Here is a 121896-nt window from a genome sequence, read left to right as displayed (position 1 = left end):
TAATATTTACTGTGCGAAAAGAAAATATATCCAAAGTATTTAAATTGAGGAGAAGGAGAGCAAATCAAAAAAGGTCTCTTGAGGAGGACTTTTTTTTTCCCACCCCACTTTTATTTTTTGCGTTGCTTGTTTTTGAAAGTGTCTTCAGTCATTCACAGTTTCTCCATAACCCCAGACGGGGAAAACATCCTTCATTCACACTTCATGAAGTGCGACATATTCTAACTGCACACTAATCCATTTTCTACTCTCCACTTTACCCTTAACAACTAATCAGCGGCTCTATTTTCCTCCAGCTGAGTTCCTGGAGAATTTTGATTGCCCTACCCTTTGGTGAGTTTAACCTTGACATTAGTCACAAAATGATGAAACGTTAATGAATATGGATAAAAACTAGATGTAAATGTGTGAAGTATAAAGAAAACGTGTGAGGAAATAAGTCATTGTCACTTTGACAGTGAAATGGGAAGAGGGGGACAGCAACCAGAGCCTGTCTGTTTGTCCCTGGAGAGAGTGAGAACAGTTAGACTTTCACTATTTCTTAGATAAACCACCAACTGCTCCACTAATTACCTTTTCCCCTAATTTCTCTTCGGTTAAACTTTTCTCATCTTTATTTTTTTCTCAGTTTTGTTAGTCTCCTTGTCTTTCTTCATGTCTGATTTATTATCAAATGGGAATACTACACATCAACTCACCTCACAAAAAATACTTGAAGTGTAGACGTAACTGAACAAATAAACATAATTTTTTGGTATGTAGTTAACTTTTAAAAGAAAAAAATGTTTATCTGAGTCATCAAGGCTGAAAAGACTAAAAACAGCAGACATTGTCACACACACACAACCATACACAGTATGACATGGGGGTGAAATGCTTGTAGCTGTACAATGCCCGACCATTAAATGACAGAAGAAAAGTTTTACAATATTTACAATTTACAGTTTACTACAAAATTTACAAATTAACTTAAGAATTTACAGTAAAGAATGTGCAAATAGCAGAAGAGATTATAAAGATTATAAGTTATAGGAATTATAGGATTATAGGAAATGTGTGGTGGTGCGTGTGATGATGTGTGTGAGAGTCCAGTCCTACACCTGGTTCAGGGCCCGAATAGCCTGGGGTAAGAAGCTCCTCCTCATTCTCTCTGTTTTGGCCTTAAGGGAGCGGAAGCGCTTCCCAGACCTCAACAGTGAGAAGAGTCCATTGTTGGGATGGGAAAGGTCCATCATAATCTTCCTAGCTTTGGACTTGCACCGCTTGGTGTAGACGGACAGCAGGTCAGGGAGCTCTGATTGAATGATGCGTTCGGCCGAGCACACCACTCTTTGCAGATCTCGTCTGTCCTGCTTGGTGCTGTTCCCAAACCAGGTGCAGATGTTTGCCGTCAGGACGCTCTCGATGGTGCAGGAGTAGAAGTTCTTGAGCACCTTCAGTGGCAGTTGGAAGTCTCTAAGTCTTCTGAGGAAGAAGAGACGCTGATGGGCTTTCTTAACCAGGGTGTTGATGTGACAGGACCATGACAGGTCCTGAGTGATGTGGACACCCAGGTATCGGAAACTGTCCACTCTCTCCACTGGCGTGCCACTGATGATGAGGGGTTTGTAATTCCTCGCCTGCTTTGTAGTGAAGTCCACGATCAGCTCCTTAGTCTTGCTGATGTTTAGGAGGAGGTTATTTCTGTCACATTCCTGAAATATTCTTTATATAAAAATAAAATAAAGAAGACAAACCTATCAGAAGGCCAGGCACAGATCTATTTAATGAAGCACAAAAATTCACTTTTTGTTTGTACGTATTGAGATGTTCACAGAAAGGAGACACACTGTAGCTATAAGGATTTATAGCTTATAGACAGAGATTATAAAGACTGTCAGGCTTTACAAATATTTGCTGCTCAGTTTCATCCATTAGTTGAACTATTCAGTGTAATTTGTACCCAAACTATGAAACGTTGGCATCTAAGTTGTGTATACCACAAGTTTTGTTTTTTTCACAGATTATGTTCTATCCTTTATTTATTTATTTTTTAATGACCTCCATTTATTCCCATGTGGCCAGTCTGAGACCACATTCAATGCATCTTCACTGAGCTACAGCATAACTGTATTTGAATTGAAAATTAGCATCAACATCAAAACCATTAAAGTGGATAAAGGGTCTTCCGTTAGTAATATTTTCCACATTAAAGGTTGGACAAAATGTAAAAGTGCTGTAATAATGGCTTCGGTATCATTTGAAATTAATGGCATGTTAATGCGCCCTTCAAGTCTGCATTTTTCAGTCTGTTTAGTACAGTTTGTGTTTGTAACCTGCACTGATTGATGGATTTATCATCCTCTTGGGAGGAGGTGCAGCTAACTATTAATGCAACTTTTACATTCTCTATCATTGCCACACAGTTCACAAGACGAACAGTTTACTATTAACACAGCCTATAGATTTGAATTCATTAACTCCAATATGGATCTCTATAAAGTCTGGGTATGTAGCATACAGTAGAAATGTTAAGATGGTGTTGCTGAAAGATCAAGGCTTGTGGCTGGAAAATTCAAACTACAGTGCTAAAAAAATCTTGTCTGCGGGTTCTTCACTACTTCTCTTCGACATTTCACTGTTATTTAATCTATTTTAAATACAATCAACTTCAGATCTTAATAAACATTTCTCAGAACCTTGTGAATTAAATTGCCCGCCACTGAAATGTATTCATATTTCTTTCATTTCTCACAGACGTGACACAAGTATTGCTGTATGAAACTGATGGAATGGTGCAAACCAGATGTTTTCATATATTTCTGTTTTTCCCGCCATTAGCTCTGGACACTTTATTTTCAATTCTAGATTGACAGTTGTGACTAATGTCCCAGCAGCAAATGATTTTGCCAACCGACAACAAGGGATCACAGAGAGTTTTGCATTAGAAAAAATATCACTAAACCAAGGGTCTCTGAGACACGTTGTTCGTGTCATTTCTACATCAGTAAAACACATATCAGGGAATAACCTCCAAAACAGCATATAAACCCTATTGAACAACAGAACCTCTGAGCATTATTGTCCAGGTGTCCTCTGGGATGAAAATAAGCTTTAGCGATAATAAATTAGTTTGCTAGCAGAGCTCAGTTCAGTTGTGTGATCCTCACATGTCTTTGTGTAAGCCTCCATTATTATCGGCCTTCAGTAGGAGGACACTGCTCAGATGAGCTCTTCGTTTTCTTCTTTGTGATGTTTGCTGCAGGTATTAGACCATGGTAAAGATGAGCTGTACTGCAGTATATTGAATTAGCCATTTCTAACTTTTCCAGAACGGAGCACAATCCTTCAATGATTATTCACTCAGGGACAAGACTGCGTCATCAAAATAGGATTTCAGCCTTTGTGATCAAAATAATACTGATAATAACTGGCTGTTTTTATTGGTGTCTTTCACAGTGTCCGAGGACACACTATAATTCATCACACCAGAATTATTTCTGGTTTGATGAATTTAAATAATTTATGAATTTAATTTTATGAATTTAAGCACCTAGACTTAAAATGAAATTGATTATGATGTAACCGGATTATATTTGAATTAAAGCTTTGCTCGTGTACAGCTCATTTGAGCGGTGTTTTACAGCATCCAGTAAGTTATAGAGGACTGATTATTAGTGACAGGACTACGATGCTGTGCCGCAGAATGCTGGGGCTCCCATGTTGCCGAGCATATTGCATTGCATTGCAAGCAAGTCTGTTAAACCTGGGATTTAAAAAAAAAAAAGGTGTGGGGGGGGGGGGGGGGGGGGGCTGTATCTGGTACAAGCCTGAAGTCTATGAATAAGCAGCATCATGTGGGTTCATTATATCAATAGATAACAACATTTATTTAGAGGTTCCTTTATACATTAAAGGATTTCAACACATGGGCATAAGAGAAATGGCACTTTCACCAAACAGGTGGACGATCGTTTTAATATGTCCTTATTAAAATGGATATATAAAGAATACGTGAATCAAGAAGTGTGACAGAAAAGTAACACATGCGCACACAGTTTGACATGTCCTAAAATACTGCAAAGCAGGATGTGTTAATGAACGAGGTCTGTAATTAAAGCCTTGTGATCTGACACAGCTGCTTACGTTATGCTGAGACACATGACAGCCGGGCTGAGATGTGAGGCTGAGTTCAGAAAAGGACTTTAGGCCTCGTGATAGTTTTAAACAGGAGCTGAAGCACAGGAGTTTAAGTCAGATCATGACTTGTCATTATTCTAGCCAATTAATCTTACTACTTAAATACTTGTTTTCATTTCTTCATCATTTGCTCTTCTTTTTTGTAATGTAGGGGTCCATAAGGCCAAAAGCTGAATACCAAATATAATTGTTTCCATAAGAAGTAATTAGATAAGACAGTGGCAGTATACTGCAATCGTTATTTTCATTGTGTGTCTATAATTTATTTTAAGCACAATTATTATAAGTAACCTGAAGTATATATAATTTTGCAGTTAAACTCCATGCCATACCCAGATCTCCAGATATTAAAAGCTGTGCTCTCTTATCACTAAGAGTCAGAATTTTGATGAGCCTTTCCATATTTTATATTATCTTTTAATCTATTTCCTTGTAGTAAGCTGGGCGGGAATGAAAATTAAGCAATTAAAGGACGTTAACTGCTGTCATAAAAACTATTTTCCAGTGACACTTGAGGATGACCTGGATCTGTGCCAGGAAAATTTCATCATCCAGCAGGCAATTTGCCTGTCACTCCTTCAGTGTCCCAACACTGCGGGCTGTTTTCACCCCAGCTACTGAAATATCGTCTCAGACCCGCTTATATCCCACAATATGCTTTATTTCTTTATCTCTGTCTGTTTTTTATGTCATGTCATTTTGATCAAGTCAGAGGTGGCTGTGATAGGCAGACCTTCTTCTACCATTTACACAATTAGCATATCTGCTGTTATGTACAACTCTTGTATAGGTCTGCAAGACTGATTAGGTTGTTGCATTATAATATTACTAAAAACTGCAGGTATATTAACAAAGTAGCTTCAAACGTTTTCATGTCAAAATGATGCTAATGAGAGCAGTAAGAGCTGATCAAAGCAATGAAGCTGCAGATGAAAGATAAAACAGTTAGTTGAAGCTGCAAAAGGGCACAATAGAACCGGGGGAGATGCAAAGTGGAAAACTCACTGCACGTATACGTTTACAGATGGATGACTACTCGTCTCCTGCCAAAGAAATCAATATTTAATTCCCTTCGCAGTTTTAATTTTCGATCTAAATTGCTGATACTGCCGACTGTTAGAGTGACTATCGAGACAAACCTCTTGAATTTCTGTTTCTACAAGTGGACAGGAACAAGGGGAGGATCACTGGCAGTCTGTTCCAGAGCAACAGTTAAAGCTCGTTACTGCAAAAACTGCTTGCAATTTACTCAAGAACAGATTGTCTGCCATTTGTTGTCGGTGTAAGCTGTTTCTTGACAGATGCCCTCCAATGCATGTCTGCCAATTTTTAAAAAAAAAAAAAAAGAAAAGAAAGGGAAAATGTGTGCTATTTTTCAGGTTTGTGCATCCCTGAACTTGCTAGGCGACTACAGACAGATTTCTGTGATTCTGATTTTCCTTAGTTCTGATGTTTTTTGTTGTTGTTGGAACAGGAACATCTGAGTACCTTTATTTCTATTCATGCCATCCAGAGTGGGATATCAAAGCTTGCCTGCCTCACGGTTCATTTGGCGAGCCAGAAGGGCAACACAACTGGCCTATCAAAACGATTTGTTTAAGGATAACATACAGCAAACCTTTATTTTAGTGGAAATGATGGTCCAGAGGACACCCTGATATTTTGTCTATTTTACTTTGAAGTTTTGGTTTATATTGCTGCTAAATTTGCAATCTTCAGGGATAAAAAAAAAAAAAATCGAGACAACACGTAAATGCCAAAAATGCAGTAACACTAATAGTCACTTAAGGCTTGCTTCAAAAGCATGACATTCCCAAAGGGAAAGCATGCTTTTCTTCAATCATAAAATAACATGATTACAGCCTGGCACAAAAACATTTTCAATCTTCAGAATTTTTCCTTCATAATGACTGAGCGGGGTAACTTTCATTTCATTTTATTGTATTTATGTTTTTTTTAATAACTCACCCATTTTGCTACTGTCGAGGTTGTAAGTGTGGCTGAATCGATGGATGGAGTGATGGAGCCTTCCTGGACATTTTATTGGGATTTTCTAGAAAATAATAAGAACTATTGTGCCAGAGATAAAAAGGTTTCTTCCTGTTAAAAAGGACTTTTCCTTCCCACTGTCGCCAAGTGCTTGCTCATAGGGGGGTCAACTGAGTGTTGGGCTTTTCTCTGTATTATTGTAGGGTCTTTAGCTTACAGCACCTTGAGGTGACTATTGTAATCTGGTGTTGTATAAATACTAGTATTTATGACCCTATTACTAAGCTCTCATTGACAAATAGATGATATATACCAAGGCAACGAAGATTCCAGGTTCAGAGTCCACAGACCAGTGAGTGACATCAGTGGCATCTTTTATAAAGTGGAAGCAAAATGGTAGTGTAGCATCTGCAAAGTGCAGAGTGCTGAAACTAATGGGTGACATCATAGGGGTTACTTGAGGAATGGGAAATGAATCCTGTCATTAATCAATTAGTTGGTTATAAGAACCCCAACCCTCACACAGACAGCCTAAATTTTGCATAAATACTGCAGATGTATCCATTTTCATCGCAACTCTGCAACAAATGCTTGCTGCAACATGTCTCAGAAAGATATTTTTATATAGATTTATCCATGATCAAGTTTGTCTGATTGTGTTTGACAGCGTTAAAATCAGGCACAGTGTGCTATCTTTCTTGTGGCAGAAACTGCAAATAATGGCTGCAACACTGATATGATGATATGTTGATCCCTTAAATTCTTAGAAGTGCATACACAGTATTCAGAAAGCTGCAGTATCATGATACTCCAACATATAAGCCTAATGCAATAAGTGGAACCAGTCACTTTCCTTTACATTTTCATATACCCTGAGAAAACAAGAGTAAACAAAGGAGCCCGAGATAAAGTGATGGAAGGCACCCGGTTTGTAAATGTGTTTTTCTGTATAAATACAACCTCAAAACCGAGCATGCTGAATATAAAAATAATGCAGTCATCATTTAATCATGGAAACATGCATTCGCTCTCTAAGTTTATTCTTGGTGTTAACTTTCAAAGAACCTACATCGTATATTTTTATGATTTGTAGGTTTCATTTTATTTATGTTATGCACCGTAATTTTATTTGTTATTTGCTATTTGCTATTCATAATCTACACCCAAAGTAATTTGGATTAGTCAAATATTTAACACCAGATGGAATTGGCATGATAATGTGGAAGGCTTGAAATGATAAACTGACATCAACTTATCTATATTCTGCAGTTGCTGTTGGCTCTGTTGAAGATTATAATGGCATTCAGCTCATTGTTTTAGTTTTACAATTAGACATTTTGATTCAGTCTCACAGCTCTCCTGTACTCTGATTAAAAAAAAAACTCACTGTGGAAACTTTGCCAAGAACAAGCAACAAACAGGCAAAGTAAGCAACTAGCTGGAGAAGAATATGGAGCATTTATCAAATAAGGTGCTAGCCATTTTTATCTGTGACAAATTTACTTTGCATTATGCGAAGTTAGTCTTTTATTATTGAAAGTCTGGGTGTGTAACCATAAATGTTTTGAAATGAAATCAAATCTGAACTGAATGTATGGTTTGATTTAGATAAATGAAACCTTTTGAGTTTCTACACCTTTAGAAAATTTCGGACCAACATCCGTCAGCAACTGTGCTGGTTGATGAGATTTGTACCTCAGTTTCGTTATGCAATGTTTGTTGACAGCCACTTGTGGAATATGAAAAATTAACACTGCCTTCTAAAGAAATCTCCAAAAAATGGAACTAATGATCTGGAAGATATAGATGTAACTAGGGTCTGTTCCATTCCTCTGTCAGGGTCTTTAGAGAAGTATGTTTCTTAAAACTGCCAAAAAAGCTCCATTATTCAGAGAAAAATAGGTTTTGTGGGAAGCAAATGAATACTGGTGTGTATGGGTCATTAGTGAGCTTTAGACTAGAGAGAGGCTGAATGGAGCCATTTTATCAGGCAGAATACAGAATCCATCAGGCCTCTTTGAGCCAAAGAAGAAAAGATATCTCAAGTGAGCACATTGGACTGAACCACGAATGAGCATGAAATCAAGGTAAGTGGAGATATCTAGGCCAAGAGGCTATGCTTGTTAGCTAAGAGTATTATACTTTGACTTTGGAAACACAAAAGGGAGATAAGCTATTTAACAGGTCCTACGTAAACGAAAGATGAATGAACATGGTGGGTGCACATAGGCCACAATTAATGGGATCTGATTTTAGACACATTTTATATAGCTATAGTGTGGAAACTCAATCTGAATGTTTAGTTTTAGCTATCAGTGGCATATTCAGGGGGCTTTGATGGTCGACATTTAGACCATTATTATTGTTATAATACATTATTCTAAAACAAATTTACAATAAATATATAAATACATAAAAATAAGACTATGAATAGTGTGTAGAATTCGAAGACCACCATGTTTAAAGGTTTTTTTTCCTTTAAGAGGCTGAACTAAGAAAGGCATAATAGAAAGTGAAAAGTGAAGTGAGACCGATGTCAGTACATTTACGATTTTACAGTCGTACAGAACTTCAGATGGACATCATCTTTCACTTAGAGATCCATTTACAGGTGCAAAAGTAAAAAGTCCGTGAGACTTTTTCTTATTTCTTGACTTCCCTTTCCATTGCACTAAAACAACACCATCACTGTCATTTTCGTCTCTGTTATGCACACTCTGTGCTCGCATCATCTGTGTCTACATGGCTCCATGCTGTAAATAGCATAATGGTAGAAAAGTCTCTTCCATACATCTTGAAAGCATGACAAAAAGAACCTGTCAGTAGTTAAGGCTGAGCCTTTGATCACATTTTCTCTGTATTTCAGAAAGACACAAAGGAAGAATAATTGGCAGAAAAATAGAAAAAAAGACTTGTCAATGTCACTTCTAACACTTCTTAAACCCCCCCCCCCCCCCCAAACCAAACAAAAAACTGGCCTGAGCACTATTGGGTGGCATTGAGGAGATAACAGCTATATCATTTGAAAATGTGTATGGCAAAAATCTGATGTATATATGATTTATGTCTCCATATTTTACCTACTTTACCTGGGTGTTATTTTATGAGTCAGACCAACAACCATTACAAGCGAAAATAATATTGTAATAATTGTTCTCTGGACCAAAATGTCCCTTATACCCTGATACTATGTATCGACACCAAATTTTAAACTACAGTCATGGTGCTTTCAGACAGCCTGGAGGCATAAGCTATATTTAATTCCAGTAGAGGTTGAAAGGAAGCTCTTTTAAAGAACCTTCTTTAGCCATTTCAGTTTGACTGGTTAGCACACAATGAGATCGTACTGATTTATACGTGAAAAAGGCTTGTTTATTCCCACTGGAAAGCTATTTTCTTGACATGTTGAGCACAGCAAAGTTGTCATTCTTAACGTAGTATAAATGTATTTATTTTTTTGAAATGCGCTCTTATCTAGGGAAAGATATTCACTCTTTGCGAGCATTACATAAAGACAAGTGCCCCCTTTACTGCATGCAGATCTCAGCAGGTGAATGCTAACTGGAGGCGCCTTCTGTTTCCCCTAAGGGCGGACATGCTTTTAGGCAAACCATGTAGCAGCACAAACTGTGTGAACAACCACTGTGTGCAAAGGCAGCTGAATTTCTCATCAGTGCATAGGCCAGATCCCATGAGCCCTATGATCTAATCTAGTAAATAGATCTATCAGGAACAAAGAACCAACTTTTAACAATATTATGAACTGTAGCTGTGCCAAAGTAATCATTACAAGCCATAGATTTAAAGTCTAATTTCCTAGTGTCTTAGTCAGCTATTTTAAAATGAAAGACTAAAAGGGGGCATCCTCGTTGCCCCCCTTTTCCATTGCTTTAATTGAAATAAAATGACAGTTTCAGCCACTAACCCTCTAGTGATTAAACCTTTTAGATGAACCACTTCATTGAAGCCCCTTCTTCCCGTTTCCCTGCTGACAATCTGAAAGCTAATGGCTCTGGAGCAGCTACACCAAGCAAATGATCCAGCAGTGCCCCCATGAGAGACTTTGTGGGATTATAATATACTTACATGATGTTGAAACTGTGAAAAAGGTTTTGATTGTTGTAGTATCTTTTGCACAGGTGACTGTGTTATGAAAAATGCCTCAACTGCATGAAGAGTAGTGAGAATAACTTCTGCAGGAAAAATTGCATCAAAGCAATTGAGAGAAAAACTGAATTAGTGCGTTTCCTTGGACACAGTCACTTTTTGAGTATAGTCCACAAATTCTCTCTCTCACACACAAATGACTTTTGGAATTCTAAAATGTTTATTAAAAAAATAGAAAAATTGTATTTAAAAAAAAAAAAAAAAAAAATTAAAAAAAAAAAAAAAGTCAGTTTACACAATACAACCAGCCATTAAATGTACAGGAAGGAATGAGCTGGGGGGAGATTTGGTTCATGTAACAACCTAGATTATCGTTTAAACATATTGCTAAAAAGCTGCACTGGAGAAAAAAAAAAAAAAAAAAAAAAAAAAAAAAGCTGACAGCATCATGTGTCCATCAGTTTGGTACACGGCATGTTACAATAATCTGACTTTCGAAACACGAGACTTTAAGTGATTTTTACTCTTGCCTCAGCCAAAAGTCTTGTAACAATAAATCTCTGGTTTGCCAAGCACAAGTCGCTATGTAAACTTTAGCTGTGAAACGGTCTTTGAAATACTGACTTTAAAGATGGCAGAGGAAAACCTCTAGAAAAAATACGAGGCCCTCTTGCACAAATCAACTATTCTTATCAATTTAGGGAAAAAGAAAACCCCACACACCTCACGGACATGCTGCTCATGCTAACAATCACTGACTGCGATCGGAGTCTGCTCTCAGAGCTTACATCTACAAGCTGTATGGCAAAAATAAAAGTCCAACAGTTTTGTTGCCACTGACAAAACACAAAAGGCTCTGAATACGTAATGGAGGAGGGTCAGATTTGGTCATTTAGAAAGGCAGTTACATTGTTGCTTTAACAGAATCAAAAAGGATATAAGGCAAGAAAACAAGCACTTTGCTGGTAATAAATAGCACCAACTTTTCTTGAACTAACAAGATATAACACTGCTAAAAAGGTGCATTTCCCCCAACACAGCCCATCAAGAGGAAATACTAATGAAGAAAGCAAAAACAAACCCCCAAATTAAGTGATACGTTTAAAATGAGAACCAGTGGTGGGAGGAGCTATATTTGGACAGTTGGGAAAATTTCAAGTGATCATAAATCAATGGTAAATGACACAATAGTTATGTGTTGGCATCATGGGATTTTTGGCACATTTCTCACATTACACCCTAGCTCCCTCTTGTGTTGGAAAGCTGTAAACAGACAGTCCTAGGCCCTCAAATCCTATTGCACAGATCAATGTAGGCTAAAATAAAAACCAACCTTATAGTGGCGAGAACTCCCTTATTTTTATATATAAAAAAAAAAAAAAAAAAAAAAAAAAAAAAAAAAAAAGAGTGGAATAAATTAAAAAAAACTGGTCAATATTGCACAGAAATGCAACAGACATAATATAAGGTGGCAATGTTTACAGTACAGAACAAAACACAGAGGTGCTAATGTGTGTGGGGGGAGGAGACATTGGTGAGGGAAAAAAAAGTTTTTAAAACACAATAACCACCCAATTTAATTAAAAAAAAAAAAAAAAAAAAAAAAAGAGGGGGAAGCAGACAACGGATGATGCCCAACACACACACACACAAAACACTTCGTACATTCAAACAAGTCATCACAGTTTGAGCACTTGCGATAAGGTCCGTTTTTGTGCCGTCACACCAAAAACACCGTCAGCGTTGAGCTGCATAGGTAGAAAGGTAGTGCTTCGATCCAGAGTACAAGTTGTAGTAATAGCCCTAGCTGTAGGGGCTCTTCATGAAGAGTTCAGCTAATAGGGTGTTGCATTCACAAGATCAAATGAGCCCCCAAACCTGATGAGATGGGCCCCGACAAGAGTCAAAAGTTCAAGAGATGCCAGGCTCGATGAACCAGTTCAGTAAAATGGCACACGATGTTCAAAAAGGTCCGAGTTCCATGGAAACTCTACTTGACTTGAGCTGCTCAGTAAACTAGGAAGTAACACTGATGAGAAGGTGAAGTCTGGAAAATCCTCAATCAAGTCTGTGCTGGTGTGAGTCACATTGAGAGAGGGGCTTCTGACTTCAGACAGATGTAACAAAATGAGTTCAGTCATGGATTTAAATTCAGTTTTCGGACGAGAAGTGTGCGGCATAGTGAACTGACTTGGGAATGCTAGCACGATAAGGTGCATTTTTGACAGCCTCCCGTATCAAGATTTCAAAAAAGAAAAGTATCATCACATGATCACTTTGATGGTTGTAGAGAGGCCTTCAGAAACCAGTTGGGACAAATACTGTAGGTGTATTCTTTCATCTGATTTGGTTCAAGGCAGGAAGATTGTCCTTCTTTTTGCGTCGACAGGCGTTACGGCCGTACTGCTGCTGGTTCCTGAAACCCCATGTAGCGTTATGAACTTGGGGAACAAATCTGCGCTGAGGACTGAAGTTAACGTGACTTTGGCCTTGGAGGTTACTGCACTGATTGTGCTTGAAGACAAGTTTGGGATGCTCCAGTGAACCGTGGGAATTGGATCCCATGGCATAAGAGCGGCTCTGCAGTCCTCCTACCTGAGGGTGGTGAAGTTGTTGTTGGTGGTGGTGGGGACTTAGGAGAGGGCTGGTAGAGTTCATGTATTGTGAGATTTGAGGGGTTTGTGGTGCGGCTTGTGGCGACTGACGGTGCACAACGCCGATGGAAGGAGGAGTCTCGTGGTAGAAGCGGCAATCGGAGAGATGGGGGATGGCTATGTTTTCTGGGAGGGACATCTGGATCTGAAAAATCGTGGGGAAAAAAGAAAAAGATTGAATTTGGGATTCTTTTAAAGCATTAAAGGGCATTTGAAAAGAAAAAAAAAAATTGGACTTTGCCTTTTGAAATATAAATGTCAGTATGAAGAAACAGACCGACCTGATGCATTGTGTGAATAAAGCCTGCTGGATGCGCAGTCCTCAGGTTAGTAGTCATCTGAAACATTGACTGGAAGGTCAGGGGATGGAATTGGACAGTAGTATTGGTGCCGTGAGGGGATTCAGATTCCTAGGAATGTCCATATACAAGTTAAGAAAGCCACACTGACAAGAGAAAAACCTTAAACATTTGGACTATGATCAAGTTGTGATGGAACATTATAGCTGCTTTGTCTATGTGCTTTATCTTTACATATTTTGAATTGCCACCTTGTGTGCCAAAGTGGTTGTCAAATAATTTGGTAAAATGAAGAAAAGAATATTTGCCCTTACTATGTCACTTCCCGAAGAGGAAGAAGAGGAGAGCGAGCAAGCAGAGGATGAGGACAAACGGTGATGGGGGCTGTTAACGAAAACTGGAGATGGTGACGGGGAGTCGGCACTGAGCGGGGAGGATGCGTCTCTTTGATCCCCACCCAGCATCAGCCTGGCCAGATCCTGTTCACAAACCTCAACATCTAGGACCAGACAGATTACGGTTAGACTGCATTGGGTATATTTGACACATTTTCCTCTTTTCAGCAACATCAGTTATTGAAACTGAACTCCAGCTCATGTTACGCGAAGCAGGCACTAACCAGAAGTTGAAGACAACATTCTGTGGTTTCCCAGCTTGGCATACTGCTTGGCACCCCACTTCTGGATTGTCCAGTCCCTGTATTTCAGGACCTCTTGGCTGACTTTGATGAGTCTTCCCAGAGGACTGCAACATAGAGAAAGTAAAATATGACTACTTAGAGAAACACTGTAAAGATTAAACTCATAAGGAAAGGTTACACTTTCCTTATGATTAGGAGGGGGTGGGTTGGCACAAACCTGTCACAGTCTTTGTTAGGGTATGCACGTGAAAGTGGAGAAACACTATGGTTTAGTACCATGTAGGCAAAGTCAAAAACCTGCTTGACTTGCAGAACCCCATATGAACTTCTGCCCACGTCGTTGCCTGTGAAGATCACAGACACACACGCACACACTCGATTAGTTGAGCATTACAAGACGGACTCTAACAGCATGACACATTTTGGCGTTCATATATCAAATGTTTTGGGATGTACAACATTCATTTGCCTCCTCTGCCCAACTTTTATTGTTACTGAACACAAAGGTGATTATACTGCAGCTCTTTAACATTTTTATTTCCCTTCACTTTGGATTGCCCTTCCAGCAGCCAATAAATACCTGTTTTTTTTTGCTTTTGCAGTAATGTCTTGTACAAATTCTATACACATTTGAACATTTTCTTTATTTTAGTCTGACCTGGTTGGACTGGATCTTCTATGCAGAGCAATGATGGTCTGTTTCCATTCTCCATTTCTTTGAGCATTTCCTCCTTGCACAGGTAGGCTCCTCCATTTTTCACTCTGATGGCGGTCTTAATGTAGTCGAAATCACGGCCGTACAGTGCAAAAAATTCAATCAGCAGGATGCCCAGGTTAATGTTGGGACGGCTCGTGTCTATCCGAGGGTGTAGCTGATTAGCAGGACATAAAGAACTTATTACCTTTGCTGTGTAACACTTTACATTTTAACAACTTTTTGGTCAACTTTTACAAAATGTTTTTATTTTAAATAAACCAGAGTGTAGTTATTATCAACTCTGGAACTAATCACTTTGCTGATGAGCATCATTGTGTACCTGCAGGAAGCTGATGGCCATTAGTATAAGACTGTATGAGCTAATGCCTCCAGTGAAGACTTCATTCAATTCTCTCTGCAACAGGAACTGCTTCAAAACGAAGATTAAGGGTGGCAGAACGGGGTACTTCTACAAGAAAAAAAATAATAAAAATAAAACATATTAGCAGTAAAACAAAACGATCATTTACACAAACTCATTTTTTTAAAAAGAGAAAAAAGTCCGTCGTTAAAGGCTTACTTTAAGGTAGCTTTTGATGAACTGTGCTGCTTTGACTGCAGTCTCTACATTAAAGCTGATGTCCACTTTGACCTGTGTTTCACAGTCTGTAAGCTTGATGATTGGCACCTAAGGAAATGTCAAGAATTAGTTCACAATTTGGCAATGCCAAAATTAAAAAGCCAGGATTCTCTCTCGACTTACTGTAGCTTTGTCAAGGAGTTTGATGGGATGTGAGCCGGACACATTGTGTTTTTTTAAGGCTTGCTCCAGTTCTTGCAGCGGAGGACGGTCCCACTTTCCGAACACCACCAGGTCAATGTCACTAAGGACGCAGCAGAATGAAAGCAACACAATTTCAAACTGTTTCTTTACACGTCTCTCAGACACACACCAAATGTATTTAAAAAAAAAAAAAAAAAAAAAAGCTACAACAAGACAAAAGAGAAGTTACTGTAACCATGTTCCAGTCATAAAACTTCAATCTTATCTGCACAACAAAAAGGCTTTTGACTACATAGCATATGTACAAATAATAAAGAAAGCAACAGTGATCTCTGCCTGTTGGTTTGTGTACACATGTTAGAAAGACAGTTTTATTTCATAACCAATATTTAATTGTTCAGGCAGTTTAATTTTCATTGCTGAGTGAGTATTATGTGAATCCAATGAAAACAACCATTGCACAAAACAGATGCTGTATGTACTCACTCCAAAAATCACTTCATTTGCTAATGCGATACAATGTTTCCAAATAAGGCTGCTGAATATTTTAAACTCCTGCATATTTGCTGAAATGTCACTCCCCCTCAACACTTCATTTCTGTAACTCAACTCTCAGGACAAGACCTTGAGAAATACAATGCATACATAAAAAACTATAATAAACAGCATCTAGTTCAGTGTAAATTCTAGCAGAATGAACACTGAATGCAGCGTGGCATTTTAATACTGACAAAAAAAAAAAAAAAAAAGGTGCTCCCACTTCCTAAAAAGCAGCGCATTTTACAAGTAGCCCGTGTAAGGTGAGAGTGTACGGCAACGGTAATGCAACAAATGTTACCTTGTTGGAAGATAAACTCCAGTGCTGAAGCTGCCAAATATCTCCACCTGCAGAGGACAACATAGGTTTGGTTTCAAGAGCCATAAGCATATCTGAGGTATTTGCTAGCTTGACCTTGATTTTGAGCTGACAATGTGGAACCTTAAAAAAATAAAATAAAATAAAGACATCAGTGTAGTTACAATTAAGGCCATACGTGGCTGTTTTTCCCTTTATACACCACCACAGTGGGTTATTAAAAATAAAGTAATTTTTGTTTAGTTTATTTATTTCAAGTGCTGAACTTAATTGGTAGCTGGTCATTGAATGTAAACATCATTAAACTGACAAACCAAAATCAACACATCAGAGAGATGGCAAAACGTTTAGAAGAGGCCGAATCAACAGTCAAGCACGTCATTCAAAAAGAGAAAGACCAGCGCAGGCTGGGGATGACAGAGTTTGATGGTTAAGATAAAAAAAAAAAAAAAAAACCATCAAAAAAAAAAAAAAAAACTTCACAACATCTGAGTCCTCTCGAGGAGGCAAGTCTATCAACTGACAAGGTCAACAATCAAGAGAGACCTTCATGAATACAGAGGGTATGGAACAAGGCTCAAATCATACACTCGATAACATGGCAAAATTAGACTTGACCAGACAATATCTAAAGAGAAGAAGAAAAAAAAAAAAAGGCTGCTCACTTCAGGAAAAATTAATTCACGATTAACTTGTATAGAAAGATTGGAAGAGAAAAGTATGCAGAAGGGCAAACTGAAGCATAACACATCAGCTGACAAGCATGGTGGAAGCAACATCATGGCACCAGCATGTATGGCTGCCAATGGAACTATGTCACTAGTGTTTACGGATGATTTAACTGCTGACAGAAGTAGCAGAAGTTCCCGTTTAGCAAGCTGTTATTTATGATTTTGGGAAAAAAAAAAAAAAAAAAAAAAAAAAGGATTTTCAAACTAAATTTGACCTTGCAATCTTTTTGTGTAGTTTTAAGCTATTTGGATAAATAAATATTCATTACTTAGCAGGTGTCTCTGAGTGTGCAACAATACAGTCTGGACACAGCTTGCCATCCAAGCCTGCTAGCATTAGGTGACAACTTTGTGCTCTACCCTTCTGCAAATATGGCCAATTCTTGACTTAGTAAAAACAATAAAACTCAGTAAAAAAAGTAAAGGCCAAGCCAGCTGCACTGCTATGTGGGGCAGCACACCCAAGAAGGTTTAACTCCAGTCTTACTTGAGCAGAACTCTAATATTTCTGAGTCTTTTACATAGCACTGATTTGCAGATATCTGTATCTGTGCTGCATCCACAGTTTATGTATCCAGCTTGTTGACCAGGCTTTCTACTGTTCTACATACAGTGTATGGTCAAAATACACTAATTTTATGTATTAGTCAAGATGTGCAATAAAACTATTGCCTCTGTAAATGTCTGGTTTCTAGAAAAGAAAAAAATAAAATAAAATCACCACCAGGGATAGGAGGAGTAACACAGAATGATCTTCAGAGAAAAGAAAGGAAAAGAATCCAATTCACAGTGAGGCCCAGTGGGATTTCTGTGGGCCAGGATTAGTTCAAAATGTTTATAATGTGAACCCCACCCCCTCAAAAAAAAGAGCCATTTGTTACAGAGTGCACTCTGTTGGCAGTATACAACGGAAAATAATTTACTAATGTTACTTTGGGAATGCAGGCAATATGAATGAATGATTACATCTGGCCAAGTCTGTTTGGACATATAGCGTAAACTATGCTGCTGACTGCCTTCTGCATAAAGCAGGACACACAAATGTAGTAAAGTGCCAAACGTAATGACTGCTGAAACCATGAAAATCATAGGCCTGATTTATGCAGGGCATCACAAACAAAAACAAGCTGCATAATTATAACCATAAAAAAAAAAAAAAAAAAAAAAAAAATTACTGAATACACCAACAGGAAAGAAAAAAGAAATTGGATTCTCATAAGGTTAAGTGCAGGGCAAAAAGATGGCCTTTATTGTGACCAAGGCAGTAAAAAACGCTTGATTGGGGTCATCGCTGTACTTCCTCAGGCTTACAAGTACCTACGGTTGAAATATCCCTTCTGTTCTAGCATGTGTCCGAACATTTGGATGCCAGACAAAGAGTGGGAGTAAAGGTTAGTTTTTTCCAAATATATCTGACTCGTGTGTTCAGTGTTACTCTGGAAGCAGGGAGGAGTACTCCTGAATTTAACAAGAATCTAACATCAGCTTGTCTCTTGATTAACTTTAAGAAGCTACTCTGATACTCATAAGCCAACATACTTGGCTTATGAGAGGGTTGGCAGCACATCACAAAAACAAAAGTATGTAAAACTGAGCATCCAAACCCCCACCCCACACCATAGTTACCTGTCCAAAAGGTGTGCACGGGTAAACATCTATGCTGGTGACACTCACCTGTACTGTGGGCCACAAATCTTTGATAATCCCCTCTATTCTGTTCACTACATCCCTTCTCATTGACTCTTCTTCTGGTTTTGGTGACATGAAGCTGAAGAAGTCCATAATCTCTTCGTGAAGACTAAAAAGACGGAAATAAAGTGTAAACCAGAAGCACATCTATGGTGAAACACTGCATTTGGATAAAAGAAAAGTTTGTCCATACCCCCTCCCTCCTTTTCCTTACCCATTGATGCCCTGGCTGTAGCGCCTGGTTTTCCACGGGCTACAATTAGAGTCTGGATGTCCATTGGAGTCGAAGCACAGGAGGGGGTTGATGCCGTGGAAAGTGTTGGCCCTGTTCAGGTGCTTCCTGCGGCTGGATGAATGTGTCTGATAGTGGTGCTTGTTCCCATGCTGATTTCTTATCCCAGGGGGGGTGTGGTCGGTAGATTGTTGCATGCTGCGCCAGTGTTGCTGAACAGTGTGAAAAGGGGTTAGAGGGTATTGCTGTCGGAGACTGTTCTCCTTCAACTCCTGCTTGCCGTAGTGCAAGAACTGGTTAGCCTCTTCTGTAACGCTCAAATTGTCGATGTGCAGGCAGGAACCAGAGGGCGAGGAACTCTCGGCCTCCGAGTCCAAAGAGGAGGAGGACGGCGACAACGAGCCCTTCCTCCGGACACTTCCCCTCTCCCCGCTGCCGTCTCGCTTCGACAGGTTCCCCAACACTACCATCGGTGGCGGTGCTACATTTCTGCAATACTCACCGCGTGAGTCCGTGGAGTTTGCGCTCTGCGCTGCAAAGTTACGTTGTTGTTGAAGGCGGCTGTCGATACCGGAGCCTGCTCCGAATTCCTGAGGGGTTCCCCAAATGTGCATCCACAGGGTACTGGCAGGTACCTTCTGCTCCGGCTGGATCCAAGCGGTCCTGGGATCCATTGGACTCAGAGTTTAACGGGAACCCCTCTTCTCTTCTTAAAATGGCAAGCAATGTAACAAATGAAACACACTGCAGTCAAGAAAACTAAAAAAATCCTACCGCGCTTATTCACTTATTATCCTCTCAGGGTTTCATGTCCGGAAACGGGTTTGGTTTTCCAAGCGGCTTCGCTAACTCCACTACCCTAGTAAAACAGCAATATGGCGCACCCAGTAGCATTCAGCATCTACGCATGTCTGAGGGATTTAAATCTTTGAACACACCCCTCAGCCCCGAGAGAGCGGTAAAGCTAACAATATACAGGCCTCACAGAACGGAAGCTGGTCCCTTGAAATTTAACTAAATTTAATTATTTATTTTGACGCACTAAAAGTAAATGAAAAAGAAAGAAAATAATACGAGCTACTTATTATCATCATTATTATTATTTCCAGTTAAGGCGTTCTTTCTGTTGTTGCTATTCTTAGATTTGGCACAAAGCATGCTTTTGTTTCTATTAAAATATTTCCCACTATCAACGACTAAAATAGTTTTGATTTATAAAACTTCTACGATTATCTGCTCCTATCATAACAAATTGTATGGAGGTTAAAAAAAGAAGTATGAGCTTGAACGTTATGATGAATGTGGCTATCGAGCGATTGTAGATTTTATTTTGATAGGCAGCCCCGGAAATGGCAGCTCTTACAAAATTTCCACGTTTGATAAATCTGAACACCGGGTAAGATAAAACATGATTGTTGTAGTGGTTTAGTAGTCCTCGGGTATTACTCTATTTTAACGAGTCCTGACGTTTGCAAAATAAACCTCACTGTTCATCAAACTGTGAACGTTTTACTTTTTTAGTTTCAAGCTAATTTTTTATAAAAATAACAAGCTGATCCGATAGTATGCAGCATTCCCAATAGCTTTGAAGTATGTACACATCACTGAGAAGACCTAGGTTAACAGAGACTGCAGCAAATGAACACAACTTGGATCCAAATGCGGACATTTTAATTTGAAAACCGCCCCCCCCCCCAAAAAAAACAATTAAATAATCTCTCAAGCATTTAACTGTACAACATATTTACTTTGGCAATCCTATTTTTCATGAATACAGACATTGATGCTACAACTGTAAACTTCAGCAGAAAAACATACACAGCAACACCACACATATACACACTGTACAGTACTTTACAGCATTAATCTGAGTATAACAGAAGTTATACCAGTACATTTGCTACAGGCAAAGTTTCAATTTAAAAAACAAAAACTGCTACAAAATTCAGAAATATAAACATTTTTATATAATTTTAGAGTAGAAGTGCACATAAAAAAATTAAAACAAAAAAGCAGTCTGCTGGACGTTTTAAAATTTTAGAACCACCAATTTATAACTGCTTGTGAGTCACCCGGTAAGTTTAAATCAGCGCCAATTTATGCGTCTGTTTCCAAAAAAAGGGGACAGACTGTCATGTCTGTGGATTTGTGCACTTTAGCTGTTGGCTTGTCTGCAAATAGAGGCTAGCTGGTTAATGCAGCTAGTGACAGCAGGAGGGACACTTTGAGATGTTTCTCCTCTCCATTCTGCAAGAGCTTCCAGGGCTTGTTTGGGGTTACATGGAGACAGGTCATAGATGCAGTAGATGGCTGCTAATTGCACCTCCCATGGCACACCTGCACACATGTGACATAATATAATTAGAACTGTTACATGAAACCCTTCCTTTTAGCAGCAAATCAGCATGTGCTTAATGGCACAGAAAATACAGATGGGCAAATGTGCTTTAACATGTCTGAGACAGAGAAATATAAATCTTGCTTAAATCAACACTACACAAATTAAAGAGATACCATGTTAACAAAAACATTGTATTCCCTTCAGTATGCAATTATTTCCTACCTTCAGTTGGTCCATGCCTACCAAATGTATTGATGACATTGGCAATAGTGACCACAGTAGAATTACACTTCTCCTTCAGCCCCAGCTGACCAAGGCATCCTATTACAAAAACAATTTAATTCATTTAATGTAATTTCCAACAAATCCCTCCAGCTTAAAGCTTGATAACCAAATAAATTTAGGAAACATCTGACCTATGAGTCTGAGCACAGTAGCGACAGCCACATCAGAGATGGGCTGTTGTTGCTGTCTTGGCTGTGTTACCCAACTGTTCATCAGTGGCCACAACTCCTTGCTGTCAAAGAAAATGAACAAGTTAAGCAGAAGCTATGTGCCTTCAGGAGCCATGTTGGACATGGCTTTTTACATCTTATTTGCAAGTCACATAAAAAACAAAAAACAAAACCCTCACATTATTATTATTAGTACAAGACAGAAAAACAAAATAACATACCCTAGTAAATTATCATAGGTCCACTTCCACTTCTTGTTTGTACAAAGCAGGTGCAGTGCATAGACGTGTTCCCAAGCCTCGGCTCCAAGGTCCTCCCCGTACCGACTGTGTTTTGTGAAGGACAAATTTGATCCCGATCTGATCTCAGAAAGTGTTCTGGAGATCAGCTCGTCAATGTCACAGGGAGGAGTCTGTAGTGATATGGGAAGAATAAGTTTAAGAGGGCACACACTACTTGATTTAAAGAGTGCATACTCGTAATCAAAAAATACCTTGTTCCAGCCAAGAAATGCTAAAAGGCAGCTGAGAAGCTCTTCTGATGCTCTTAGTTTGGTGACGGCATGAATGGCTTGGGACAGAGAACTGGTGTGTGTGAGAAGGTTGGGCCATGTTGTCACCATAAATAAAATCAGCTTCGCAGAATCTGGAAAATCTGCAAAAAGGATGAAATAAAGAAAATAATAGCAATATTGACTACAAATAAGCTTAAGTAATACATCACAACGAGTAGAGGTAGTTCTTTAACTTTAGCTTTCCATGCCATCACTATGTTTTCCAGTTAAACACCAAAAATCAAATTAGCTATCACGTATACAAGTTCTCTTAAACGGTCATTAGAATTATTTTTAAATAAAACCATGTTAGTGTAGAAAAGCTGTGTAAAGCTTTTATAAATATGGAACAACATAAAATGCTCACCTTCTATTAGGAGGCTGTAGGCCAGGACACGAGCCTTTTCCACATCTCTCCTCTGCCTACAGAGCCCAGTGTAGACTCTGCAGAGGGCCTGCACATAGTTTCGACTCAGGTCCATTTTCCCAGCTTTCAGTTTGTTCAGGATGGCCACAATCATGTCATCTGCCTAAAGTGTAAACCAAGAGAGACAGAAAAATGTCAAATTACACACAAAGAACCTTCTTACTCGTCAGACATTTTGATGAGAGGCAGATGTGAACTAATTGCTTAATTTTGCTGACATGAAACTACCTTCATACTCGTATGTGGCAAAATTTACAAACAGGAAGGAGGTAATACATTTACTGACAAAAGGGTTATTAAAAAGCATTGTAGCAGTAGAGTGCGATTATTTTATTTTCAGCCCAGTAGATCCTCCAACCAGAAATTAAAAGATAAAAAAAATGTAAGAACAATAAACAGTCTACTAACTGAGTTGCTCTGGCAAACTTCAGCGATGACCTCCTTCTCCTCATCTCTTAAGACAGGCTTTTTGGGAAGGTTACCAACATGCAGATGGCTCCGGATCACAGGCAGCAGATCAAAGCACTGGTCTTCAATTTTCCTTAAAGAGTTAACTATGAGATTTTTCTGTGGATGTTCTAAAGATTTCAGGGTTGAAGAGGTTGTCTCAGTTTTCGGCTGTTCTAGTGTCGGATTCTGGGCTGATGAGGTGTCGTCTCCACTTTTTGAAGAGGAGGCAAGCACCTGATTGCGAGTCACACCAGCAGCCTGATCAAGCCTGAGACATTTACTGCTTTTAGGCTGCAGCATACCGATGGCAGGCCTTTTTTCTCCCCTCACTTCAGTCTTTGTGAAGGCCGTTGAAGTGGAGTTTATAGTTTTAAAGCTAGACTTCTGACTGTCGGTTATCGGTAATGTTCCGCCCTCGGATGAGCAAATGTTGAGATTGACATTGCCTCTAAGAATGCTCAGAGTACGAGCCCGGGCAGAGAGCTCTGGATACATGGTGTCGAGAAATCTCATGGAATTCTCCTGAGATGGTGTCGTTGAGGATGATGAAGGAGAAGAACTCACTGCTGTCAAAGGCAGGCGACCAGGGACTGGCACAGCATGTTTAGGCGTGGCAGAGCCGAACTGAAGTGGTGATGAGGGGACTCCATTTAGAGGGAGTGGGCTGTTTGTGGATAAAGAACTCAGCTGATGACGGTTCGGTGTTCTGTTAGTCTGAGTAGGTGAAGTAGGAGATTCAATTCCATCCATGGGTGAAGGAAATAATAGTTTCCCAATAGCCTGCCTTGGGTTGATAGATCTGTTCGCCTTCGGAGGAGTCTTCAAAGGGGTAAGGAGACGAGGAAGTGGAGGACCCATTTCGCCACGAACATTGCTTATGCACTCTGGAGCCTGAGCTTCAGCTGAACTTTCTCCTGAGGTAGTTTTTTCCTCTCTTATTAGATTTTCAGGCTCTACCGTTTGCAAGTCCAAAGATTTATCTTTTCCTTCTGTGGCAGGATTCTGAATTAATGGAGTAGTATCACCTCCATTCATTTTATCCTGAGCCTGGTCTTCATTAGTAGCACTTTTGGTGACACCTTGTTCCTCTAAACTGAAAGAAGGCGATTGTATGTTTGTTGAAATAATTTCTGTCTGAACATCAGCATCCAATATTCCTGGGTTTGGCTGAGTGTCCAAAGATGCCAGCTTTACAGTGGGCAAAAGACATGAGGGACTCAACTGCCTGCAAAGAGAATGTCTATCTTCTTTTGAAGCTTTACAGTTTACAGTATTTGTCTCTGGGGAATCAGGCATCGTCTCCAATGACGTACTACTACTGGTGTGTACTTTGTGCTGAGGAAGATCTTCAACAGTAGCTTTTTCAATGTCACATTCTTTCTCTAAATATGGAAAAGGAATTGGTTTGTTTGTTGAGACGTGGTCTATGTTAACATCAACGTTCAATTTTCCAGGATGACTATCCAAAGCCTGCAGCTTTATAGAGGGTAAAAGGCAGGAAGGACTCACTCGCTTGCAAAGAGAATGTGCACTTTCTTTCAAAGATTCACAGTTTATAGTATTTGTTTCTTGGAAGCTGGTAACTATTTCTATGTCAGCATCCTTTTTTCTAAAAGGTTCAACATTTGCGAGGCCAGATTCCTGATCAGCACCGGACTGGTCGTCTTCCTTCTTTAACAACGGAGATGTAGGGGGTGGAGGTATATTATTACAGGTTGATGATGCAGGCAAAGCTGCCACATCATCTTCTGCAGTCCTCTGTGCATTCCCATCCTCCTTTCCCAAGAAGTTTGATGCTTTCATCAACTTCCAATTTCTCTTCAAGATGTTCATTAGAGACAGCAGTGATGCTGTCACTGCTGCCTGATGAACTTGGAGTATGTTCAGGTATATCAGAGTCCTTGCAGCCAGACCGTGTACTGTCCTGAAGTTTAAAAGAATCCAGAGTATTTTTTTCAATGTCTGAACTATTTTGTGTAGCTGCAGCCACGATGCCTTCCATAGAGTCACTTATTAGGGCTGACTCTCCACCATCAGGAGCAACTGTTTTGTTATCAGTAATGTCACTAGGGCTCATGTCAACATCCATGCTTGTTACAGTCTCTGAGAGATCACTATTTGCATCTTCTAAGGCATTTTCATTTTTAGAGATTCTACTGATGCCAGGATTACAGGATAGAAGTGTACTTTCAGTAGGTAATGGCACAGCCTCAATCAATCCTATAAAACTTGATGTGGAAAACGACGATGATGGTGGTGATAACTGTGCAGATGATGGCTCCTGTTCAATCAGCATGTCGTTTTGAGGACGTATTCCTCTCACATCTGTAGCGATTTTGTCAATAACTTTAGGAATGTCGCCAAACTTGGTTGGTTCAAAGTCCTTTTCATTGGAAATTTCCCCCTCTCGCTCATCTGCGACCACCGACAAGTCTGCATTCTCCTCCATTTGAAGTGCAGCTGCTTTTGGACTCCTTTGACTTGATGGTGAGGTTGCAATGTGTAAGGTCTGCTCTTGTTTAAGAGCAGGCCGGTCCTCACAGGGTTTAGAATGACTTTCATTTTCTCGAACCTCCATTTTCATGGATTCCACCTCAGTGTTCTGAAGGAAACAAGAAAGCAAGACTGTAATTTAAAAGATATTATATTTATCATGACCTAAGAATAACAAGGTTTATCAAAGAGTAATCTTTCTAAGGTATTTGATTTTAAATAGTTAATCTTACAGGTTTTATCAGCTGATGACAATTCTAATTAAAAGGTATGTGCAGCCACTACAGCTTTGAAACCTTTTAAGATACCAAGAAGGACTTCAACTAGTGTCTGACCATACACACGTTTCTCAAAAACAAACTTTCACATTATATTAAAGACTTTCCTTTAAACTACTGCAGTAAACAGAACACTGTGTAAAGCCATAAACAGGAAAATCAGCACTTTGATCAACAAGCAACAACAAAAGCCGTTCATATTAGATCTAACCAAATTCTCACCAAATCTGGAAGTGGTGAAATACTGGGAGGCATGGGCTTAAACAATCTGATAATCTCTTCAACAGATAATGCGTCCATCTCCGTAGATGACTCAGCAGTTTTGAGTGCCTTAGGTGATTGCTTGCTCGTTTTTGGAGTGCCTGCCTGCTTTCTTTCACCAGAGCACTGAAGAGATGCTTTGTGCTTGATGGCATCCTGTGCGCGAGGAGACTGGTTTAATGGCGTACAAGTTGCTTTCGCTGGAATGTGGAAACTGTGGGGTTCACTGATCTTCGGAGAACCAAACGGGGACATTTTACTCAAATGAGAGTGCAGTGTGGCTTGTGGAGAGGAAGGAGGAACTCTGGACTCTGAAATTAAAAGAATAAAAGAAGATATTGTGTATGTAGAAGTGTAGAATTGTTAAATAAAAGAAAAACAAACTGAAAAGACCGTATATGCTGTTATGTTACAAACAATACCGGGAAAGTGCAACTGGTTTACAGACGACTCCTGCTCTGGGTCTACACATGCCCACAAGTTCTCTAGCAACATCCGGAACTTTTCTGCAACACACGATAAAACATAATTGCAATTACAATGTAAAAATCAGGCCGATTTGGGGGTTCGTGTATGCACGCAGCTTTTCAAATGAAATCACAAAATCTGTAAACAGCTGCATACCTTTGTCAATTTTAGGCTCTGCAGGCGCACTTGCTTGAGTTGTTGTGCTCCTGTAATCTTGAGAGATAATTCAGATATTGTTTAAAAACAGATTTTAAGTCAGGAAATGGATGCTGTTAAAAATTAAACAGACAATATTATTGTTTCCTTTAATGCTGAAAATATTATCGTTAATAATTTTCATTGTTGATTTTTACCTTTGTTCCTTTCCCTTTCCAGTTTCATCAGTCTCACCTACAAAACAGAAACGAAATTATACACAGATAATGGTCAGATCCTATTCCAGAAAGCAGGCTTAGCTAGCAAACTTGAGTATTCTGATCCAGAAAGCCAGTGAACTTCAACTCTTACCAGGATAACAGACTGAACTTAACCTGCTGCTGGCAGGTTTTCTATAGCAAACTCTGATTTCTCTTTGACTCTCCTTTTCCTGCGGCGTCTGAACCAGCTGACTAATATGAGCGCTTTTACAATCATCCAGTCTTCAGTATACAAGGATGGAGACAGCAATTATATCACTGATTTATAATCAGCTCAGAATAAAATGTAGTCTCCATCCACTGTGTGGCTCTAATGCAGCACAATGACCTGGATGACAGAGAACCTTCACAGACATATTGCCGTAATCTAATGCAGTAATGCAGCTGTCTCTGCTCCAGAGTTTTGGCTATGTGGATAACCATCATGGTCGGCATTGACATATGTTCATATTCCTCTGTCCATTGGATTTCTCTCATCGGCTATTCTGGAATTGAAAACTCAGAGCTGTCGAACCTGTACTCTGGTCTATCGTACTAGAAAATATTTTACTCCATAACATTTGTAAAGGGCTTTACTGCACCTGCAGATCGTTGATATTTTTCTCTAGTATGGTCTTCTCTTTGGTCAGTTGGGAAATTTGATGCTTCTGTTGGGAAACTGAATCTAAAAAAAATATCAAAGAAATCACAGCTTAGACAGCAAACAAACACATAAAAGACTCAGAACTTATTAACAGCAACAAAATATTTAGTAAAATTTGATTTTAAATACCTTCAAGAATTCTGATTTTACTTTCAAGGCTGTCCTTTCTGTTGATGAGAAAACAACATGGAACCTTTTTTCAGTGCAATTCATTTTAAAAGCTCTGCTCAAAAAAAAAAAAAGAAAGAAGAAGATGAACCTCAAACTGTGACTAATCATATATTTCAACAGCTCGTGCAAATTCTTACGTGCTTGTCATCTTGGCGTTTTCATCCATGAGTTTTTCAGCTTGCTCTGCTTGTGCCTGAGACTTCTGCAAGGATGTCTAAACAAGTGACATTTTTTTATGAGTTTTAGCAGATTTATGTAAAGCTACTGTGAATGCTAGCTGCATTTTTGTAAATTATGATATTAAACTAAGGTCAAACAATTCATTTGGAGAGCATTCCTTTAGTTTACCTGAGATATCAGCAAATCGTTTTCCACCACAGCCTTTTCTCTTTTCAGCTGTGCATTTTCAAGTGTTTGTTTGTCTGCCAAATCTAAGAAAGACAATTTAGGACAAATTCAATCAATTACAATTACAAGTCTTCCCTGGTACAAATCACACCATGCAAATGCAAAGTACCTTTAACATTTTTTAGCTGGTCTTCAAGCTTTTTGTTCCTGATGAAAATGGAAAATACCCGTTAGCATTTTAGAATGACAACAACATTAATAATAATGATAATACTTTTGTAGCGCTTATCAAATCCAGTGTCACAAAGTGCTTTACCAAAAAACAAAACAAAAATAAACAAACAAAAAAATCCCTTCAAAATGAAAGAAGATTAATAAAAACTAACAATTCCAAAGCAAAAAACATTATTTGTACTGTTATGACCGAGACTGGATCCAGTACATACTCTGCTATTGTCTCGCTTTTTTCCACCTTCAGTTTTTCCACCTCTTCAGATAGTTGTTCATACACCTCAAGAGCACTCTGTAAAAAAATAAATAATTTGTGAATAATCAGCAAAGGCCAGAAACTAATGAAATATTATGAGTGTGAATTATTTGGTGTGTAGGGCTGCTCAATTAATCAAATTTTAATCACGATTACGATCTGGGCTTTCAACGATCATTAAAAATGACTGAGCCGATTATTAGCCCCTCCCTCATGCTTTACTCTTGCGCTGCTCCGTGTGGCAAATCCAGCGCACCTCTCTGATTTCGAACACGCGTCACAACAATTAAGAGCAGCGGTCCCCACCCCACGGGCCTTGGACCGGTACCGGTCCGTGAGTCGTTTGGTACCGGGCCGCGAGAGTTGAGGCTCAGGTGTGAAATGTCTGGTTTTCAGGGTTTTTATCGGTTTTCAGCGTTATTTTGTTATCGTTTTGATTGTTAACTCGGTTTTCCTTGGTCTTTTCACGTGTGTTATGAATAAATCTTTTTTTCGGTACCGGTACTAGTTTTATTTTGTTGCATTTATCCGCGACACCTTAAAGGCCGGTCCGTGAAAATATTGTCGGGCATAAACTGGTCCGTGGTGCAAAAAAGGTTGGAGACCGCTGATTAAGAGGACCCGAGGGAAGCTCAGAAAGCTAAGCAGAAGTTATTTGGAGAGGAGAGTGACTGCCGTTGGTTGAAAAGAGAGGTAAAAAAAAAACTTCAGTGGTGTTGCACACTATTTTATATTATTTTTTAAAGTCATTATTCAATACATTGTTATTGTTAACCCTTTAAAGCCGGTCAGAGCCGCACGTTCCGTTTTGTGTAACTATTTTTAAATCCCTGTAGAACCTGAACCGTGTAAGCTAGCGCAATATTTTTTTTTGCATATGAAACCAGAGGAGTTGTACTTACATCTTATGCCATCAGCTTGTCCTCGGTCACGGTTTCCTTCCACATAAAGCTTTGCAAAAACTGCATAAAAAGCGCTTGCAGCAACAAAAACATAATATTCCAGAAACACGCTTTGCTGATCCGATCAGCTGTTCATAACACTTCCCACAGTGAAACAAACGTCAGTGCGAACTATCGCATGTCCGCCATTTCCTGCCCGGAACCGGAAGTGACGTCATTTTCGCGGAAAATGTAGTTTTTTTACTTGTAGGCCTTAAGAGCCTATACTGGTGTTTTTATAAGTCATGTTTGACTTTTCTGAATAGTTTCTGGGATGCTTAGAACTCTAATTGCACTGCTGGAAATAGTTTATTTTGATGCACCTGCTGTTTTCTTTGCAAATTTGCATCATAGGATTGTTTTTTTGTTTTTCCTGCAGTATATAAAAATTGCTGTATCTCCAAAATAAAACTATGAAGACACTCAAAATAAATTTCCTGTTGTTGTAAACTATTTTTTGCAATTTTTTTGTATATAAAGTTTTGAGGGATAAACCTCTTAAATTTCTCTAAGTAGAAATATATGTAAAAAAAACAAAAACGATTTTCAATTTTTTTGTAGTTTATTGCACTTTTTTTGCAATTAATGTAGTTACTATGGACTTAATGCATACATATTATTAAAATATGGGCTATAACAGTTGTATAGCAACTTGAAATGCTCCCACAAATGGCACTACAACATGTAAAAAAATAATATAAGCTCTGGCGGACTTGGTTCTATGGTAGGTCTTAAAGGGTTAAATAAATATCGTCAAGTAATCGAGATCTCAATTTCAGTGAAAATAATCATGATTATCATTTTTGCCATAATCGAGCAGCCCTATTGGTGTGAAAACAGTATTAAGAATCAGACATATGATTACAGGTTAGGACATTTCATAAGATTGTAAAGTGTAACCGCTTACTTTCTTTTCTTCCAGTTCTGCTTGCACCGATTCATAATCAGCCGTCTTTTTCTCCAGAGTAACCAGTCGGATCTGAAGCTCTTCCAGCTGCTGCTGAAGCCTGATTGTGTCACTGCACATAACAAGTTGAGAACATGGATCCATGTGTTAAACCAATTGAATGTAGCAAAAGAACAAAAAACAACCCCAAAAACATTTTATGTTTTATTAATTCTACAAATTTTCATAAAGTAACAATGTCCTGAAAGTGAATGGATATTGTTCATGAAAGCTTAGTTTTCAAAGATAAGAAGTTTTTATATACAGTCACACCATTTATCAAGGTGTCTAAGTGAGAGGATCACCGTCTTAATTATCTGAGTAACACGGGCATGGAAAGTTTTACTTAAACCGAGACTTCATCTTTTTTTGGCTTCTCTCTTTAGCAGTTGCCACAGCTGATCACCTGCTTCCATAGCATCCTCCTCTGTCACACCAAACCACTTCATGTCCTCGATCACTACATCCAGCAAACTTTGTTGCGGTCTTGCTCTTTTCCACCTGCCTGGAAACTTCATCTTCAACATTCTTTGTCTAATATATCCACTCTCTCTCTCTTTTCCATGTCTTTGCATCATCAGCAGTGCCAGTCATACCTTATAGCAGATCTCACTACCATATTGCAAATACCTCCTTTCATTCTAGCTGCGATCATTCTGTCATCTCCACCCACTCAATCCTGCCTGCATTCTCTTCTTCATTGTCTGTTGCTTTGGATGATTGACATCAAACATTAAAACTCATCCTTTTTCCTAGTCTACTCCTTGCAGTTTCTCTCAATGTCTCTCATTCACACAAATGTATTCTACTTTATTTGTACAGACTTTCATTCCTCTTCTCTCCATCCTATATTCACAAACAAACAATGCTTTGTGAAATGGCTTTAAAACTTATTTTAAAAAAATCAAGTAAATGTATAGTCACTTACGAACATCAGTTCCATTAGAAAGCACATAGGGAGAAACTTTGGACAAATTATTGTAATTTCAGCTAGTTTGCTTGTAGCTGATGACAGCCGCCATGTTTCAGAGCAAATCAAAACACAGGAGTTTTGCTTGTATGCTGAATACCGCAACTACGACCTGTTCACGTCTCAACGTAAGACATATTACCAAGGCAATAACCGCCCGTTGGTACTTACTCTGAAACCGCTATCTTCTGTTTTAGTGCCAGGAATGAAGACACATATTCAGCCAGACTCTGACGAAAGACAACAAAACAAACAGGGGACATCACAGTTAGTAAATACTTATCAACACGTTAACTCCACAAGATAAAAACACATTAAATCGCTCCATAATGTTTAAGATCTGGATCGAAAAGATGATGTAAAGCACTGTAACTGATTTCTCGGTAACAAAAAAGCCCCCCAAAACATCACCGACCTGCTGCAAAACAGAGCAGTTTTGACAGTTTCCAGTCGTCGCGTCCGCGGCGATTGCCAACGCTTTGGACTGATTCTCCCCTGGCATCATAGTAAGAAAAATCCCACCGATACCCAGGCAGCCTTTACGTTTTATTCTGAAAACGGAAAACTTTCATATCTTAGTGTCACAAATTCCACGACGGCTCCTCTATATTCAAAACAACTTCACATTTTCGCGTCTCCCACGTTGACCAAGGACCCAAGCGAAGGACCCCTTTAGCGGTAGCTTTGCAAAATGCCTGTCGCCGTGAAATATAAGATTTCTAACTAATAAGTTCAGAGCATAATCATATTATATTCATAAGTTACGTATTGAATTGAATATCGGTAACGCGTACGTACGAAATTAAAATAATTTTTACCGCTTCCTTACCGTGATGCCTCCTGTTGTTCAAGTTTTTTCTTCAGGCATTTCAGTCTCGTTTTCGTCAAAATAAATTTGTTTGTGTAAGTATCAGGAATGAACGAGGCCAGAGTAACCGTTTCCTGTAGTTTTAACATGATATAGTTATATAACATGATATAGTCTGTTTTAAATGTTTTTTGTTGTTGTAGTGTTTGCCAAGATTTGCGAAGCCCGAAAAAACTATTTTCACTCTGTCAAACCCACTGTCAATAAAGTGGCGACATCTGCTGGACAAATTCTACATATTGGCTTCGTGTGTTTAAATTTGAAAAAGAAGTTAACACTCAATATTTACGTGTATGTGTTTATGTGTATTATGTGTATATTTTTCCATGAATTATCCGTGTAACTACTGAGCTACTTAAAATATAGTTCACAGCCTGCGTATTGAATTCCGTTTTCATGATAATAATGTCACGGAATATTGGTCACGTGATTTTTTTTTCCTGCGTAATGTCCACGTGTTGACTCTGAATGTTATTAAGGTGGAAGAACTGTAATTTGTTAGGTAGTCAGACTGTTTTGTCTTCAAAGTCCTACAAAACACAAATAACAGTAAACCTTTATAACAATTGAGGGGGGATGTAAAGCTATTTCATTATTCAGGTTCTCAACGTTGATATCACTCCCTGGTGGTCTAGTGGTTAGGATTCGGCGCTCTCACCGCCGCGGCCCGGGTTCGATTCCCGGTCAGGGAACTCAGCTTTTTCTTTCGTCCCTGTATAGCTTCCCAAAATCATTGCAACACATTAAACTACACTTGCAGTAAAGAACAAGGAGTTGACTGGTTGTCAAGTTATAACACAGAGAAGCTGGGATTTACTCCATTTCCCATTTCCTACCAAGTCCAAGAGCACTGTTACTCTGCTATTCAGCTAAATAGTTGCCTATTCTTCAAAAATCTAATATAAAGAATATTTAGCGTCATATTAAAAATATTAATCAATACCCCAAACCCATTTACTGACACAGAACGTTGCACTCACTCCATTTTCATTTACAAATACAAAGTTGCAACATAAAAAATGCATGTTACCCACCAATCCCAAGCACCATATATCACATATTTTGACATTATATTATTATTAGTTAGCAGATATAGGCAGCAGAGGGTGCTATTGTACTAATAACAGTTGTCGCACTGCTCTCGCTCCTTCTCAAACCCACACACTAAACTAGTACTTTTGTTAGGTATCATAATTTCAAGTTTTTTTTTTTAAAATACCACTTTGGAGTTCAGTGTTAATGTCATATTTTTTAATAAATGAAGATTTCTAGTGTTCTCCTTCTTGAAAGTTCTATCAATTTCAACATAAGAAGAAACACCTGAAGACACCGTTGTAAATGCCATCATGATGGAAAGACCCTCTGACTGAACCTTCTGAGTTGCCTCAAGGCAAAGGAGCCACACTCTTCAAACAGATGCAGTCAAACAGAGACAGTGACTGTCTATGACATACAATCTCTGCTGTTAATAAATTTGTCTCAGTCAACTCTTGTTTAAATCCACGGGAAGCTGTCTGAACCCTATCTTGAATACACAAAACAAAACTGCTCCATGGTCTTAATCCCTTCCTACTTGTGAGGTTGAATTTTGCCCTTTTATTTTTTTTCCTCTGAAGTTGCTGCGGTTGATGTAAATGGAAATACATATTTTTGCACTGAGGTCACAAATATTTTTGGTAACCTAATTACTAAGTTAAGTTAAAGGTCCTTCAACAGTAAAGCAGTTATGTGAGTTAAAGATCCGATCTCACTTGTGTCTCTTTTCTTCACATTGGCATGCACCAATAAAACGGTTCTGCATCACATAAAACCTTGCAGACATTTGCCTGTGAAAAAAAGGCCCACTGAAACTATGGCCTATATTTATTCAGTATTTCAGTGTCTAGGCACAAATTTTCTTTGCCTGGAGCGAGCCAATGACTTTAAAAAATGACTTTACTTTCTACATGATTTCTTCCTACTTTTAACACTCTTCATATTTCCTTCTTCACTGTCCAGCTGAAGGTCCTTGTAACGGTGCCCCAGGGATTATGACAATGGTTATTTTGTTTTGGGCATCTGTGTCTCCTTGACTTGTTGAGAAATGAGAAAAGAGCAAAGCCCAGATACAGTATGTCATAGGTGTTGAAATGGCTAATACCACATTGGCATTACTGTTAGCCTGTGTTCTGGCTTACATGCAGCACTCTGTTGAATCCTGAGAACTAGATCTCAGGATTAGCTCTCTGCTTGCTGTTCTATAAATCTAATCATGCAATATTTCTTTTGAGCGTTGTTATAGTACATAATCTGTTGAAAAGGGTTCAAATGAACTCCTAAATATCAAGCAGTCACAGAGTCAACAGATGGATGCCCAGTTATACCCTCATCGCCTGCTGTTAGGAAATGCAAGGTAGGGCGTTAGCAAGACCTTATCTTGGATTATTATATGAATAAACTGTAAATTAGCAATACTGTACTGACAAGAGTAATAATCGCATTGCATTCCAACTATACTATTTCACTTTACTTCACATACTTTCATGTATGTGAAGTACAACATGTTTTCTGTAGCCAGTCCATTGAATTTGAACTTACTGGCATGTAAAAGTAAAAGTAAAGTAAATAGCTGTAATTAGTTGTAAATAAATGTAAACAGTTGTAAACAATTAAATATAGTTCATTAAAGTTCTATTAAAATCGGTTTGATGTGCTTTGTGTATATCAAGCTAATCTTTTTTTTTTTTACTGCATTATTATTTTGTAGAGTCCCACCTTCACCATAGCTAGAGCCATCCAAAGATGAAGGCTGGATTATTACTTTTTTGTTTAAGTGTTCCAGTGTTTAAGTCTATTTTTTGGTGTCTGTAATCAGCAGAGAAATGAACAATCTTAAGGATAATACACATAATTTTCCTATAGTTTAATGTCCACACCTGGCTGTGTTTCAAATGGAGTCCTTTGACTTTAATAAATAGCTGCAGTGTGACACAGCAAAAGAGGTGATCTGTGTTGTGATGTAATAGATAAACATGAATTGAATTCTTGTCTATAGCAGCAATCTTCCTATGAGCCAATTATCCTAGATATCTACAACCTCCAGGAGCTAGAAAAAAAATAATCAGATTTTTAGGTATTTTAAAATAAACGATGCAAAGATAGTCCGATATTGAATTGCAGTTTTTTATACTTAACATTTCTTGACTCTGCATGGAATTACAGCTTGATGGTAATACAGACTGAAGGTGTAAGCTATATTGTAGTACATGCAGTAATAAGTAAATCTTTTTAGGCTAAAGAGAGGAGGTATTAAAAAGGTACAGGATATTTTTCCATTCACTTTCTTTAATGTAGTAAGTGAAGATACAAGTACTAGAAGCTGAAGTGGCCTCAGCTATGACTACACAGACACAAGTACACATTCAAAGCACGTAAAAAACAACAACAACAACAACAAAACTGTACTTGAATAGAATCAACCTTTTGGGCTACCAATGAACAGCTCAATAAATCTATTTTGTATCAAAATAATGCTGTAATAAAGGCTCAAGGAAGACCTGCACATAACTGCAAGAGTGACCTCAGAAGAACAAGGAATCACTACATTTTGATTTAGAAATTATAGTTGGTCTTCACCAGCTGCACAGCCAGAGGTTCTGATGTGTTAGTCTGTCACATAAGTGGTTTAGACAAAGGTTCAAAAGCATGAAGCATGCTGAGCAGGTCAGACCTCTCACATCCGCATGTTTAGTAATAAAATCAAATCTGTTTTTTAAACTTCACACCATTGCCTAACTACAAATTATACTTGTTACCTAGAAATATAAATAAACAAACAAACAAAAATGATATATGGGATCTAGGTTCATACAATAATGCCATCAGGCCTATTATAATGGGGCACTTATGTACCTAAAATAACAGAACATAATATGAACTATTTTAGTTCGTATTAGTTCAGTGAGTTGTTCCTTGTGTTATGAACGTCACACCTGTTTTCTACAGTCATTGGTCAGCACAGGTAAATTACATGAAGAGTTGCATTATGACTAAGGAAAAAAGATACCTCTACACAGTTACCTCTGAGACTGAAGACGTCACTTGGATCAGCAACCACCGAAAACCCAACGTCCAGATGAACACAATCAACTTCCTAGGGTTACCGCCACAGTTTCAACCATACAACTTTAATGATATAATATGATGTCAGCTGTACACACTGAAGGAACATAACAGCATATTAGACATACTAGTTACATATGGGATATGAAATACAAGGCTAGCTCTTATCTGCTTCAAATTGTGTTAGCAAAACTTCAGATTACAATATTGAGTCCACCAACTATATTTAAAGGGACAGACATAGATAGTAAAGCTACAAATGAAGACTCACTGCTATTATGGTAATAGCTACATTTTCAAACAGTGCATGTGAAACAGGATGAATACACATAACACTCTGGAGCGGAGCCATATTTGTGCTATTGACAATGTAAGTTAAGCCGGAGTAGGCCATCCTATATAGCTATATATCCAGCTATATCTCCTATATAGCTTGGGGAAGGACCTCCCCTTTGTCCTGAACCTCCCTTTGGCTCTGTTTCAAGATCTACTTCATTATGGGAGAGTCTGACCAAACATAAGTCAGATCGGATCAATTGAGTAGAACAAAGTAATATTAAAAAATTATTTTAAAAAAATGTATTTAAAGAAAATATGAAACCAAACATTAAAAACGTTTTGGGTGCAAATTAATGTGTTACTGTAATGGCGTTACATTTTCAGTATAAGTTACACACAGTCCTGCAATCAGCTGATTTCACTTTGTGTGCTTGTGAAAATTATTTTTATTAATATTGTGCAAAAGCATCTGCACGGACAGTATGCTAACACATAGCTAGGCAAGAAACCAGAAACATGTCAAGGCTAAGCGTTCCAGCCCAGCGGCCAGGGGCAGATTTTCAGCAGAAAAAAAGGCACTTAGACTTGTAGCACTAAAACCTCCATTTCTACACGTACATATCACCCTGGCGTTCGCTTTAAAGTCTCTTTAAAAGGAGGTCAAATGCACCGTAAATTTAGAAAACACCAGCAAATAGAAAAATATGCAGTCCAAAACCTTCACAAAAAAACTGCAGAAGTGTTTTTGGGGGAGACAATAATGTGACGGACCAGATACGAAACTGAACAGCTTATAGCAAACATGTATCTACATTGTTTTAATATGAAAAATGCAACTAAAACACACATTACCTGCATGTTTTCCCTCACTCACAGCACAGATGAAACCATCTCTTCTTTTAAGCGTCTCAGTGCAAACCTTTGTGGTTTCTATCGCTTCCACAGCTGTTCCGTCAAGTTATTATCTCCAAAAAACACTTGAGTTGTGTTTTGTATTATTTGAGGTTTTTTTTGTTTGTTTTTCTTACTTGTTTTATTCAACTTCCATTGGGTATTGCGAGCTCTTACAGCATTTTTATATTTGCTGATGTTTTCTTGAGTCACAGTGTGTTTGACTTCTCAGGGCCACCATACTTTGGGCCAGGTTTCATCTTTGCTTTGTGTTGCCGGTTTTGTGTTCATAAATAAAAACTAAAACAAAGATGAAATCGGGATATTACGGAGCCCCCCAAAAATTAGGAGGATTAGGAGGAAAAAAAAATTAAGCGGATTTTGCGAGATCTCGCAAAAGTTTGCGAGATCCGCATAGGGACGCTCGCAAAGTATTGCGAGATCCAAAAGTATGCGACGCTCAATACTTTGGAGATGCAAACTCCAAATGGCGGCAGCTACTAGTTGTAATATTACTCTTTCTGGGTCACAAAATACACTTTTAAGATATTTTGAGGCGTGAATGTAGTTGTGTAAACGTCAGATACCTGCTCGGTTTACAAGACATCACATATTTGCAAAAGTGCTCCGACGTTTTTGGAGATCTGACACCCACTAGCTCGAAGCTAACGGGAGGTCGAGACCTACTACAGCCGGGAGGAACACCGCTTTCCCGGCACATCGTGCCTCGACCTCCCGGTCGGCTTCGAGCTGGCGGCCACTAGCTCGAAGCTAACGGGAAGTCGAGACCTACTACAGCCGGGAGGAACACCGCTTTCCCGGCACATCGTGCCTCGACCTCCCGGTCGGCTTCGAGCTGGCGGCCTCCGAAGAATGCGGCTAAAACTTTTGCGAGATCTCGCAATACTTTTGCGAGCGCTCGCAATACTTATTGCGAGATCTCGCAATACTTTTGCGAGCGCTCGCAATACTTTTGCGAGATCTCGCAAAAGTCCGTCTTAATTTTTTTTTTCCTCCCTAATTTTTTTTTTTTCCTCCCTAATTTTTTTTTCTCCCATGTCCCCTGGGGGGCTCCGTACACAATGACTCAAATTCCTATCCTAATTTTTATCCATATCCCATGTCCCCTGGGGGGACATGGGAGAAAAAAAATTAGGGAGGAAAAAAAAAAAATTAGGGAGGAAAAAAAAAAATTAAGACGGACTTTTGCGAGATCTCGCAAAAGTATTGCGAGATCTCGCAAAAGTTTTAGCCGCATTCTTCGGAGGCCGCCAGCTCGAAGCCGACCGGGAGGTCGAGGCACGATGTGCCGGGAAAGCGGTGTTCCTCCCGGCTGTAGTAGGTCTCGACTTCCCGTTAGCTTCGAGCTAGTGGCCGCCAGCTCGAAGCCGACCGGGAGGTCGAGGCACGATGTGCCGGGAAAGCGGTGTTCCTCCCGGCTGTAGTAGGTCTCGACCTCCCGTTAGCTTCGAGCTAGTGGGTGTCAGATCTCCAAAAACGTCGGAGCACTTTTGCAAATATGTGATGTCTTGTAAACCGAGCAGGTATCTGACGTTTACACAACTACATTCACGCCTCAAAATATCTTAAAAGTGTATTTTGTGACCCAGAAAGAGTAATATTACAACTAAGTAGCTGCCGCCATTGTTGGAGTTTTGCGAGATCTCGCAAAAGTATTGCGAGCGCTCGCAATACTTTTGCGAGATCTCGCAATACTTTTGCGAGCGCTCGCAATACTTTTGCGAGATCTCGCAAAAGTCCGTCTTAATTTTTTTTTTTCCTCCCTAATTTTTTTTTTTTCCTCCCTAATTTTTTTTTCTCCCATGTCCCCCGGGGGGCTCCGTAATTGTGCGGGTCTGTAGCCTAAAGTTTTTATTTCTGACTGATAATTAAGTGACAATGTGTTTCAGGTCATTTTGTGGAGTAAAGCAAAAGCAATACAATTGCTTTGTCCAAAAAGTAATTTAGTAGCTTAGTGCATTGAACTGAACTAACTGTACTGAAAAGACATTCCATCAAAGTTGAGTAGGTAGGTAAAGCAGAGAACTACCATGTAATCTTACTTATGTTGGAAGGAAAATAATAAATAGAAGCAAAGACTGGGGTTAAGATGTTTAAATGTACATATATACATTACAGCTGTTACAAGTAAAAGTTGTAAATCTGTATTTTGAAGCCAGAGAAATGCAAAAGACGTACTAGCCCCCGTTATGGCAGAGTGGAACAATGGTGACAGTGATGTCAGTGATATGGTGCAATCCTAATCCTCTGTAAAGGCATGATGACAGCGCCATGCCCAGTTGAAGACTGTAGCCAAAGTTGTATGAGGCAAGCGATCAAGTTTCCATCCTGAATATTTGTTTTTCTGCTTTTCTCCAGGAGTCCTTTTAGAGTTTCAAGTTTATCCCCCCCTGAAAGATACTCTGTCCAACTTAAAGCTAAAAATGATGAAATCGGGGCTCATGTTCCTGTAGTTACATATTTTGTTTATCTTATTTCATTACCACCGTAAAAAAAAATCATATTGTAATAGTATTACCTATCATCCATCAGTGCTTTTAAAATGTAATTGATATGTAACGCATTTTTGTGCCATATAAATACATGCTAATGTCATGTATAATAATGTAGGACACATTAAACAACACACTGATATGGCTTGTTAGTGATTTCACTTGACAGCTGCTTTCTTTTAAAAAAAATAAAATAAAGGTTTTGCATAAAAAGGTGCAGTTTGACAGCATGTAATGAAAATTAATAACACATATTAAGGTAATGGGCTTAGGGTAGAGTAATACAAGGACACATTTATAATGCTTAATCATACAGTTTTCCAGAAACACTGCATTGCAAAGCCAATAAATAAAACAAATAATACTGTACACGGGTCACACAATTCATTTGTTATTTCCTGAAGCTTGAACATTTCACACTGATTTCATGAATTCAATGTGACAAAGTTGTAGCACCACTTGGAAGGAAAGCCACATCACGCAGACTTATCCCGTCACAGAAAACATATGCATCTGATGATGCAGTTGATTTGTGCTCTGTTCTTTTTTTACTTTTACATGACAACTTCCATGGCAACTGCCCAGCTATTAAAGAAATACACATTGATTAGCATGTCATTTTTGTTCTCTTTTTTTTAATTAAAAAAATTAAGCTCAAGGCAAAATTTATTTATACCTTTATCGTCTCTTTGAAACGTCCCTTTTCATTAAGAAACCACAGATTGTCAATTCATCAGGGTCTGCAGCGCAGACCAGGGCATATCACATGTTGCGTGGCAGCGCTTGAAGACGTCTTTCTTTGTTGGTTTGCCATCGTTGGCCTTTGGTTGACTGAGAGATGCTGAGTGTCCTGAGTACAGATCTTTTCAGCTACAGTATATAAACAAAGCTGGGATTTTTCAGTTTCTTTTAGACATGTCCATCCTATTTGCTTTAATCACGATTACTATTTTGTTAGTTCCTCCACATAATTCTTGTCTTTATTTGTTTTTTCCCGATCACATTCCTGTGTAGTGCTGTCAACATCAAGTTCTTGTATCCAGATGTCCGGCATCGCAGAGAGAAAATGAAGAGCACTTCCAAAGAAAAGGCTTTGTATTTCAGTGCTCGCCACATGCTTAAAACCACAACCATGTTTTGCAGTCTTTTGACTAACTACCTATCTGCCTGTACAGCGGACTGAGTCACGTCCTAGGATTATAGGTTTGAATTTGAACATGACTGGCAGCACTGCTTGCCATAGAACTTGTGGTTGCAGACTCCATGTTGGGGCACCAGGTAACACCAGCTGAAGTAATCCTGACATGCAAGTTCTGTGTAAAAAGAAGAGAAAAAAAAAAGTGAAATTCTTTTTCTTTTTTGGGAGATCTTTTGAGAGAATAAGAGCACTGGTACCTTTCTTCTCAGGTTGTGGACAGAAGTTGGTATTGCAGGCCTGGGACACTGCAGGTTTGAGATGGACGGCACAGCCGGTGGAAGGTTTCTCTTCCGCCAGACACTGGACCGCCCTGGCCTGCACTCCTCCTCCACATGTCACCGTGCACTGCGGAGAGCAAAGCAACAAGGAACGGATTATAGATACTGTGAATCTCCTTTGTGCGACACCTTCGCTCCCTCCTCTTGTTTATATTACCAAAGTGGAAATTCTGCTGATACCTGAGACCAAGGAGACGAGCGCCATTCTGGCCGAGGTGGAGGGTGGGCTGGATAGCTCCGATGATGCGTCTTCCATTGGTAGTGCACTGATTGCGTTGTGCGGACAGGGCATTCAGCCAGGATGCAGGGCTTCTGAAGCTCTACTATGGGTTTGGGAACATGGTGGCACTTCTTGGGAGCAAGCTCTCTGTATTTTCCTGCAGTGTCCTTTATTATGAAATAGATAAATTCACTAAAGCTATAGATGCCATTATATAATAAAGAACCTCCAACAAATCAATTTAGAAACACAAAAGCAAATAATTAAAATAATATTAACAAATTGGAATTTAAAGAGAATTTAAATGCAGCGAATTATTATGACACTGAAAAATGACCTTTTGCTGTGTCTGATCAAACACACACACAATACACACCTTCTCTGCACACTTGATGAAGCGTGCCTGATAGCCACGACCACATGTTACTGAACACTGGATGTGGAACAGAGCAGAGACAGAGAGCTTATTCACATTAGCTAAAAATACATTTAAATACTGCATAAGTGCTGTTTTATTCATTTTAATTTCATACCTCTTGCCATGTGGAGACAAACCACTGGACCTTGCGTTGTTTCTGGCAGCGTCTGATGAAGCAGGAATCCTGACCAGCAGGTTTTGGCAGGCCTGCGCACTTGCTGTTGGGCAGCGTGTGTGCCTGGGCACCCGGGTTAGAGCTCACACACAGCACAGTCCTCTTCTTCAAACCATTGCCACACTTACGCGAGCACTGCCAAATAAAAACAAACATGATATCTGATTGCATTTAGGTATTGGAGCAAAGCTTTCTCTTAATTAATGGCTGATCAGTTGGTTTAAATGCTACAGTATTAACAATCTTTGTTATCATAGTTAGGTCCAAACTGTCATGTTATATTCCAGCATTGTCAAAGCCTTGTTATGTGTTACACACATTTTTATCATCCATTAACAAAGACATAAAAATGTAGACTAAACTGGTTTTTTGAGAATTTCTTTCCATTTTTTCCCACCTTCTTTCAAGCAGAAGGAACAAATTTATCAAAATTAATTGAGAGTTTGACATATTTAATTTAGCTATTACCTGGCTGGAAATTTAGCTATTACCTGGTTGGAAATGTCACATGCTAAACATCTTAACAGGCCAGCTATGCACAAATAGCATTTCAGAAAAGCTGCTATACAGCATAGTCACACAATGGATTACTGTGCTTTACTGCCTTAATAATTCCTTTGAGGTACTCCAGCAATTCCCTCAATATCCTTTTTTTATTCTAGAAACAGCTAATGGGACAATCTAAATCTTGAAGTGATTCACTGCAGCCAATAAACACGGGGCTGTGACGCACTACACTGTGCCACAAGCTACCAGGGGGAGAGCGAACTGGACACCACTTGTGCCATGTCGTTGACGATATTTGGTGTAAAACGGCAGTTAAAATGTTACACTGAGACAAGTCACCACACAGAATGTATAGGATTTGGACAGAGAACAAAACACTGGAGGTCTCAGCGGGCACATTCATAGTTTAAAACCACTGAGATCACTGTCATAAAATGTGGTGAAGCCATTAAAGCCAGGGCGAACTTCACAACACAATGTGCAGAGCTCTTTAGGGCTTACTGGGCGAACGTATGACTTCAAAGGGGTTTTTCAAGCTGTGTTCTTCAGCAGCAACGTGCCAGCAGCGTAAACAAACAGCATTAAAGTTTCACACTCTCACCTGTGACCACGACCCAGTTGTCCAAACCGGTGGACAGCTGTGTGTGTTGCAGGTCTGCTTCCTAACCGGGGACGGCTGGGCACAACGAGAGTCAGCCAGGGTGTCCACGTCAGTCTGGCTGGTTCTCTGGACACACTGGACCTGCCGAGTCTGCTCCCCTCCTCCACAGCTTCGGCTGCACACCCCCCACTCTCCTACAGACCAGCTGGGACAACACAACGCAAACCCATAGAGTCAATACGCACAGTTTCTCGATCAGTTAGACAAGTGTACAGGAATTAATGATAATTATTGTTATTGTGGTAATCACTGGTGTATTATGGAATCCATCTATGTTACCAGTATACAATCTGTGTGTTTGCCAGCAAAAAAGCAGTTGGGCAAAAAAACACAAGAACAGGCTCAGGGACAGGAACAGATTTACCCTTGAGTGGTGATTTCCACCACCCTAATTTCCACCATAGTCCACACTAGAGTGTAAACACGGCACAGAAATATTCACGCGCTTCAACACAAACACATACATATGGCAGGGAGGACGTTTTAATTAGCTAATGATACTGAAACTGGCTAAATTGTGTATAATGCTGCTGTTTTCCTGCTCTGTCAGGGCTAAGTGTATTTTTATCTTTAATAACTTACCATTTTTTTTATTATTTTATTTTTAAAATAATTTTTAGCTTAAGAGAAAGCCACACAGAATTTCACTGTGCTATGTATAATGACAATAAAAATCATCCATTCATATAATAGCGTCTGCAGAAGAGTGTCGAATCTAAGACACTGCAGACGTGCAATGTTTCAAAATAAATCTAAACTAAATTTAAACTAAATCTGATATAAATTTTATATTGTGCACGTCATTATGGTTAATATGGGTTATTTGTCAATATTCTAAATATCATGTACAACCAGAACGGCCGGGGGTTTTAAGCTGTAAGTTAAACCTCTGCAATATTTTAACCCCCCTCGCCTGGCTAAGCTGAATCATGACTAAAACTAAACATCACCACATATTTCTTTTGTACATAACACAGTTCAGTTTATACTATTTCAGTGCATTTTTCTTCCAAGACTGCGCCTCAGTAAAATGTGTTAAGTTGCCTAATCCTCAAGCCTTTGCACTTTCTTAAAGCTTTGTTGCATCGCTTCCAAATGACCCCAAACTAAGGGCGCAGGCAGCTCAATCGCTCAACACACACTCTGTTATCCTTTCTCTAATTTCACCCCAGTATACCCACCCAGCCTCCTACGATTTACCCCAAACAACCCAAAACACTGCTGTCAGCACACTGAGCTGTGTATATTAACAGTCTAAACTTTATTTGCAGTAATTTGGTGCATCACTTGCTTGGAATGCTGCAGAAGGTCAGTGAGAAAAGCTCCGAAGGGCATCAAATGTGCACTATCAAATGTAAATAAAGGCAGAAGTAGAAAATCTATCTGGTCTTTTGACATGTCATGAGGAAGATACACACTGCGGTAATAGCAAATGGTGGTTCAGGGGGAGCGAAAGCGGCATGTAGAGATGAAAGTTTCAATTCGCTTGTTTATTTTAAAAAACCGACCAAGTAATCAACACATATATGTAATACATTTAACATGTTGACATAATATTTATTAACCTTTGGCAAAGAAATGTGAGCTGAACTTTGATGGCGTCATTAAACACATAAATAAATGCAAGCAGAACGCCAACCGAAGCCTAAGTGCAACACACCCTTCAAGAGCAGGGACTTTTTTGGGGTTTGTTTCTTTTTTATTTTTAGTTTCACAAGGTGCAAAATTCAGAATATTGTATTTTTTATAAATATATTTCCATAAATACTTCAATTCCTAATATGCACAAGATTCCTATGTCACAGCATGCCAATTTGTAGGATAGTAGCTGATGTCACTCATTTAACATCTAAGAAAAGTTATGATGACATAAAATCACTTATTATGACATATTATCTTGGCTCTCTTACCCCTTCTTAGATATCCCTTCCTGCACAGGAAAGTAAAATATAGCCATCTGGCATACAGTTGGCAAAATATTTGAATGTATATGATGATAAACTGCAAATTAAAACTTTATTTCATACTCCAGGGTATTTACTTTTACCATGTAAATATCAACACAATCACTTCACAGGAACGGCCATCAAAATAATATACTGTTTAATGCTGGATCGAGTTATAGAACACCTTGTGATCTTTGCCTCGGCTGGTATGAGTAACTGTGGTTGAAGGATGAGTAAGCATCATGCTCCCTGGACAGAAGCACAAGAGCTCAGGTGTCCTGTGGTGTGTCAGATAGCCTTTGAGGTCTAAATGACGCTGTCTAAATACACACTAGTGCATTAAATAACCTCTGACCAGTGTTTATAGCTTTGCCACTGTGCGTGTCTGCTTGGACTTTTACATGTATATATCACTGTGTGGGTTTTTTTTTTCAGTGTACACCAGCAGTGTGAGACAGAGTGATATCATGCTCTAAATGTGAGTGGGCATCGGAAACCTTTTTCCATGATGTAATGCTTGTTCGGTCCAAATCACTGGTTGCAGACACAGCAAAATTAAATAACTGCACGGCCTTAGAATAGGATGACATGTAGAGATAGACTGGTGACCACAGCCTGCTGGTCTACACTTGCATCCAAGTTGTGCATGTTTCGGTCGGTCCAGCATGTGTTCTGCTTCAGATTCAGTTCATGCATGGCGAGGGCCCACAAACTGTAAAAGACTCATGCACTTTGATAACTTGAATAAAAGAAGCACACGCACATTTACAATTTTTAACAAAAATGCTTAATACTAGACTGGATATTTGACAAAAGTATAACTGAAACTAGTTTAGCTTGAATAAAGCATGAAACGGAACTTTGATATAGTACAACACATTAATCAGGCAACTATATCCTATACATGTTATGGATGTTTAACAGGAAATCTGAGCATTGTATGGACGGCAATGGCATAAGAAGGTCTACGGAGGATGTAAATGCACAGGAATGCAGAGCAGGTTACACCGTAACCAACAGGAAAAATACTGTAAAGCCTATCTAATCTTATTAAGTTGAAAATATTTTGCAGCCACAAGAGAACTCTCATTTTTAGAGTCCTTATTGTTATCTGAAGTCGTTTATACATCAAGAAATGTTGGGTTTTGCTCAGAACAGTGAAAATCTGTCAGATGTTGCTGTATGTGTCTTACCAACACATGGTTCCCATGCACACACATATAAACACGCATACACATGCAGACCAGAAGCTCCAGCTTTAGATAATGAACGAGATAATCCTAAGAGACGGGTGTAAACTGTTGTGAGATTACTTTACAGCCTTTATTATCACTGCTTCCTCAGCTCAGTGTACACAGGCAGGTCCATTAGTGGCTAAACAGTACAAAGCAAGCAAAGGAGAAATAGATTATGTCAGAGGAGCATGCACATCTACCACGAGTGAGTAAAGAAGTGCGAGAGAGAGAGGGCAAATATGAATCTGAACATATTTATAAATGACTTTTAAAAGATACAGACGGCAGAGAGACAGAGGAGCAGACAGACAGCGTGGAGAGTGTTTGTCATGCAGTCACAGTCTCACAAATCCCCGTTGAGAGATTGGAAGTGCTGTGGCCTGAGCACAACTTTGACTGAATGACAGCTATCCTTGGCTGACTGCTTGGTTGTACCAGTGTGGGGTTTTTTTTTTTTTGGTGTGTATGCGTGGGCGATTGCTCGGATAGGATGGGAAAGGTGATGGAGAAAGGGAAAAAAGGTATCCATATTAACGTATCCAACCTATTAGATTTATGGTTATGGCCAAGCCTGAAGAAACAGCCTGAAGATGGACACTGCAGACAGCGTCTTAAAGCAGTCTTTGTATGTGGATGCATTAGAAGTGGAAGAGAGGTCTCAAAAGGGATATATTTCCCCCTCTTTCCAGAAACATCTAGTTTCGTGATGCCATTATGACCTATTTACCAAGAGAAATATAATTAGATTTTCCACTTTAAGTATGGTATAGAAACATAATACCCTACCTGGATTTCCATCATGTCTATACAGTTATCAGAAATACTTCCATTTCAGTTGTGTTATTTCTGTGCAAAGGGAATACAGGAAATAATTGGGAAACATAATTTAGACCACTCAGTGATTCTTGTATCAATATAAACTAGAAATAAATGAATTAGTCAAGCTTGGCATAACATTGTTATAGCAAATATTCCATATATTCATCAATTTCTACAGTCCCCAAAGTTTTACATAGATTGTTGCAATTTCACAGTGGATTCCACATATGTTGTGCTTTGGGTTGTAAATTGATTGTATATTTATCAAACCAACACGTCCACTTTGATTGAAATTTTTGTATTGAAAAAGAGGCATGTTTCTTTTTAGCATGTTTGTTATTGGTTTCAGTTGTGTGTACTAAATATAAACCTAACAAATTAATGTTGAAGTACTTCTTGTTTCCTTTTTCCTTTAAAGAAAATTGCTTAAAGTACTGTTTGAAAGCTTGCTGTAGTGTTGTGTGTCTGCATTCTGATATACAATGAGCTTACAGACACAGCGGGATGCGTTTGGAAAGGTGACCCAGAACAACTTGCAAGGTCTTACGTTTACGCCACTTCACAAAAAGGAGTCGGTCCTTTGTGTGTTTCTGTGCAGGTATCATTTTTGACAATGTGTGATCATTGTTATGCTGAAAAATGAAGCTGTTGCCAACGAGACGCTTTCCAGATGGTATCGCATGCTGATACCTATCATTTTCACATCCAAATTTCAAAGTTTGGATTAATACTCTGCAAGACATGTTGCCACTGATTTTCAGTCCAGTTCTTGTGTAATTTGGCATATCTCAGCCTTTTCTCCCTGTTTCCCTTCCCTAAAAATGGCTTCTTGACAGCCATCCCTCCACTGAGACCATTTCTAATGAGGCTTCAGTAAACAGTAATGGATCACCTGAAACGCCAGATGCATCGCTCTTTTCTTTGATGGATTTTTTCCCCCCGTTTCTTAAAGACATAACTTTGAGATGCTGTTCATCTGGTGTAGATGCTTTTTAGACCTGATACTTCCTTCTTTTGTCCTCTACTTGTCCAGTTTCCTCAGATTTTATGAGGACACACTGCTCACCATGCTGAGATATGCCAGTTGTTGGCTGATTGCTCTTTGGGAATCACCTTGTTGGTGCAAGAACTACCTTATTCCTGTCAATCTGTGTTATCTTTGACATTTTCTAATAGAATCAACTAAATGATTATGTGTTTTTGTGACAGGCTGCTACTAACCAAGTATCTAAAGATACAATTTAAAATTGTTCTTTGCTATGTTGTCTGTTATGTGTAGATACAACACCACTTTATCCTTTGAGTTAGGGGCCTTTTTTATGCTTGAGTCGTTCACAGGTCAGTGTTAAGTGGCTTGAGGCCTGCAAGAAAAATAAGTGAAAAAGCAGCTAAAAAAATGTGAAAGACCTACAAAAAGCAGGGAGAATTATGGCTCAAGACTACTTTAAAAAATTACAACAATGTCTGGCTCCTTGGAAGAATAATCAAAAGAAATGATTGGTGGCACATGGCTTTCAGATACTAGTGTCGGTGCTAAACAATGACAAATGTAAGAGATGGAGGATGTTGAAGGCTCTGGCAGACAGCAATGAGGTGACAAGATCAAAGAGTCAAAGCCGTATAGCATAGGAAAGTGGCTTTAGACATTACTATGGTCCCACGTGGATTCAAACCCTCCACGAACAGTAAAGCCATGAATGCACTTCACAGACCTTTCTTTCCGAGCAGACATGAGCTGGAGCTGAGGAACATTAATAATGGCTTCAACCTACTATGTAATGCAATTCAATGCAGCATTAAAAATGTTATTGGTTCCACCTAACTGAGAGGTCATCGTGTCTGTTGTCAGCTAGGCCTGTTCAATGCATATGAAGTGAATCATTTATAAACAGCGCAAAAGCATAAAGACAGTTTTGGTACCGCCATCTGTGTTGCATTTAAATTGTCAAGCATGTCACAGTTTTAAGATTTTTGACTGCTTTCACACAACAACGAATAAACCATCCCCACGAAAATGTGGCTCTCCCTCTTTAATGGAGGCCGTAAGATGTGGTTAAATGCTTTAAAGACTAACCAAGCTTGACCTCGTTGAGACTGTTTTTCTTACCATGCTGAGCTTAAATTGCACATAATTAAATAACAAAAACACATTTGTCAGGCATTAAAAAAATATTCGGTAACAGTAATGACAGAAAACTCCAGGTGGAGTACAGAGGTGGCCCTCCTATCTTAAATTTTGGTAAACCTTTATTTAAAACGCCCCGCGTGTCTATGAGTAAAGACATTTTTTATCCTGGCTGGGAATCGTCTGCACAGCTGGCAGCGGTGTGCTGTCATCATAGCACCATTTTTTCCCTTGAATAGTGAAAACAAAGTAAAAATGACTAAATAAAATACAGCACATTACTACACATGATGATACAATAAACCACAAAGATACTAAAAAAGGCTGAAATAACAAAGCTCTGGGGGGACATGTGTTCCTTTTCTGAAGACTTATACATATTGTCAGCGCCATCACTGCTTTATGCGAGTGAATACGAGACAGTTTTGTGGTCATCTTGTAGTATTTTCCCAGGTTACCTGTTCCAAAATGGAGACAAATGCAAGCTGAGCGAGAGGAAAATATTCAGGCAATGACAGAGCTATGCAGAGGAAAAATCCCCTTTTGAACAGCTGCTGGTTACTATAAAACACGAGATAAACGCTAACATAATTGGGATTCCATGATTTCAGAGTGGATTACATAATATCGATGCACTGTTTAATACTGTATCCACATTTTCTTCTGCCTTGATAATTTTTTAAGCATACTTGGTAAACGCCCGTGAAAATGCAGAATGAGAGTGATGACTTCACAAGCAAGACGGGTTCCAGTGAAAAGCACTGAGAAGACGGGAGATGGGGCTAGTAGAAAGAATATGAATATAAATGTATGAGAGCTAACAGACTGCTGCAGTTTAAGACTGCTGGCGGCTCTGATTTTGAGGTGGGGTTGGAGTAGGGACACTGAAATTTGTCTTAATGAGAGGGTGAGAAAGTGTGGGTGGAAAAGAGCTTCAGAAGTAACTGAAGTCACCACCTTCTGCTGCCCTGCCATGTCTTCTGTGCAAGCAAGCCAGGCAGCAGCTGATGGCCACTCATTCTGCTTTTGGCAAAAACAACAACAGCATCATGCAGCATGATGGCCACTCATGCAAGATGTACTGTATATGTTGCATCACATTTTAGGCACACAAGCGCAGACACACCGCCTGAGAAACACATTGCAGGCAATGCATTAGTGGCAGCACCACGGCAATTTTGTTGACATTGCTTTTAAAAGTTCTTTAATATACCTTTCTATGAAATGTATTAACTTTGAGGCTCCTGTCACATCATATTACATTTCATAGAAATACTAAATATTATTACAGAAAACAAGCATGAGTGCAACAAGGCCTTATTGTGCCCAACTGACCTTCTAGTTCTTCTAGTTTAAGAACTTTATGGAGAGTTCTCGTAAGGTTTTTTTTGATGGTTTGGTTTGGCTTCTGCATGACATTTTTATAAATGTGGCAGACAAAGTCACAATTGCACACACAACAACAGAATTTTGCGACACGTGCACATGCAACCCTGACCAAGATGAGGTCAGTGTCCCAGCTAAATCCCTCTCTGCTCATGAATCAATGCACAGCTTGTCAGCAGCGTCCCCTTCGTTTGCAAGAATTTGGCTGATATTTCAAGAGCTAAGAGTGTTCATGGAAATGCTCACAATAGGGGCACAGAGAAATGGATGCCTCAGCAAAAGCCTAACAAAGCCTCTAGGTAAATTCTTTCAGTATTAATTTTAAGACAGACATGCTTTTATCTCTGCTAGCTAAAATGATCTTTTCATTCACAAAACGTTTGAGTGCCAGTTTTCAGTTTGCATGATACAGTGTAACAAAGTTCAGCATTCTGCCTTAATAGAAACAACATTTAGGCACGGAAAGCCTGTCTGCTTTTAATCGAAAATAAAGTTTTTACTATCTTATTTATTTATTTTTTGCAGACCTCATTAAAGTCTGACAATGCTTTTCACAATGAGCACTGGAAATAATATAATCAGTTGGTCCCTGCAGTTTTAGTGACATTTGGTGACATTTAGTGATATTTAAATGCTTTGCCCCAACCTGTATGTAAATAATGTAAATATCCAGTCTTAAAAAAACATATCTATATATTCGAAACCATTTTAAACCATCAACGCAATCGCAAATTCTCCTGTTATTTGAAACCACTGCTGTCCTAAGAATGCCTTTCACTCACACATCTTCTGGCCAGGACTTTACACAACATGACACTGACCAGAGCAGTGCAGACAAGGGAGGGACATTTCCCCTGTGTGTGTTCATATATATCTTGCCTGTCAACGGGTGAACCACTTCCGATGATGTCCACAGCATCAGGCCATGTTGACTGATCTTTGTTCCTCTTTGTTGGCTCTTAGCGTCAGGGATACAGACAGTGACCAAACCACCTAAACTTAGCCAAGATCCTACAGAACTACACCCTAAAACCACAAAATCAGGAGTGGGTCTCACTCCCACTTTCCCTCAATATGTTTGTGCCACTCAAGGTGACCCTGCTGACATTTTACAACAACTGGGAAAGCCTGCTTAACCACAGCAATCTGGAAGTGCATCTCAGCTTATGATAACATTTCCTACTTCCCAATTAGTCTTGGGCCAGCATCCTGGTATAGCCTTGTGGGAAAAATATGCTCTGATCAGCAGAGTTTGGAAGTGAACCAGCATGTCCCACCAAAGAAACTGGCAGTGCATTTTGCATACCCCAATGTGCTGGACATCTAAAAGAAAAAAAGTTCTAGGTGGATCGTGATATGGCCAAAGAGCTTAGGTCCCAAAGTGATGATCCATGTGAATAGGTTTACAAGTTCTTGGCCTGCTGCATTAAACAAACACAGAAGCTAACCATTCCTGACAGTTGGTGGGGTTTTCATGCTGAACTGGATAAAGACATGAACAGAATATCCAGTGGAACTTCTCTTTCTTCCTTGTGTCTCACACGCATGTTCTGGCCAAAATGTAAGTTATTTTTCATTTTGAAGTGAGGATAATGTCATCATCACAAAGCAGGTGCTTTAACGGGTTGGAAAAGGGTAAAACATATAGTCAGTCCTGCCTGACACTCTTCATTGGCTTTACTATGAGGAGATAGCGTGGGAACTTTGGAAGAAATTACTCAAGTAATAAACAGCTCTTCTGACAGAAATTACAGAACAGATGTGTAGGTGTTGCAGACCAGCAACACGGGGCAGTGAGAAAGAGTGAAGGAGAGAGAAGGTGAAAAGGAGAGAAGCTAGGAAGATAGCAGGATGGGAGAGAGTAAGAACACCAGAACAAAGTAGACAGAATACTATTCGCTGCCATGTTTTTACCTTCAATAACTAGATGTGAGTATACTTGGCTGGTGGCCCTAAAGCTGATCCTCTAGCTACCTAAGGTGCAAACATGAATTGCACGCATGTAGAAAATGTTCACCATTTACAACTGAACACATTTTGTCCCGTAGCCAGAAGTAGACGCTGGCCCTTCCAGGATATGTCAACTGAACAACTGAATAATTGACAAAGCCTGAAGTCTTGAAGGGCCAAACATTGTGCTGTTTTCCATCCAAAATATGTATCTGGAAAATATGAGGAAACGTCTGCACAATTCAAATACCATTTTTAATAATGTCCAGACTGAGAGCCATCTAAAACCAGAGCGCCGATATATTGATGAGGTCATTGACAATTTTTTTTAAAAGTCACAAATTATTTCGTTTGACTTGCATGAGTTGTGATGTTGTAACTACATAAAGTCATCTTAACAACAGAAGTCTGCATATGACCATAGTTTTGTCTCAATCTAATGGTGGTGCCAGATGCAAAGTTAGGAAAATAAGAAAGCGACTGCATTTAAACATGAATGTCTGTAACCCATTTAATGACAATCAGAAGTCACTGGGATTTATTTCCTGGATGCAGTGACTGTCTGTACAGAGTTGCATGGCTACCTGTGATATATGGGTGAACATGAAATCAGAAAGGAGATGAACCAAGCTGATTTCTACGAGATATGAGCTAAAACAGGGAAAAAAAACAAACAGTCAATCACACTCACACTTATGTCCAATTTAGAATATTTTGCCAGTTAACTTAAAATTTATGCCCCAGTCACACCAGTACAACCACACCCTTCTTGCTGTGACATGACAGTGACGACCAATGGACCATTTAACCGCCCCATCCAGTCGTAACACAGATTTCTTATTTTAGATGAAAACGTTGGACCAGTAGACCAACAGATATGCAGTTAGCCAAACGAGAAAAAAAAACTATACATGTTAGAAAACCTACTCAAATTAATTAACACAATTTATAATACATGATGACTAGTGGGGATGATCAGCAAACATAACAAATACACATGAAAATGCTGAGGGTCTGACCTGGGAGGACACGGTTGGGTGTTGCAGGGCATCAATCCAGTAGCTGGTCTTGATCTGGGATTGCAGTACGACACATTCACCTGCACTTTCAAGTCTTTGTAGCATGCTGACTTGGTGTTCATTTGGCCTGCATAGGGTATAGATCAGTAAACATAGAAATGTTTAAAGAATACAGTTGTCATTTTGCGTCAATCTGCTATTTAATATTCATGTTTGACTGAAGTGGCTTTAGCATCAGTGACTTCTTGCACAATTGCATATTGTGTTGATTAATCTAAGTAAACCTTAAATCAGGTTTTAAGACTCCTTTGATTATTATTTTAACTTAGGCAGAGTCAGTCTGTACATCTGAGCTAATATAGGTCACTTAGTCAGTCACACTCTTTAATAAAGCAAAAGACTCTCAACTCATCACAACCTGCAATCAGTATTCATTGAGGTGGAGGTGGCTAGGGGGTACTGCAGCAGACCGGGGTGGACAACTTTAACCTCAAGGGTCAATCAATAGGAATTCTACACTAAGAGCTTTGTTCACAGTGATGACGCTAAGCAAGCGCACATGCACAAATATAGCCATGCCTACACAATGCACCCTTGTTCCTCAACCTCTGGCCACAAATTACCTGCCCAGGGGACAAAGGCCACTGGTCGCAGGCAGGCATGTGTGTGCTTGCAATGTGTGTGTGTGTGTGTGTGTTTGTAATAGCAAGTCTCCAGCTGAATAAGGAGAGGTCCCACCAGTTTGAACCAAGAGCCTCTAATGTCCCCTCAGTAATGATGGGAACACTCTCGTCTCCATTTAACCTGGAGCTAAAAGACTGATTAAAGGTCAGAGAGGCAAGAACTAAGCTTTAGGCTTAGTCTACTGATCTACAAATTGTCCTCCTCATTTACGGTTTTAGATCAAGATTAGAGGTGATGCGTGCTTTTTCATCAGTGCAACAGATTTTAAATTGCTTCTTAAAAAGTTGCATCTATGAAAAAACAAACATAAATCCAAAAAAATAAAAATGAAAAACAAAGACATTGCATTTTTTTAATGTTTGCTCGTACCTCCAGCACAAGTGGCTGAGCACTGGGAGCGTATGATAGCCCATGTATAATTGTGCTTGATGCGGTTCTTCATCAGTTTCTCATCAGCTTTCTTTAGAGTATATTCCCAATGCACACCAGGATTCCAGCCCTGCAACAGCACCTAAAGGAAAAAAGGTAATAAACAGGCAAGTAAGTCACAAAGAAAAAGGAGAAGGAAAGTAGGTCTTAATCATGTTACTGAGACCAATGACCTACTACCTCTATTACTAGAGTCTCATTGGTGGGACCGGCTGATATGAGACTCTCTGGTCTGTTATATGGTCTTTTGTACTCGAAAATTGCTCCAGCAATGGGGTGTCGGCCAGGCCAGTCCACGGTCCAGTGGCCATTAAGGTAGTAGCGTCTATGTGTGTCCCTGACAGCCAAGTAGGAGGTGGAGGAATTCAGTTCAATCACACGGATGCTCCGAGCTCCAGCTGGGATGGTTATCACTGCATAGTACTCTGAGAAATATTAGAAGACCTTAAATAAGCATTAAAAGTGGCATAAAACTCCAGCAAACAAAACAAAATGTTAATAATATGATATTAGGCTACACAGATTTTATGGTGAAGACTGCACCATACAAAGTTTGTGGGACATGAAAACAAATATTAGGTTTTAAAGCATTTCCAATAAAATCGCTAAAAACCAATGAAGTGAATAATTCATTTGTGACGTACGGTTAGTAAAATGCTGTTTTGTGTACTGTCCTTTGTAAATCTTGCAGGTGGAGTTGTCTCCTTTACACACCCCACAAGCATCGGGCACAGCTGTGGAGCCTAAAACACGGTCACAGCCAACTCTCTGTGGAAGAAAACCATCAGCGCTTTTGATGACAGTGTAGATCACAGACATAAAAACACAAGACTGCGTCACAGTACGCATTCGATTACAACATTTACAAAATTCCAACATTTATTATGTACGTGGTGACAGGTCAATATTTTACTATTCATTACATCTAAAGTAGCAGACAGCAGGAGAAATAAAAGAGTCTATTGATGTTCTTTACTGCTTACATCCATTGTCAAACTTCATGAAGCCACTTGAAAGACCTCACACGCCTTATACATAAATGTAGCACTTTGACATCAATGTTTGGTCACATCATGTTACTTTCCAACTGCTTAACATTTAACATTACCTCACACAGTCCATCAATACAGACATTAGAGCTGTCTGGTGAGCAGAGTGTCCCATCCTTAACTTTGCTGGCCAAGGCAAAAAAGAAATCATAACCTTCAGCAAAGCAGTAGAGCTTGCATAGATCTTGATCTGGAAGAAAAAGAAAATGGCCATAAAAAAGGTCTCTTTTATCATTTCAAATAATCTTTAGTTACGAGTTTTTTTTGAAATTTAAGAGGAAAGCTTTCTCACCATCCACTCTAGTGTATGGTCTCCAAGTGTAGTACCAGCCTCTGAACTGTTTGCCGTTGAACTCAGCACACTGTTGTGCTCTATAGTCAATGGTGTTCCTGGGACAGTCTTCAGTATTGCAAAGTTTGTATGACCTGGAGGAACCCTCGCAGAACTTCCCTCCGTATGCCGGTCTAAAGAGATGGATTTAAACGTGTAGAATTCAAGGTTTTTCTGCACGAAACACATAATAACATGCTTCCAGTATTTTATGGATCTTCTTTCTTCATCTTCTATCTGTGACTGTATGTTCGTGTTGAAACCCCAAACATGGGTGATAGTAGAGTGCAAAGTATTGAAATAATGTTAATGGTAATAAAACATTTAAGATAGTTTTTATCTGTAGAGTCTGTGAAATTCTGATTGTGTTGATCCATGAGCATGTTTCACTCCATATGTGTGTATAAGTGTGCCTTTGTGAAGGCTTGTGAAATCACAGGTGTATATCCTCGGGTTATGTTCCTAAAAATCTCTTGGATGGGACAAAAACAGCTGCAAACTCTCCAACCACTCTCTCTGTGTTGTGTTCTTTCGTTTGATATCTCTGCATTTCATCTTTCACCTTTTTAATCCCTTTTCTGTCATCCCCCCCTCCTCCTCCCACTTCATTCCACTTGCCTGTCTTTGTCCTTCTAACCCTTCACCACCAGCTTTCCTTTCCTTGTCTTTCTTTCTCCTCCTCACTCTCTGTCTAATTTAGCCCACCACTTGTCAGGATCTTGGCATGACATGATAAAAAGGAAGTCCCAGCATTTGGAATAGGGGCCCCTGACTGACTGACAGTGGCAATAATCATGAGTGACTGATGAGTTGGGGGCTAAATTAGAAGATAAGTGACAGACTTGCGTGACTTAATCACAATTCTTAATATACTGTTGGCCCTTAGTCAAACAATCAGAGGTACCACAGGCCATCCAAGTCTTCTGCATGTTATAGTAAGAAATTATACAACTAGAAAACTATACTTTGACAGATGATGACTTTTAGTAGACTTTTAACACCATTTAGTAGAACTGTTCGTAGTGTATTCAGTAGTAGTTCAAAGTAACACTTGCTGTATAGTGTGAACAGTGAGGACATGTGTTAGTGTGGTATTATCTGGCAGCAGTATGATAGTTAGCATATAGCTTAGCATAAAGACTGGATACGAGGATTAACAGCTAACAAGGTTTGTCCTGAGTCGGTCTAGAAACACATCTAAAGCTCAATAATCATTCAGTATATCATTATTATATCTTAATTGTTTAATTAGAACACAAACACTTATTTGTGATACTTAAAACAATATCAATGATAAGACTCCCATTCCAGGACGCTCCTAAGTTAATTTAAAATCCAAAAATTATTTTAGTCTGGCTTAAAAATCATTAAAAGTTTTTAAAAGGATACTAAGGACAAGTGGATGTGAGGACTTTTAAATATAGAAAAACTAGGTGCCGCTTCAGTTTTTGTGTTAACTGTCAGCTAGCAATACAGACAGAAGAGGTTTTGAGTAAAGTTTGTAGTCACTTGTACATTTATGTTTTTCTAATGCTATGTAAGATTCAATGTAAATACAGTATAATGTTAGAGGCCATTGCTTTGTCTTTCCCTACCTGGGGTTGCTGCATTGCCTCTCACGATATGTAACGCCGCTCTCACAGCTTCTAGAGCATGTAGACCAGGAGGACCACTCTGACCAGTGGCCATGCTGAGGCCTTGGACCCTCATCACCCTGTTTCACACACTGGCCCCGACGACACCACTGAAGGGAACAAAAGAGCATTGATTTATGGGAAAGAGAAAGATGCAGCAGAATGGGGGTTCAAATAGAAACTGTCAAAACTAGACCCGTTTTTATCTTAATCACGAGTGAACTCAGAATCAGACTGCAGCATCGTCCATCTTTACCGTTTCTCATATGTAGCATGTGGCATGCATTTCTCATTATGGGGAATGCTCTGTTCTAGGTAGAGTGTGCTGTGGTCATTAATAGGACCACTGAACATGCTGGCTGCAAACTCACTGGCAAGTGCTATTCTAACATCCGTGCAAGTCTGTGGGACTGGACTTAACAGAGATTTTGCAGAGAAGAGCAGTGAGGTTAAAATCTGTTTAATACTTAATTTGATTGCACTGCAAATGTGCCTTATTATGTTCACCTCCTGCCACGTCAAGATATGACTTACTGTGCTTACTGTACTGTTTTGTTTTGTTTGTTTTTTTTTAACTGTGGCCCAGTCCTGGTTACATGTTCACAGTCTACCAGTAAAACCTTTTCAAGGTCATCTCATGCTCTTTCAATTTTCAAAGACCAATTTCTCTTTCATTCTGATCTCTGGTGGACTGAAAAGCCATGTGCATATAGTGTTACTAGCTGCTTCTGACCAAGCAGCTTTTGAGCAGTGAACACTGCCAAATGTGTCCCTTAAGGCAGCAGGCAAAACCGAAGATTACACGATAGTGGATAAAAAAAAATAAAAATCTTTAAATATGTTTCTGCACTTCTTTGGACTGCATGCAATGATGGTGATCGTACAGGGAAAACTCAAAGCCACAATCGAGTACATACATCAAAGGCCGAATCATTAATCAGCTTCAGTGTACTTCTTCTCCCAGAATTCCACACACACTGGTATTGCATAAGCTGTGCTATGTCCATACATCGAACATATGCAGCTGTTCTTGTTCTCACTATGTGAACAATAACTACACAAGAGACCACAGACCCACACGCCAGCATACGCAGACTCATGCACACCTCACCAACTAATCTCATGGTCCTTGACTAAGAACTAGAACAGCTGATTTCCCCTCAGTTTTCCCCCTGCGGCTGAGTGCCGCAGATTCCTATGTGAGACAGTCAGTGTTTGTGCTTGGTTAATTTTCCCGTGGAGGGGGAGCGCGAGATTAAACCATCAAGTTTAATATATTGAGATGCAAACGTTGATGAGAGGCTGTCAGGGGAGTGAGGGTAAGAGAAAGAGCAAGCCTCGGGGGGGAATCATCTTGAAAAGAAGAATGAAAAAGAAAACAAAGAATAAATAAAGAGCGCAGATTGCTTTTTGGATCCAAGCCAATTGCATATTTCTGCCACATCAGCAACAAACGAACTGCAGCTGCTCCCTGAGGTAAAAGAAGGAAGGACAGAGTGGTACCTAGAGCAAAAGAAAAAAAAGGAGTTTTCATTTACACTACCCTCAAATGTACTAAATCAAAGTAAAGTTGCTGATTTGGCTTGAAAATAACTTAAATAGTCTGTGCTGGGATATGAGGCCATTGCTATGTAAGAAAAAAGCAGTTAAAAGAAGTGTAGTATCACTCAGTTCAAGCCATTTGCTTTCAAATAGCTGGACTTAACACTACATAACACTAAAACACTCAATAAATGTTACTTTTATAAGGCTATGCACATCATTGTTGCCTTTTCAGTGTATTCATAGCTATGGCTTATTGTCCTTTGCAGCTTACTGACTTAAAGGTCTGTGGTATCCCTAAGTCAAAGAATGTGTTTCCCATTTTTACAAGCTTTCCCCCGCTTATACTTTTACACGCTTGGTAATGTAAAGAAGCACACTGCCAAAACACTGCTAGGGCAACTGATATGCAGGAAGGAGAATTTGCCCTGAGAGTGAAGCCATTTTTCAATAGACATGTTTAAATCCACTTTTCTTAAGTTAGCACACATAACAGAGTAAAACTCTCTTACTGAGTTGTGTTACTCTGTTGGATGGTATTTTTCTCACCAAAACTGAGAGGAAATGTGTGTGGGGCTCTTGTTTAGGCTGTCCTAAAGAATAAAGGCAATGTTTGCTAAATGCCATATCAATTGGAGGAACATTTTGGCTCCTTTGGCTATCAAGGAACAAAGGTTATCTTATTGGTGATATGACTAAAAGCTAACTCTATGCCCTGAATAGATTGTGGACTTTTTTTCCAGTGTACAAATGACATTTTGAAGAAGGTATCTTCATTTTCCTGCTAGCGGTTGGAACTGTCTTCCGCTTCAATTGCCTCTAAGGAAATGGATAAAAGATTCCAATAGAAGTCAGCGGCTCCCATGCCACTCATGTGATGCCACTCTTGAGGTGAAAAAGCCTGTGAGTGTCAACCCCTTTAACCAAACACATCGCCATACCCACACATGCGCACACACGCACTACATCATGTGTTAAGTCACCATATCGGGGCCGCAAGCAGAGCCCTCAGCAGCTGGCATGAATTTGGTCTCACACTTCCTCCCAACACGGTGGCACCACAGAGCCTTGCAGATATCCTGGAACAACATAAGAGAGAGAAACATGGAAACCTTAACTTACTTCTTGCTCCAGATTCCAGAAACTGGATCATCACGATCCTCCTCACAATAGCTGTAAACAAAGCTTGCAGTGGGGAAAAATGATCACTTGTAATAGCATTTTGATTTTGCCTCTTGAGAGCTAATAAAACATGTTGAAGGAATCTTGCTGAATCTGCAACTGTCTGAATAATTATTTTCTGGAGAGCTTCCCGTGTGCAGCAAATGTGAATCTCCAAAATATTTATGCTTCAGTAGCTACGGTAAAGACATCAGCATCGATACATAAAATCTGGTCTAAGTGGTTCCAACATCATCTCTGTTGTGGATCGACGTAGCAATCTTCAGCTTTGAGGAAGTGAAACACCAAAGTGAAGAAGTAACACAGAACATGAAGATTAGGACAAAGTATTAACAGGGCACAACTGTTTTACCAAACTTACATGATGTAATGGTTGTGTTACTCAGTCATTAAAGATTCAGCTGGGAGCACCGGCCTGTTTCCCTGCTCGCATTGCCTGAGAAACACAGCCTGCTGCTTTTTAACATGTCTACTCTGTTGCTATTTGAATGACTATATCAGATTTTGACAACTCAGTGCAGATGCTGACAGACACCTCAGCCTCAGCTTGCTGCTGCCAAAAGCCACCATGGAATTCATCCCAAGGACTATTTGTCCATCTGTTTCGCTTGCTCGGGCCGTTTGTAGCAGTAAAATAATGGCAGAGAGCGGTTAGCGATGGGAGGAGAGACAGAGAGAAATGATGGACAGTGTGTCAGAGGCTGAGAAAGAAAGAAAAACGCCCATTAACATTATTCAATTTTTCCTATAGAATAGCCCATCCCTATCTAACCGCAGAGAGTATCATTTGTTCCCTCCAGTGGTACCTTATCTTGACAACAGCTGCCAAAAAGTTTAGTGAAAAAAGAATTCATTACACCATGAACTGCGCCGCTGAGGCCGATTCTTGTGGGCTGTTTTATTTTTTATGAGTAACAAGTGCTCAGAAAGACAGTGAGTGTAATGGCTGCTTGGAGATTTATCAGTCCAGAGCACCTTGCTGCTACCAGGTGCACAAGCGTATGTTATAAATGTAATAATCCACGGATATTCAGACGTTTATATAAGCACACAAAGAAGGGCAGCATGTGCAGAAGACCTAGGATTCAAAGCCAGCTACTACTGGCACTGGCATTTCTTAGAGCATAAATTAAAAAAGTCACTTGCTTAAAGTCCCATACTGCAGACATAACATATTTGATACATACTGCAGTAACTTTATTACAAAGCATTAAATATCCATCTTGCTTTATCGTTGATCATTTTTGGTAATGATATCTTCCAGATGAAGAAAATTTGCTACACAGAAAATGATAAAGGAACAAGACAGGTTAAAATAAAATGTTAAAATAAATGAATACAAAGCACAAAAATTGCAGTACATACATTATCAGATTTTTATACTGGTCCACTTGACTGCAAAAAATAGAAACCTTTATCCTGTGTGTGACTAAATGCTATGGTGTTGCAAATATGTTCGCCATTGTAGTATACAAAAAAGGTCACAATAATCTGTTAGAGGGTCTGTGACAAAAATGAACTATTGGCTGCTAAGGGTCTGTGGGGTAGATGGATGGTTTAACCTTGTTTTTTTTCTTCAGAGAGCTTTGTATTTCATCTAAACACTGAGAACACCCTTGCCTGAATGGTTCAAACAATACAGGTGCAGCTTTGGCTCAACTGAGGTTCAGGTGGGATACTATATTTTAAGACTGATTACATTTAACAAGTATTTAAAGCCCTATTCGGATTATCTGGGAGAGTATTTCTAACAGTAAGATCAGCAGCAATGAGACAATGGGAGAGCAACGAGCAGAGATTCCCACTGGCAATGCTCCAGTATATATTTAGTCATCTATCCCAGTGAGTACAGTATATCATGGGCAGTCTTCGAGTCTCAGTCTTTGTGTGTGGATGCATATGTGTGTACATGCACAAGGGCATGTAACCCGGATCAGTTTCTCTTTTCCTTCCTCTTTTTATTTGATTTTTCCTCTACCTCATTCATCCCATCCCACTCTTGCATTCTTTGACTTTTTTCCCCCTAACTAGCAACACATGATTGTTAAAAAAACGTATCAAATGCTCACGTTCCAGTAGATGTGGTGATAAAATCCCTGACTGGGATTATAAACCTGTTTTTAAATTAGCATTAGATGGCATAAGAGAGTCCAAATCAGTTTTATTACCTTCTTAAAATCAAGGGTGCAGAGTTTGGCCTTCTCCCCAAACTGCCATTTGCATTGTGTGTCTGCATCGTACAGCTCGCCAGGCAGCTTCTCAGGGTATTGATACTCTGTGATTGCTCTTGGTTCATCTGATAGGCACAAAGCCTGGGCAGAACTGGGGAATTTGATAGGGAGATAGCAAAGGAAAAGCACAAAAAAAGAGTTAAGTAGCTGGCATATGAGACTGCCTGCTGTGCACATAGAAATTCCAAAAGCGAGCATCACTCCACGTGTTCCATTGTTCCCAGCACAGTGACAACTGTAAAGTGTAGCTATGGTAACATAACAAGTTGGCAAACTCAAAACCTGTGGGTAATGTTTTAATGCATCAGACACTCAATTATGACAGACATAAAAAGTCCTTGCCCATATCGCTCATATCCTAACACCAGCAGGGGGTTTCCAATGTTAACTGATATCACTGGTTACTATACAGCGATGTTTTACAGCTTAAACGCTGCAGCCGGGGAATATAATACAAGAATATGGTGGAAAGAGCACGAAAAGGCAAAATATGCTGGAATGGTTCATTGTGTTAGTGAGTGGTCCTGATTGCTTTAGCAGAGTGTATGAGTGTCTGTGTGTGTATATGTGAGATCTTCCATTGCTTTATGGGCCCTGTGTGTCTAAAGAGAACAATGTCTGTTCTACAAGTGCAATATTCTGGTATTCTACATTATTCACATAATATGGTTTCTGAAAAATACATTACATTTGCAGTACTGTGTAATCACACATATCAGCAAGGACTCAAGTAAAGATTGGGAGGACTTAATGTAATTCACAAGTAAGTAAAATTACAAAATGATTTGTAGGATCTCTTGAGGGCAAGAGGCTTAAGACAAAATTTACCCCCCCCCCCTAAAAAATGTACACAAGATTCTCATCAGCTAAAGATAAAAAAGCATCCTTTCTTTTCTATGATTCCCTCAGGATCTACAGGCTCACCCCATCCAGACCGAGGGCTATTTATATCTATCTATTTGTTTGTGGTCACATAAAACACAGACAGCAAACTGCTGAAAAAAAAAATCAAAAAAGGTTTAGATAAGACTGGTCTCAAGCAGACTCATAGCTGAAGAACATTTATCTGCAAGACTTTTTGATTAGCATTGCTGTAATCAGAGTGTTAACCAAACATATCAAACAAACCAGAGTCCAACAAACATACTGTAAACGCATTTTATGTTTACAGTATGTTCGCTGCTTGCAAACTTCCTATTAGCTTAATTTTAAATTAAGTCCGTAAGTAACAAAGTCTGTCTAACTGCATTTCTAAAATGGAAACATTTTGCATGCTATTTGTCATTTGATTATTATGACTGACAAGATATAATGTAGTATATCTGTTTTACAGATGGAAATGATTGGTTTTATTACTTTAGCATAGCCGGCCAAGCAGTTTCCCTGTCCTAGTTTTTAGGCTGAGATATGCTATGCTAAATTAAGATAAGCTAACTAGAAATTGTCACAATCTGCAAACCTTGTAGAGACTTTTTCTGCAACTCTGATCGAGCTTCTTCTTCATTCAGCTGCATCTCACCCTATCTTTAGTATCCTCCTCTGTCCTCTGTCTCCTCTGCATGTCCTCTCTTTGTCCAGAAATCTTTCCTGTGCTCTTCCTCTTTCCCTCCTGCATGGAAACTCCATATTCAGCTCCCCCTGTTTAATGTACCAAGTTTCTCTTCTTTGCACATGCCCAAACCATTTCAGCCTTCCACTCTAAAACTTTCTTTCCAAACTGCAAATCCTGAGCAGTCCATCTAATATACTCATTTCTAATCTGGTCCATCCTCGTCACTCCTAGTGAAAATATTAGCATGTTCAACTCTGCCACCTCCGGTTGGCTTCTCGTCTTTTTTTGTGCTACTGTCTCCAAACCAGACATCATAGCAGGTCTCACTACCGTCTTATAAACTTGTCCTTACACTTTTGCTATTATCCTTCTGTCGAAAATCACCCCTGATACTCCAGCCACTACACCCTGCCTGCACTCTCTTCTTCACCTCTCTTGTGCACTGTCCGATGCTTTAGATGGCTGACTCGTCCACCTTCAGTACATGTCCTGCATCACCCTCACATACTTCACTGCTACTCCCGACATCCTCGTATAATACCACAACTCCTCTCTTGGCATTGTATCATATGGTTTCTCTAGATCTACAAAGACAGTGCAACTCAACTTTTCCATCAACACTCTCAAAGCAAACATCACATCTGTAGTGCACTTCTCTGCCATGCTGCTGCTCACTAATCATCACCTCTCTTCTCAGCCTAGCTTCAACAACTCTTTCCTAGAGCTTCATGGTATGCCTTATCAGCTTTATCCCACTGGACCTACTACAGCTTTGCACATCACCCTTGTTCCTGCAAACTGGCACAGTACACTTCTTCTCGATTCCTTACACATCCTCTCACTCCCCAGGCTTGTGCTAAACAATGTGGTTAAAAACTCTACAGCCCTTTCTCCTAAACATCTCTATACCTCAACAGGTATGCCATTTGGACTACCTCTCCTTGTGCTCTTCATCCTCTTCATAGCTTCCCTCACTTAGTCCCTACTGCACTTCACTACCTGTGCTCCATCCATCCATTCCTGCCCTCTCATTTTCTTCACTCCTCAGCTCCTCAAAGTACTCTTTAGACCCACTACACATCCTTTCCAGCTTGATTTCTCTGCCTAATCAGTTGCTACAAATGCTTCACTCCTTCCTTAAACTCTCAGCAAGGAGCTAAATAAGCACATTTCTCAGAGGAGTCTTAGAGAGAAGGGGATCTTGAAGCTTTCTGGTTGGTTTCACCAGCTTCAACAACAAAAACAACTTCAAGTGGCTTTTAAGGAATTTGCTTTCACTGACGTGAAGATTATCCATCCATGTTAGGCATGGAGGGATAAAGCATCTGACCATGCGTACAGTCCGGCCTGTCTGTCATGGCTGACTGAAGAGAAGTAGATCTAGAGTGAGTGTAATATAAACTCTGCTGGCTGACATAACGCTTCTCTCCATAGCAGATGAAGGAGACACTGTGGAGTCTCATGATTGCAGCTAGGAAAACATACAACATTTCAGCAATAATATCATTCAGTAATAATGCAAGATGACGACTCCTTGATGGTTTAATGTTTCAGCGCTCTCCTCCGTGTGACCTCAAGAGGTGATGGGAGTTTAATATAAAACTGACAGCTCTAACGAGGTTGAGGTCATCCCAGCTCTAATAACTCAGCGAGGAAATACACTGTCTGTCTCCGCCACTCTGAGAGGGGAGACCTGACAGTTCAGCTAACACATGGGTAAATTTAGTGGTGGGCACTGACTCTGAGCTATCTAGTTTCAAGTATACACGCACACAGACACACACACCTACATCCACAGACAAATAGAAACATGTCCAGACACATGGGCGCGTTGTCTGTGATGGCTGTTTTCCCGCTTGGGAGAGCAGGCTATAAGCAGAACAGTGCACAAACCAACTGCCATGCAAACTTACGGCTTTTACAAGCATGCATCTTGATGCACAATAAAAGTGCATTTTGTAAAAGAGCACTAAGAGAAACGTAGGACCATATTTCACTTAAATTAGCTGCTATGGTAACTACATTCTTTACTTAATTGCATGTAGCCTCTTGTTCATTCAAAGCTTTAAAATTGCTTTTGAAATATAAAATCTTTTACAGGTTTTATATAGGTAAAAGTACAATTTTTCACTTGACACATTAAAAATAAAAAACACAATGAATGCATGAATTAATTAAGTGGCCAGTTTGAAAAATGTAGTTGTTGTGTTTGTTGTGTGAACTCTAACAAAAAGGCAGACATGAAAATTCTTAAAAACACTAGTTTAATTTCTTTTAGTCAACACAATGAAAGTAAAAAAAACCCCAATTGCTTACTTGAGGAAGCGGCTGAGGTACTGACGGCTGCAAGCAGACCAGGAGAAGACACCGTTGTGACCAGCTAATGTGGGAGACATGATGTTGCCTTCTGACTTTTTACAAACATTCCCTTCACCATCATGGACCATTCCAAAACTGGAGAGTTAAAAAAAGAGATTTTTATCTACAAATTCAGGTGACATAATCATCTACTTCACATGTAACAAATGCAGAAGTTGTCATTCTAATAGATTATTTATTTTTACATGAATTAAAACAAATTTTGGTACATTTTTCATTTCATTGTCGAACAAGGTTGAACGAGGCTGAATGTACTTTGGAAACCCTTACTTGTGTCCTGATTCATGGGCGATGGTGAATGCCAAACCCAGGCCAGTGTCCTCATTAATGGTACAGCTGCGGTATTTGCTACACATCCCGCTAATTGGCGCAAACCCTGCAAAAGCAGTGATAGATTTTTGTTTTTGCAATCTTTAATACAAGTTTTATTCTTTATTAGTTTAAAAAAGCCATTCCAAAAATAACTGTAATTGGTTAGTTAAAATAACTGCTGTCAAGTTGCTTCTTCTCAGCTTTTTAACTCTACATTGCAAGAGAAATTTCTCAAACGATACGCACTGGTGTGAATTTGTGGAGGGCACATGTCGGAAATATCAAACAACATCAGTGAATTCAAATCCTTCCATATGATAACATATGGTGCTCTATATAGTCACATATGCTACCTTTTACTTCACTTTAAAACATTCTTTCCCTATCTTCACATATTTCTCATATATCTCATTCTCAGTTAAACTCTTTTATAGTATTCAGCTCCCTTTATGCCTCTCTCTGTCCTCTCTCCTCCTGTCTCTCACATTTACAGCAACCTCTGGCTCTGAATCAAAAAGGCTAATCCACACGAGAGCCTCCCTTAACGTTTTTTCCTTAGAGTTTCATGGCGAATTTGGCCTTAAATGTTGTTTGATTTACATCTCTAAGTCTTTGCCACAGAGTGGCTCATGTATATAACTAATGTGAGCAATGATATTAAATATAACAAGGGAGATTAACTGTGAGAACTACCATTTATTTCTTTTTTGTGTTAGGAAAGAGGTAGGTCATTGATATTATATGACAGTTTTGAAATATGAATAAAAACATTGAAGAATAGGGCTCTAATAGTAATCCAAATAAACAGTGAATGGTTGTGCTAATGCCTATTTTACATTGTACTTCTGGGAATTAGAAAGCACTGATTCTTATTTTGACTGGACAGACACACAAACACACACACACACACACACCTTTTATCTAAGCTCGCACAGCTGTATGGATGAGGCTAGTGCTGGTTTCGACACTTTATTGTAAAATCTTAGGTCTGGGGAAGTTACACTCTTGTGTTTTTCTGGTGCAAAAAAGGGGAGTTTTTTTCTCACAGTGTGGAAGATAAGAATGTGTTTGCAGGGTCATTACCCCAAATAAGCTTCTGTTATTGTGCTAGGTGATGCACACTCACAGAGACAGAGTGTGTCTGAATGCTCAAGCCAGCTGAGCTTAGTCTATGTATAAAAACACTAAGCACTCTAAACTAAATGAAAACCTGATAATGTGTCCACTTTCTGAATTTCTATCTGGTTTTTCTGTTACCTCTGTTAAATACGGTTGGCTAAAAAAAAAAAAAAAAGTAAAAAAAATAAATATTCAGATACTAATTATCACTAAATACTTAATTACTATTGCATCAGATGAACTGTGACATGATATAGCACTGATATCAACAGTGTTATCTTTGTCTCACCTAGCTAACACACAACTTCACACAACATGCTGAAGGCATGTTGCTGCTTTACTAGCAGCTGAATATGGCGTTATTTTTGTGCCACTATTCTGAGCGCACGTAAAAAAAGTTTGCAGGTACAAGTGTTGCATTTTGAGGAGAAATTTATTTTGAGCGAAGAAAAGCTAAATTTGAGTGAACAAAATTCGTTGCTGCGTGCAAAAAATGTATTTCAGTGTTTGCTATTATCCATACACACACACACAATAGCAGCCCCTCTCGCTCAGTTTTTGCATTTGCGCTTGCATGCAATGTGTTGCTGCGCTCTCAACATTTCTACCCGTGCGCGCTCAACTCTTTCTCTACACCGTTATATTTGTGCCACAAAACCAGCCAATCACAGACTTGGATGCAAAAAAATCTGACTGGCTGTTTTGGTCTCCAATCAGCTCGAAATGACGAAATGCAATATCCCAGAATCCATTTCGTCCAGAACTCAAACGAGGCAGTGGCGGAGGAACACAGAGTGGCGGAGTTTGAAATATTACTCTGGGTCACAAAATAAACTTTTAAGATATTTTCATGCGAGAATGGTGCTGTGTGAACTTCAAATATCTGCTCGTTTTATCAAGACATCACATATTTGCGTGAATTTTGTTCACTCAAGTTTAGTTTTTCTTCGCTCAAAATAAATTTCTCCTCAAAATGCAACACTTGCACCTGCATTTTTTTTTTACGTGCGCTCAGAATAGTGGCACAAAAATAGCGCCATAGCTGAAGAGGTCCATCACAGCAGTGAACAACACTTTATGAACAATTTCGTGAGGTGAGTAAAGCCCCCTTTTTCAACAATAATTAAGCTCTAAACAGGTAGCACAAATGTCAGCCTGGCCAGCACACACATTTAACTTATAGCCGCATTAGCTGTCTCTTAATGATCATTAAGGTAGCAGCTAGCAGCTATGGCTATTATTGGAGCTAGGCGGCAAAATCACTTGTGCCTGTATAACAGTGTTTATTTACAAATTTAAGAGGATTTCGCAATTATTTGTTTCTTGTAAAGTCCCTAATTAAAGCTGTGAAAAGTCTAAAACTAGACAGAAACAATGGCAGCGTACCTTACCAACAATATTTGATCAGTAATGAAATCATGGTACCAAATCACCAGAAATACAAAGTACCCCAAACAGCCTAAAATTGTTGTTATTGTTTTTTGATCGGATACTGATAACTGGTAATACATTTATAATAAATCTGGATTCAACATAAAGTTAAAAACTAAACATAAAAATAAAGAAGATGATAGATTTTGCTTTCCAGGTTAAGGTACGCTGAGCAAATATGATGGATCGGTGTATTGACAGGATTGTTTATTGCCTCAAATGAGGCCTTCTGGCATTTGGTTGTTGCAGAATCTGCTCTTTTGTGATTTACAAGCAATAGAGCAACAAAGAGGTTTTTAAAGTCATACCAAGAGTATCACAGGGTTCATTCTTCCAAGAGCAGATGTCGAGTCCCGTGAGGAGGATGGCGTGGTCATGGTGCCGGCCCTCTCTACCTCCCAGGGTGGACTGCCAGTGGCAAAAGCTGTTCAGTGTGTGGTCTGCATGGTGGTTGATTACTAAGCCATTCTGTGACATAAAACACATAAAAAGATATGATGACAGTATTAACTTCATTGAGGTAAAGCATTATTATCCATATATTTACTGCCAACTTACAGATTCTCTCTGGGTCTTTATAATCAATAACCAAGATCCCTTAGACATATAGCATGCATATTGATAACAACATAAAGGCTTACAGATTTTCTTTTGTGTACAAAGGAAAACGTCTGTGAACATTTTTGTATTTTCACCATTCCTCCTGCTTATAAATACTTAATTTTAAAATCTATGAAGTGGCTGGAAAGTCTAAGCCATTGTTCTCAAGCTGCTTTACTTTTCCCAACTGTACCCCAACAGTTTGTCTCTCTCTGTCTGTGTCGCTCATTTACTCCTAGACTCCATGAGAATTTCCCCTGTGGCACAGATCCAGGGAAATACATGCTCTATTTAAACTGTAAAAGCCCCTAGTTGTTACAACAGCCCCAGGAAGATTTTGGAAGGACCAAAAAGATCTGAAACTTCAGGCAAAACAAACAAATAAACATACAAATGATCCTTTTTTGCATTTTTTTTTGCCCCTTGGTATGTACAGCTAAAGAACATGGTAACATATTGTTAGTGTATAGGGTTGAGTTGTCTGGGTGAATGATGATTCTGACTAAAAACTGACACGCTCACCTGTTCTTCATCCAGGAGGACGAGACCCACAATCACTATGTTGATATTTCCCCCTATTGTGCCATCTTTGAACAGACTTGAGACCTAAAAGGCAAACAGACAATCATTATGACGTATTACTAGCGCATCTGGCATTTGTCTAATCCATCTCAAGTAATGTTTCAAACTCATGTAATTTGAGACATAAACTACATGTGCATGAGTAATTTTACAAAGTTTAAAGTGGCTTGAACGTGACCATCAAAGTGACATCTGAAGTACTCGCCTGTTTATACAAATGCAGGATCTGTCATTAAAAACTGTTACTGGTACTCGAAGAGGATCTGATTAGTACAATCTAGGCTGATGTGTTAAAATGTCCTTAACTTATATTTATGCACCACTCCCATAATATGACTATGAGGGTTCGCTGTATGCCTTTCTCTAAGACCTCGCGAATACATCTTTAGGAAAACTCATTCATTTCCCTCTTTTCGTCCTGCTTTGCGCTGACTCACAGGAAGACACATGGCCGTGGTTTGTTGCAGAAAGGTCAGGGAGGTCATCAAAGAGCTCACTTAAACTAAGCTATGCTAAAAGCTGAGTGTTTGACAGGCTGTCAGATGTCTGAATTGATTAGAGCAATGAATCCCTATATGTTTTTACATATAGGAATAATGTATCACACCTGTTTCCACAGATCTGTAGTGTTTTGTGACGCATAGTGCACTGCATGTTTTTTTAAATAAGTAACTATGATTTTTTTTGTCTTTCCACTGTCACTGTGAAAGCATAATTCTATACAAAGCTAAAGAGCTTATTAGATTTCCTTTCCAACAAATATTAAATGACTTTTGTAAGCCCCATGAGGGCTGGCAGGTGGTGTGAAGCGTTGGGTATTTTCTGTGAAACCCCATATAGTATTTAGGTGACTCCTATGAGGCCGGTGACTGCTCTGACTTTGTTTTTACTACAGGGAACTATGTTTTCAAAATAGATGGATTATCTTTGGATTTGTCAGTCAGTCATTAAGTAGCAAAACAAGTGTGACGGTATTCGCTTACAGATAAGCTGAGAGGAATGGAGGGGGACACTGCAAGCGTTGTGGAGATGATCTCACCCAGATATCAGTTTCCTGTTTTAAGATCTCTGATAAGTTAGTCTAGCAGACAGGAGTGTCAAGTAACTAAATCCTTACTTCAAATAAATTGCATGGCTTCCTCTTTCATCAGCTGATGTTATGGTGTATAATAGCAAAAAAAGCACAGCATCCTAAAACTTCATTTGATGATGTGACTGCAAAGTTACACCAGGCTTTGTGGTTCTGCTGTTAAAGCCACTTGTAAAAATACAAGACAACTTTCCCATAAAGTTACAAGACATCATATTTGGTATTCTTAAAAGAACGAGTCAGCCTTAAGGTTGATTTATGTAACTCCTGTCTTGAATCTGTGCTGCGCCCATGCTAGCCTATAGGCAGAGTGCACATCAAACACAGTGGTAAAGACTAAATTTGTCTCACCATGTTAAGCACAGTAAGAACATATGTAGTTATGTTCTCATGGCCATGGTTGTCCATCATCTTTCTGTCCACCACCACAAGTGTCTCCACATTGAGTCCCTGGCTGGCCTTGTTCTTCATCAGCACTGCCCTTTTATTCCTGGGGATATACTTGTATTCATCTGGAAGGATAAAAATATCCTCTTCTGGAGGTTTCGGCATGTCTGTGAAAACAGATGGAAAAAGATATAGAGTAAGAATTCATTAAGTAATAAACTGGTCTGAAGCAAAATGATGTAGTAACAGCTGAACAACCTGAACGGAGCATTACTCAGTGATCTATGGCTGCACAGTTAACATGATGAACTACTGTATGGAAGCTTCCGAGTGACTGATGAAAGCCCAAACAATAGCGCATATAATAGCGCCTTAATTGCAGCCATAATGTCCATGACAAATGCAAGCCTTCCTTTCCATTGCTGATTACATTTGCACGTGATTTGAAATACATTTGTAGCCACTGGCCAAATGTTTACCTTTGCTTATGTGTGCTAACCAGCGATTCTGGCAAATAGCTGGCAACAGCTCTGGATGATTAACCGTGCTCTTACTTTTGTGACCTGATGTCATGGATAAACTGCCGACTGTGCATTTTTTTTTTTTTTTTACTGTTGTTGACTCTGGCAGTCTCAGTGTTATGCTACCATTAAGTGTGAAATCCTAGTATGTGTTCTGCCTCGCAGTAGCTACAGTTACATAAAGTAGCAAAATTTAAAACAATCGACTATATGAAATATTTACTTGTTGAAAGCACACACATTCATCTGAAATGTATGTGCTTCCATAGCTGTTTCATATTCTATAGACATGTAACACAAATATAGTGTATTTTTGTCCCAAAATGTTTTTTTTGTTTATTTGTTTACTTAGTACTAATGAAAGGCTGTATTATGAAAAAGATTTTGTAACTTTCGATGAATTGAAGCTTGCTATGTGAATCTGGGAGCGAAAGCACCTTCTAACATTCAGATTTGAACTATGACATAAAGTAGAACACCTGTTAGTGCAAAAGCACAGCATGCAACCATAGTATCTTGTAACGTTATCTTCTTAAGTCTTCTTTTCAGTGTTTTGATAGGTTATCAAAATTTTGACCTACTCGTCGCTGGCTTAGATAATCTATAAAGGCTAGAAAGTTTGCTTATACAGGCGGAAAGCAGGTGAATGACCAAAGTGCCCTTTGACGAACACACAACGCAGGTGTTCGGTGATATCATCTTATAAAAATGCAAACATCATTGTGTTTTCATAGGGACATACAGCTGCTCTCGTTTGAAAGACCACCGTGATGCAAGCAATGTTAACGGATCTTGTGGTAATTTCTTGAGAGCAAACATTTGTCATAGTGCAAAGTAAACAGAAGTTATAAGAATTAACCTTTACTCATAAAATCAACCACAAATGTCTAAATAAATACATGAAAATGATGATTGTTCGAGGAATCAGCTAATCATGAATGAGTGTTATTGTGTTTAAAGATTTTCAGTCTAAGACAATCTGCTTTACAACATTTACAATCCCCATGTTGTGTAAGTGACAACACACTGCTGATTGTCTCCTTTACATAAAAAGGGGCTAATGTCTTAACAATATGTGAAACCCAAGTCAACATAGAATGTGTTGTCTTTAATCTTGTGTTACAATTTAAAATGAGACACAGCTGCTGTCCAAATTTCACAAGTATTTGTGAATGTTTGCTGCACAAATATGATGATATTACCATCATTAAATAGCAATTTGATGCTTCCACCAGCCACCCTCGTGAAGCTGTTACAAACAGAGTAAACCACAAATGTAAACACATGTAATATTATCGAAGGGTAAGAAGGTTATTTAGTAAGTGTTAAGTGTTTTCATATGAAAAACTGAAAAGGGCAAAAATGACTTCATGGCTTTTTTTTATAATTAAATTAGTAAAGAGTGATCCAATATCAAATCCACCCTAAATCGGAGAATATGTGAGTAAGGCTGACCTCAAAATAAAATAACATTGTTTGGTTCTTAAACACTTAGGATGTCACCAATCCAATTACCAATCTTGGTAATTGCTTTAAAAGCAGAATCTTGAATTACCAATTCAAATTCTTGATATTTCCAGTCCAAATTCTTCTTCTTGCCAAAAAATCTAAGACAAAGCAACAACAGAGAGATAAAAATAACCCGAACCAAACAAAAAAAACCCTTCAATAGTTTGTTTGGTACAGCTGTTACTCTATCTATTACAATCTAGCAGTGCCTAGCAAACCATGAAGAAGAGGATTTATGAGGCTGACTTTAGTTGGCAATAAGATAGCCACCTCGTTGTTAAAAACTTTACCTAGCCGCCCAGATTAAGCACTTAAAATGAAAGTTTAGTGGTGCTGTTACTTTCTGTTTGACCGTGAAAACCCAAATACCAGTGAGATTTGGCTAGTTGACACATAATGATCTATGACCCCTATAGTCAAGAGACATTGTTAGGTTAGTAGTGCTTGCAATTTCTTTTACAAGTTTCAGGGTTAAGGTGAAATTGATTTTAATAAACACTCTGTAAACCGAATTATCAGAGGTTTAAAAGTATTATAACAAGCAAATAGGAAGGTGCAGGAATCAATAATGCATGTAAATCTTAAGAGGAATACTACAATGTTACATTAGCATTAGAAGGAGAAATTGCCCTTACATACATTTCTTCCTTCTCCCACAGAAGTGTTGCTTCTGCTTCTCCCCATGTCTGTAGTCGCTGTCATGGCGATGGTCATTGTGCTGTTGGCCACTTCCATGATGTTTTATCAGGTCAGCTTGAGTGTTGCTGTTATTGTTGTCATGCTGTTTTTGCAGTCCCTTGTATTGATGTTCAAACACTGTGTTGTCAGCGGATCTCTTTTGAAGCACATGTTGCCGCTGTGTTTGGGAGTCCCTTTCTCTCTTATAGAGGATGTGTGGCTGATGATCAAAGGGCGCTGTGAAGTTCTCCATCTGCGCCAAGCCGTGTGACACGGGTCTCAAGAAATATTCTGCATCCTGTGTTTGGATCAAACCTGACTAGAGGCAAAACAGAGAGTTTGATTAGCTTTACAGCACAACCTGTTGCCTAGGCTGCACTAATCTACTGTTGCACCCATGTTGTCTACACTCAAGCCACGTGGAAAACCCTCAAAAAAATCATTCTCAGGCCAAACAATCTTGAAAAAAGAGGGTCTCTTCCCAATCTTTTTTGTGAAAAAATATTTAAAAGTGACCCAATAATGAAATATTGTTTGCTAAAACCTCAAAAGTTCACAAATTCTTTTCCACTGAAAAAGGCCCAAAGGGCTGCAGTCATATATTTTAATGATAGCGTTACGATAATTACTTTCGCCAGCTTTTCATTTAGCTGCCCAGTCTGCCTCTTTTAGCAATTAGTCAAGGTTTGACCCTTAGTCGCTCTGAACCCGCCTCCCTTAAACCTCTTTAGGTCACTGGCCACGTTTCATCATGTTTAACATCTGTTTTACTGTTCAGGGTCAACCGTTATCTCACCTAAATCTAAACCAAACTTGGTCAGACAGAATGATTTTAAACCCAATGGGCTGGTGGCATAAACATGATATATGCTGTATAGCATGTACGTAAGAGAAGCTCTTAAGAGCCCATTTACAGCTCTGTTTATCCTGTGACATCTTTAATACAACATGTAATACGAGAATGGGCGACATGAACATCCTCAGCAGCAACAATTTCCTTTTACTATATATGAAGATCAATATGTGCTTTTTTGGTGCCACAGCATAACTTGGACATTCAGTTACAGGTTGCTTTTGTAAAAGGCCCATTAATATGGCCACTTGAAAAAGAAAGTTTTGAAAGAAAGTGTGGGTACAAAGTAAGTACAGTACCAGCTGTTAGGGGCTACTAATTAAATTAATTAATCTGAATTGCTGGCACTTTCCTGACCTGGAGGTCAGGTCAAAATGGGTGATGCAACAGGGTAAAGATCCCAAGCATAGCAGGAAATCTGCAACAGAGTGGTTAAAAAAGAAAAGAATCAAGGTGTTGCAGTTGTACAGTTAAAGTCCAGACCCCAACAAGGTTTAAATCCTTTGGCAGGACCTTAAGAAAGCTGCGGATAAATGAATGCCCATAAAGTTGTAAAGAAGAGTGCCAAATTTCCTCCACAAAAGTCTTAAAGAATTACTTCAGGTTAACGCTGCCAAAGGTCATTATGCAAGCTACTTAATAATGGGGTGTACTTAGTTCTTCAAGAATTGCATAGAATCTTGTGAAATGCTTATTTTTCACATGACTGTCAATATATCTGCACATATTTTAAGGACACAGCAATTTTCATTTATAAATGTTCTAACTGGGTCAGTCTGAATTGTAGCAGTGGCATGTTGTTATTAATCTCAGTGGATAAACTGAGTCAAAAGCCTTTTTGAATCTCTACGTTTTACAGTGACAATTATTCACAATATTTTTTTAAGCTGACCTTATTCTCGCTTTATTTTTCCCTCTATCCCTGTCTGTGTCAAAGAGACATTTCAGCTTTCATATTCAGCTTTTCAATAAACTTCTATCAACACAACAGATTCAGACAGTTGGAGATGGTTTCTCTTGCTCTCTTCTTCTCTTTTTCACTCTCAGTCTCTCTAAACATGCACCACATTTGTGATGACAGTCAGTTGGCATGTAGTGTTTGTACTTTAACTGCACTTGGCAGTTACAACCATTTCCCTAAAATATGTTTAAATGACTACAGTCGCCACTGCTTTTTTTCTTTCATTTTGTTTCACTGTGAGTGGAGTATGAGGCCCTTCATCCCTGCAGTCAGATGCTGGCTAACAGAGATACAGTGACACAGTTGCAGTGGTGAGGTAGTGAGTGTGTATTAATGTGTCTTTGTGTGTGTATGTGCATAAGTCAGTTCTTACACAGTACAAAGTGGAAGTTTGTGTGTGAGACAAAACAGTGGGAGAGACAGCTGGAAAATTAGGGCTCATAAATGTGAAACTCAAAAGTCTGCATGTGTGGATGTCTGCAGATGTTTCCATATCTCTAAGTAGGGGAATCTCTGGTAGCAATAAGTTAGACTCGCAGGAGCAAATTTCAAACAGTGATGTCTTTCATGCTGACAAGGTCTTCAGAACCAATTTTTTCATCATCACTCATCAACCTGGGCCGTTTACCCTTCACACAGGTCAGAGAACTAGCGAAGCAGAGTCTATGGAAAGTACCGCGTTGAGCTTTGCATGTGAAAACTATGAGGTCGATACAGATGTGTCAGCTATGACCACAATGACCATGCAGTTTACAGCTTTCATCACATACTGTAGTAAAAAAAGTTATTGTCAGTACTGTGCATTTATGAAGTAATTAGCATGATTGGTTCTACAGCTGTCAGAATGGCTTATTCCTTGCAATATTCTCAAATTATGAATATTAACACAGGTAAATGAAAGAATTATATATCCAACTGACCACATGATTCCTAGAGTGTGACATTAATGGTAAAATGGGGTAGAGGGGCAGGCTGCTGGGGTACTTTTCAAATCCTACTGTCAAGTTGTATGCTCAAGCCAGAGGAGAGCAGTTGTTATTTACAGATGTCCCATATTCAGATAATAATCATTTCCCACTATACAGTAACTGGTGTTTCACAGATGAAAGCTACCTACAAACAGCAACACTATATGGACACAAATGTAGGCCTAGACTGCTTAGTCTTTGAATTCAGCTGTTTTCAGTCCCATTGCCACGAGTGTAAAAATCAAGCACTTAACCATGCAATCTGCTTTTGCAAAAAAAATTGTGGCTCGTTTTAAAGAGCTCACTGAATTCGAGCATGGTACTATAATAGGAAGCCACCATTGCAAGAAGTCAGTCTGTAAAACGTCTTCCTTTCTAGATATTCCACAATCAACTTTAAGTGGTATTTTTGCAAAGTGGAAGCGTTTAGGAACCACAGCAACAGCCGCAAAGAGCCAGACCACGTAAACTTGTCGAATGCTGAAGCGGAAAATGCGCAACAGTCGCCAACGCTCTGGTGGCTCAATAACTGCAAAGTTGCAAACCTTCTCTGGCATTAACATCAGCAAAACATTCCATGCCAGAAAGATGAGGGTGCGTGATCAGTTATTGAGGGAAAGAAAGAAGTGAGAAAGAGGCTTACTAAAACGTTACCACCTTCCACCATTGCTGGCCCGCCAACGGTCAAGAAATACCCCAGCCAGGATTGTTGCTTATATCACATGTGACAACCGGTGCGTGATTCCACATGGCACCCGCCCCGGCGCTGTGTAATCACAGACAATTGTCAACAATTGGTTCCAAGTCACGATGAGGCCTCTGACCTGAACTGTGCTGCCGCCAACCATCAGAACTTCACATGCTGAGTATTTATTTTTTCTGTGTGGGTGGTTCAGGGATTGAACACTGGGGCATTAGTGTGGTGATATGGTAAAGCAGCTCTACAGGGGAAAGACTGCCAAGAACATTTAAAAAAAAATCCCTTTTCATCATTTTTTTTGTTGTTGTTGTATGTGGTTATTTTTAGTCAATCCATTGCAATGAACAAGACAGTCAAGAAAGGAAACCTATTGAGTGAGAGAACATCAACCATAGGATTTAAACCTGCAGCATGTGTACTGACTGTTTAGCTTGCGGTTGTTATAGAAACAGACATCTTTTGATAGCTAATAGCAGTAGTTTAGACAGCGCAGGGAAATCTGGCTGACATTCAGTCTCAAAAAGAACTGTATCTACAGAGAAGATATTTTCAGAGCTGCACTATTTAAATTTGACTTATTTGCAGCTGTATGCTGCCAACTTTATAAGTCATGTGGTTAGAAAAAACCTTTAGTTTCCACTTTTGTTTACATTTGCATATGATACTTCACTGTAACAGCATTTACAATACAATACATGAAGCAAACAGTTCAAGAGCAAGTGGTTCGCCATTTCAACTGAAGCCAAAGGCTTTCCACTGGAGACATGTCAGCAAGCATGAACAACAAGATAGCTATGGCCACATTTCAAAGTGACAGTGTTCACTCTTTTACTCTTTTACTAATGTATCTTACAGTTTGTGTATACTGGCTGCTCTGTCTTTTCAGCATTGCTGTAACACAGCGGTTCCCAGATATCTGTCTACACATATACAAAGTGATTTTTGGAGCTGACCATGGTAGCTTACTGCCATGTCATGGCATTTCAATATTTTGTCTATGCAACTTCACTTTTTTTCCCGGGTAAAATCGTCAGTGTCGTTTTATTATTTTAAATGAGCGCATGAAAAGCTATTTCAAAAGCATCGCAAAGCCAAGTTAGGGATGAGCAGCTAATATGCTTGTGTCTGGAGCTCCATCATAAAAAGGACCATGAGTCACTCCTCCACATATTATCCTGTTTCCTCTCATCTGCATTTTGTCACATAGACTGAAAGGACTGTTTCTCTGGAAGGATAGATCAATGCATCTAATTGTTTTACAAATGCTGTCAATGTATTTTGTCCTGTGCTTCAGATATCCAATCCAGATGTTGATGCCACAGTATTTAACTGTTGGCTGTGAGCTCTTCTAAAATATGCTGATTTCATTTTAAGTGTTCTATTACTGAATACATCAAGTTTCAGTGACAGAAAACTAGACACGCAGAGGTGTTGTACTGTGTGTGCAATGAATTTAAACAAAGCTAAAGGATGTCGTTACTCAGCTAACAGCCAACAGACAAAAACAGATTATCTTTTTTATGCAGTTTTTGAGTTGAGCACAAACAACATACATGCACTTTCTTTAATTTCATACGTACGTGAGCGTGTGTGTGCAGGCTGCTATGTTAAGAGATTAGGTCACACTGGTCCCTTTCCTAAATAGCCAAAGTCATCGGATTACACAGTACGCAGTATGAAGTGCAAATAGCAGTCATAAAATGCTGAAATACTACTTGGGAGGGCGCAGACAGCTGGACTCTGCGTCAGACTCATCCAGACAAGCAGCAACAAGAAAGGGGGGGGGGGGGGGGGGGGGAGTAGGCGGGCAAGAAACAGAAGGAAAACGGAAATGAGGCGGGGAAGCGCTCAGTGCATTACAGGATGCACCTGACTGTAGGCTGTATATGTTTCTGTCGTTATTTATCTCTACCCCTCCTCGCTGTCCTCGACAAAAATACGTGGCAACTTTGGCATCTCAAACACAAGGCTTCACATTTCCAAACAATCCGTCTTTTGACAGAACAAAGTGCTTCAAGAGATGATGCTGCAATGCTTTATTTGTCATCCACACTGATTCGACGATGGCTACACTTCCAGCAGCCGAAGACAAGGATTCAGATTGTGAGCTTTGCGTTGACAGAGTTAACTGAACAACTGTGAATTGCTCTCTCGGGTCATATTTTAGTTTAATGCGCTTTTCTTTACGAATTAGAGATTCCCACTGTATCCAAAATATCCAGCACGGATTACACAAACTGGAGGTCCTCATTACTTAATCTCCGTGGTATGGTGGAGGAAACCATGAATGATGAAGCCTTGATAAAACTGTTCTCACATCATTGGGTGCACAGTATCTACTGAGAAATGGTGATAGCAACCTGCCAAGACCACACTATGTGCTTTTCAAAGCTTCACTAACATCAGTAGACCCATCCCTCATATTCGCTTGGAAATCCCAGAGGTGGAAGAAATGTGCAGCATTCTATTATTACCATGACTGCGTGCCCCGAGGCAAGAAACACACCCATCCTTTTACAAGTGGAAAACACATACCTTCCAAGTGATTTGTAGTGGCAGGACATTAAGAATTTCCCTTTGATACAAAAGGAAGGTGTGCTTTACAAGTCTGAGTAAAATTAGCCAAACTGATACAGATGTAGGTGAAGCACAGGGCTAAAGTACAGATGTGAAAAAAGGACATACTGTATAGAGAGTAAGCAGTTGCTTATTAGTAGTTACTAGTTGAAAAAAGGTTATTATGCATACCTTTGTGTAATGTTCATGGATGCAAATTAGCAGGAGATTAAATAGCATACAAAAAAGGCACAATAAGACCAAATTGTTACTTTGGTAGTACAGTGCTGCTGCTATGCTGTATACAGAAAAATATTTGAGAAAATGAGTCATAATAACTCAATAATTTAAGCTAGCAGGTTCCAGCATGGGGTTTGCAGACAGCCAAGTCTCAAAGTCAATATATTTACAGATAAAAATCATGCTTGCAGCTCTGTGAGGCTTACAGGTACAACATTCTTTTACGTTTTGCCAGTTTAAGTCATGCTGGTGAGTTCACAATGTCAACTAGCTGCTGTTAGGTAGGCTGGATGACAATAACGATGTTCAACATATTAGTTCGGCATGCTAGCATGCTAAACATCTTGTGTCTGAGTAGGTTTTTGAACAAAGCTTGAAAAAGAAGGCAACTGGAGTTCTTTAGGTGTATGAAGATGTTTCACCTCTTATCCAGGATGCTTTTACAGGTCTAAAATGGCTATTTACCCCTAGTAAGGGGTTGTCCCCTTTGGAAGGGGTCTTGAGGTCACTGACCTACTATTGATCATGTGAGTTATCTCAAGGTGTGAAATAAGGCATGGGTCATTACCATCACCTGTGGGTTAAGGATGAAATCCCTGTGAAACCTTGGATGAGAGGTAAAATGTCATCACAAACCTAAATAACTCCAGTTGTCTTCTGTTTCAAGATCTCAGGAATAACATCTTTTTTCCCCTTTGTTTGGACCAAAAATTGCACAAGATGCCATATGTAGGCATAGGGATGAAAAGAAAGTTACCAGATTGGAACAATTTCTGCATATCACTCTTCAATAGCCCCATACCCATAAAAGCAGGACTAAAGCATATCATGCTGCAGCATAAAGTCGACACAGAGAAGGAACTGTTTTATGATGGGCTGTTCCATGTGTGTGTGCTGGTGTATGAAACCCTTTGGCAGGTGATCAGTGGGATTGGCCTGAAACTTTTATTCCATCAATTCATTGCTTGTAAGTCAGAGATTTTTACGGCTGATCACCCTCCTGTCATCAACTGCATGGGCTGCCCGAAGATGAGAGTTGAAAAGGCAAATTATAAATAGGCTTTAACAATGTTACACTGCCTGCAAGAAGAATTTTAGCACTTCAAACTTCCAGGGAGGGAGCAACGACCCTTATATTCTTCGTCAATGTCACTCCTTTTCACTCTGATCTTTCATTATCCTTCTGTTGGCGTCGATTAGCCAGCGTGAGAAACCCTAACCCTGCAGCTTACTCTAAACACAGATGGATGGTGTTCATTTTTTTTTATTTTTTTTTAAGAATGACAGCGCAAACAAATGTGATGAAAGAGTCTAATCTAAGTTGTATCACTGCGCATTTGGAGTCCAGGTGCAGTGCTGCTCCGGTCAATATTTACCTGTTCCTTGCTAAAGCAAACTGGCCAAAGTGCAAGGTCTCCCATATGCTTTCAAGTAGTCCAGTGAACTCTGTTATGACGTTTTGACCAGTTGTATGCAACATCTGTAGCACGCACACACACTGAGATTAACTGGCTGGACTTGAACACTTGTCCAAGAACTTTGAACCTTAACCAAAGCTTATATTAACGTTAAATCAATCTAAACATCTTCATATTAAAATCCGTTGAGGTACCATGTACGTTGACACCACAACGTAACAATGTAAATGGCTTAAGTCCCTAGAAGACTGGCACTATGCACAGCCAGTTTAACCCTATAGGTATGTAGGTCTTTAGTGCAAAAACTCATCTTATGTATCAACACTGACTGTGTGACAGTGGTGAAGTTAAATATTAAAACGTATGCAGAAAAATTCTTATATGCAGTTTAGCGCTTATAAAATGCATTCTTCCCTTTTTTTTGAAAATCAGTAACCAGCTTGATCTTTTCCCTAGAATCTAAATACCTTTGCCTGCTGATATTGCTTTGCACTTCCCAACTTCACATCAGAAAAATCCAAATTCCCAATGATGCCCTGACCCAGTCTGTCCTAGCCCGCCTCAGCCGTGAGAACAACATTTACAGTCTCTGCAACCCTGGACCTTTTGGCTGGATCTTTTATTGGGATCTGCTCTGAAATGTAGACACACACACACACACACAGAAGAAGAGAAGCATCCCTGGAGATGTGCCATTCTCTGCCTGTAGTTTTAGAGGGCAATTCTCAGACACAGCAGTGGTCCCTTACAATGAAATATAAACAGCAAACCAACATGGAATTTATTTTAGCCTAATTAAAAACACTAAAAGCCATGCTTAAGTGAAATGTGGTCAAACTGGTTTTTAGGGGAATTTGCTTTTGGTAAAACTGTGAAAAGAAACAAGTTCAAACAATATTTCTTTTTTCAGATGAAAGCTTATATCCCACTGGCCTGAATGCATTCACTAACGGATGTCAACTGACAAATGAAGCATTCCACTGATGTTGAAGAACAAAATGAGGAACACTTGAGAACCAAGCTTTAGCTGTACAACAGAAAAAGAGTAGAATGTATAATGAAATTAAGTGGCATAATAGCAAATAAAAAGAAACAATAAGACCAAACAAATCAATAAAATTCTCAACAGAAAGTCTGGTTGAACAAAAAAGGTTTGAGTCAACTAAACATAGCTGTAGTGGTAGACCGTTCCAATGCCTTGTGCCACAAGTGCCACAGGCTGAAAGGCTCTGTCTCCACTAGTCTACAGTCAAATGTGTGAAACAACTAACACATGCAGAGCCTGTGAACGAAGACTGCAAGCAGCAGTGTATTTTGTAAGAAATAATCTCGAGCCTGGTGATTTAGTGCTCTGTGTGTGTACGTACGGTCATTTTAAACTCTACTGGCAGCCAGCGTAAAGAACATGCAGACTTCAAAACGAATAAGTGTGTAGGTAAGTTTTTGTATTAATTAAGTCCTTTGTTCTCTAGTCCAGACTGCTAAGAGGGTTAATATAACACTTGGGGTCTTAGCGTGGCACTACCTCACTTGAGCTTATTACAGTAATTTCTTCTTTATGTTCATGCAGCACAGGAGGACCACCAAGGCGAGAACTGGAATTTAGCCAGTAAATCTAAACAGAATGTAAACTAGTCCAGAGGATTTAATTCAGATCGATTCAGTCAGCCTTTTTAGCCCAAACTGCATAATAATGACTTTTATGCCTAAAAAAGATGGACTTATTACACATTAACGAGTAGAAAGAAAAATAAAATTACTTCCAAACAGTGCTAGAGCAGATACCGAGCTTCACTCTGACCAAACACACAAATACAGCTGATCATTTAAACACCAATAAATCTGCTCAGGTTTGCATGTGGATATCTGCTTACTGTCTGTGTAGCTTTTAGAGTGCTCAGAGTTTAATTTCACCTGGATTGGATTTGCACCCATTTCAATCCTCTTTAAGCAGTGACAGCTGCAAACGTTGCGGCCTTCAAGATGATGCAAAGGTGCTTCTCGTTGTTGAAGGAATATTAAAAATATTTTTATATCCGTGTAGTAAACGCCATGTGCTAAACGTAAAGATAAAATACCATCAAAACATTGTCATGGCATATTTGGTTCATGTGTATTTTTAGAATTTTCCTGGCTTGTAGCAAACATGATGTGAACATGAAGCTTAGCTTTTCCATCCATTAGTTATTCATTAGCCGACTTACAACTAATAATGCATGACACGCTGGAACGAGAACCTCCTGTGTATGTTTTGCCAACTTATTCGGTGGGTTTTTAAGTCAATTTAAGTCAATTTTCTCTGCACACCAGACAGACAATGGACTGACTCAAGAACTGTGTGAAAGACAGCCATAGAAGCATACTGTCGAGAGTCATAATGTTTCATCAAAAAGTATGGCGTCTCACAATGAAAGAATTGCAATTGAATTGAATTTACTGTCTGTCTTTTGTCTCGGGGTGTTAAGTTACTATATTCCAAACTTTGTGTTGAAATCCAAAAAAGGTCAATAACCTCTCTCTTTCTGCCTCCCCGGTTTTGCCATGACAAGAACTCTGACACTCAGTGTTTATAGTATCAGCGGTCCCAGGATGAGCCAAATTTCTTTGGCTCCCAAGCTCGTTTTTTTTCTCGGTCATTGAGTGCAATTAGAGAACTCACTGCTAAACCTACATGCTGCCAAAACTTAAGCAATATAAAAATGTCCCTGAGATGCACTTTTATGATGAATTTACCGTGAAGTCTTTTTGACTGATACAGATGCACACACACCCTTTATCTGAACTATTTACTGACTTTCCTTTCTTATCTTCAGAACCCATCCTGCAGCCCATCTTTGTTTTGACTCACCATCCCCATGCATGTGGATAGTGCCACAGAGGAGTTGACCCTTGACCTCAGTGACCCTTGGTAAAAGCAGAGGTCATCCTGATGGTAGGCCCTCAGGCTCTTGGTGCCATTCTTTCCCAGGACCTGGATGGTGAAGCCAGGTGCAATCAGGCTTTCCGAGGCGTCCCTCAGCTCCATGTGGAAGTCCTGCCCCAAGCCTCTGAGTCGGAAGTGGACTGTTTCGCTGATGCTTTCAGCGGCAGATGAGTCTGCGTCTGAAGCGAGGGATCTGCGCCGCCTTTTGCGCTGGTGGTGGGCAATTTCATGAGAGACGTAAGCGCCTTGGTGGTCGACCTCATATGGAGATACAATCTCATATTCTGGAGATAAAGGATGTTGAAGGAAGAAGAGGCAAGGAAAGGGACAGGAAACGTGAAAAGACAAATGAAACACTGAGTGAAAATTGCAATCACAACACCCACAAAAAAGGCAGCCAGAAAAAGCAACTAAATCTAGTCTTTTAATGTGGACATATTAAATATAAAGACATTTCTTAACTTGGAACTATGCAACTGAAAGCCTGCTGAGAGGTTTTAAACTGTGATGAGAGAAGACTATATTTTTACAGATACAAGAAATAAATGTTTAGCCTCATGGTAAATCTATACTAATTTGTTGTGTCAACATAATTAATTGTGAATTGCTGCACATTGTGTCAGCTGCTGCCTTGGTTACAACACGGTCTAAAACTACAGCTTTTTGCTTTTCTTTGTTAGCTCTCCTCTGCCTGCCTCATTTACTTTTGCTGACGGGGTCAAAAGAGGATTACGAGAAAAGGAAGCTTTCTAGACAATTCCAGGCCTTTTAGTAGAGAGTGAATCATGTTTGACCAAGTACTTTATTTCTTTTATATAGCTCAAACTGGATAACAGCAAGTCATAAAGGGAGATGGTTGAATGTCATTGTCAGCCCTTGTGTTGTAGTCCAGTTAAAAGTCTAATCATGCTGTGATCATAAGAATTAACGGGCTTTCCTCAAAAGGTCAAATCAAAAGTAGATGATTTTATACTGACTCCCTGCCTTGGTCCAAGTTTCATTTTGAGGAAAAATCATATGACAGAGAATATTGCTTAAGGTCATCTGAGGAGTAAGAATGGCAGAACAGACTAAGGGACATCTTTTATAAGAAATGAACATATTCACTCTTGCATATACTTGAGATATATGTAGAAAAGGTGCATGATGGCCAGCCATCTATCCATCCATCCATCCATCCATACAGGGTACATCCTGGACAGGTCACCACTCTGTCACAGGGCTGACACACAGAGACAGACAACCATTCACATGGATATTCACAGATATAACCAGTTAAGAAAGGACAATTAAGATTAACCACATGCATACTTTTGGATTGTGGCAGGAAGTTGAACTTACGGGAACCTACGCAGACACGAGGAGAACATGCAAACTCCACACACACTGGATTCAAACAGAGGACTTGCTTTCTGTGAAGTGACTGTACTAACCAATGCACTGCTCTGCGTTAAATGTGCATGATTGCTCTCATTTTAAATTATTTATTTATTTATTTATTCATATTTACCATAACTTTTGTTACTGTCCTGGGAACTTAGTTAAAAGGGACACTCGATGCTGTCGTGTTTTAAGTCACACAGCTTAAAACATTTCACAGTTGATGCTTTAAGAGTAATCTGGAAGCAAACAGACATAATAGCATCATGGCTGATTTTGGCACAGTACTGGAATGGCCACTGTAAATGTGTTTAGCCATGCAAAAGTGATACGGTATCACTTTTTTCAGGTTAAAGTGCACAGAAATAACAACAACATTGGACAGTCAATAAGGGCCAGTCCCAGTTACCGTACAGGCTGACCTGCTTTAGCAAGACCTAACAATGAGTATATATAGCACTGAGACAGACAGGTTCTGGCAGTGGGAAAAACATGCAGGGTGGCAGACTGTGTGTCATCCCTGCGTGTCCCAATGCCTGCTTTTTGGTGCATCTTGGTCATTCAGTGTATCTACACACAGCACCCTGTCCTCAGCAGCGGGTGATTTATTTAAAGCACGTTGATTTGCTACGACTGCATAAGTTTTAGCATGGGCAGTCAAGGCAGGAAGCAAAGCCTTGACATGTCACCAGTCTTATCTATCTCAGAGTTACAGGACTGCAAAGAGTAAACACATGCCCCAAGTCTCAAGCATTTTCTATGCGGAAAGCAAAGCTCTTAAGCAAACCCAGAAAATGGTCCTCTCTGTCTTTGCCTCTCTGTCCACATCCCCCGAATGCATAGACACACACTTGCTTCCAGTTAACTGCTTGTCCCACCCTCACACAAAAAGCAGCTGCGGTGACCCATGTCTGACAGTATACAAACAAAGAGTCCACGAGAACAGAGTACACATGCACACACACGCACAGACACACACACACATGCACACAGAAAGAGAGAGACAGACAAGGCTAAGACAAGATCCTGCAGTTGTTGGTTTGTTGGTTTAGTGGCTCCTGAGTGCCATTAGCACTGATGAAGTCTTCAGCCAGTGGGCACCTTGGCTTAAAGATGATAAAGGAATGAAAATATGAATTCTGCATATGAACTCGTTCTAACATATGAATGTTGACACATTAACAAGGAGAAGTAATTGTTGAAACGCTGCCTATGACACTAACTCAAAACACAAGCGAGGGCTTTCCCATTCCTTTCTGTTTCAGATCATCCGCACATGTGCTCACAGAGAGTTCATTTATGCAGACATATTTATGGACTTTCATGGTAACAACAACAACAACAAAAGATCTGGTAGAGAACTGCAAAGAAGTTGCTGAGTCATCACACTACATGGGGTTAGATCCACAAAAACAAGAACAGATGAAAGCCTCGCTCTTAACTGCTGGCACTAATAATTGACAAAGCAGGCATCACTGCATCCTCAAGGAAGAGTTTGGTCACTGTCCCAGCTAGATTGCTCTGGGAGCCATTTTTATTGTGTGTGTGTGTTTTTTTGTCACCCCCCCCTTCTTGTTCTTGACACGTGTGTTGACTTGACACGTTAATAAATAATTCCTTTCATGTAACGTGAAATAAGTGAAACGACTTTTACAGAATGAAAGAATTCCTTATTTTGCTGTAGACCACAGTTTGAGATCCTCTGCAGCATGCACCAACTAGTGACTCCGAGTCAGGGTACAGGTTGCCCCCCAGCGGTGAATGGCGGTAACGCACAACGCAGGTGAGCGCCGTTTGATGCTGCTGACCGCTCTAAGGGTGAGCGAGCGAGAAGTATTTATTGTCTTAATTCAGCTGAAAAGCATAAAACAGACCAGCAACCCACAAAAACATCATTACAGTGGAAAACACATCAACACTTCCCCCCTCTGTTTTTCTTGTTTAAAGCCTACCTGTGTTTTGAGGTAAATTGAGAGACCGTAGCAGAATAGATGCGCCTTGATCACATTCGGCACTGTCAGCACCAGCATTCATAAGAACGCTCTGCGCGAGAAGAAGAAGTGCAAATGAACTTGTTTGAGTAATTATGCAGAAAGCACTTGCTTATTTGAGTTCCTGAAAACTTTATGAGCAGCATGCACGCAGACTTACGTTGCCCAGGGTGAGAAACCACAGCAGGTGGAAAAACGACGGTCTCCAGTTTCTGCACGCTGCGCAAGACAAACGCAAGAAATTCATGTCCGTGGATCACTTTTAACACACCTCCCAGCAGTATCGATATCTTAAATAAAACAATTCAACAGCAGCAGCAGAGGCAGCACTTCTGCTTTAGATGAATGAAGCATCAAAGAGATTCGCATGCAGGCTTCAGTTTAACCACGTTGGTCTCCATTTATTTCCATGCGGAGTTCCAATCGCGGTAAACTGCTTGAACTCCAGTCCTCTCTCCCGGCAAGTCATTTTCTTTCTTTCCACTCAGACAGCCCTACAACCTCCCCCCCTCTCTCTCCCTCCCTCCCTCATAGCTATGCTCACTCGGCCGCTCTCTCCCCCTCTCTCTCTACCCAGTGACCACCACGGATCCTTTTGACTCCCAACGAAATCATGTGATTGTCTTAAATAGGCCGCATCTCATCTTGGCAATGGCAGACTCCTGTAAAAATCGCACAGAGTCCGAATATGTTTCTCTTGGGAGCCCGACGAGGGAGCTCTGCGCACAATACTCTGTGTGAGTGTTTTCTGGTGTAGGGGGGCTTACCCTAAGCAGGCTACAGCCTGTAGCCAATCACATTTGGCACCTGCTTTGAGAGATGTTCTACTTCTCAGCTTACATGGTCGCTATGATATTTAACAAACACACAAAAAAATGGTTTTCTTTATGTCCCCCATCAGGTCAGGTTCGAATATATGAATCCAGTCATGTGGATCTAGTGGTCCAAACGCGATTCAGAGATTACACCCCGGAGCAGGTAATCAGTAATTTGTGATGGTTTACAGTCTGAAATTTAACCACTGACCCTGTTTAATCCGCTTGCCGTTCTCCCATCTCTCCAATATTCCACAGCTGCACTGATAGGCAGCGTGCCAACATTTCTGAACTCCCTGCAGTCATTCATAGAAGTGCTCAGGAGTGTGGGAGCCAACGCATCGGGAGCACTTGTTTCATATTCCAAAGTATTTTATCATCCTAAAAGAAAAAACAGATGAGATCTCTGCTGTACGGCAGGGGAAATAAATGTGTGGTGTTTACAGAGTGATCTTTTTGGCACCGAGTCAAAAAACATCTGAATCAGAGTGAAAGTCATTAAAGGTGATCTTCAAGCCAGAGGGTTTATAGAGTCCACAGAGGATGAAATGTATTTTTGCATATGGTTTCTAATTTCTACAAAGCAGAAAGATCAGACGGTGGCATATTTTGATGACGTTATATTTAGAAGCATTTAACTACATATAGCATGGGTTTTCGTAACAGAAACACTGGCATCTAAAAGCTCATATAGATTTGATGTTCAGGTGCAGAGCACACTAGATAGAAAGTTTACTTTGGTAAATTGGTAGGAAGAGAAGAACAGAAGCTAACCCAATAGTGAACTCAGCTCTCTATGACACCAGGTCTTGTGGATTTGTTTCCCTCTGGAATGCAAAGTGTTTGATGAATCTTCCAGATGGCCTGTGTCATGTTGCATTAGTGATAGCTGTCATGTATGACAGATTAATTTGTTCTGAACGTCAGAACTTTAATCAGTGAGTTAGAAATCAGTGACCAACAACTAACTTTCTCCTGAACCATAGTCCCCTACAGATAGGAAGCAGGATAAGCAAATGCAAGAACATTTTCATTCTGAGAGTAATATGTTCTAAGCCTATAAAACCGATACATATACAGTACCCACTTCCAGATTTCTGCCTCTGTTTGCCAATCCTGGGTTTAATCAGTGATAAAATGCCGTCATGAATACAATTCTTACCATATGTTTGGAGGTTCAGGAAATCTGTGCTTTACAACAGCAGCTGACACTGCAAGCACCCCTCCTCGTCCTCCTCCTCCACGTTCTACATTATTACACAGACCCCTTGCTCAGACACATGTGTGCACTCGCAGCAATCCAATACTCACTCTGCATCTGTGTGTCTGGCATCACGTGAATGTATGGAAAATGTGCTGCTCTTATACATCTGTGTGAGCAAATGATTCATATTTGTTCAGCAAGTGCAGATCTTCACAGCTGACTGGAAAGTTGCCACACCTTTGGCCCCCGAAGGCGTCTGACAGCCTTTTGTTGGGATGTACGGCAGGATGCTTCACTGTGGGATGCGCGGGTGGGCAGATCAAACTGGCAGACTGAGAAATAATTGTTTGTTGTCTGTATTGTTTGAAGGAGCTGAAAAAAGAAAGCTCCTGTACATACACCAAGTGCTGTGAGTGTTTTGACCCCCGAACCTGTGAGCTCCTGTAGGCCTCTCAGTCTGCCTGCACGTCTGAGTGCTTGTTCTTCTGTCTTCCTGTCTCAATCAGCTTGGCTTAAAGCCCTACTGTCTGTCTTCAATAACATCTGTGGATGTACAAAGGCAGAGAACTGACACATAAAGGGAACTCACTCCAGCACATAGTCTAAAATATACAGTGCAGTGAAAAACAAGAACATCAATCATGGTTATTGTTGGAAATTAACATTTTGCTCATTATTGAAGTAAAGAAAAACAGGTTAATCACAGGTTAAATGTAAGAATACTTTCACATACATACAATGCCTTCAAATCCACGATTTAATCCAGATTAAATGCCAGTGATTAAAGCTTCAGTTTAGCAGTAGGTGGCTTAGAACCCACAAGAAGTCTCCAGACTCCCCCACCCCAAATTTCATTACAGGATTTTTAAGAATCTTACAAGTGTTAGCATCAAAGTGCATGCATGTACAGTTAGAAAAAGATTTTAAAAATTTGACCCGTGTGGGAAGTTTGCCAGGAAAAAGTCTTTGCTGTCCAAAAGAGAAAATTAGAGGAAATCTAAAGTTTGCCTGTAGCAAAAACCCGGCCATTTGGAATACCTTGGCCTTCGACAGATGATCTAAATTGTGATCAAAGTTGTTCAGTGAGACCAAAGGCAACCTTTTTTTTATGTCATGCTTACGTCGTGACACGTAATTTTAGTATCTGAGGTCTAGTCACACTTGTTTACCTGTGTAAGTGCATCTAGATACAAAGAGGAAAAATATTTGAATTGCAAGATGGACAAACTTTCTCCAAAGTTTTCTGAACTTGGTGAGGCTGAATACAGAAGAAAGTCAAATTGCAGAAAGATGCTGATTAAACAACAGCCGCATTCCAGATGCACAGCTTGTTTTTGACTTCTTTGAAGGTTATATGTGAACAAGGGACACTGAAAGAGCCCCAAAAGAAGACATTAACTTCTTAAAATATGTACGAAAATTAATTTTTAACAATCCCAAAGAGCATCTTTACTGCTTCAGCAACACAGAATGAATAGAATTTCCAGAAGATGTCTGATACCACTGAGCATCAGCCATCAGTTCCTCTCATTTGTTTGTCTACTTCCTACGTGGAAAAAATATCACTGGCATACAATCATGCCAGGTAGGATTAGCACATCATCACAAGTAAACCAAAAACACCCCAAAATAACTAAACACCTACTCTTCTCCTAAGGATTGATCATTTCAACAGCTAAAGCTAAAGCAGATAGCAGCTGCCTATAATTAGCTGTCATCAAGGTCTGCGTACGTGTCTGGTGAGAGCAGACTACGCTTGTGGTAAGCATATGTGATTTTGTGTGCATGCTCTCGTGTGATTTATGTGCATATGTGTCTTTGTACGTTAGTGTGAGTCTGTTCACGCATGTATGGATGTACTTATGTGTTTGGGTCTTTGTGTGTTTGCGTGCACAATAAGCTGACAGCAGCTGTAGAATTCCTCTCAGCACATCACAGAGGGGTAGGCTGATGGGAACTGACACGGAGCAAGAGTAAAGGGAGGTGGGAAACGGAGATGAAGGTAGAGCGGAGCAATGGGAGACGGTGGTTGCCAGGCAGTGTAGATGATTGAAGGGTTAGTCAGAATTTGCAAAAACTCTGCACCGCTGTCGAAGAATACCGACGTCTTTACTGCTATTGTCCTGCCCTTGTCTAGTACTATCCAAACACCTTGGATGCATCACCTCAGTGTGAAACACTGTTTCCCCTAAATATTTGCAGATGGATACTACAGCCTGTTTTTGGCTTTGGATTCACTGCTGAACCTCACCGATCTTCTTTTTGTATATTTTAAAAGCAAAAATAGTTCTTTTTTTTTAAACTACACCTTTTATAAGAAGTGAGAATAATATACACTGCTTAAAAACATAAAGCAACACTACAAAACACATCAGATTTCACCTAGAAAAACAGTCATTCTGAATATCAATGCATGAAATTCAACAAGTTAATTTATTGTTGTTGAGATGACGTGATACAATCTAGCATGAGTGGTTAGTTGCCTCGACTCACAAAACAAGATCACACAAGACTTCAACTGACAGGAAAATCACTGGGGTCATAAAAGCATACACACACCACATGTATGCTATTGCTATTTGTTGTGGTTTAACCCATCAAGGGCAAAAATACAAAGAAAATTCTGTATCGAGCCTGGTAATCATAGGTTTGCTACTTTTTTTGTTCTGGACTAACAGCTCGGCAGCACAGTCCTGAGTTTGACTCCCCCGTCAGGCTGGGGCCTTTCTGTGTGTTCTTCCTGTGCTTGCGTGGGTTCTTTCTGGGTACCCTAGCTTCCTCCCAAAGACATGCAGTTAGAGGGCTAAGGTAAATTGGTGATTCTAAATTACACATGAGTGTAAATGTGAGTGCAAAAGGTTGTCTAAATGCTGACTAGCCCCTAGAGGTCTGGTGTCCCTCTATGGATATGCCTCTTCAGACCATCACTGATTCACCAATGTTGGTGGTAGATCAGTGAATGATGTTACAGGCAACATAACGTTCTCCACAGCTTCTCCAGACCCTTTCCTGTCTGTCACTCGGGGTGAACGTACCATCATCTGTGAAAAACACAGGGCGCCCATGGTGGGCCTGCCAATTCTGGCAAATGCCACCCGGGCTCCACGGTGCCGGGCAGTGAGCACTTGGCTCACTAGAGGATGCCGACTCCTCAGGCCACCCTTATGAAGTCTCTTTCTGATTGCTTGGTCAGAGACACTCACACCAGTGGCCTGCTGGAGGTTATTTTGTAGATCTGGCAGTGTTTTTCCTGTTCCTGCTTGCACAAAGGAGCAGATGCTGGTACTGCTGATGGATTAAGGACCTTCTATGGCCCTGTCTAGCTCTCCTAGAGTAACTGCCACCTCTCTGATTCTCCTCCATGCTTAAGAGAGACCAAACACAGCAAACCTTCCGGCAATGGCACGTATTGATGTACTGTCCTGGAAGAGTTGGAGTACCTTTGTAACCTCTCGAGAGTCCAGGTATGTGCTAGTAGTGACACTCACCCTACCCAAATGCAAACCTAGTGAAAAAACAGTCAGAAAAGATGAGGTTGGGGAAAAAATGTCAGTGGCCTCCACCTGTAAAACCATTCCTGTTTCTCATTGTTGCCCTTCTAGTGCTCCTGTTGTTAATTTCATGAACACCAAAACAGCTGAAGTAGATTGAACCCCCCTCTGCTACTTAACTGACCAGATAATATCTGAGAAGTTTAACTAACTAGATGCTGTACTCTGATTGAAAAATGTTCCCCTAATTTTTTTTGAGGAGTTCAATTAAGACGAAATGCCAGTTTGGCTACGTTGTGCAGACATGTGAGGTACATTTTCATGCCACAGTTTTGTCTTACAGTTGTTTCAGTCATACTGAATCTTACAAGTTCTTTAAATAATGCTGTGCAAAGTAATTTATCAACACATTAGATTCCAACATTCAGCTGCAATGATAGCCCCATATGCTTTCTCTTGAATTTGACATGATAAAATATCTGTTTTCACATCAGCAGCAGTATACAGTGTGTGCCGTCCTCTGCACTATTTTAGGAAAGCAACATGTTTTGCCATACTTCTTTACAACAGTCTTACTCACTATAAAAAATAGACTAAAAACAGTCCATGCACATTTCTCCATATTTTATGTTTGCAACAGCAGCATTCATTTAAAGTGCCGTGCAGCACTATTAGACTCAGCACCACTCCGGTGGAAAGTTGCACTTGGGATATGTTAATGTACTTTTCCAACCTCTTACCCTCTTCAAAAGCTTCCACTGAACTAGATAATGTATGGGACATGGCTGAGTGACTCAGGAATTAGTCTTCATAATGACCACTGATTAGTGTAGTTATTGTGCTGTCATTGCTTTACATCAGTTGGCCCTAGAAGTTTTGCAGCATGGGAGGTCCTGCTCTGACCATGTTTGATCATGTGAGCAGCTACAGTTCACGCCGGATCATGATCCTGGACGGAGCTGACATGTTCTTGATTAATCAGATTTATAGTAGCAATCATCATGTTGATCTATTGCTATCAAGGAGTAGCGTAGGTTATTAATCCAATCAGCTGCACATTTTCATCTGCAACAAGTGTCCTATTAAAATAATGGTTATGCTCTGAGCACTTTAATTACACCGCTAGCAGAGTTAATGGTTGGAGTCACAGTTTCCCACTCTAGTATGTAAGTAATGAAGACAACTGCTGGGCATAAACGAGATAAACATCTGAGGTGCACAGCAGCAACTTACAGCATGCACAGACCTTTTTTAAAGACCTCAACTCTTTTTAAAAGGTGCTTCTTGAGCTATATTACCTCTTGCTGATAATTTTTTTTAACTGTACAGTTCATATTTTCAAAAAAAAAAAAAAAAAGGGAAACTTCATGTCGGTCACCTACATCCTCCTGTTTCTCTCACTGGTATTAAGAGTCCAAGATAAAAAATGAAGGGCCAATGAATTGCACTAATTATTGGTAGTATGCTGTATGTGATCAGTGGGGCAGAAAGAGCATCTCTGGAAGGGTGAAACATAAAAACAAAGTAGCCAGTCTTATGACACTCTGCAGGGGTGAGAGCCTGCTAAGGTTCATCACCTCTGTGTTGTGTAAGCACCCCTGCTCTATGAAACTGCTTTCATGCTGGGATGAAAAAAAGATTTCTACACTTACTATCAGCAATGGCAGATGAAAGCTAGCCTGTTTGCAGGGCTCTATCAGAGGTGATGCTATGCATGTGTACAAAAGGAGTAATATACTAGCCTTAACCATTTCCATTGAAAGCCATTATTCTCTGAATTGCTCGATTCTTGCATAAAATGCAAAATAAATGCGATGCCTGTTTCAGGAGCACACAGTGAGTCTCACCTTCTGCACTGCACTACAGTAGCTCCATTTTACAGTGCCAGACCCAAAGGAAAGTGTCTCTCTCACTCAAACATTTGCATGTCTGCAAACTAGTGGCGGGGTTTCATCCTGTGGGAACTGATGTCTGGGCAAGAGTTTCTGTGCCACACAACCTTGCCAGTGTCCAGAGTGGTGTGGAACTTGACCTGCTGGCAAGAAGATGAGAAAAAGAACAAATGTCTTCATTTAGCTCAAACTTCATGTGTGTGAAATGCTTACAGAGTGGAGCAGAATTCACAAAACCTGTCAATATAGCTGTTTTTATGTTGTAGATCATGCAATGAAGAGGTCCAGCGTTTCTATTTTAATGGGTATAACATAGACTTTCAGATAAGTATTCTTACTGTCTTGACAGACACGACTACTTCACTCTTCATTTTTACAGAGCGTGCTAAATATCTTGCTCCTACCGAGATACAGCCTGTGTCAGCTTATTTAGTTGCTACCATAGCACCATTCATTAAACCTCAGGAGTTTCCAGGTACCAGTGTAAGTCAACCAAACTGAAGTTTTTAACTGAATTAGATGAAATAGCTTAGTCAGGATAATGTTTAGAATGATGCTCTTTTTTGAGACACAAAATTAGTTTGAAAGACTCCAAAAAGAAAATACTTAGTCTTTTTTATTAGTTGGAGTAAGTGTAGCTGCTCGGATCTTGCAGATGTTAGTTTACTGATACTAGTTCTGAATTTGATGAGTCAGTTACATTTAAAATGTTAAATGGATCATTGCATGCAGACCTGTTAGTCACATGCTTTCAATTAAAGTGCTTTTGCACCATAAATTCAAACAAATCAGTAACACCAAAGTGCTAGTCAAACCCACATTGTGTGAATTAGATGATACGGATTAGAAGTTCCCTTGTTGGCACAAAGTGCCAGCAAATTCCAATTCACTACCAGTCACCAAACCAAAGCCCGACACTCCCACCCCCGATGATAACCAAACTGTGGAAAGTTCAGACCACCCAGGAATACACAGACGCGTGCATGTGTGCTGTTCAGAAGTCACTGAAGTTTTTTTTTCCACAAAGTCCTGTGAAATTTGCAAAAGCTCAACGCTGAAATATCATCTCACTATTACTAAGATGCACTGTGTAGGTAAAAACGTTTTGCCAGGTGGCACAGTAGCGTAACTTAACAAAGAAATTACTCTCCACCTGGATAATAACACTTGTATCTTTGAACTCTCCTGCCATGACTCCCATCCACAACAGATTTCACTCATGGTGAATAGAACATCGTGTGCGGTTGCAGAAACCCTTTACCTTCCACTATGAAGGCCTGGTTTGTTCCATTAGTATTAGCTTAATATGTTGAAAGTGCAGACAAGCTAAAAAGATGTATCATACTAATGGCCATTCGAGTTATGGTTTACTCAGAGAGAAGAACTAATACATCCATGAATACATGGCCATGAAAAAAGGAATTTTGAGGATCTTTTGTTTTGTTTTGGTGCTTGACAAGTCTATTATTATTGCTACAAGTGCTGGTAATGATGATACTACTACTACTACTACTACTAATAATAATAAATAACAGTAATAATAATCATCTTCCCTGAAATTACAAATATACACATCTAAATAAGATGCACTCCTCTCCAAGGAACAGACAGTCAGGTCATCACTTTCGTTAGCATGTGTCCCACATCATCAGTTACTAGGTGAACAGATGACCGTCCATAGCAGAAATAAAGCACTGTGTTGGTGTTTATGTTCAAAGGTCCTTAGATGTAAGCTCAAGCTGTCATGGCTGACTTAGTAGCTACTTCAGTGAACCTGAAAATGTCTGTTTTTAGAAACATCAAACACTGATAGATACCCATGGCCGTAAAAATGTGTGAAACAATGAAAGCACCTGAATCATTTACACTTGATCTCAGTCTTTGACACCACATTCTACATTGATTCGACAGTTCATTATATGCATGTTTCTATCTCTTTAAGAAGAATAACAAAAAATCCCCCTCCAATTCCTTCTCCAAGTGTTTGATTTGCTGGGTTTTGTGACAATGGCTGATAAAACCATCGTCCATAAACTGTCTAATTCTGCTGTCACTGTTGTGACTTTCAAAAAAGGGCCTCCTTTGGAATGTGGTGTGCCCCCTGACCCCATAGTGGAGGGAGTTTACATATCCATGTCTTTGCTAGTGAAAACCACATTCCTACCTTTGATCTGGGTCAAAGATGAAAGACGTCCGAGGTTTGATGCTGGCAAGCGAGACTGACATTTAGAGAATTTTTTTGTTCTTGTGTTTTGGAAGGCTGAGACAAAAATACAAATAAGTAAAATAAAATTACAATAAAATGTAACCAGACATGATCGCATACAGATGTCAAGTAAGCTATCACACTGACTTATGATCTGTTCCTACTTTATCCGGCCCTTTGTAAATAATAGAACTTTTTGTCAATTTTAATCATCAAACATTCTTTTCATTTCCCAACAGTCTCTGCGTGGAACACCCAAACACATTGATAAAGATGGCTGTTGATTTCATTGAGTGATAACAGTTATCATTTGCATACATGGCTTTCTTAGTCTGTCAATGTAAATCTGATCGCACTAAGAACAATCTGCTGTGGCTGTTTGCAAAATTAAGAGCCTCGCCTTTTTAAAATATGTATTGTGTGAAAAAACAAGACAAAACAAAACTCATTTCTGTTTTAGCTTTACATTTGGCTAGGCTCAGTGTCAGCAAGAGAGAGCATGAGGCAAAAACCTGGATCCTTCAGAGGTTGCACAGGCAAATCAATACATAACTTTGGCAGAAGGTTCACTGTGCTTCCTAGTACAGTCTCAAGAGCATGGAGGAGATTAAAGGAGACAAGCAGTGGCACTAGAAGAGTTGGAAACTGTTTTAACCTGTGTTGTTAACTACAGCTGTGCCATCTTTTTTAAAATAACACCATCAAATTCTCATGTGGAGTGAAGCCACTGAAACTGATGAAAATTAAGGTAAGAATCTGTCACCAACTATTTTAGGCACACTAAAATCTAATATATGTTTACGATTGTATATGATTGTATACAAGTGGAACATTTCATATGGTTTCCACAATGTTGCTGTTTGTCAACAGCATAATTAGCCAATGTTGAAATTTTTATAGGCATTTAAAACAGTACAATATTTGCATAACTCTCTACAGACAGTTAGGTTCATTATTTGTCGGACAAAGACACGATTGCACCTACTTCTGTATATTACCACGCTGGATTTTAAAACAAACGTTAAAACAAAAGTCTGCAAGAATTCAGCCCTGGTGTGACTTTTGGATCACTCTGTGGTTTTCACTCACACTGTGCATCCTGCATTTTCACATTGGACCTTGCGCAGAAAACAGAAGTTTGATTAGATTAGGTTTCGACTTTGATTAGATTTTTCTCTTTAACATTAATCGGGTTAAGTTTAAATTAAGGCTCCTATCCAAGGTGAGATCATTTTTATCCTTTAAAAACTTGGAACGAGTAATCCATGCATTCGTCTTAACTCAACTGGATTACTGTAATTCACTATACGTTGGTGTCAGTCAGTCCAGCTTGGCACGGCTCCAACTTGTACAGAATGCTGCAGCCCGCCTTTTGACTCGTGTGACAAGACACCAACATATTACTCCGGTGCTTGCTTCCCTTCATTGGCTTCCAATGCGTTTTAGAATTAAATTTAAAATCTTACTTATATAATAATATAAGTATAATTTCCTTCGGGATTAGTATTGTGATATTCTGATTACTTTTGACTTATAAAGTGCTAAATGGCCAGGCACCAGACTGTTTGTCTGACCTTTTGCAGCTTTATAATCCCTCTAGAGCCCCTTGATCAAGTGATCATTTACTCCTTACCTTACACAAGTCTAGGACGGTTCATAAAGGGGATCGGGCATTTGTGGTTGTGGCGCCGGAAATGTGGAACGATCTACCTCTCCACATTAGAAAGGCCCCAACTGTCACTCTTTTTAAATCCCATCTTAAAACATATTTTTTTCACTTTGGCTGTCAATACTGCATGAGAGTTTTATCCTAAATTTTTTTAAATTTTCTTACCTGTTGTTGATTTTAATGTCATTGTTCAATTATTACTTTGTACAGCACTTTGGTCAACTCTCTGTTGTTATTAAATGTGCTTTATAAATAAATAAATGAATAAAATACTGTGACATCCTAAGCCATCTAAGAGAGAAAAGTAAGTGTTCTATTGGAGCTACCAGAACACAGTCTTTGCTCACCATTTGCTCCACTTATTAGATTTGCCTCCATACCAATTTGTCCATTCAAGCTGAAGGATTTCCTTTGACACATAGAAGCTGATTCAGTGCAAATGTATATATTAAACGGAACAGAAAGGGACGTTGACCGAGAGATCTAAAAATAGCAGTCATGCTAAAAAATAATGCAAAATTACTGTAGAGGTAGTGCCTGAAAAAATGAAACTGTATACATATAGATGAAATGATTTTCCTCTAAAGTAACACAGAGTACAGCCACTACTCCTTCACATCAAAAGAAGCTAATTCAGAAGACTGAGGCATCTGACAAAATGCTTCCTGGTGGCCTTCTAGGTGAGTTGGTTTGTACATGTCCAACTGGAAAAAGACCTCAGGGTAGACCCAGGACATGATGTAAAGATTATGTGTCTTAGGTGCTTTAGGAAAGCCTTGGCCACCTCTGTCACAAGAGTTGGTAGCAGGGAAGAAGGAGATCTTAGTGTCTCTGCTTAGAATGGTGCCTCCAAGACCTGGACCTGAACTGAACTATGCTCGATACACATCACCTCTACAGGAGCTGCTCGGCCATGGAAACCAGCCATGAAGCTTCCTCTGCACAGTTTTTCTGCTGATGTTAATACCAGAGAAGATGTGGGCCATCAGTTGTTGGGTAAGGAGAGCAACTTTTATGCACTACGTGACACACGACTTCATGACCCCACTTTGTAACTTTGTGTGGTCTTTCTGTTTCTGTAGTTCCTTATTACTACCAGTAGTTGTAGTAATACTACTTACAGTTGATCATGGATTATGTAGAAGGAAAGAAATTCCCCAAACTGACTTATTATAATGGTGGTATGTCAGTGGAGTCCCACCAGAGTAAGCAAGGCAAGCATTGCTTGTTCAGTGAAATCTGAAAATAGACATCAAATAAAACCAAAGTGAAAACAATTTATACATCTCAAATGGCCTTCTGTCTCATAGACTTCTCTCATTGCCTGTTTGCACCATCATTCAAACGTTCTGCCATCTTGTGGCTGCTCTGGGAACAGGTTTAATTCTAATTGCCCCAGAATCCACTCAAATCTATGACATCTCCAGTTTTGATGGGCTTGTCTGTGTCCTGTTTACAAAGACTTTAGCTTGTCAAGCTGTGACGCCATCAGCTTCTGCTGGTTATTTGTTAATGTGCATTTTGGATAAGCTACTGGTCTTGGATGGGATGCAGATGGGAGATAAGCATGTCAGACAAGCTGCAACTGGCTGTGTTTCAGGGCTTTCAGAACATCTGCGCTTTTTGTGGAAACGGAGGTAAAATTAGCAAGTAAATGAACTTCTTTGAATTATTATCTTAGCATAAGTTTTCTATTACTAACCACTTGGCCAACATATGTGATGTAAGACATCTTTTTTAATCAACTAAGTTTAACAAGCTGTTTTCACTGATTTCTTTAATCTTTCTGTTCAAGCCCTTAATTCATTTGTGGGGTTTTTTTTGTTATGCTTTAACAAAAACAAAAACATTCTTCTTATTATTATTAGTATTATTATCATTTTTACTCTTGTCAAGCCTTGTATGAACAACAGTCTTCATCATTTCATCAAGATTCTAAAAATCAGGCCTGTGCTCAGTAGATCACTGCTGCTACAATCTATTTATAACACAGTAACACAGAGTAAATATCAATAACAGTAATTAAAGCGACAACACAGAGAGAACCAGTCATTTTAAGCACTTTTAATCCCTTTGCTCTTCCACAAAACTGTCCTTGTGTGAAAAGCAATGTATTTTATGTGTGGGCATTCCCACATTGTCACTTTCTCCATATTACAGAGAAAACTAAAAGCCCTTTATCTGTAATGGCAGACCATTAGTCTCCTGGCAAAAGCCTTTCACCACAGATCCCGTGTAAAGGAAGTATGCAGATTCAGAACGGGGAAAAATGAGACCTTTAACATCGTTCATAAAAAGAGCTCTTTGGGAGGGGAAATAAGACCCTGAGAATAAATGTGTCTTGTCTTTAAATCGGAAAAATGGCAAAATTCTCGAGTGCACTGTGGAATCTATAGGCGCATTGTTCATTTAAATGACTGGTTGCTGCAATTTTATCACATAATATCTCAGAATTTAGCCACAGTGAATGATTTTGAATGAATAACTGAACAAAAACTGTTAATTCACACTGGACACTACAACACTTTTCTGTAGTGAGGAAAAAGAATCCAAGTGTTATTGAATGCGGCCTCATGGAAAACTGTGCTCTTGTTTCATGGTACCAGCGTGCGTGATGTTATGAGTATCTGCATTTTTATGTGTGCGTATTTGTCATTTTGCTTTCATGTCTCTCATTCTTTTGAATTACAGCTGGCTTTTACTAACCTCTCTTAGAAACTAGCCTTCTCTGGTAACAGCTGCCGATGGAATGTCACCTCTCTGGTGGGGAATGAGCCTGAGCTGGTGTGTAAGGCCCAGAGATGTGGGTTAGATGTAGTTGAGCTTGCCTCAATGCACAGCTTGGCTTCTGGAACCAGTCTCCTGGAGGGAGGCTGGACTGTATTTCATTCTAGATATGCCCTCAGTGAGAGACGGGTGGCTGGGGTGGGAATATTTATATACAACAAGGTTGGTGCCTGAATGTTGGGGTATTTCCCAGTTGACAAGATGGCTGTTACTCCATACCTCCAGGTAAGGAGGCATGGAGTGGTAGTTCAGAGTATCCGTCGTTCCTTCTGGCTTGTTGTGGCATGCTTTATGGTATAACTGTAGCAATAGCTTGGTTCATGTTGCCAGCAACGGACAGAATGTCTAGGTGCAGCCATGTAGTGGACAGTGTTGGCGTGATTGGTCGTAGGATTTTAATCTCAGATTTTTTGCAGATGATGGGGTTTTGTTGGTTTCATCAGCCTTCAGCTTACACTGGAACAGTTTGTAGGTTTCCAGCTGTGTGTGAAGCAGATGGGATCTGGACTGGGGCAGACGGGCAATAATTTTCCCTGACATTTTGGGTCCAGGTGGCTCACCAGGATCAGTCAAAATAGCACTGATGGTCTAGTTAAACATGTCCAGATACTGTATTTGTGCACTTCCCCAAAGCAATTGTAAAGCTGAGTAGTGCATGCAAAATAATTAGTCACATAGTTACTCTCTGTTAAAAACATGTATTATTAGGAATAGTTTCACTAATTGTAATAGTTGTTATTGGTACTATTGTCGATAGTGCAGCAGCAGCCCTGATAGCTAGCTTGTTGGTTCATGTAAACATTTTGCTGCATCTAATCCTAGTTTCTTCTTCCCTCTTAGCTTTTTAGCTCCACATTTATCAACCCCTTCTTCCAGGCTAACGTCTATTCAACAAGGTGTATGATCACACAGGGCAGGTAGGGTAAGGGCCAGTGGCGTTAAGCGATTTGATTGTGTCAGTAAATAAAATGAACAAATGGGCTGCTGTCAGTGCGTGTATTTCCAGTCTGCAGGTCCCTTTAAGCTGGCCCGTAGCCTGTATAATTATATCAACAAAGAAAAAAAAAAGGGCCAAAAGTGCGTTGCCCAGTGGTCAGATGCCTAGTATGCCAGATTACCAGTTCAGTCCTAGATGGGATGAAAGCCAACACATCCAAGTCCTGGTAGTGTGCTCACTCTCAGATTTAGGTTCCTTTATTGAAACGTGTGTGTCACTTATCACAAAAACACATAGGTAACGTGTTACTGTAATCACATTACATTTTTTAAGTGACACAATAATGTAACATCTTACTGCTCTAAACTCAGTAATCACATTAAAGTTACACGCAGGCTCTTGAATTACCTGCAAGCCAAATGAATAGAAAGGAAAAATAAATATAAAACATTTCTACCTGTACATTCTCTGTAGTAGAATCACTGTGTTGATAGTTTTGGACTGTTTTTCATCTTTGCTTTGTGTTGCCGGTTTTGTGTTTATACTTAAACACTTATATTATAGTGTGTCCTCATTAGGATTGTAATGTCTGTCATGTGTGAGGCTGTAGCCTGAAGTTTATATTATTATCTAGCAATTATGTGACAGTGTATTTTAGTTCATGCTATAGAATAATGCAAATGTAATGTAACGAGAAGAGAGTAATGTAACGAGTAGTGTAACAAATTACTTTCTCCCTGTCTTGCTCCCTTTAGTCCTCCTGTGCTGGCTAATAATTTTTTATCTTTCTTGTCCTCTAGTTAATTCTCTCTCCCTCTCTAATCTGTTGATGTGTGTGCGGGTGTAAGTTAACCTCAGTTCTTATGTTTCAGGGGCGGGACCTTTCCAGGTCTGTGCACCTGGAGATTATGCGCTCACTCGTCTGCAGTCACTCGTCACCATTTGCTATTTTAGATTAAGGAATTCCTCTGGTTAATGCCTGATCGCTGAACTAACCACCTTAGTTTTCATGCACTTTGTGTGCTCTGTGTGTGCCTGCTTACTTTGTACTCACCTTTTTTTTGTTCTGTGCAAAAGTTGTGGGGTGGAAAACCTGTAGAGATAGCTGGGAAAGAATTCCGTGGACAGGAAATTCTATGGAATTACCTGTTCGCTTGGCTTTGGACCTCACAAAGCCAACCTTTTGCTCTGAACTTGCAAACACATCTGTTGTAAATGAACCTGGCAACCTTTATTTACAGTCCTGCATTTGGGTCCACCTTTGTTGCTAGGATATGCCATGTGGATATGAGACTGGAAGTAATGTGTATATATATATATATATATATATATATATATATATATATGTATGTGTGTGTGTGTGTGTGTGTGTGTAGGTGTGTGTGTGATTTGGTGTTAATGTTTGGAGTTTTGGTGTTAATAGCTCCTTTATGAGTAGAAAGGGGTGTTGTGTGAAAATTATGCATGTTTTAACTAATGCCTTATGTTGTAAAACCAAGCACGGATTGAAAAGCTGTCAGCATTGTCAGTCAGTAGCTGAGAACCCCGTGAAAAGTTATTTAATGACCTAGAGGGAGAGAATGGGAATAGGGAATACGTTCTGAAAACCAACTTCACTCAAACATTATTCAAAGATCTTGCCAATCAGCCTTACATTCTTCAAGAGCTACCCACTCAGACACATCAATCAGTGACATCAAGAGCTGCTATGTCTTTAGTTGTTAGATTGAAAACATTGTTAAACTAAGCCGATTACAAATTATTAAAACGAATGTCTGAATAAAATTGAGCAAAAGTCTACTTCAGACTCAGACACTCTCCATGGTGAAATCCTTTGTCTCAATATATCCTATATTCAGGGTGTTGTCAGTATAGTTATTGCACAGTTATTGCACAGAGGAATGTCACAATGGATTACTCACAGTGGTTCAGTCAAAATTTTCTTATTTAATGAGGAAAAAAAATATTGTTCTCCTAAAAATTGATTTGTCTACAATTACATTTTCCAGCAAATCGATGCATGATCACAAACTTAGACGTAATCCATTAAAAGTTAAAGTAGCAGAAGCCAGTTTGTGGGAACCACCATTTTGCCCCATTATCTAGAATTCAATGGGCAGGTTGGACATTGCTGTAATGCATAATTGTGTGGCTAATATGGATAAAATCTCATCCTCTTCATCGTCACATCAAGCCTCTGATCTGAAGTCAGATCACATGGAAAAATATAAAAATGATTCCTATTATTATGTTTAGTAGGGTGGCCCTGAGAGGCCAAACGGACTGCAACAGACACCAGCAATAAGAAAAACGCTGCAAAAGCGCACAAAACACAACGGAAATAGGAAAAAAGAAAACAGAAATAGGAAAAAACAGATTTCCAAAAGCACAAGTGAAGTGTTTCTGGGGAGACAATAACCCAACGGACCAGTTGCAGGAACCAAAAGATGCTAGGTAAGTGTGTTTTAAGGGGTGTCCGAATTCATAGGTTGCATCCTCCTGAGGACCCGGCCTTCGCGGTGTACGTGGGCCGGGTCCTCCAATGGGCGGGTAGGCTGGAAGTCAGCGGCTGTGAAATTGGACAGTCTAGCCTTAAGTTTTGCGTTACCAGCTGTCTCAAGGCGTCTCCGAAAACTTCGGAGCACTTTTGCAAATATGTCATATCTTGATAAATCGAGCAGATATTTGAAGTTTACACACCCACATTCTCACCTGATATTATCTTAAAAGTTTATTTTGTGACCCACAAAGCGTAATATGAGTAATATTAAAACTTAGTAGCGGCCGTCATTGTTGGAAACTGGAACTGGCTGGGCCGCGCTATGAATTCTGGGATATGGGTGGCCACGAAGGATACACCCAACCCATCCTTCAAATTCGGGGAAAAGGAGGACGCATTTGTCAGCTGCATTCGGAGGAGTCTACGAATTTGGACAGCCTTCGTCACGTCGCTGTGACGTAATCGGCCTACAAATGCGGCCTCAGGAGGATGCAGCCCATGAATTTGGACACCCCCTTAATCTCATGATTCATATAATACTGATGATGGATTTTTAGGCTAATAGTTAGGCTAACACACTTACCTTTCATCTTTTCTCTCCTCACAAAACCGATAGACCCTCCACTTCTGTTAAGTGTCTCCCAGCGCAATTCTTAGCATATTTTGGTTCCTGCAACTGGTCCGTCGGGTTATTGTCTCCCCAGAAACACTTCCCTTGTGCTTTTGGAAATCTGTTTTTTCTTTTTTCCTATTTCCGTTTTGGTTTTTTCTATTTTCGTTGTGTTTTGTGTTCTTTTGCAGCATTTTTGTCATTGCTGGTGTTTTCTTAAGTTGCAGTCCATTTGGCCTCTCAGGGCCACCATAGTTTAGCGTCTTTTCTACTTAATTTGGCTTGACTAGACTCAGCTTGGTTTTTTAGGGTGTTTCATTAGGATGCAGTACCTGGTACAGGCTATGTTTTTAGTATCTCCTCAGCCCGTGTTCCAAGCGAGCTGAGTTCACGCCAACAGGCTGCTGATTAACCAGAGTCATGTCAATGGTTGAGTCAAGGGAGTGACTCCTTTAAGCCCGCAATTTTTTATACTCGGCAAGGAGGGAAATGGCTACACACCCCGGTCCAATTATGAAATGCAGATACTTACTGTTGGTTTAGCAGCAAGTATACTATCGTCTCAGGGTCCTCTTTTGTCATGTTTCTGTCTCATGTAAACTACGTCAAGGTGCTTTCTGGCCTCCTTGCTTTATGACTCCACCCACATTGAATGAATCGAGTTGAGTAGAGCCGTGTAGACAAAAGGCACATCAAAGTTTCAGTAATGCCAACTGACAGCAGCTTGCACTGGCTAAAAATGAGTTTAGTTGGCTTCAATCTATAATCTATGTAGTGGTGAAAGTTTGTTTACACTCTAACTCTAACATTCATTCTAACAAGTAGAAAATTCTGTTTTACACGAATGCATGCTTATTGCACTACAGATGTAAATAGTACATGATTGAATTGTTCAAACAAATCTTTTGGAACTATACAATAAATAAATTGTATTATCAGGTATTTTGAGTAGATCATCATCTAGTAAAAATACACCTGTGCCTCTGTTTTTCATGAAAACGTAAGTACTTCGCCTGCTTCAAATGATAATTAGACATAACAGAACTGAATTCATTCTTTTTATTCTGTGACAAACAACCTCTGTCTAATGAGTGGAAACCTTTACGTGATAATCCAAGACTGCTTTTCAATCAACCTAATTAGGATGCAAACACATCTAGGGTCTGTGCCAAATGTTTGAAGACTGACAGGCTTTCTCTCTGTGCTTGGTTTTACAGCATAAGGCACTAATACATGCATACCAGCTTCCATGCACAAATATTCATGCATGCACGTAGATACACACACACTTAGAGCTAAGGCCACATTCCTCACTGAGTGAATAACAGAGGCTGTAATTTTGTTTTCAAAGGAGAAAATATTATTCTGTGATTGTAGTATAATTAGAGCTGCTGTACTCAAAAAAGGCTGACAAGATGAATGACAGGCACCTGCTTAGATGTTATGCATGCTTGCACAATGTGCACGTAGTATTTGCGCGTGCAATTTAGCGATTAGTGATAATGCATGATACGTGCCCTCGGTGTAAACTTATCACTTAAAACATTTCCCCTTTGGCATTTAAATGTTGAACATGCAGAAATTGATGAGGTTTTGATATCTGAGCCAAACCGAGGGCAAGTCGAGACCTGCCACTGACTGCTGATCATCAGGCATACATTAGCAGTTTCGGTCTGCACGTAATATACCATGTGTTTATGTGTGTTTATCTGTGATGGCTTGAGAATCATTGCAGCCCTCAAACTGTACACCCTCTGACCACAAGAGGGTGTAAACACTACAGATAATGCTGAGAATGGTTTATTCAAGCGATAAGCTTTAACATTTGCTGTTACATTTTTTACAAAAAAACACCCCACACAAACAAATAAAAAAAACATTTAACTTGATATTACTTGAGGGTAGTTTGACATGTGATACACATGCACACACACACAGGAAATTGTGAAAACAATATAAGCTTAATGGGCGGAAAATCCCCGTGCCAGTTTCCCTATATGTGACACTTGGTTGGCCCATGAGGTGAAAATTGCAGCAGAAGATGCCTTCCATTTCTGCTGCAGAACCTGTGAACAGCTGGTCAGAGCTGCTCTTACACTGAGAGCCCCCCAGAGCCAAATAAGTATCCATGCGGATGTGCATTAAGCTGCACCCACAGAAATACAAGCCTTAGTACGGATATCAGTGTAGGTCATTAAAGTTAAACTATGCAGACAATTGCACTGCCATCTTTGTGCAATTATCACATGCTAGGATGACTCGTGTAAAGAAGAATGAGAGTCTGTGATGTGGCAAATGGGTTTGGAATTCAAAAACTTGTAAGTGCTGATGGAAATAATCATAATTTTACCAGAGGGCCCATACATTGTTAAATTGCAAGTTCTATTTTTCTGGTGCACTTTAAAAACCAAAGTTTACTGCAAAATATGTTTTATTTTCTCTGATTCAAGCATTTTAACCTTTAGACTAATACTCAGGAAGATGCAGACACACACACACAGATACACAAACACACACACACTTGTGCAAATCAAGCATGTGTTGGACTTACTGCTGTGCTTGCATTGCTCTTGATGGAGTGCCATGTTTCTCACTAGACTTGAGAAGATCTTAGGACTAAAGAAATTACAGAGAGGACTTTAAGGGTCACCTGGCACTGAACTTTCACTGAACTCTACTTGACCCTGAAGCCAATAACAGTACGAGTCAATCCTAGAAAGAGGTAAGTCTCGTTGTTTCCTCTCTTTTCTCTGTTTTCTCCCATTTTCTCACTCTCTCTGTTGGTGCATATTCTCTGTTTATCAAACACCTGCAGCTGAACAGCTAAGTGCCTTCAAATAAACACCACGCTATGCCAGAAGTGAAGGGTTTGCCACCTTATTAAGCAATGATAGTTCAACGAATAGCTGCAAATCAGTTTTTCCTGGAAATGTTTATGAATCATGCCAGGCTATGCTTGGGCTGAGTAATCGCCCAGCTGGGGACCGTATCATAGAGCGCCTTCTTTCAATTAACACTGATAACAACAAAAGGGATTAACATTCTTAGGAGAGGCTTCCCCCCAGTTTTCCTTTCTTTTTTCCACTCCAAAAAGGTATTTATTTAGGTCTCTCACCCATCCTACTCCCACCTACAATTATATTCATGAATCATGAATGTGTATTTTCACAAGTGTGTGTTACTTGATGACACATCAAGCCTTCTTCTGGATCCAAGCTCCTACTACGGTCATTAAGGCTGTCGTCCTTTTTTTGTCTTTTTAATATGAACAAGCACCTAAAAGTATTGAGTGGTCATTGTCAGCCTCTCTGGCTTTTTATAAACACTATTCATGTGCGGCACATTTTAAAGCTCAGGTTTTAAAATCTTATGATGCAACTACTCCCCAAGGACTGTCAGACACCACATATATGAGGCTTACTAAGATTTCAGTGGGTACATGAAACTTAGCATCAGGAATTTTTCATTGTGAGTCATCTGAACCATAACTCTGTGCGTAGCCCCAATTATATGTCAGCTAGCCTGAATTCAAAAACCTGACAAACATTGCTTTTCTGTCTTCACTTATATGTTAGTGAACTGTACAGTTTAGTTTTTGGCAGTCTCTCAATTAAAACATGGTATGTCATCTTTAGATGGAAACTAGCGAGCTAACTTTCTGCTAATTCCTAAACCTGTTAAACATTGTAAACCCTTTTTTTCATGGATGCCTTGATGTTAAGCTTTCATTGTAAAACCTGGGAGAGCAGCCACACATTATTGAAGATGAATAATAATTCAAACTGTTTTAACTCTCAGTGGTGCCATAGTGTTTTGCAAATGACGTCAGGCTTAAGAAGTGGATACTGTAACAGTGTGTGGTTGTCTTGCATGTGGTAACTGTGTTGTCTATAGCTTAGTTTGCATAATGTTTGTGTCTGTCTTTTTGTATACACTCTTGTTTTTACACCGACTTTTACTGTGTGGGGCTACACTGCAGTAAGTCTACTTGTTATCACTGGTAACTAGTCGTGTGCATGGTTGGAAACTGTGAAGCTCTTTAAAATCACATGTAGCAATGCATTCTCTAATAGTCCAACAATTTCAGAATGTTTCCCACGGTAGTGATCTAAAAAAAATATCTAGTATATATTAAAATATATTATAAATAAAATATATTATATTATAAATTATATCATTAAAAGATTCAGAGAATACTGAGAATTTATTTACGCATGACTGAAAATCAAATCTGTCACATTGTTTTTGTGCTACTCAAATCAAATTCAAACAGACCACATATAAAAAACTAGTTCAACTACATGGGGTTTGCATACATTACTTTATGAGGACTCCCTTAACTCTTCATGGCACAAATTCACCAATGTGCTGGAAACATTCCTCTGAGATTTTGATCTCTATTGACATGACAACATCATGCACCTGCTGCAGATTTATCAGATGCACATCCATGATGCAAATCTCCCATGAGTTAAGCTTTGTGGGGGTTTTTTAACTGCTGGAAGCAGCCATCAATGGATGGGCACACTGTGGTCATAGATATAGTCAGCAACAATGCTCAGATTGCCTGTGGGGTTTAAAATCTTGTATATTGGGTATTAAGGAGTTCAAAGTGTGCCCAAAAAATATCCCATACAATATTACATCACCACCACCAGCCTGAACCATTAATACAAGATAGGATGGAATCTGAATGTCATAGCAGAAATTGAGACCAGTCAACATTTTTCCATTTTTTTGCCATCCAGTTTTGGTGAGCCTCAGTTTCATTCTTGTAGCTGACATCTAGCCGATCCACTTCAAAGTTTGATATATTGTGCATTCAGAGATGCTTTTCTGCATGCCTTGATTGTAACAAGTTTTTATTTGACTTACTGTTGCCCTTCTTTCCGTTTCTAATGCTTAGTTTCAACTTCAACAAATCACCTTGATATTATGACTAAATGCGCAGATGACAAGTTGAAAATATGCACCTAATTAAATGACCAGTGAGTGAAATTGTGTCTTGAGGGTGAAAACCCTGTTACCAGTTAATGAAACTCATAAAAACTGCATTTCTTGCATCAAGTTAACTGACTGACGGAGTTTGCCATACTAGCCTACTTGTGCACTTGTGGCCGTATACTGTAACGAGCCAAATGTCTCCCTCTAGTGGATATTTGTTATTAATGGCTTTACAACAACAACTTCTACAAATCATCAAAGACTATCAAAGATCATCAGCAACAAATATCAGTGAACATCTTTCATGGATCTTACTGACAAGAGTTCCTGATTAAAAGAACTGATTTCAAACTGAATTTCAGATAATTTCACAACTTTTCTTTTTTTTAATTTTACCATGAACTTCACAAAATAACTTGCAATCATCACCAGTCAAACCCCCAAACACTTGAAAATCTATGACATCTCCTTTATCGCAGTTACTTATTTAAGTTTAAATAGCTAAATCGATGGCCTCACATTGCTCAGAAATGAGAGCAAGAGCATCCGTCTGTTTCAAATATAATGTTTGACAGTGGTGGTGAGACAGTAAGTGGCCCCTCATGGAGAGAGAGATCTATATGAGGAAAACAGCAATCAGAAGGTCTAGTGGGAATCTTTCCTCTTTGGCCATGCTAGAATTTCTCAATCAATTTGTCTCTGCTCCCTTTGACCCAGATCAATAGCCATCTTTGGAGAAAAAAGAGATAAAAGAGAAGAGTGAGATCATTTCAACTCACAGGGGAAAATGTGTGTTTTGACAGTTGCCTTTTTTGCATATGGCAGTTGATTTTATTTTAAATATAAAACAAACCCAAAACTCATTTTCATTCTATTTCAGGGGATGTTCTTTAGCTGAAAATGTACAAACACATACAGTAAGCACATGCATGGCCGCAGACAAGGACATTTTCCTCCTCCTTTCTTTGCTTTGTCTCTTCCTTTTCCAAACAAGAGAACAAATCTATCGCCTCTGTGCTCTAATATATGTGCCTCTTTCAATAAAAGCAGATCATCATTACTTTACCTCATGATGAATATTTAATGATACACACGCCCTCAAAAATATGAAAAATGAAACCTGCAATAGAGGCAGAGACAGAGTGGGGTAAAAGGGAGGATACAAAGCGCTTAAGCCTTCTCGTCATTATGGTGGCCCCTGGTACTCAGGGCCACCAAGGAATCCCTTAATTCCTCCAGCATTATGCGCTTCAGACTCTTTCATGTCCTCCGTATGGGAGATGGCTGATGTGGATGGGGGGTAGTGGGGTCGCTGGAAAAATTCTAATATGTCTCTTGCTATGAAAAAATATGCACATACATTTAGCATTTAGATTCTCCAAGGGCAGAACAGAGGAGATGGGCACATGTCATGTATTGTGTGTCTGTGTGTGTTTGTCCTTATGTATATGCACACATGTTTGTGCGAGGAGGTCATCCTTAAATGGTCCAGTCTTTATGTGTCCCAACTTTGTGCCTCTTGCCTGTGGTTACCATAGTAATTTTAATGATTTGGCTCCTCAAACAGGAAGCAAGAAAGGTCATGTGTGCTCTCTAGCCCTGCTTAATATATACAGTGCTAAACTGAAAGGCAGGGTATTGGTTATACTGATGGAGTGGTTGACTCATTGTCAGAGGTTAACTGGTTCCCTGTCTGGCAGACTGAGTGACTGACTAGGTTTTTGAACCTTGTGCTGGCTGCCGGTTTGGTGGCTGTGTGGGAGCAAATTAAATGACTGGTAGACGTGCCGGCATGTTTGAGTGGCTAACCTGATGAGTGGCAGACTGACTGGATAGCTGACTGAGTAAAGGATTAGCTGACCGTCTGACTGACTTGTTCGTGGAATGACTGTCACTCTGGGCTGACTGACTGCTGAGATGCTTGTTTGCTTTTAGACCAACTGTCTGGCTAGACTGGTGGTTGATTGCCTCTCAAACTGTAAAACTGACTTGGTAGGTGGCTTGCTAATGACCAAACAAAACAGGAAAGGCAACAGCAAATGATCTGAGTAGTTACTAGTTATTACTTAAGTGCATTTAAAAAGGCAGGCTGAACACTGGTAATGATTTATAAACCGCAGCTGCATTATTTCTTTTTAATGATGGGTAAAATAATTAGGTTAACTTAAAAAAAAGAAGGATATATCCTTTCCTAAATGAGTTCCTGTTTATTCAGCAATGCCCAGTGGGATTTTTTGCCTTGTATCTGCAGAATACAGTACATACAATATAGTTGAATTATGCACTGTAAATGAATATTAATATTTTTTTTCAGTACAAAATGACTATTGAGCATCTTATATACTTTATTTTACTTTTACCTGTTATTTAAACAGCTGGTAAGCAATCTTTCATCATAAAATAAGAGTTACAATATACATTAGTCATTTTTCATCCTGCCAAATGTTACATTATAATCCAAATGCTTGATGAAATAACGCTTCATTTCCTACAGACCTGTTGGAGATTCTCCTTCTTGTTTTTAATCCACCTTTACGCTGACATAAAAAGAGCTTCTCTTTTCAAATTGTAATTAAATCCACACTCCATGGTGCACTACTGTGGCAGGATAATAGAATTCAGAGTGACTGCAATTAGTCGTAGGCAGAGAACTGGGACAGGCAATATTTCACTATAGTGGCCACAGGAGGGCACAGCAGGCTCATCTCTACTCTGCTGCTTTATTAAGATGGAAACGGCTCAAAAGGAGGAATGATCTGTATATCTTTCTCTTTTCTCCTTCTCTCCCTCTCATTCAGCATGTATCTCAAGCCTTTGTTGAAATCTCTCCTCAATTAGATGTGTTTATAATTAATTACACAATTTGGGATTGTTATTCAGAGATGCACACATGTCTGCACGCATATGTGCACACACACACACACACACACACACACGCGCGCGCACACACACACACACACACACACACACACACACACACACACACACACACACACACACACACACACACACACATTCACGGCTGAAGACTTCATTATCTGTGTAGCCTGCCTCTCAGACTCTCCACAGGCTTACTGGGCTCGTCTCATCAGGAGTCTTTAACCACTCACCACTTATTCAATAATGCTGTTTTCTTTCTTAGTGATCACGGATCATTAGAGCATCCAGTTTAATTGACTGCCCCGTGCTGCCATCAGTGCATGTGCATTGATGCTGTCACAAGAAGACACTTCATTAGAAAATTAATGTTTTCTTTATATATGTGGCCTTAAAACTGCATGCGTGCATAATCCAGAAAAGGTAGGGAACCGTATCATTCTGTTTATTTCAAAGCAAATAAAAAGACTGCAGCAGTGTTTCTGTACTCATTTGTAATCTCGATTGTAAGATATTATCATTTTATTGCTGCACATTTTTCCCTGGTTAAAAACCCCCAAAACAAAACGAACAAAAAAGACCATTGTTGTTGAAGACGGCAATTTTACTTAAATCTGCAAAAGCTTATAGAATAACTTTAGTTATGTTTACCCCACTTCCACAACTCGTTCCTTCTGTCACTGCATAATTATGATGGGATTCTCATCAAACTGTGACATTTTTTCATGACAGAATTTTAAGTAAGGGAATATGCAAAACATTATTATAACACTCCCTATTAAGTTGTTTGTGTCTGTTTATTTATTGAATTAAATATTAACAGCCTGCAACTAAAACTGATTAGCAGTTAATTGTCTCTCACAAGTGGTCTCAGAGATCTGCAGAATATAACACAGCCAAAAATACAAATAAAAAATAATAATATTAATAAAAAAAAGAGAGAAAAATAAGTGGTTATTGAAACAAGGTTATAATTTTCTGCACGGATCACTTCCTCATGTACATAGTTCATCGTTATTTCTACAAGAGATGGTCTTTATTGTTCATTTAATCAAGGGAATTTAGATATGAATAGTTTTAGTTTATATCACCCTTATGTGACCTGTCCATAGCACTTTTCACATATTATTATATTAACTTATTGTGCGCATTTGAACCTAGAGCAGTAAATATTAATTTCGTGATCTTTGCTACTGGCTGTTGCATTAAACACTACTAATATTCACTGTACAAAAAATGGATAGAGGTTATTCTCATTACAGTGCTTGCAAACTTCTACATGCGTGATGCTATACCTTTGATTTAACAGTCTGACAAGTCACCTTTCCCCTATATTCAGTATATATTGGGCATTTTACAAGGTAGCTGAGCTAATGATGGCCACGGGTTTAGTGGTGACAGCTATCTGTCTCAGAATGTGGGATGGACCTATTGTGCAGGTACTGCTGCACATCAAAAAACCATGCATACATTCATCATTATCAGACTGTCCTCATGAACTGTCATGCTAGGGGTTTTAAGGCCTAATCTAGGTAAGCAGGTTTTATTTATGGATATGAATAATGGAGCATCTATTAGAATATCCCTCATTCATGTATTGATGGAGATACACATTAATATTTTAAAATATTAGTGAGACCTGGCTTTACAAGTCTCCTGTCTATACCATTTAAAGTCCATTTTTACTGACGGGGTCAGCCTCGCTTCACTTTAAAATGGGAATTTGAATGGTCATGGTGACGAGGGCATTAGTGAAATCTGCCTTTAGATGACATCTGCTTTATGCCCAAAAGGCCCTCCTAATATTACTTTAGAGATTTAAATAGTAGCCCAGACACTTACTTTGCTTCTATTTAGAGAAATTCAACACATCAAAAGGGAAATATCTACTTAGACTAATGGTTTTAGTGGGTGTAGTATTTGTTTTCCAATCCAATTGTTAGCTGTGCAAATGTGGAGAGCAAATATTGTAATTTTGGGTTTGCATTACAGCAAACCTTTATAAAATTTTAACTTTTACTGTTAATATAACAACTATACAAGAATGACAGTACGTGTCATCGGGTCTACAAGCAGCAATCTTTCAGGCTATTATAGTTAGACTATTAAATTAAATGGGAAGAAAGGGATCACTTGTTACCCCCTAATCCAGTTCTTCCTTTTTCTTCTTCATTAATGTGGATGATTGCTGACAACAGGTGGTTCTTGTAAAGAAAATCTAAGTAGACCTCGTTAAAAAATATTAATGAAATATTTTATGGGGATCAATCCTCTTTGTTTTGAATTCGTCAAACAAAATTAAGCATCTGCATTAAGCAGTGACCCCAAAATGTATTGTGATTGAATCCGTGGAGGTTATTGAACAGCCAAATAGAGGATGTCGAAAGTCATGTCATTTTCTTGAGCTGGAGACACGCTGACAATTTAAAAAAAAGTCAAATAAATTCCACTTTTAAAACTCTGAAAACAGGTCTTTTAAATATGGCATGACATGCAGAGTGCATTCCTGTGCTGTCGCTGATGTACATGCTGTTCCTATACCTAAAATATATGTTTGTTTGCCTCCCCCACGCCCCCTTTTTTTGTTGGGCCTGCATGCCCATGATTACAAGTAGGGAATGTGTGGTTGCAAGCCTATATTTGTGTGTGTGCTTGTGTTTTTATGCCTTTGTGCATGTGTATATGCCTCTTTTATGTGTGTGAGAGATGGCAGCTGCTGTCACCTAGTGGGGCTGACAGTAGTTAAAGACAGTAAAGCTGTATGTGTAACAGGCCTGCTGTCACTTCCTTCCCTGTGTTGTTTTACTTCTTTCTAATGGGCTTTATTTCATTGTCAGCTGGCAGTCTACCTCCACCTCCTTTTCCTCTTTCTTTTCCTTCCTCTTTCCCCTCCTCCCTCATTTTCTCTCTCTTGACACATTACAGGCTGCCTTTGGAGAACAGCAGAGGGCCAGAGACCCCCTGCCAGCCATAATAATGTGGTAGAACAAGCCGACAGGTAGATAGCGTGTGGGTGTGCGCATTGATGTGTGTGCACATACACATTTGTTTAAGTTTGCGAGTTCACAGGCATGCACGTGTGCGTCGATGTGTGTGTCCATTCTTGCCGTCGCGCACATGCCATGCATACGTCTTCCTTGGTGTGGCTTTTTCCTGTGTCCTGGAAAACCTATCAAAGTCCTCCCATTAAAAAGCCTTCTGTGGCACATTATTAGCCTCTTTTACAAGGGCAATCTCTCTAAGCCTAAGCTAAAGGGGAAGGAGAGAGGAGGAGGGCTGGGCATCGGAGTGGTGGGGGAGATTCCTGTCAGCTCAGAGAACATTAGCTGTCCCAGAGTGCTTGTAGCCGCAGCAGGTGTGCTGACCCACCATCAACCCCCTGCATCCCTCACACTCTTTCTCTCTCTCGCACCCACACACACCCACACGCACAGACTCACATTTCAGCTTGGGCAGCACAAAGAAACACAAAATGTCTCACTGTATACCGTATAACGGACCTATATGGAAATGGTTGTACACACACAAACACATACACACAAACTAATACCGCCTTTGAGAAAAAATAACTCTTGTAATCAACTGAAAGGAACTGAAGTTGTTGTTTTCATCAGGGAGCCTAATATCATTAAAACCAAGGAGCAGCTTACTCATGAATGTCTGGACGGAGCTCATGTTTGTGAACAAACAAATAATAATCTTAATAATAACCTTAACTGGTTTTAAGTCACTTTTAGAAAAGAAAAATGGGAAGAAAAAATAATTAAGAAAAGAATTCTCTATAAGTTTTCTCTGCTTCTGCCTGTCAATATGTACGTACATGTATGATTATTTTTACTTACATGTAATCTTTTGGATCTAATTGCCCAATGACAAGTTCCTTCAAGCGAGGTGTCTTCATCATTAAGCCCTTTCTGAAATCTTTAAGCGTCTGAGATCTAGATTGTAAAATCCTTTTTTACAACATGGGCTTTGTAATAACTTTAAGACCCCCCCTCACAAAATAAAGAAGTACACAAAGAATTTCCCATATCAATGAAATATTTGTTGGCTCCTGTATTCATATTCACCGCACTTAGCACAGCTCATATTTACCACATTTCTTTACCAGTTTCCTCATTTGACCACTTCATTTGCTTTGTAAAACATCTATAGTCAAAATATCCAGAATAGAAGAGAGTCTGGCATTTTTATTCAAAATTCCATTTGTGTAGCTTTTTAAGTCATTTTATTCACGGCACTTTATTTGCTTTTGCTGTCTGCAACCACTAGCCAATTCTGTAGGAAAGCGATGGGTGGGGTTGGTTGGATGTAGACAGATGAGGAGGTGGGGGGTGAGAGATGGATGTAAATGTGGAATAATGTAGCAGGAGTGAATTTGCATGGTCAAGTGTCAAAAAAATGAAGTCTTCCCCTGAGCCTTGTCAGGAAAAATAACATAAGTGGCGCGCTCCACCACTGGCACGCCATTAGTGGTTAGTTCTGCCTGTCATCAGTCACTGAAGAAGAAGAAATGGTCGTCATTATCTCCAAAAGATGGACTGGGAAAAGATGGATACACCCCCCTCTCTTTCACAGAGCGTGTGTGTGTGTGTGCGTACACGGTGTATGAATGTGCACTCTCACACACAAGCCCATATAAAACACATAAAACTAGCAAAAGCAGGTTCACCTGAATGCTTGAGAGTCGGTTTCGAAGTAGGGTTTTCAACACATTAACCTCAGATAAAACAAAAATATGGATACAGTACACTGACATACCCACAGAGAAGTATACGCACGTAAGGTGTAGTTTTACACACAGACATCGAAAATATAGATTAAAGTAGAAAATAATCAGATAATGAGTGAAATCAAATAATTGTGTATTACATCACTTTAAAAAAATTATAGATGATCATAACAAAAGACAACACACACAATAAAAATAAGTGTAAAACTTAACAAAAAGAATAAAATAACAAACAAATGATACACATAATTATTTGCACAAGTAAACAAAAGTACACATAATAGACACAAAGCTTTCCATAATAAGGAACTTTCTCCAATCCTCAAGCACACAAGTAAAAGTGTTTTTGTCCTAAAAGAGTCCTGCAAGAGGACCTGAGTGAGCACGCTACGACTTTCACAAGCCGAAAAGAAAGACGAGGTAGAAAAGTGTTCTTGTAGGTGTCGCTTGCACATATTGTACTTGGTGGGTTACTTTGCCAGGAGTGATGAAGCTGAGGAAACACCATGTTTACTGTGCCCAGGATGCAGTGAAATGTGCCCTACGTGTACAAAAGACCAGTTCATTTTTAGGCATCAAATGCTCTTTATTGCCACGTACAGCCACATTCACAATCTACAAACAAAGACAGACAGGTAGAAAAATGCACAGTCCAAGATACATGAAGCCAGCTGCAACTCAAAGAGCCAGAGCCTGATTATTTGTCACTCGTAGTAATGCTGTTTGCAACTCAAGATATTAATGTTTATTTTGAAATAATGGGCTTGCTTCCAGCTTTAAAATGTGTATTAATTTGCTACAACACCACATCCTTACAGGTGACAAACAACAGACTCAGAATATAATTAAATATACTGCTAACAGAGACAGAGGAAAGGATGGTAGATAAGGATTAAGTACAAATGTGAATTAGAAGACTCATACATACCTTTGATATGCAAACACACATGCACACTCATTATCGTTCCGTTCACTGCAGGAAAGAGGCTCTGGCAAGCAATTATATAATAAGCTTAAGGACCATAAAATCTCCAGCAGCAAGGACAATTAGCCATTACATCCCTCGGTACTGATAGCCACACACTGGCTTTTGATGATAAAAAAAATCTCTTACTGTTACATTGTCTAGACACCATGTTGAATTGTTTTAACAAGCATAGACAATTCAGTTATTCTTATTTGATTATTTATTTGTTTTTTTCTTTTCTTTTTTTTTAAAACAGGAGGCGCTATCTCTGCATTTGCATATTGTTACAATCGCTGGCATCGTTTCTGATAAATCTAAGACGAGTTTACTTTGTTATGCAGCAGTTTGGTGCCATCGCTTTAATTTGTCCTTGAAAATATTGCTCTTGACATTCAAGAATGCAATTTCCATGTGGCAATGAGACAGGGTGGGTAACAATAGAAGAAAACTGAATACAGGTATGTATTGAGGAGAAGTCCATGAATTTTAAGACAGGGAATATATTGAGGAGCCTGGCACCAGACAATGAGAGAGAGATAGAAAGTGAGAGAGAGGCAGAGAGAGAACAACCGAGCAAGAGATCAGCATGGCAGCTAATGTAATGAATAATATCTCAAGTGTAAATCCAGCCAATTGAACCCTGGGCTGCCTTCTCCCTCTAGCTAGGCTAAATGAGTTTCCATGGGAATGTGGATGAAAGGAGCGCAGACGTCTAGGTCAGGCATATTGGAGAGGAAGAGGCAGAAAAGGGCTAGGAGTATGAAATAGAGTCCTCGGGGTCTGGTTTGGAGAGATTTGCACTTGTGCTAAGCCACTTCAGATGTGAGTGGAGGGTCTAACAGCCTTAGACTTGAGCATCAAGGTATGTGTGTAGGTCTGTTGTTGAGCTGTGTAAGCACTGAGGGCAGAATGTGCCCCAGAAGGGGGGAGAAATTTTCA

At 39.5% G+C, this 121896-nt stretch overlaps 3 protein-coding genes and 1 non-coding gene across 4 annotated transcripts; 1 reads left to right on the top strand and 3 right to left on the bottom strand.

Annotated features, from left to right (window-relative positions):
- Positions 1 to 11651: 11651 nt before the first annotated feature.
- LOC120722180 (terminal nucleotidyltransferase 4A-like) lies at positions 11652 to 19778 on the bottom strand. Its single transcript, XM_040013050.1, has 12 exons — positions 18840 to 19778; positions 18611 to 18734; positions 16188 to 16234; positions 15329 to 15449; positions 15146 to 15253; positions 14906 to 15034; positions 14527 to 14740; positions 14086 to 14212; positions 13848 to 13972; positions 13543 to 13727; positions 13211 to 13339; positions 11652 to 13074 (listed from the first exon to the last, which is right to left on the bottom strand). Exons 1-12 carry the CDS (start codon positions 19529 to 19531, stop codon positions 12613 to 12615), a joined length of 2463 nt encoding a protein of 820 aa, XP_039868984.1. The 5' UTR covers positions 19532 to 19778; the 3' UTR covers positions 11652 to 12612.
- A 733-nt stretch (positions 19779 to 20511) lies between these two features.
- ice1 (KIAA0947-like (H. sapiens)) lies at positions 20512 to 32569 on the bottom strand. Its single transcript, XM_040013051.1, is given in 22 exon segments — positions 20512 to 21194; positions 21421 to 21519; positions 21615 to 21715; positions 21875 to 22065; positions 22147 to 22307; positions 22574 to 22736; positions 23042 to 24823; positions 24825 to 25685; positions 26077 to 26426; positions 26538 to 26621; positions 26740 to 26796; positions 26937 to 26973; positions 27581 to 27663; positions 27772 to 27809; positions 27951 to 28027; positions 28162 to 28244; positions 28331 to 28368; positions 28608 to 28684; positions 30497 to 30608; positions 31677 to 31735; positions 31921 to 32056; positions 32335 to 32569. Coding segments are annotated over 22 exon segments (4899 nt in total). The 5' UTR covers positions 32463 to 32569; the 3' UTR covers positions 20512 to 21012.
- A 424-nt stretch (positions 32570 to 32993) lies between these two features.
- On the top strand, positions 32994 to 33065 carry trnae-cuc. The gene has a single exon. It is a non-coding gene; the product is annotated as a tRNA-Glu (tRNA).
- Positions 33066 to 39744: 6679 nt separating this feature from the next.
- On the bottom strand, positions 39745 to 90029 carry LOC120722282 (A disintegrin and metalloproteinase with thrombospondin motifs 16). The gene is made up of 24 exons (XM_040013208.1): positions 89487 to 90029; positions 89288 to 89378; positions 85881 to 86239; positions 75298 to 75655; positions 72593 to 72795; positions 71092 to 71175; positions 70278 to 70437; positions 67378 to 67483; positions 67045 to 67182; positions 63114 to 63267; positions 60747 to 60842; positions 58183 to 58331; positions 56549 to 56721; positions 56316 to 56446; positions 55852 to 55975; positions 55388 to 55632; positions 55148 to 55289; positions 54095 to 54221; positions 43555 to 43759; positions 42387 to 42581; positions 42230 to 42286; positions 41814 to 42020; positions 41553 to 41700; positions 39745 to 41470 (listed from the first exon to the last, which is right to left on the bottom strand). Exons 1-24 carry the CDS (start codon positions 89571 to 89573, stop codon positions 41355 to 41357), a joined length of 3855 nt encoding a protein of 1284 aa, XP_039869142.1. The 5' UTR covers positions 89574 to 90029; the 3' UTR covers positions 39745 to 41354.
- Between the last annotated feature and the right edge of the window lie 31867 nt (positions 90030 to 121896).

This window comes from Simochromis diagramma, unplaced genomic scaffold, assembly GCF_900408965.1.
Source record: "Simochromis diagramma unplaced genomic scaffold, fSimDia1.1 OVJJ01000618.1, whole genome shotgun sequence".
NCBI classification, from domain to species: Eukaryota; Metazoa; Chordata; class Actinopteri; order Cichliformes; family Cichlidae; genus Simochromis; species Simochromis diagramma.
The sequence above is the reverse complement of the archived record's forward strand: the minus strand, read 5'-3'. Positions and strand labels throughout refer to the sequence as shown.

Excerpts from the sequence above, each read along its gene's own strand:
- LOC120722180 (XM_040013050.1), bottom strand. The coding sequence starts at position 19,531 with ATGGATCCCAGGACCGCTTGGATCCAGCCGGAGCAGAAGGTACCTGCC. Across the intron at positions 15,254-15,328 it reads AACTCCTTGACAAAGCTACA|GTGCCAATCATCAAGCTTAC; the intron begins GTAAGTCGAGAG and ends ACATTTCCTTAG. Across the intron at positions 13,340-13,542 it reads CCTCTTCGGGAAGTGACATA|GAATCTGAATCCCCTCACGG; the intron begins GTAAGGGCAAAT and ends GGACATTCCTAG.
- LOC120722282 (XM_040013208.1), bottom strand. The coding sequence starts at position 89,573 with ATGAATTTCTTGCGTTTGTCTTGCGCAGCGTGCAGAAACTGGAGACCG. Across the intron at positions 42,021-42,229 it reads TCATCAAGTGTGCAGAGAAG|GACACTGCAGGAAAATACAG; the intron begins GTGTGTATTGTG and ends TTCATAATAAAG. Across the intron at positions 41,471-41,552 it reads TCCACAACCTGAGAAGAAAG|AACTTGCATGTCAGGATTAC; the intron begins GTACCAGTGCTC and ends CTTTTTACACAG.